The following is a 144,179-nucleotide window of genomic DNA, read 5'->3' on the forward strand; positions in this document are numbered from 1 at the left end:
GAAAAAAAGAAAATATATAGAGAGGGGCGGAGAAGGTTCTGTGCCGGAGCAGATGGATTACTGGAGAGATGTGCAGATCACTGAAGTAGAAAAGAACCGAGAAAATCTGCAAAGACAGACCCTGGATGGAATGCAGAAAATCCTCACCAGCCATTCCTGTACTTTGTAAGACGTCTCCACTATACAGAATGCATATTAAGTAGATTTTTCACCTCCGGATAAAGGATTCTGGCACAGGGTTTATGATATGTTATTATTTTGCGCATTTTTGCACTTAGAAAAGAACTGGAAGAAATTTATTATAAATAAATACAATATCTTATTTCTGTTTGTTATAAGAAATAGCTTATTGATCGTGTGCCCAATGGGGATTGAATGTGTGCCCCATCACAGTGACAGCCACCGTGCCCTATACCCCACAGCGATCATGCACTGTCTATCCTAGTGACATGTTTTTACAATATTACAATATAATTGTGTGTTATAACTTACCTTGCACCCTGACAAAATCATCTGTGTAGTCCCAGGGGTTGGGCTTTGGTTTGGATGCATTTCAAAAAACAACATGTGGCTTTTCTGTGCTGCAGACTGCTCAGCTCTCAGACACCACCTTTGTGCTCCTGTACATGCAGATGTACATGTACACCTTCCTCTCGGAGAGGGAGGTGACGTCACGCAGGGGTCATGCATAATTAGCAACCAGGAGTGCCGGACATCTTGTCCCTGCGCTCCAGGCAGCTAATTCTAAGTTTCTTTTCTAGGTGATCTAGAAGTGTCAAAATTAAAATACAGCTGGTATTAAGATTAAGAGGAGTGCAGGTGAGTATGTGTATCTGTTTTTTACTTTTTATAAATGGTAGATTTCCTTTAATAATGAGACTACAAAGGATATTTTGTTGTCTGCAAAAAATAGCAATACATGTCTGCATAGAAGCTGTATTGTAGATTGTAGCTAAAGTCTCATACATAATTTGTAGCGGGAGAGTAATCTTGTGTCCATGACTTTCCGACTCTCAGAAAACTATAGAACTCTACTTGCAAAGTTTGGGCCATTAATGAGAATGTGGTAAAACGGCCATTAACCTACTGACATGCAGTCTCCACCGCTTGTATTTCTCCATTTTCTAATTCCTCCGACTATTGCTCCAGTATTTTTAGTGGTAATGATATCAGATGGAATTGCTACTTGTGCAATTGTCTCCTATACTATGTAACATCTTCCAAACAAGAAAGTCGAAAGTCCCTTTAAATATTTGCAGGCAATAGTATCAGTCGAATGTGGGAATTTTCATGCAGAGAAAAATGTTGCTGAAGACACAGCAAGAGATGAAGTCACCGTAATAAATATTAAAACAATACTCCCACATTAAGCACGCTGAGAAATCTCAGTGTGAGACGATGTAACATTCAGTTCTGTACTTCAGACTCATTCTGTACGATGACACTGTCTATTAGGACTTTCCAAGTAAAACACCTACAGCAGAAGTGATCATCACGTTACGCCTCTCAGAGGTGAAAAAACACAATTATCAGCTGTAATGCAGAGGAATCTGTCATGTGACCTAAAGCGACCCTCAACCTGTGATTTTCCATGCTTTTAGAAAATATTGGAGTGATCTTCCCGATTTCTTTTAAATAGGTTTCATGTGCAATTATTCTATTTTTTGCATTTGTTCTTAAAGATCTCTTCATCTTATATTCATTGGTGGCATACGATTAACGAGGACCTTTCCCTGCCCCCAACTCTCGACATCCTTTTATTGGTGCCACTCCACTGATTCCGATATAGTTGACATTTTTATTGTTTTATTGATAATCGTTGTTACCGTGACAGCAGAAAATTTTTAAAATCCCCCGCCCAAAAAAAAAAAAAAGTTGTCTGGAGCAACAATAATAAAACATACCTGTTCCAACTTAATTACAAATTCAACTTAAGAACAAACTTGAACCTGTCTTATATGTAACTACCGTATCAAATAAGTCTCTGTATATTCTTCCTTACTACTCCATCATAAGGTTGAGGCTCTACCTGATCCATCTTGGGAGACTCTACGAAGAATCTTCGAAGAATCTTCTGTTCATTACCTCTTAAATCCTAAGTTCTTTTCATCTCTGCCCATTGTATTTATTAAGAATCTGAAATTATTTTACCGTTGGAAATTTCTAAAAAGAAATTGTCCCATTTATGGCTGTATACAAAACATAGCTCCCCGCTTATTTGTCGGCAACATCCGTCTGAACATACAGGTGGCTAATTTCCATTCTCCCCACATACAAAATCCCCAGCTACAAGTTCCACGAAGACCTGCAGCCTTTCCTCTCCTCATCTCACAGCAGACAGCTCAGTCTGATACAAGTCCTCCTGCTCCCCTCCCTGAGCCATGACCCCTCTGTGTGTTACATTCACTCACTGCTCGTCTTTCCTCAAGTCATCCATATGATGGATGGGGGGTGGCAATGTTTAGGTATGTGGGCAGGGGCGTAACTTGAGGGAGCGCATAGAATGCAGTCGCAACTGGGCCCGAGGGCCTTAGGGGGTCTATAAAGTGTCACTTTCCAATATAAGAAGACTAGTTCTATAAACCATATATTGTAGTTGGGGGCCTGGAACAGACTTTTCATTGGGGCCAATCAGTTTCAAGTTATGCCACTGTATATGGGCCCTGATCCGATGCTCCCCTGAGTCTTGTACGGTCACTGGGTATAACACAGGAGGAAAGGAAAGAGTCTCCTAGTATTAACCGCTTATATAGTAGATAGGTAGCATAAAACATGTGACCAGTGTGAATGCCCAACAGTCCAAACAGTCATTACAGAAATATGGTTGTCTCCAAGGTGGCCACACATTTGAAAGAATAATTTGAAAGAATAATATGCAAATCTAACGTCTAATTAAATTTATATTTATACATATTTCATATAAGTTTCTCAAAATAACCTTTATGTAATCTATTTCCATTGAGTCAAAGAAAGAAGAGATCTTTTATTACACTAGAGTCAGGTATCCCCTTATAACCATTAGATGACCTCTCTTTTCAGACATCACTGAGAGGAGTTACCTATAATTGTGAGATCATTTGTCATATCTAATAAGCTATTCGTAATATGCATAATTTCTATATTGTTCCTGACAAGTGCGGCATAACGTTGTATGTACTGTGTGCAGGTAACATAACACTAGACATATGCTACATCCTTCCCCAACTATTGAACAATTCCCTTATGTGCAATCTGACAGACTTCATAGAAGAAGGTTAAGAGACGGATGAAAGACTAAGGCTTCACGCACGTGGCAAAACACTGCATCTTTATTGATGCACACAGAGTCCCTATGGGCTTGTATCCGGGCCCTGTAGGTAAGCTATGGCTATAATTCCTTTAGGATTGTTTTCCTGTGTCACAATTGAATGGTGTTGACTTGTAGTACCTACATAGTGATTGAAAAACCATGGAAAAATTCAAGGACAGATTCAGAGTGCCGTATCTTTTGTGTTGTAGCCATTGGTTTAATAGTTAGAGTTTCCGATCCAATCACAATCAGCAAATTGTTACATATCTCTGACATGAATTTACTTACCCTAAGTACATTTGCCCTAAGTACATTTACCCTTTATAACACATTGTTTTCGTTTTAGGCCTTGGATTGTTGCCTTCTGTTGAAGGCTATAAACTACCTCACTTTAGACACACTGGGGAGATTTGTCCAAAGTGTCTGAGATAAAACGGTACTAGTTTCCCATGGAAACCAATCAGAACTCAGCTTTCATTTTATAAACAGATGTGGGAAAATAAAAGATGAGTTCTGACTGGCTGCCATGGGTAACTAGAACAGTTCTGCTCTTGGACACTTCTGATTAATCTCCCCCACTGTGGAATATGTGAACTATACAGAAGCCTCCTTTATTTCTACTCAGACGTTGTGCCCACTGTGGCATCGTAAATAAAAAGTCATTCAGCAATCTAAAAGATCTAACCCACAAAAAGAGAGACCTTGTCACCTCCAAATAAACATGGTCTACATTAATTGTAGATCACAGGGGCATTTAGTAGATATTTCATGTGGACCTGATATCTGACCAGGCCCAATGGTCCTTCCATCACATACTATACGATAACAGTATACAAGTCTTAAGTAGTACATGGTAGAAGATGACCCTGTTCTAAGGGTTATCAACAAATAATAATAAGTCTTAAATAAGTTTGAAAATAATAATTCTCTAGAAAGAGGACAAAAAAGTCACTTTTTAAAAAGAATATATTGTAAATAATATATATAATTTAATCTCTTTCCCGTAATAAGAACTGAATGTCGTGTATTACCCGTCTTTTGTCATGTTCTGGATTGAGGTATTTAGTTTCACCAAACATTTCCGTTGTATAAGGTGGACATGATTGACTTAAATGGATGAATTTCCTGTGTTTGTGTATTGAAAGTGGAGACCTCACCACAGGAGGTATATGGGTGACTCAGAAAGAGATATCTATAGTTATATTCTGAACATGACAGTGCAAGAGAAATGCAATGTGTGACACTGACAAAAAGTATATGTCCAGGTCACAGAGCTCGTACCATCACATTCTAGTTAGGCTCGGATCTATGAAACCTAAAACATTCAAGGATATCTACCACCAGGATCAAGGATTGTAAATCAAGCACACGGACATGCTGATGTGTGCCGCTCTTCTTTAAGAATCTAAAGCCCTTGTTTTTAAGAAAGAAAGGTTTTAAAAATTATGCAAATGACCTTCCTTTTGCACCAATGGATCAGGATAATTTGCATAATTTTTAAAACCTTTTTTTTTATGATCCTTAATTTTGGTGGTATCTCTTACCACGCCTCCTTTTTTGAGAGAGACAAGATCGGCAAAAAAAGCTCCATTTGCACACCAAATTTTGCTAAATGGTTGGCACCTTTTTGTTACTCCAGATTTGGAATAACCCTTCTCCATAATACACACTCATTCTAGGCAGACAAAAATACTTTCCAAAATCACTCCTCACTGACTAATAGTTAAGGTTTCTGAACAAGAGCTCCCCTCTTAAAGGTGATATCTGTTGAAATGTCATCAGCATAGGAAAGAGGTGACTGAAGTGTATGAATCCATTCTGAAACATATTTTACAGACATTTTCAACTGCATTTTAGATATATGACATCTTTCACTACAGGCTTTACCATACGAATGACTGGTGGTGACCTCTTCTTTCTCACACTGAAGTTTCCTTCGCTGTGCTCTGAAGCTCCAGGAGATTGCCTTCAATTATAAAAATGACATCTGGCCAATTTCATTAATGTGGTTTCCTAGTTTATGACTCATTATGCAAATTGGAAAGTTATGGCAACTCAAGCAACCGGCAAAGATGTAACGTTTTTTAATATATTACTCACAGCCACTTAATAGCTCAGATATACCAGATTTCCCATGGTTCTGATGGTTTCCGTATATTACATCATTTGTTTGCCTTTTGTGTTACCTTGGATTCTATTACTTCAGTTCATTATAGATTTACATTGTTTTTTACAATTTTTTAACACATCTATTTTATAGAGCTATAATACCCAATGTAGCTTAAAACTCTAAGACGGACATTTATCATATCCAGTGCTCTGTGTGCTTGGTGTATGATATTGCCCACCCAGCCAAGCGGATAAATCAAGAGTATTAGACCTCTTGAAGTATCCTTCGGGTGTCTGTGTCACCGAGCAAAGCTACGCTAAGCCTACGAACATTCAGCAGTGAATATTTGCACGCCAAAGCGGGTGCACAGAAATGCCTAGTCCATTGTCAGCCGTACCTCCTTCACACCCACATGCCGCAGAGGTGCTCTAGTCACAAGAATAAATATACTTGTGCATTGTTTCAGGTCAGAAAACTGGTGTAGAAACACTGATAAATCTCACTCTAAATGTGAATGCTAAACTTATAATGGTAACAGGGGTTTTGGTCTGACAATCAACTGCCGACTCTGTTAGGGAACCTTGAGGTAACAGAACAGATTCCTCCTTTCTTTTAGAGTTTTCAACCTAGTTACTTATTCGTAATATCAGTCTTGACACTTCACCTCTCCTTCTTTGTTACCCTCTGAGTTACTAACTGTGCTAAGGCTGCTGTAATCACAGGACTTTATGTTACCGGGCTCTCGGGAAGTCTCGCGCATGCGCGCTCTTGGTCTCTGTTAAGCTGCCAGCTTGCACTCACAAGACTTTTAACTTCCGGAGAGCTGTGTGTCGTCACCAGCTCTTGCAGCCGGCTCTTAGGCAGGAGGATAGGAGTTAGCGGATATGATAGCACACAATAGAAGTACATAATTTAGAGCCGAGGAAGCACTCAGCGCATTTTAAAAAGTCTTTTTTTTATCGTTATACAGATGTTTCAGGCCTAATGAAGATATGTTCATGAAGCAGGAGGAAAATGCCGACCTGTAAGTATATTTTGTACAAATTCTGGCTACCTGTAGATTTCCTTTGAAGGGATACAGTAATTCACATTTCCACCTACTCTACTCAATTTAAATGAATGGAAAATTGCAGGACACTGTAAATGAACCTAAAGACAACACAGAACATGTTATTCAATAGTAGATTATATAGTAAAGACCATGCGGTCACTGCCAGGCATTGTGATTACTATCCCCTTTTTTCCAGATCCACGCCAAGGGGGCATGAAGGGACATGAAGGGGGCACACCCAGTGGCAGTGAAATGAAGTGGGACGTTCCTGTCCTGCACCTGCAAACTACCTATACCATGTAAACATTCACTTTGAAAGTTTGCATGGATTTTGCACAAAACTATGCCACCTAGCAGATGGCTTAGCTTTGGCCACCGTTGGGGCAGCATCCCAAGGGATACATCAGGAGCAACACTTCAAGGAAGTCTTTAAGAGAACATTCCATAGGTCAAATACAATCTTTTTTAAAATACTTCAAACAGTATAAATTAACCATTCAACAAAAAGACAAACAATAATATGAAAATTAAAATTTTCCCTGAATAGCCATGGACAAGTGCCAGAAAAGAACCCATTAGATGTAATGTGTACATAACAGAGGCCAATCGGTGTTTATCTGCTGTCAGTCTTCTAAACCTCTCTAATCCCTTCTTTAGTTCTATAGATAATCCCGAGGCTCATCAATAGCATCTCACCTTACAACCCCTGATGTTTACATTGACATCAAAAGGAAAGAACCTGAAAGGTACCTGCAGAGGATCTCGGATATTTGAGAAAGGTTAAAATAACTAATCAATGTTATGGTTTTCCCATATTTTATTGCCACAATGTGCTATTTTCATGGGAGAAGTGAAAAAGAAACTCAAAGATCTTCCTCTTGACTTCTTCTTCAACTCAAGTTTGATATTTTCCCAACAGTGCTAAAATCCGAGCTATTGAAGCTTCGCTGAACAGTTTACTGCATTCCTGAGCTTGACTTGCTTAGTTTGCATTTTCTCCTGCTGTGAGGTGTTTTCCTTGGATGGCTACCTACAAATACACCATTGACCTCGGTGTGCATAAAGAAGACCAGCATGGACAAACAGAACCAATTGGACATGCTCTATTAATCATCATCACCCACAAGCATCCACCAGAACTGAAGAGTAGGAACGGAGAGAAAGTTAAAGTATTCCACATGAGAAATGACTGAACATAGCTTTCAATGTGACCACCTGGAAGTACTCAGAGATAGTGACTGGGGCAGATACAGTCTCCATGAATCAAGGTTATGCACGGAACATTTTCAGAATAAATGAAGAAAATAAATCTTGGGCTTCAATTTTGATGACTACCATAAAAACAAAAGTTCAAAAATTGGAAAATATTCAAAAATCTTTGGCTGTTTTCTAACACAATTCATACTAGTTAATGTCTTTTCCTCCCTGTAAATGACATTTTTAAGTTTTATTCTGTAAATTTTTGGGTTTTTTTTGTACTTTTCAGAGTGTAATCTCTGAGTCATTTTTGGAAACGAGCGACATTATTGCTTGACATTTTCAGTTGCAGACATCAGATTAAAGGAGTGAAATAAATGTCTTTTACTGTTTGTTTCGTGGGTCAAGGATACAAAGAGTTTGTTCGGAGTTTTAAAAATAAAGTTAAAAGTTTGAAGTCTCTTCTGTTTATGTAGTCATTTTTAAAGCTTTTAGGTTTTTTTTGTTCCGTAATATTTGATGTGAAGTTAATATTGTGTGTCTTTTAAGTTATTCTATCTATTGCATATTATTTAACTTATACTATTTACTCAAAATTGAATGTTTTTATAACGAAAACATATTTGGTCACAGTTTTTTTATTTTTTTATTTGTACCAAAAAAACTAAAGTGTTCCATATTTATCAAGGATTTTAGACAGTTTGTAGATATTTGGGGGGGGGGGCATTTAGTATCCACTTTCAAACGGAGAAGTGGTGGAAATTTGTCCCTTATATATGAAATGTTGACGACACAATTTTGTTGCTTTTCTGACACTCACAACTCGTTCTCTTTTGGGTGCAAAATTGTGGCGCCACTTCTGAATCCGACCCTTTTCCGGGGCTTCTATTTTTTCGACTTGTTTTGTTGGACAATTTTTGGAGCACAATTAGAGCAGCTAACAGCTGATAGCCGCTAAGAGCATGAATGGGGAGACAGTTCTAAACCTTATTGTTCGTGCACCAAATCATTCATCCATTGTGCTACAAACTAAGCCGCCTTCTACCCTCGCGAGTGTGATGCTTGGATCACACGGCCCGAATGCTGCAAACTGGAACTGAACTCAGCATGTCAGTTCAGTTCCGGTTTGCAGCGTTTGGGCCGTGCAATCCGAGCAGCACGCATTGCGAGTGTGATGCGAGTTCATTGCATCACACTCGCGAGTGTAGTAGGGGCCTAACATCCCACTAAAAATGATAGCACTGTTCCTGGGCCAACTTGCACCTAAATTAATAAATGCCCCCCTTTGTGTCTAAAATAGGATCTTACCTGACGCAAAGGGGGCACAAATTTTTTTGAATAACCCAAGCCAAGAAATAGAAGATGCAAAGCTAGACTGAACAGTCCAAGACTATGCCACTCATTCAGAGCAGGTTCTAATACTGCTGGTTTTTACAGCCCAGAGAGTCTTTTTTGCTGTCATTCTTGTGTGATCGGACCGCACATTCCAAAAACACACAGTCAGCAAACAAGGGACCAAATTTCCTAATGTAGCTGATGGGCGTCTGTCCAACTTTCCAATGTCTTTTATGTAGAATTTTTATACCACCCTGTTTCCATTAGGCCTGGTGCACATGCAGCATTTCTGTTGCGTTTTGAAATGCAAAGGCTGCAAGGAAGGGCTTGGCCTGATCATCGAAACGTTTTGACTGAAATACTTGCAACCTATGGTCAAGCATGTAAAACACATGGGTGGAGATCTATCAGACGTGTCTTAGAGCAGAACAGTTCTCATTTCTCATCGATTTCAAGGATTCAGTAGAAACAATTTTGTGATTGGTATAAGCTCCTATCCCACAGCCTCTGTGTTACGTTGTCAACTGTAACACTACGCTTGAACAAGGGCTAAGGCTGACAAATCCAACTTCTCTATTACACAGACAAGGTCTGATTCCAGTAGAAGTAATTAAGTGGTTTTACAAGTTTAGAAATTCATAAAATTCAACAATTTTCACAAATTTTCTTAGTCCTTTTAATTAGCTCAACATGGAAAGACTCCTAGTGGACAGTTTTAGTATAATGGTGTTAAAATGTTGACTGTAAGATCAGAAACTGTGTAAATGTGATTGCGTGATGGTCCCACGATTACAAGGAATGTTAACCCCTTTCTCTGATTTCTCCATTATCAGGAGAACAAGCAGTGATATTATCAAATCTGTAATTTGAACCTGTTTGGCCCCAAGATACAATTGTAGCCAGTTATAATGTATAATACTGGTCTTTTCATATACTTATCCTCATAGACTGTAAGCTCTTGTGTCACCCCCTCACCCTCATAGACTATAAGCTCTTGTGTCATCCCCTCATCCTCATAGACTGTAAGCTCTTGCATCACCCCCTCATCCTCATAGACTGTAAACTTTTGTGTCAACACCTCATCCTCATAGACTGTAAGCTCTTGTGTCACCCCCTCATCCTTATAGACTGTAAGCTCTTGTGTCACCCCCTCCATCCTCATAGACTGTAAGCTCTTGTGTCATCTCCTTATCCTCATAGACTGTAAGCTCTTGTGTCGCCCCCTCATCCTCATAGACTGTAAGCTCTTGTGTCACCCCTCACCCTCATAGACTGTAAGCTCTTGTGTCACCCCCTCATCCTCATAGACTGTAAGTTCTTGTGTCACCCCTCATCCTCATAGACTATAAGCTCTTGTGTCACCCCCTCATCCTCATAGACTGTAAGCTCTTGTGTCACCCCCTCATCCTCATAGACTGTAAGCTCTTGTGTCACCCCCTCATCCTAATAGACTGTAAGATCTTGTGTCCCCCCTCATCCTCATAGACTGTAAGTTCTTGTGTCACCCCTCATCCTAATAGACTGTAAGATCTTGTAAGCAGTATCCTCACTCCCATTGCTCCATATGACTATGTTTTTATTCTGTAATATCTTATTTTATTGGTATATGTCCTCCATGTAGTGCAAGAGAATATGAATTAAACATCTTAATATTCATATTGTCATCTTATGGGATCCTTAGGACTTCTGCACCCCCTTCAGTCACACCCCCTGAGACTTACTCACGCCTAAAATAAAAGAGGACCTGCCACTATTTCATACATTTCTGGTTTTGTTAATTACTATTTCTACTGTATTCCTTTTGCAGAAAATATGAAAACTATGGCAGCTGAGCGTTACTATCACTAAACTCATAGTGGTACTTCCCTGTCAGCAATGATTGTAGTGTGAAAGTTAGAATACTGTACCAACTGGTAACCTGTTAAATTATTCACATTTTTTAGAAAACCAAAAATTCAATTAATTCCAAAAATACATACATTTTAAGGCTAAATTCACACTATTGTATGCCCACCGTACCGTAGCATGATGGGCACACGTCGGGGCCGGGGAGAGGAGGAGCGGGTGTGCGCCGCTCACCCTAGCCCCTCTCCATACAGAAACATGGGGCACGCCGCCGTTTACCAGTGAAAGATAGGACGTGTCCTATCTTTCTCCTGGCTATGGAACGGTATGTTGCCACACGTTTGCGACACCCTACCACTCCCATATGTTGCCGTGGGTCCATTGCGGTGTATGGGGGACATATATATACGTCCCTCATACGGCAGTGTGAATGTAGCCTGAGAGAGATGGCAGGTCCTCCTTAAAGCAAATACAGTTACCATAGGAAATTTTTTTGGACAAGATTCTCTGTTGATGCCTGAAGAGCACCAAAGCTGGAAGCAGTTGACCTTATGTTTTGGTAGTGGACAGAAACTGTAACTACCTATTTACGTTCAATGGGAGCTGCGACAGGGACACATAGCCAATTGGCTCTGAGCCCTGATCAGTGAAGGCGTCGGTACCACATTGATCAACAGAGAATAAGCCAACAATATCAATCCCTAGACAAAGTGGTCACACAAAGGTCCCAGATATGGGGCAAACATACGAACTCCCTGCAAACATCTCACTGGTCAGATGTAACCTCTGGGCTCCATGACTATCCCCTCTGCCCCCTGCTGATGCTTTATTGGTAGTTAAAGATGTGTACAAATTTGAGTAATTGTTTCAAACTGTGAATAGGAAAATAATTCAGGGAAATTGCAGTCATCAGAAAGTCAATTAAATTAATGAGTCATATCAGACGTTCGTCACACTTCATGGATACATACATGTAGCACAAGTTTAATCATTTAACCTTCCTTGTAGAAGGAGACAAAATTATGCAAGAAAAATGTAATAAGAACAGAAACTTTAATAATGTTCTCGGTTTTCATTTGAACTTATCTTTTAAGTAATGGAATGTTATTTTTACTCTCCAATGCAAATAGTCAAAGAGGCAGTTTGCAGTTTTTTAATAGGAAAATATATGAGCTTGAGCCGAACTGAATAACAACTTCATCATATATTTCTGCCATGTATAATTGGAGAATAGATTCTGAAGAATTCCATGGACAATGCTAAGATATGAAGACCTAGAATCATCAAGAAAGTCGGTAATAAGAACAAGAAAGTTTTGAAATGTGTTTATTTTTTTTTTATATTTTTTTTTATTAAAGCTAACTACAATGAAAAATAACAAAGTCATCACCAGGATCATCATCCATTAAAGGAACACTCCAGTTACAGCTGATTCATTGAATTATACCTTGTGCAGGGCCTGATGGGGAGGAGCATGACTCCAGGTACTAGCAAGGTTCTAGGAATACAATGAAAATGAGTCCCCCCATTCCACGTATTATTCAGTGAATTAGCTTTGGCTGGAGTGTTGCTTTAAACCAACATCATAATTATCAATGTCATCATCACTACCACCATAGTCCCCAAGAAACACACATACATAAACAACACCAACAACAACATTGTTTCCACCAGTATTACCAGAATTCTTTAGGATTCTTATGACCACCATCATCGTAATCACCATCATTATCACCAATAGTATTACATTGCAATCATCACCACCTCCTTCACGTTAGTTAGTATCATAAACATGAGAACCATTATCATCTCTACAGTTACCAACATCTCCATCATCATTTCATCCTAACCAACCCTACCACCACTCTCAACACCACAAGCCTACTTATTACCATAGTCATTCTCTCTTTATAACTTCAGGTATCATCATCACCAACACCTTGTCTATCCAATCTTGCTGCCACAAGATGCTGCTTCCTGCTGTCCTTCAACATCCTTCAAGGATAATAAAAATAAAAAGATTTACTCATAGGTCCTGGCAACGGGACTGTGTGGTAGTTTCCCTGGTTTATCATGCCCGATTTTGATGGTAGATTTCCTTTCATGGGGGAAGATAATGAGCAACAGCCTGCAGCAGGCCACCACTTTGGCTAGCCATTGGCTGCCGTACTCAAAAGTCTACCCAGTAAAACACATGTCACGGCAGTAAATTAGAGACTAGCAAGAGGACCAGGAAGTAGAAGAATTGGAAATCCAGATTATCAATGTAAACATGGCATTTAAATCAATTCTGCCCTTTGGAGGCCTTAAGCCAGTGATGGCAAACCTTTTAGAGACCGAGTGCCCAAACTACAACAAAGACCCGCTTATTTATCGCAAAGTGCCAACACAGAAATGTAATTTGTGATTTATACTCCCTTCTCCGTCACAGCTATCATTGATACCAGCACTCTGAGGACACCAATAAAGCAGAAAATAGTCCCAGGTAGCTCTGTCACTTTAAAATACCTCTGTGCACAGCAAGTCCTGGGCTGTCTGGTAACTTACCTGGAGTCATCTCTGGTGATGGCCTGAGTGCCCACAGAAAGTGCTCTGAGTGCCACCTCTGGCACCAGTGCCATAGGTTAGCCATCACTGCCTTAAGCCTTGTTTTTACACTGTCCTGATCTCCAAATAGCAAGAACCTCCAATGCCAGGAAAAGTAGTTGCTTGACTAGGTGTTTGGTATTAGTGTAATCGTATCAACATGGAGAGTGGACCTATCTTGTTATTTATGCTACATGGTGAACACTGCAAAACATAATTAACATAATTTATTTATCTTCAGAAACAGTTATTCAAGCATAATCAATCAGCTACATGTTCTTCAAAATGGTGCCATTAAAATCTACAAATCGTCCCACAAAAAATAAGCCCTAACATGGCTACATTTAGAGAAGAAGTTATGGCATTTGGTGGGTAAAAAGGGTGAAAAAAGTGCCAAAAATGGGTTGCTCCTTAAAGGACACCTGTCATCAGGTCTCTGTCACTATTTCTGTCACCACTACCTGTTGGAGCAGCTCACAAGGATCCCATCCCAGTCTTTGTCTAGTCAAATATTACATTAATCATTGTAAAATCATCTTTTCTTTATTATGTAAATGAGGCTGGTCACATGGTCAGAGGCAGTGAAGTCACCCCTGTTAGCCCTCCCCTCTCCTCCCCCTGCTCATGTCTGTGTGTAATGTATAGTAAAGCATGGCTAGTGTGTGTGCTGTGTCTGCTGACATGCTGCATCCTCCTAATATACAGGTGAGAGACACAGACATCAGCTACACATGAATCTGACATGCTCTGCTGTAACATGGCTGCAGCCTGGAGCTGCTGTATCTCTCCTATACACACACACACAGGCTGCAGGGGGCGCCAGCACCAGGAAGCACATGGAGGAGCTATTACACCATTATACCTCACACCATTATACAAACTGTCAGTCATGTGTATAGGAGTATCTCATACACACAGGCTGCAGGGGGCCCCGGCACCAGGAAGCACATGGAGGAGCCATTACACCATTATACCTCACATCATTATACAGGCTGTCAGTCATGTGTATAGGAGTATCTCATACACACAGGCTGCAGGGGCCGCCAGCACCAGGAAGCACAGGGAGGAGCCATTACACCATTATACCTCACATCATTATACAGGCTGTCAGTCAAGCACTGGGGGTGTGGCTGTGCCGCCCACTCATGAATAAGCTGGACAGCTTGAATATGCTAATGACACATTGGACATTTCACAGGTCATTTGCATACAGCTTTAGGACCTCATTGCTTAAGTTTACAGGCATGTAGAGGGACAATGAAGGGATAGAGGTAATGCTCTCTAATGGCAGTTTATGAAAATATATTTAGTTTAGGTGGTTATTTTTGCCTGACGGGTTCTCTTTAAGGTCCACAATAGACCAGTAAATCTTTTTTAGCCAGAAGGTTAGTGGGACATTAAAGAATCATGGACCATACTTAATATGGTTTGTGTAAGGAAAAGTTATCCAATTTTCCAATATACTTTCTGTATCAATTCCTCACAGTTAGATCTCTGCTTGCTGCCCTGCTTTAGAAAGCTTCTATGTTTACTTCCAGTGAATAGAAATCTGTCCATGTGATGTGATGGACATACATGCATGAGCACAAACTGTTATTATCACAGAGATAATAGGAGCCGTGCGATAATAACGGCTCGTGCACCCGATTCTCCATCACATCACATGGACAGATTTCTATCCACTGGAAGTAAACATAGAAGCTTTTATAGCAGGACAGCAAGCAGAGATCTAGAAAACCGTAGGGAGTTGATACAGAAAGTATATTGGAAGATTGTATAACTTTCCCTTACACAAACCATATCAAATATTTGCTGAAAGTGGACACCCCCTTTAAGTTTGAGTAAAACTGAACAAATGTGTTAAAGCCGCCATCAATATATATATATATATATATATATATATATATATATATATATATATATATTTTATTTTTTTTCCACTATCCAACTGTTTTAAAAGAAAGTTAATGAGTGGATTTGAAAGCCAGATTTTATTAAGCTACAAAAATAATATTTTTTAAAATAAAAAAACTCTGGTAAAAAGGAAATAATAATTTAAAAAAAATCATGTACTGTAATTGGCCAAAAAATACCCATAAATATCATTGACAATTTTTTGGGGAAAAAAAAAAAATTCAGTTTCTCGGCTTGGATCGTTAAAATCTTCCATCAGTGTAAGTCATCTTGCAGGTGCTAGGTTGATGTCTTCCATTTGATGGCGCGAAGAAGTTTTAATGACCACAGCACCATTCACTGCTTGACACCTGTGCGTGATGTGTAAATTGAGCCACTAATGAGAGAAGCAGTTTGTGGCGGACATGCCAGCCAGGATAGATTAGAATAGTGCCAGCTGGTCATATCCACACAATGTGATTATCATTAAGCACATACTAAATGCTGGAAATGTCTCCGAGTGTTATAAGTTGTATTCGCTCACGTGACTTACGCTTCGTTATCGTACGTGATATTTTACAATGTAGTCAAATTACACCGCAAACGCACTGCTACCCTGCTATATTGCCTGCCGTCTCCATAGACATCAACAGTAACGTGGTGATTTTTTATTTTTTAATAAACATTATTGATAAGCACATTTAGCGATGAATACCCTTGTGTTACCTCATTTTATTCCGACAGACCAGATGTTGTTCAGTTGTTTTTTGCTGCCATTCATATTTCAAAGAATATGGTAAATCAATGTTCTCTCCCGTTTCCTGGCAATTAGCTTTATTAATTTATACAGGATTGTATTGCCTACATGGTAATAGCCAAAGATCTCGTGCATCGCTACACTCGCAGATGGAGCTCAAGTGACCAAATATTATTGGGCAAAAAAATCTGGAGAAATTAGTAGAGCACTGGTCCAAAAAGTCAAAATAAAACTTCAAAAATTTATGAAGACATGATTAAAACACAAAAATAGCATGGTAACGCATTTCGGACCATACCCAAAAGGTCTTTAGTTATACAAGCCATCCCCTACTTGAGGACACCCGATTTACAGATGACCCCTATTTATAAACGGGCCTCTCTACCCACTGTGACCTCTGGTGAAGTCTCTGGATGCGACTTTAGTCCCAGACTGCAAAATTAAGTTTTATTGATAATCCTTGGTACAATTACAGCAAAAAATTTTGAAACTCCAATTGTCACTGGGGCAAAAAAAAATTTGTTTCTGGATATACGATTATAAAATATACAGTTTTGAAATTCAACTTAAGAACAAACCTATGGAACCTATCTTGTACATAACCCGGGGACTTCCTGTACCTGGTATATACCTGGCACCCCCAACTCGCCCGACGGCTAAATAGTCATAAGTGCTAGTAATAGGCTAGCTTTTGTGATTATTTCAGGACCTCTGCGCCAGGTCCTGATAAATATGCCCCATAGGGAGAGATTTATCATCAAGTTTCTGTGGTAAAACTGTTGTTCATGGAAACCAATCAGAGCTCAACTTTATTTTTATAAACAGCTGTGGGAAAATCAAAGCTGGGCTCTGATTGGTTGTCATGGGCAACTAGAACAGTTCTGCTCTAAGAGACTTATGATAAATCTCCCCCATAGTTTGCAGTATTTCTAAGTGTGTTGAGGTGTTGAGCGCAGTCTTCTCTCATGCTGCACCCGGAAATCAGAAGGAAAAGCGTTATGGCACTATGACGCCTTTAGTCACAGGGTAGAGAAAAGTAGAAAAAAAACTATATTTTTTACAAATTCTAAGACACGTCCTTTTCAAGCGACATCTCAAGACACAATTTATAGTTCAATCTTATAACTGCTCAAGAATAAAAGGCAATGGAATCCACAACCAAAAAGTTGCAAACCGATCACAATTAGGTACACACCATCGGGGCCATTCAAAAAAATTATTTTCAATTAAGTTTCTACTCTTATGATTTGGATAGAAGTGTCTTGGGTCACATGACTCCATTCAATTAATCAGTGGCCTCCCCTGACCAAGGGACATAACTTTTGCCAAAAGTGACATTCCTTGTTGTAAGGTTGCCACTGAATGAAGGAAGTGGGTCTCATGACCTCTGGCACCTCTTACCATGAAGACCGGAAGACCTCCACATGGATGGAACTGAAAGCAGGAGCTTTCTTTTTTTTTCGGCCTTCATAGGGTTTTGGAAAACTCCTTTAATTGGCAAAACATGAATGAAGACCCATTCTAAACCGCATATGATGCATGGACATGTCCTAGGGCTTAAATAGCCACTTATATAAAATAATTGATATTTTATCTGTGAAATAAAGTTATACAATTTTCCAATATACTTTAGCATTTTCCAGATTTTAGCTGAGCTTCTATAGAAAGCTTTTGTGTTTACTTCCGGTGGCTAGAAATGTGTCCGTGGTCATGTGATGGGCACTCAGGTGCATGAGCCGTTAGTACCACACGGCTCTGATGACTCTGTGATAATGACGACTCGGGCACCTGCCTTTGTCACATGACCAGGGACAGATATCTATGTACTAGAAGTAAACACAGAAGCTTTCTATAGAAGGACAGCAAGCAGAGACCTAGAAAATGATATGATTATGAAAGGAATTGATACACAAAATATATTGGAAAATCTTATAACTTTTCCTTATACAACGTATATCGGTTAATTGCTGAAAGTGGACAACTAGAGATGAGCCAGCACTAAAATGCTCGGGTGCTCGTTATTCGAGACGAACTTTTCTCGTCTCGAATAACGAGCCCCATTGAAGTCAATGGGAGACTCGAGCATTTTTCAAGGGGACCAAGGCTCTGCACAGGGAAGCTTGGCCAAACACCAGGGAACCTCAGAAAAGGATGGAAACACCACGGAAATGGACAGGAAACCGCAGGGGCACCATGCATGGATGCCTCTGAGGCTGCTTAATCGCACCATTATGCCAAAATTATGGGCAACAGCATGGCCATGACAGAGTGACCGAATGAGGCTAGATAGCATCTAAAACATCCAATAATTGACCCTGACACTACAGGGCATGGCAAGCAGAGGACTCAGGCTTCAAACCAATGGGTGGCAGAGAGGAACCAAAGGAGGTGAGCAAGAAGCGCTGAAATGATTTCCTATGTGAACAAAAGGTTGACGGTATATTTAGTCGATAACACAGCATGGTGTTCCATGACGTATCTGGTGAAACACCCGAAAAATGAGCCTAACACAGCTCTTTTGATAAGGGGACGACATGTGGAGGCAGCCATGGAGACGACTTCCATGATTAAGAGCGACAGTATGGGGCATCCATATTGCGCTGCTATGATTGCAACTTCAGGTCTCCAGCATGGCGGCAACAGATGGGCCAAGTTCTGCTATGTATCTGGTGAAACACCTGAAAATTCTGCCTGACACAGCTCGTTTGATAAGGGGATGATGTGCTGCATCTCCTCTCGTGCTCCAGCGTCTGGGGTATAGAGAGTTGAAAGTTGCGCATGGAGACATTGGTGGACGCTGTGGAGGATCATGGAGGCAAAATGGACAGGAAACAGCAGGGGCAGCATGCATGGATGCATCTGAGGCTGCCTAATCTTGGGATGGAGCTGGCGGTCCGCTGCCAGGCGAGCTTTCGCCTGTCCAAGCCCCTGTCTCTCGGCTACTCCCCACCCAAAATGGGCCTGGGGGCCAGAAGCGTTTACTTTGAAAAAAGAGGAGGAGAAGAAGGACAATGAGGAGGAGGAGTGCATACATTATTCAGGTTGAGCTTCTTTCACCTGGTGGAGAAAGGAAATCCTGAGAAATCCAGGCTTTATTCATCTTGATAAGCGTCCGCCTGTCAGCGCTGTCAGTCGACAGGCGTGTACGCTTATCGGTGATGATGCCACCAGCTGCACTGAAAACCCGCTCGGACAACACGCTAGCGGCAGGGCAGGCAAGAACCTCCAAGGCGTACAGCGCCAGTTCGTGCCACATGTCCAGCTTTGAAACCCAGTAGTTGTAGGGAGCTGTGTGATCATTTAGGACGATGGTATGGTCAGCTACGTACTCCCTCACCATCTTTCTGTAAAGATCAGCCCTACTCTGCCGAGACTGGGGACAGGTGACAGTGTCTTGCTGGGGTGACATAAAGCTGGCAAAAGCCTTGTAAAGCGTACCCTTGCCAGTGCTGGACAAGCTGCCTGCTCGCCTACTCTCCCTCGCTACTTGTCCCGCAGAACTACGCACTCTGCCGCTAGCGCTGTCAGAAGGGAAATACTGTTTCAGCTTGTGCACCAGGGCCTGCTGGTATTCATGCATTCTCACACTCCTTTCCTCTGCAGGGATGAGAGTGGAAAGATTTTGCTTGTACCGTGGGTCCAGGAGAGTGAACACCCAGTAATCGGTGCTGGAATAAATTCTTTGAACGCGAGGGTCACGGGATAGGCAGCCTAGCATGAAATCTGCCATATGCGCCAGAGTACCAACGCGTAAGAATTCACTCCCCTCACTGGCCTGACTGTCCATTTCCTCCTCCTCCAACTCCTCCAACTCCTCTTCTTCTGCCCATACACGCTGAACAGTAAAGGACTCAACAATGGTCCCCTCTTGTGTCTCGCCAACATTCTCCTCCTCTTCCTCCTCATCCTCCTCCACCTCCACCTCCTCCGATATGCGCTGAGAAACAGACCTAAGGGTGCTTTGGCTATCAACAAGGGAATCTTCTTCCCCCGTCTCTTGTGACGAGTGCAAAGCTTCCAACTTCATGCTGACCAGAGAGTTTTTCAACAGGCCAAGCAGCGGGATGGTGAGGCTGATGATGGCGGCATCGCCACTGACCATCTGTGTTGACTCCTCGAAGTTACTCAGCACCTGACAGATATCAGACATCCACGTCCACTCCTCATTGTAGACTTGAGGAAGCTGACTGACCTGACTACCAGTTCTGGTGGAAGTTGACATCTGGCAGTCTACAATCGCTCGGCGCTGCTGGTAAACTCTGGATAACATGGTTAATGTTGAATTCCACCTTGTGGGCACGACGCCCAACAGTCGGTGAGCGGGCAGTTGTAGGCGGCGCTGCGCTGCCCTGAGAGTGGCAGCATCTGTGCTGGACTTCCTGAAATGCGCACAGATGCGGCGCACCTTCGTGAGCCAATCAGACAGATTGGGGTATGTCTTGAGGAAACGCTGAACTATGAGATTTAACACATGGGCCAGGCATGGCACATGTGTCAGTCTGCCGAGTTGCAGAGCCGCTACCAGGTTACGGCCGTTGTCACACACAACCATGCCTGGCTTCAGGTTCAGCGGTGCAAGCCACAGATCAGTCTGCCCTGTAATAGCTCTTGGGCGGTGTGCCTTTTATCGCCTAGGCTCAGCAGTTTGAGCACCGCCTCCTGTCGCTTAGCGATGGCACTGCTGCTGTGCCTAGAGCTACCGACTGATGGCGCCATGCCCACGGATAGTAATTCGGAGGAGGAGTTGGAGGAGGGGTGGGAGGAGTAGCAGGCATAGTAGGCCTTTGAGACCTGGACCGAGGTAGGCCCCGCAATCCTCGGCGTCGGCAGTATATGACCAGCCCCAGGGTCATACTCAGTCCCAGCCTCCACCAAGTTAACCCAATGTGCCGTCAGTGATATATAGTGGCCCTGCCCGGCAGCACTCGCCCACGTGTCCGTGGTCAGGTGGACCTTGTCAGAAACGGCATTGGTCAGGGCATGGATGATGTTGTCTGACACGTGCTTTTGCAGGGCTGGGACGGCACATCAGGAAAAGTAGTGGCGGCTGGGGACCGACTACCGAGGGGTGGCCGCCACCATGAGGTTTCGAAAGGCCTCGGTCTCTACCAGCCTATAGGGCAGCATCTCCAGGCTAAGCAGTTTGGAGATGTGGGCGTTGAGGGCTTGGGCGTGTGGGTGGGTTGCACTATACTTCCTTTTGCGCTCCGGCGTCTGGGGTATGGAGAGCTGAACGCTGGTGGATGCTGTGGAGGATCGTGGAGGCGAAGATGGGGTTTTCACACGGGAGGTGTTTGGGCTGGGGTCCTGGGCAGGGGGCTGACTAGCAGATGACACAGGGGAAGGAGCAGTGGTGTGCCCGGCCGGAGGTGAATGGGCTTGGTGCCATTGAGTGGGGTGTTTAGCATTCATATGCCTGCGCATACTGGTGGTAGTTAAGCTAGTAGTGGTGGAACCCCTGCTGATCCTGGTTTGGCACAGGTTGCACACCACAGTCCGTCGGTCATCCGGTGTTTCTTTAAAGAACCACCAGACTTCTGAAAATCTAGCCCTCGGCACGGGAGCTTGACTACGTGAAACATTTGGCGCTGATGCACCAGCTCTGGCCCTGCCTCTCCGTCTGGCCCCACCACTGCCTCTTCCAACCTGTTCTGGTATAGGACGCGCCTCCGTCTCAAAAGCACTGTGTTCACCCGGCCTATCAACCCAGCTTGGGTCTGTCACCTCATCATCCTCCGATCCCTCAGTCTTCTCCCCCCTCGGACTTCCTGCCCTGACAACAACTTCACCACTGTCTGACAACCGTGTCTCCTCATCGTCCGACACCTCTTTACACACTTCTTCCACTACGTCAATAATGTCATCATCACCCACAGACTGCGACCAGTGGAAAACCTGGGCTTCGGAAAATAGCTCAGCAGCAACCGGTCAAGTGGTTTGTGACTCTGGGAAGGGTCCAGAAAAGAGTTCCTCAGAGTATGCCGGTTCAAATGCCAAATTTTCCTGCGAGGGGGCAGACTGGGGGGAAGGAGGCTGAGGTGGAGGAGTACTGATTTCGGTGACATGGGTGAACTGCGTGGAAGACTGACTGGTGGACAAATGGCTAGAAGCATTGTCCGCAATCCACAACATCACCTGTTTGCACTGTTCTGGCCTCAACAGTGCTCTACCACGAGTCCCAGTAACTTGAGACATGAACCTAGGGAGTGTAGCTCTGCGGCGTTCCCCTGCTCCCTCATCAGCAGGTGGTGTCTCACCCCGCCCAGGACCACGGCCTCTGACCCCTGCAGTAGTTGGACGCCCACGTCCATGCCCTCGTCCTCTACCCCTAGCCCTCGGGTTAAACATTTTCTAAATTAAAGTGTAAACTGTAATTTTTTTGTTTTGTTTTGTTTTTTTGTGTTTTATTTTTTTTAAAAACAAAACGATGCTATCCTATTGCTATGGCTAGTTTCTAACCTACACTGACAGCACACAACTGGATTTTGTGCTGTGCCTGATGACTTTGAGTTATAAAAAAAAATAAACGTAAAAAAAAATAAATGAGCGGACTGTGCCTAATTCAAATCAAACCCCTAATAAATTGTCCCACTTCGGTGTTTGAGGTGGATATTTGTGTCACTAAGAGCTAAACACAACGGTCGCAAGTCTCCCTGCAAATTCCTCACAATATGGTACTAGCTGCACTACTAGTGCCAGCAAGCCCAGCCACAAGCAAACCAAAAAAAAGTAAAATATAATGCTATTGTAGGCCTAAATAAGCCGTTGGGGTTCTCCTATGGCTATTTTCTAGCCTACACTGAAAGCACACTGCTTTGCCAGATTACTTTGAGTTATAAAAAGAAATAAACGTAAAAAAAAAATAAATCAGCAGACTCTGCCTAATTCAAATCAAACCCCTAATAAATTGTCCCACTTCGGTGTTTGAGGTGGATATGTGTGTCACTAAGAGCTAAACACAACGGTAGCAAGTCTCCCTGCAAATTCCTCACAATATGGTACTAGCTGCACTTCTAGTGCCAGCAAGCCCAGCCACAAGCAAATAAAAAAAAAATATAACGTTATTGTAGCCCTAAGAAGGGCTGTTGGGTTCTTGTAGAATCACTCCTGCCTAACACTATTCTAATAGAACACCCTAACGCTTTCCCTGACCAGCAGCAGCTCTCTCCCTAGCGGCATCCAGACACAGAATGATCCGAGCAGCGCGGGCAGCGGCTAGTCTATCCCAGGGTCACCTGATCTGGCCAGCCAACCACTGCTATCGACATGTAAGGGTACCACGTCATGCTGGGTGGAGTGCAGAGTCTCCTGGCTTGTGATTGGCTCTGTTTCTGGCCGCCAAAAATCACAACGGCAGGAGATGCCATTTTCTCGAGCTGGCGAAATACTTGTCCGAGCAACGAGCAGTTTCGAGTACGCTAATGCTCGAACGAGCATCAAGCTCGGACGAGTGTGTTCGCTCATCTCTATGGACAACCCCTTTAAGGAATCTGGACATGCATGATAAAATAATGGGTAAGCCACCAAAAATTCTTATTTCTGGATCATATGATAGGGGATATGTGTAAGATCACTAGGGGGGTCATTTATTATCGCCATTAAAACGTAAAACTGGCATTGTTTTATAATCCTTTTTCTCTAGCCTCTTGCCTCTGAATTTATGAAGTGTCTGTGCCACAATATTGGTGTTTTTTGGCGCAAAATTTGGGGCGCCACCAATTTCTGGCGCAAAAAGAGAGCAGCGAAAAAACTTAGTCTAGGGAGTCCTTAAAGGGGTATTCCCATCAGGGCATTTACATTTAATTAAATTCATTTGCCATATGTAAACATTTCTTCATTTGGATGTTATTAAAAAAAATGTTCCTGTGTGAAGATAATTTCTCATAAATGTAGTGATATGGTCCCTTAGAAACCAGATAGCTTCCCCGGATACGACCACGTCACACTCTGGCAGCGGTGGCCAGACATGCGCTATTGAGCCCTTCCGGACCACCAGGATTCTGCAATTATTACCACAGGACGGCTGTGGGACATTCAGTAACTCCAGGACATTTCATATACAAACACCCTTTGTGTCTTTGTGCAATCTCTCCAGCAGAGGTGGCCGTATCCGAGGAAGATATCTTGTTTCTAAGGGACAACATGACTACATTTATGAGAAATTATCTTCACACAGGAACATTTTTTTTAATAACATCCAATTGAAGAAATGTTTATGTATGGCAGATTAATGAAACTGAATGTGAATGTCCAGATGAGAATACCCCTTTAAGCTTTTAGCCCATGCAGCAATTCATTAAAGGGGTGTTCCCATTTCAGCAAATTAATGTTAAAGTTTTTATGAGAAAAAGGTATACCATTTTCCAATATACTTTCTGTATCAATTCCTCACGGTTTTCTATATCTCTGCTTGCTGTCATTCTATAGAAAACTTCTATGTTTACTTCCAGTGGATAGAAATCTGACCATGGACACAGAGGTGCATAGCTCGTTATATCACAGAGAGTAATCAGAACAGTGGGGCAGATTTACTTACCCGGTCCATTCGCTATCCAGCGGCGCGTTCTCTGCGCTGGATTCGGGTCCGGCCGGGATTTATTAAGGTAGTTCCTCCTTCGTCCACCAGGTTGCGCTTCTGCGCTGAAAAGCATCGGAACGCACTGGAGTTCACCGAGCCGGGCTGAGTGAAGGTAAGTGCAAGCTCCGCGACAGATTTTTTAAAAAAAATGCAGCGGTTTTTCCGAATCCGTCAGGTTTTCGTTCGGCCACGCCCCCGATTTCCGTTGCGTGCATGCCAGCGCCGATGCGCCACAATCCGATTGCGTGCGCCAAAATCCCGGGGCAATTCAGGGGAAATCAGCGCAAATCGGAAATATTCGGGTAACACGACGGGAAAACGCAAATCGGGCCCTTAGTAAATGACCCCCAGTATGTTATAACGAGCCGTGCACCTGTGTGACCATGGTCAGATTTCTGTCCACTGGAAGTAAACATAGAAGTTTTCTATAGAATGACAGCAAGCAGAGATCTAGAAAACCGTGAGGAATTGATACAGAAAGTATATTTTAATTGCATAACTTTTCATCATACAAACAATAACATGCTCTAATGAGAATACCCCTTTAATCCCTTGAGCCACAAACTTACGTCCCACTGAAAAATATAGCATGGTTCCAGCCCCACCCTACGCCAAAATTAAAAAATGCCCCTCTAGGAGACGGACCACTGTTGAATTCTAGGAAAATCCCAAAAATCATGCATTGCCAACACTTCATTGATATCTATGTACAAGATCCCCATCCTGTTGTCCCTGTAGAAGTGAATGGAGTACAGCTCATGCTTGTATCGGTGCCAATTTTTGACAACAATCTATTGAATGATGGGGGCCCTGACAGATGAGCGTATGAGAGATGATTAGTGTATTTGGTGGGACAATCCCTTTAATGTTCTCAGTGCCCTGTAAAATAATTTACTATAAATAAAAATATATTCCACCCAAATCACTACCATATACCGTGTGCTTCATATGCATATTCTTGGGTTCAGCTTACCAATACCATCCATTTCTCCCGATAAATAACCCCGAAGACATCCTGTAGGACTCACTATTCCTCTATCTGCCTTTCCTGCAGAGAAATACATAAGTGCCTTGGATCTGTTCCTAGTTAAGTACAGGAAGAGGCTGAAGTTAAGCTGTTGCTATTTGTTGAAGATGTCAGTTTCATGAAAGATCACAGGGAGTTCATCTACTTTTTACAATGTGGTTCTGTGTTTTGAATGTTTTCTGTCTCATTTAGTTCCTGCTTCAAATCCCTGGTTGCGAGTTAGGTTCAAAATAATTAGCCCCTTCCATCAGTCAAGGAACTTAAAAACATATTAGTCTTGTAGGGATCCATATTTCCTACCACAAAGGTCTATAACTTCTTTCTTATCGTATTTTTATAAATATTGTATCTGGACGGAGCGTACACCTCCACAATTTATACTACGGAAACCCTTTAGGATAAAAATAAATGGCTCCTATGTAGGACATCCTGCTGTTCTATTTTTATATGAAATCCGTGATAGTTTATCGTAAAATACGTGGTCAGACAGAGACATCTTGTTCTTGCAGTGTGGGGCTTGCACTTGACTTCAAAGGTAAATGTGTTGTGTAGACCACACAACGTAAGGACCACAGGAAATATGGCCACATCTTCATTTCTGCTCCTGATGGACCCTTTCAACGACTCAGAGCAGTAAACTTGCCCCTACCCCCACCATTGCTCCGAATGTTACTACCAATTGTGGTGGTTGGTTGGGTAAAAGATATCAGGAAAAAGTAGAATTGGTGAATGATTGAGAAGAAAGTGTTACGGTCATTGTTGAAAGAAGGTGGGGTGTGAACACAACCTTAAATGGGGACCCTAAGCTAGTGACAGAATTTGCAGCCGCTACTGATTTCTGTTAGGGTGTGGCTGCTGTGTCTCACCACACCCTGACCAAGCCAGGCAGCAGTAGAACCTGTTATATAATTTGCGGTATGGCCTCCTGGCTTGGTTATGGTGCCCAATAGAAATTGCTCCCATCACCTCTGCTATCTCCATTTGATCTAAACCTGGTTGCAAATATTGCCTTTGGCCTCCTCTGGCTTTGGCACCTCTGATGTAAACAGACTATGCTTCAACTTTGTATACACATTCACTGTAACCCGTGAATTGTTGAGTATGTAGAAATTAAAGGAAACCTACCACTTCTGAAGGTAGGTATGAGATTTAAACACCGGGCACCAGCTCAGGGTGAGCTGGTGCCGGAGCTTACCTTAGCTAGTGTTTTAAACCGCTATATCACAGTTTAAACACATTTTGATTTACAGCCCCGAGGTAGCTTCGACGCTGCGCGCGGCCGTGCGCGCCTGATGCCTCCGGCACTTCCTATGGAGGCGTGCGCGCGCACGGCCGCGCGCAGCGCCGAAGCTACCTCGGGCCGGAAAACAAAATGTGTTTAAACCGCAATATATCGGTTTAAAACACTAGCTAAGTACTGCCCACAGTAGTATACAGCACAGCCCCCAGTAGTATACAGCACAGCCCCCAGTAGTATACAACACTGCCCCCAGTAGTATACAGCACAGCCCCCAGTAGTATATAGCACAGCCCCCAGTAGTATACAGCACAGCCCCCAGTAGTATATAGCCCAGCATTAAAAAAAAAAAAAAACTTATATACTCACCCTCCGGTGGCCCCGATGTGCTGCGCTGCTCCCCCGATGACGGCGCGGCTCGTCTTCAGTGTTCCGCGCCGTCTTCTTTCTTCTGCCGGGCGCCGCCATTGATCTTCCCCGGCAGGCGCCCAGTATGACACGCCGCTGCTTGGCAGCGGCGCCCAGCAGAAGAAAGAAGACGGCGCGGAAGACTGAAGACAGCACAGCGCGGACATCGGGGCCAACGGAGGGTGAGTATGCGCCCCGATGTCTTTTTGAGGCTGCCGGAAGCTTTTTCCTTAAAAGTAACACCTACGTGTTCACCATTCGCGTGTACAACATAGGAGGGGAGCCGAACCTGGATCCAAACTTGTAATAAAGTTGGAGATTGGGTCTGGGGGACCAAAACCTGCAAAGTACAGTACATACCCAAACTTTGCAGTGCGGGACCTCTCAACACTAGTCTCCAGTGTTTTCTCGGAATTCAAAAAGTTTCAAAATTACAAATACACCAAGAGTCCCCCAGTGTCTCCAACTCTCTTTAATGCCAAGTTTTTGGCAAAAACGGTTACCAAAGCTCTCTTTATCTCTTACTGCTTAATGCTAGTTTCTGGAATATTTGAGAGACTTTTTAGCCCTTTGTTTATTGCTACTGTGTTGGTCATATTCTATACAAATCAAGGAATTTGTATCACTTGTGAAGTTTGGAGAACTTTTCGAGGACTTCACATCATTGCACTCACTTGTATATGAGTTTATCTCATTCCGCACCTGGTGTTATCTCTCTGGAACCTCCATATGTCTGCACAGTGTTTCGGAACACTAGACTCCAGACTGTGGATCATGCATCGATGCTACGTGCTCATGAAGTTCTCTGAAAAATCCAATAATCCCTCTGAGCCATATTAACCCTTGTACATTACAGTCATATATAGTGGTAACCAATTTGTCAGCTCATGCAGTTATCACATCTTCATATCTTCTACATCGATTGTAGAGTTAGTCTGATTTGAGACAGTTAAATCTATTCTATCAAGGTTCCTTAAAGGGAACAAGTCACATCAAACATGGGGGTCATTTATTTTATTTCCCCTTTCCTTGAGCTCTTTTTTGTGAGTTTTGTGTGTCTGTTTTTTGCACCTCATTTGTTTTTGTAGTTTTGGCTCTTTGTAAGATATTTTTTTAGCCTTATTAAGTGCAAATTTTTACAAATTTTAAGGCTCAATTTTGTTGCACAACTCACTCCATGGTCGAGAATGGCATATTATTGCACAATTATTTACGCTCATTTAGGCGCAAATCAATGTTAAATAAGGCGCAAACATCTGGAAGCAGGAGAAATACAAATTAGATACAAACCAGGAAACTGCTACACAGCGAACTGTGGAAAAAGGCACAAAAAAATTATGCAAATACCCAAATGCTCCCATAAAATCACTAAAATACAACATGCTGTAGGCAGCATGGGGATAGCTACATTTTAATCTCTCAGATATAGAGATAGATAGAGATAGATATAGAGAGAGATAGAGATAGATATAGAGATAGATATAGATAGACAGATATAGAGATAGATATAGATAGAGATAGATAGAGATAGATACATAGATAGATATATAGATAGAGAGAGAGAGATAGAAATAGATATATAGATAGACAGAGATAGAGATTTTTAAAACAAAAGTTGCAAAAAGTCTACATAAATCACAAACAGTTCCCCAGCTAATTTCCAAGCCTGGCAATGGTGGATCTTCATATAGGCGGCATGGGCGGGCACCCAGGGCCTTTGGCTACGGAGGGGCCCACGTCCGGCCATACCCGGTCCTATATGAAGACCCGCCATTAGTCTTAAAAAAAAAAAAATCTATACTCACCTTCTGGCTTCTCCTCCCCGGCCCAGCTGCCTCGTCATCTCTGTCTTCCATAGTTGGGCTGGATGACAGAGCCGCAGGGCTAGGGAGAAGAAGACAGAAGGTGAGAATAGCTTTTTTTATTTATTTTTTTTAAGAGGATATTACTGTAATGATGGGGTGGGGGGCGTTTATGTAAAGAGGGGGCATCTTGGGTGGACGTTTCATTGAGAACGGGCATCTGGAGCATCTTGTCGTGTGAACAGCCCTAGGCCACTTAATGGGACACTTAATCCGCCACTGGCAACTGGTCGGGGGCAGCTGAAGATTTGTGCCAAACATTTGGATTCAGGTGATAACTCAGGGAGAACAGCAGAAAACTAGACAGTATAAAACTTTGAAGAAAGGCGGTTTTAGGTGCAAAAAAAATACCTTTATTCCATTTTCCTTTACAGGCTCCGGGGAACATACAAATAAAATAGGACATTACAGAGTAACAACAGTCGCGTGAAACAATAGGAGTGAGGGCCCTGTTCGAAAAAAAAAAAAGCACTAGATCTATGAAGAGTCTCAAATATTTAAGAAAAAGGCAAACCAAAAGTTTTATACATCTGCTCATATATCTTTATATCTTAAAAGCCAATTGTGATCTTTACTTTTGATCGCTGGATATATCAAGTATTCTTCAATATGACCACTTGCCCGTCACGTTGACAACTTCTTCTTTTAGTCTCCATGTGACCTTTGCAAAGCTACAAGGATACATAAAAATTAAAATAAGTACTTGAACCGGCTAATAGGAGGGGAGAGCTATTCTGACAGGAAGGTCAATTACTATGTGATAACATGGTCGTGTTCAGTATCGTTTCTTTATATTTCAATTATTGGGCTCCAATTTCTATGCAGTTTTGATCATTTCAATGAGATAATGGTTTTGTAAATTAAAAGAACGACAAGTGCCGAGGAACAAAATGCATTAGGTTTTAATATTTTTTTTTCCTGCCGTGACCTTGGTGACATCTCTCTGGATCGAGAACATTGAATCTTTATTTTTGCAAAGGCATAAATTGAGGTTTCTGGGAACCCATGTGAAAAATGTAGCAGCTCAACTCTTAAAGTTGACCACCTAATGGCATCCCCAATGGAATCAATGGGACTCTATTAGGGACTCACAAGATTTTTTCCCCATTAAATTACTAGCACTACCATGTAGGGTATGAAATGTCCTTTTTAGAATTCCCTCTTTTATATGAAATCTTATCCAAAGTCATATGCAAATTAGTAGGGGACAGCCTGTACGGGGGTCCCTATTTCCCTTAAGAGGTGGGGATCTTACAGACCTTCTCTTTCAATATAGGAGTATAGGTCATAGTTTCCTACCCAAAAGATAGTATTCAAGATACATGAACAGATTGATCTATATTGAATAGAGCAAAATCCCTAGTTTCTCAAAATGTTTCTTCTTTTAACCTTGCCCTGAATACTGATGCACATACCAGGACAATGGTGACACTTCTATGACTGCACCCGATCAGAAGTTGGGTTCCTACGATGCAATGCAATATCACCATATTGATTGTACAAGGTGTCTGGACATAGTGTTACAAATGTTTACATAAAATTTCACAATATCATATAAAAAAATGTAAAGGAATATTCAACACACACATCGCTGAGCACACGAAAGGGGCTGGGCGAAAGTTCAGGAGGCCAGTTCATAGTTTTCCTTGTGCTCAGGGTTTGGTTTAAGCGGTTTTCCAATGAAAGAAAATTTGCAAATCTCAATGTTTACGCAATAAAGCTCATTTTAACCCCTTAATTTACAATTTTACTCTATCTTATTGCTGTTTTAGCTCCTATCAGTCAGTGATGGTCAGTTTAATATTCTAGAGTGTGTGTTTTGGGGGAATCTCTAAGCAGACACTTCAAGATCCCTCTAGTTGTGTAGGGTGAGAATGTGGTTAGATTCTAAACATTGTACTAGTATCTGACACATAGTAAAAGAGAGATGAGACAGATCAGAGATGAGAGATCATGAGATGGATATAACACACAATGACACACTGTCAGCTCTCCTACCTCTGAGCTTTAACACACACAGGGGGTCATTTACTAAGAGCCGAATCACGTTTTTACGTTGCGTTACCCGAATCTTTCCGTTTTGCATTGATTTTCCCTGAATTTCCCCGGGTTTTTGCTGCACGCGATCGGATTGTGGCGCCGGGGTGCATACAACGAAAATCGGGGGGCTTGGCCGAACGAAAACTCGACAGATTCGGACAAACCGCCGCATTAAAAAATAAAAAAGTGTCGCTGAACACGTGCCTACCTTCACTCGGCCCGACTTGTTGAAATTCAGTGCATTCCGATGAACTTCAGCACAGCAGCGCCACCTGGTGGACGTCGGAGGAACTACCTTAGTGAATCGGCCTGAATCCTCCGCACAGAAAGCGCCTCTGGATCGCGAATGGACCGGGTAAGTAAATCTGCCCCACAGTGTTCTGGGCCCCACCCTTCTCACCCCAACTGATAACATTATGGGATGGGATGCGCCAGCACAGCTGCCACAATCTCGTGGTGTGCAACAGAAATCCAACGCAAATCCCTGTTAAATACCTGTCAAAACTGTGCAAATCCCAAAACCGGCAAACAGTCCAATGAAAGTGCGATCTGTGAACCTTAGTAAATATGCCCCAATGTAACATTGGGGGTGCTGGGCAGTGTGACATTTGATGATTTTTCACGATGGCCAGTGGTTACTCACCCCAACGTATGCATACCATATATATTGGACATTTTGGATACCACGATACTGATTAATGTGAGTGGCAACTGAGAATTATAGAAACACACTATCCATCTATATCTCTGTCTCAATATAAAATGGAGGACTGTTTAATATTGGATTTTAATGCATACTGTAGAGTATAATTGATATCTATAGAACCCTATTGTATTTTATTGGATTATATTTTACATTAACGATATAGATATACAATTAAGTGCATGTGCCCAACACTAATGTTGCAATTGTACTTATAAATTGTAAGATATGTGGGTACAGGCAGTCCCCAGATTGCATACAGCATAGGTTCTGTAGGTTTGTTCTTAAGCTGAGTTTGTATGTAAGTCAGAACCGTATATTTTATCATTGTAACCACAGCCAGAATTTTTTTTGGTCTCTGTGACAATTGGATTTTACAAAATGTTGGATTGTCATAAGAATCAGGATTAACATTAAAGCTTCACTGCAGACACCTGTGATAACTGTTACAGCTGATTATTGTGCCTTGGAATAATGTACTGTAAATTACCAACATCCAGAGGACTGTTTGTAACTAGGGGTCGTCTGTAAGTTGGGTGTTCTTAAAGGAAACCTACCACTGTGGATCTACCTATTAAGGTAGATCGGGTGGTAGATGCCTCTATTGTATGTGAAGATTGCCCTTTTAAGGGCTGATCCTCACGTCTCCGGTATCTTTTTCTAATTTTTATTGCCCTAATATGCTAATTTTCTAAAGAGGCTACTGGGGCGTGGAGCAGCCGGAGCTGAGGATAAATAGCATGCCTACTCCATGCCCCAGTAGCCTCTTTGATCCTCCTACCAACATATCTTCGGCGCACAGGGGCTGGGGACCGCCTGTTTTAGTAATAAACACATTTTTTTTGTTTTATATGGAGGATACCAATTGGTGCATGTACACCCTTTATCTATATTAGATTTTGTCTATCCTCAAATACCCAGGACTGATACATTGCACATTTGATATCCTTTGGTTTCTAGTGATGATGCCCCATGTGGTTTGTTTTACGTTTTTTCAAAGTCAGACCAAAACTGGTGCAAACACTAACAAATGTAGGACACAGAGTTGGAAGTGCACATCTCTGTAGACTTTGTAGTGGATGAGATGGCAGATAAGCTGAGATGCCTACAGGCCAAGAGACACTGGGGCAGATTTATCAAGCTGTCTGAAAGTCAGAATATTTCTAGTTGCCTATGGCAACCAATCACAGCTGAGCTTTCATTTTACCAGTGCTCATGAATATTTTAAAGGGGAGTTGTGATTGGTTGCCATGGGCAACTAGAAATATTCTGACTTTCAGACAGCTTGATAAATCTGCCCCACTGTCTTTGGGAAGTAACTTACATTAAAAGGACCCAAATTACCCGAATAAGGAAATACAGGCACTTTGTAAGCTTTCCAGACTTTTCCTGTTACCTAGTTGTCTGATTACAGATCAGCTTCTTGGTGCACTATGGGTGGGGTCATGGCTGCCGATGCCCCATGTTATACACCTTTTTTTCTGCAAAGGGTGATGACCACTGTGTAAATGGAATGGCTTTTGGGAAGTATAAAGAGCTTTTGCATCGAGAAGTTGACTGCATAAAAAAAGAAAAAAATCTCGAAAATACCATATTGCTGAAAAACAGACAAGAAATGCCAAGAAGGTTGAGAAAGTGTCTATTTTTTTACTTGTGGGTGATTTGATTTGAGTCCCTTTAATGCATATTGAATGAAGCACTGCCTCAAACTATCCAGGATGGAGCCATCAGATACAAGTTTTCCATTTAAAAGACAGAATTGGAAAAAGTGGGAAAGGCTGAAAGCTTTACAGTACTTGTTCTTTTTACCTGCTGCTATTTCCTTGTGTTATTTGCTTTCGGCTCGGTCATGTTCCCAACCACTCATTTTGTTTAGTCTCTCGGCATGATTTTGTGTAATATAAACCATAATGCACTCAAAAGTAAGATAATCAGTTTGGCAATGTTTATAAACAATGTCAGATGGATACAAAATAATTGCTAGTCTGTGCAATAAAAGGAGCGATCACTCTGACAACACAAAGATATCCCTTGTTCCATCAAACAAACATTCGGAAGGGTTTGTGTTTACTTCCAGAGGCATTTGGAGATACTTGTTTTTCTATGGATGTGTCAATATATCAACATTTCACTTTTGGGCTTAATAGCTCTCACAAACAACATCTTTTTGATACAAGCAAAGCAAATATTGTGTTATTTTATTCTACAGCTCTAGTAATAAAAATAATATAAGCCAATAAAACCCAACATCTGCCTCATCTGTAACCCTTTAAATATGACGCTCACTCAGGAGCTGAAGTGGTGTAATACCTGCCTGGTTGGCGTGGTTTGCCACATAGGATAGTGGGACATATTGACTAAAAGGGGGTTATTTATCACTAGGCGACTCCGTGCTCCTTGTTTTTGGAGCACTGCTGCCCATCAGACTCATTAAAGCGGCTTTGGCACTTTAATAAATGTTAATTTGCTCTAATTGCTGTGTGGGATTTTTTTTTTCCAAAAAGTCCTAAAAAAGTCATACAATGCATAAACTCTGCACATAGTTTGCCAAATCAGTCCCTGTCCCCAATGGGGCCCAGTCCAATGTTTTGGAGTGTGGGAGAAAACCAGGGGGACCCAGAGGAAACCCATGCAAACACAGAGAGAACATACAAAGTTTTCGCAGATGTTGACAAGACTTTTTATGGAACTTTTTGCAAAAGTCCCAAATCATGAATCCAGCTTAGCAGTAGTTCACACTAGAATAATGAAGTGGCAGAAGTCAGCCTTTGAGACATTTTAGACACCATAGAAGTCTCAAAAAACCTCAGAGGGATGTTGACCAGTTCGCTCGTTTCTGGCGTCTTTTGGGGCAATTATTTTTGTGCGGTAGATTTGTCAATATTTTGTGACTTTTTTGGATGCAAGCAAAAGTCTGACACTTAGTGGTTTTGAGTCTCTGCACCTTATCTGATATAGTGGATGGCTGCACTGCATCAATCATTATTTTATATCGTAGGTGCACTTGAAAAAAGAACCTTTTTCATTACTGGAAACAGTGGTTTGCGCTTCCAAAATGATAAACTAATTCTATGCAACATGAAAAGATACTTCACCACAGTTTCATCTCTCTCTGGACGTCATCATTTTCTATAGGATCGTCTCTCTGAGTGGGATTATTGGAAATCTTAATGTGCAGATCTAAAATGTTCTGTCACCTTTTCTCAGTCTGGATAAGATAATTGTTAGGGTTGGGTAACACAGAAGACAGGGGATAGTGTGCCCTGAGCTTGTCCCAACCTCTGTCCCTTCCTATAGCCCCCCCACGCTAAACCATGGGGCGACTACTTGAAGACTCGAAATACACTGGATAAGTGTGGAAGGGAAACACAAACAGACTGACAAACATAAAACACAAAAGAATGGTAAACTAGCCGGAGTCACAACGAGAGGGTACGTCAATAGCAAAATCAGTAGGCAAAGAGTCAATGTCAAAAACTACCCGAGATCACAACGATACAGATACAGACACAGAGCAAATCAACCTAATGCAGAGAACAAGTGATGAAGGGATTTCAAACAGTGGCACATGTGACTAGTGAGGCTGCAATCCGAACACAACTCCTAGACTGCACAAGATCTTAGCAGCCGCTGCCCAGGGCGCACGCCAGAGACCGCTGGTAGCGTACTAGAGGTGGAGTTTGTGCGGACACGCACCGGAGGTCGGAGAACGCTGCTAGCACCACCAGAAGAACCAGAAGTCCCAGCATTCCCCCTAGCGAACCTGACAATAATCCTTTATTAGTCCCACAGTGGGGAAATTACTGTAGCTTCCTTATTGGTCTCAAAAGAGATCTACATTGTAGGGGAATAATTTGCGACATATTAGGTGCAAAATAAGGTGCAGAGACGCAGTTTGATTAATGTCCCCCTCAATGCGCCTTTTTGAGTCTTTTTAACTCGATAAAGCCCATCAAAACCCCAAAATGTCTAAAAGGTAGACTAGGAAAAATGCAAATATGGTTTCCAAGGTGGGAATGGAAAACAATGCCTCCTTTTGCTACCTTGAAAAGCAGCCCCCATAACACTAAGTATGACCTACAAGAAGTCTAATAACATGATGTGGGATTAAGCCAAACCAGTATATCTATTCCATAAGGAACAGACTCCCAACTGTAGACAGCGACATTTCGACCTGGTCGGGTCTCCTCAGTACGTAGGGAACTGCTTTGGCTGGTTGAGAGGCTATTGGCTAAGGTCAGGAAGGAAGAGTTCCCCTTAGACATCAAGGCCCCCATAGACATCCATGGCACGTGGTCACGGGGCTGTAAGCACATACTATTTTACTGCACAAACCGGGTGGCAGCCTGGTTTTCAATGGAGAGGGGAGGAGTGAGGAGCACAAATATGCTGTGAGAATTCTCAACGTGTCTTTACAACAGAGTTCCAAGTCGTATCCAACGACAGTATATCCACATATTAAGGGATAATTCATGCTTCTCATCCCCCTGCCCCTTTCTGTATCCGCCTGTTAACCTTTTTACTGTGGTTTTGCATGAAAATTCTCTCTGTATATTCCTTCTGATGTTGTAGGGTTTAAGCCAAGTTGCACAGTTTGGGGTTCAGCTTTGAAGGAAACCTGTCATCAAGAACAGTGTCTTGTGTGTGCAATAACAGGCACAATAAACCTTAGTCACCCAACCCCTGTGCCTTTGTGGAAAACTGCAGTGCAGAAGTTCCAGCTTAAATCTGCCTCCTCCCACCTGTAAAATCAGATGGAGATTTGAAGAGACACAGAGCTGTCAATCAAAGGAAGGAGGCGTGGTTTACTGGAAGCCTGTAGTAAACATGACTCTTCTATTCAGAAATTGACTCATATCTACTCATTTGCATCAGAAATGCTGCATTAATTAACTACAGTGCCTCAGCATCAGATCATTGTAGGTGATATGGGAGTACTTTTTAACCCTTTACTTGCAGGTATTACTGGTGACAGGTTTTCTTTAATTACCTGCATATTTTACAGTGTTCATTTGTATTGGGCAATATGTGCAATAACATATTCTGTGGAGGTATGAGGGCTCACTAGTGGTGCTTTTAACCCTTGGATGAATTACTATCCCAAAAATATTGGGGGATAAAACTGTTTGTTGTACGCATAATAAAGATTGATATTTATACTTTATGGATATTCTGAGCATTTATTATAGTCTGGAGGGACTGAAAATTTCTCTTTTTGGTTTGCTAGATAGTTTTACTGCTGATTGTGGTAACTAGATTTATGTTTGTGTCTTTTTGGCGTATGCTCAGCACGGTGGCTCAGTGGATAGCACTACAGCCTTGCAGTGCTGGGGTCATAGGTTTAAGTCCCATCCAGGTCAACATCTGCAAAGAGTTTGTATGTTCTCTCCGTGTTTGTGTGGGTTTCCTCCGGGTTCTCCGATTTCCTCCAAAACATACTCGTAGGTTAATTCGATTGTGTACCCCATGGGGACAGGGACCAATTTAGGAAGCACTATGTAGTGCTGCAGAATATATTATTATTACCTTCACCACTGATTACACATGCATACTCGACCAAGTCAAGCGAGCATTGCATATGTATAGGAGGGATATCAGTTGACCACAGATAAGGGCCATTACCTCAAATTGCTAAACCTTATGGCCTTAAAGGGTAGTCAGTCAGAAATAAGCATTTGCTATAATGAAAGTGAGTATAATAATATGTATAGATATGATAGATTTATCTCACAGCAAAAGGAAGGGGTTATTTGATAAAGCAAGGTTATTAACACATCAAAATCCGTATATACCAGCTGACGTACGTTTTCTCCATAAACATGAATTGTAGGATCAAGATTTCATAACTCACAATCAATACTTACAATCAATGTTTGGCTGCTGATGTATAAGGATTCTGTGGTTTCATCATATACTACCGGCTTTAGAGAAAAAACTGCTCCCACTCCTGCTGAGAGTAAATGTCAGTGCACAGATCTGCTCCCCTGATAAGAGGCGAGTGTTTACATTCTATAGTTAACTTTATTATATTTACAGAAGACGCTGAATCCCAGACGTAAATACAAATATAGACACATCGACACTGTGCCGAGTCCATGTCTATAAGGGCGTAAGGGGATAGATGATGGAGAAGAATGTGAGATTGGTATCTATGATATTCGATACTGACATAAAAGCAGAAAGCACAAGGTATGGATACACTTATATTATACTATGGAACCATGAAGACAAAAATATAGGACTTTAAGGTGGATACAAAAAAAAACATTCCATTCTGTGTTACACCCAGTGAGGCGGATTTCTAGCAAGATTCTCATCTACGTTCCTATAAGCTGTTGACCCCACTATTGGCTGGTGTCCACAAGACACAATGGGGCCAATGTATTCACTTTTTTAGCCAGGATTTTGGAGAGTATTTGAATAAGGTATGTGTAAGTAAGGCTGCATTCACATGGATGTGTGCTCACCGGGCCATATCCTGGACAAGCACATTTCGGCACGCTGGAGAGGAGGAGGGGTGAGCGCTGCCTGCCCATCCCCTTTCCATAGGAAATAGCGCTTCCCGGCCATCAATACGTATCATGCTCTATCTTTTCCCCGTGTACAGAATGGTATGAGGCCATACATGTGTCGGGTCGCCATAGACGTCTATGGGGATGTATATCTGTCCACAAATTTTCAGCCGGATATACTTCCCCACAACAGCCGTGTGAATGGGGTTTAAGTCTTCCAGGACAGAAAAAGAAAAGCTGTGCTTCCAGTTCTATCTTAAATAAGGAAGATCCCTACACATCAATGTCTGACTTCCAAGAAACCCAGTGACATGGCGTGGGATCACAACCGAACCAGTACTTGTCTTTTAAACGGAATAGACTCCCAGCTGTAGACAGCTCTGTTTCAATACTATTACGTTTCATCAGTACAGGACAGGTGGTCCCCTACTTAAGAACACCTGACTTACAGACGAGCCCTAGTTACAGACGGACCCTCTGTCCCCTGTGACCTCTGGTGAAGTCTCTGGATGTTACTATAGTCCCAGATTGCAATAATCAGCTGTAAGGTGTCTGTAATGAAGCTTCATTGATAATCCTTGGTCCCATTACAGCAAAAAATTTTGGAAATCCAATTGTCACTGGGACAAAGAAAATTTTGTCTGGAGCCACAATTATAAAATAAACAGTTCTGACTTACATATAAATTCAACTTAAGTACAAACTAAAGGAACCTTGTACATAACCCAGGGACTGCCTGTATAGGGAACTGGTTTGGCTACGTGAGAGGCCATCGATGTAATTCAGGAAGTAATTTATTCTCCTTATAAAGATTGCCTACGCATGTCACTGTTTCAGGCGTACAGAGTCTTTAAGGTCATACATGCTACACTGGAAACTAGTTACCTGAACTGTAATGATGAAATGTGACATCTAAAACAGTAACATTATCACAGACTCCAGTAAGAACATATAAGTAAAGTCACATTTCAAAGGAGCCATATTGACACATGAAACATCACCCAAGATTTGACAATTGTGTCCCAAATTCTAGAGTTCCAAAAATAAACAAGCCGCAAAAAATAGAAGTCAGCCCTGCTATGCTTTGCATAAACCTAGCACTACATACAATGAGGGGCATATCTCAAATTGTTTACATGTCCTCAGCACATACAACTCAGATTCACAACACACACCCCATAAATCCACAGCTTGCAGAAGACCGCCACTCACACTTAATTTTAAAATATATCATGCGTACTGGCCATTTTTGTAAAAAGTCCACCTGTCTAACAGAAAATAGGACAAAGGAGGAGTGGTCAGCAGTTCATTTTAATGATGAAAGCAAGTGTTAATAATTTGACTTTGATGGGAAACATTATGGTCATCGACAAACTGGGGAAAGTGAGAACCCAAAGTGAAATTTAAGAAGTCAGTGAAAGGTGGTGGAGGAAGTGTCATGGATTAGGGAATGTTTTCTGCAGCAGCAGTTGGACTTCTCATACAGCTACATGTCAGAATGAATACAAGTGTGTTGAACCTTCTTCAACAACATATGGTTTCCTCCCTCCGCAACGCAGAGTCCTAATCTAAACGCAATAGAAAATGTCTGGTAAATCCTTGGTGACAAACATATGGCTAAGAAAGCCACAACAGTCACAGGACTGTGGAAGAGACTGAAAGTGGAGCAGAATCCCACCAGAGCCGTGAGAGAGACTAGTGATGTCCTGTGGCCGCAGATGTGCTGAATTTAAAGCAAAGCCCTGTGCACTTCCTACTCATTGGTGAACTGTTGTTCAATGATAACCTTTCTCTGCGCTATAGTCATGGCTGTTCTCTAATTATGACATTACATTATTATTAGAGATGAGCGAACACTAAAATGCTCGGGTACTCGTTATTCGAGACGAACTTTTCCCGATGCTCGAGTGCTCGTCTCGAATAACGAACCCCATTGAAGTCAATGGGAGACTCGAGCATTTTTCAAGGGGACTAAGGCTCTGCACAGGGAAGCTTGGCCAAACACCTGGGAACCTCAGAAAAGGATGGAAACACCACGGAAATGGACAGGAAACAGCAGGGGCAGCATGCATGGATGCCTCTGAGGCTGCATAATCGCACCATTATGCCAAAATTATGGGCAACAGCATGGCCATGACAGAGTGACAAAATGAAGCTAGATAGCATCTAAAACATCCAATAATTGACCCTGACACTATAGGGGACGGCATGCAGAGGCAGCGGCAGCAGGCTAGAGAGTGTCATGGCGACATACCCTAAATGGACTCAGGCTTCAAACCAATGGGTGGCAGAGAGGAACCAAAGGAGGTGAGCAAGAAGCGCTCAAATAATATCGGTACATGATAAAAGTTTGCCAGTATATTTTGTGGATTACACAGCAGGGTGGCGACAAAGTTAACATGGAAGCCATGAAAACAACCCAAAATTCTGCCTGACACAGCTCGTTTGATAAGGGGACGATGTATGGAGGCAGTGAACTAGTAGTAGATTAAAGGTGCTGCAGTTAAAACTATGTTAGTTGGATCTTGGCATGGAGCTGGCGCTCCGCTGCCAGGCGAGCTTTCGCCAATCCAAGCCCCTGTCTCTAGGCTACTCCCCAAACAGCACTTCTAAGAACCTTTTGTATAAGATCAAGTGTAGTAGCGTTCTTATAAGTTTAGGATATGCCGGGTGAGGGGAATGTAAACAGATGCGCAAGAAGCGCTGAAATAATATCCCTAAATGGTAAAAGTTTGCAAGTATATTTTGGGGATTACACAGCAGGGTGGCGACAAAGTTAACAACTTTGATGTGGAATGCCCTGTAATAGCTCTTGGGCGGTGTGCCTTTTATCGCCTAGGCTCAGCAGTTTCAGCACCGCCTGCTGTCGCTTAGCGACGGCACTGCTGCTGTGCCTAGAGCTACCGACTGATGGCGCCATGCCCACGGATGGTAATTCGGAGGAGGAGGAGGTGGAGGAGGGGTGGGAGGAGGTATAGTAGGCCTTTGAGACCTGGACCGAGGTAGGCCCCGCAATTCTCTGCGTCGGCAGTATATGACCAGCCCCAGGGTCAGACTCGGTCCCAGCCTGCACCAAGTTAAGTGTAGTAGCGTTCTTATAAGTTTGGGATATGGCGGGTGAGGGGAATGTAAACAGATGCGCAAGAAGCGCATGATGCGCATGGAGCTGGCGTTCCGCTGCCAGGCGAGCTTTCGCCAATCCAAGCCCCTGTCTCTAGGCTACTCCCCAAACAGCACTTCTAAGAACCTTTTGTATAAGATCAAGTGTAGTAGCGTTCTTATAAGTTTAGGATATGCCGGGTGAGGGGAATGTAAACAGATGCGCAAGAAGCGCTGAAATAATATCCCTAAATGGTAAAAGTTTGCAAGTATATTTTGGGGATTACACAGCAGGGTGGCGACAAAGTTAACAACTTTGATGTGGAATGCCCTGTAATAGCTCTTGGGCGGTGTGCCTTTTATCGCCTAGGCTCAGCAGTTTCAGCACCGCCTGCTGTCGCTTAGCGACGGCACTGCTGCTGTGCCTAGAGCTACCGACTGATGGCGCCATGCCCACGGATGGTAATTCGGAGGAGGAGGAGGTGGAGGAGGGGTGGGAGGAGGTATAGTAGGCCTTTGAGACCTGGACCGAGGTAGGCCCCGCAATTCTCTGCGTCGGCAGTATATGACCAGCCCCAGGGTCAGACTCGGTCCCAGCCTGCACCAAGTTAAGTGTAGTAGCGTTCTCATAAGTTTGGGATATGGCGGGTGAGGGGAATGTAAACAGATGCGCAAGAAGCGCATGATGCGCATGGAGCTGGCGTTCCGCTGCCAGGCGAGCTTTCGCCAATCCAAGCCCCTGTCTCTAGGCTACTCCCCAAACAGCACTTCTAAGAACCTTTTGTATAAGATCAAGTGTAGTAGCGTTCTTATAAGTTTAGGATATGCCGGGTGAGGGGAATGTAAACAGATGCGCAAGAAGCGCTGAAATAATATCCCTAAATGGTAAAAGTTTGCCAGTATATTTTGTGGATAACACAGCAGGGTGGCGACAAAGTTAACAACTTTGATGTGGAATCCATGAAAACAACCCAAATTTCTGCCTGACACACCTCGTTTGATAAAGGGACGATGTATGGAGGCAGCTATATGGACGACTTTTGGAGGTAGCAATGGAGACAACGTGTGGAGGCTGCTATGGAGACAATTTAATTTGGATAGTGCCTGTATGTGGCAGTCCCAAACATTTTTCAAACCAGAGGAGCAGGTAGGTGGCCCTCCAGTAAAATGGGATAGATTGAGTGCCTGTATGTGGCAGTCCCAAAAATGTTTCAAACCAGAGGAGCAGGTAGGTGGCCCTCCAGTAAAATGGAATAGATTGAGTGCCTGTATGTGGCAGTCCCAAAAATTGTTCAAACCAGAGGAGCAGGTAGGTGGCCCTGCAGTAAAATGGAATAGATTGAGTGCCTGTATGTGGCAGTCCCAAAAAATTTTTAAAACAGAGGACCGGGTAGGTGGCCCTCCAGAAAAATGGAATAGATTGAGTGCCTGTATGTGGCACTCACAAAAATTGTTTCAAACAGAGGACCGGGTAGGTGGCCCTCCAGAAAAATTAAATGCATGAAGTACTATAGCAAGAGCCAGTGGGCCCTGTCAAAAAATAGCCAGTTTCCTCTGCTTTACTGTACAAAGAGGAGGAGAAGGAGGAAAATGAGGAGGAGGAGGAGGAGTGGATCAATTATTCAGGTTGAGCTTCCTTCACCTGGTGGAGATTGGAAATTCTGAGAAATCCAGCCTTTATTCATTTTAATAAGCGTCAGCCTGTCAGCGCTGTCAGTCGACAGGCGTGTACGCTTATCGGTGATGATGCCACCAGCTGCACTGAAAACCCGCTCGGACAAGACGCTAGCGGCAGGGCAGGCAAGAACCTCCAAGGCGTACAGCGCCAGTTCGTGCCACATGTCCAGCTTTGAAACCCAGTAGTTGTAGGGAGCTGTGTGATCATTTAGGACGATGGTATGGTCAGCTACGTACTCCCTCACCATCTTTCTGTAAAGATCAGCCCTACTCTGCCGAGACTGGGGACAGGTGACAGTGTCTTGCTGGGGTGACATAAAGCTGGCAAAAGCCTTGTAAAGCGTACCCTTGCCAGTGCTGGACAAGCTGCCTGCTCGCCTACTCTCCCTCGCTACTTGTCCCGCAGAACTACGCACTCTGCCGCTAGCGCTGTCAGAAGGGAAATACTGTTTCAGCTTGTGCACCAGGGCCTGCTGGTATTCATGCATTCTCACACTCCTTTCCTCTCCAGGGATGAGAGTGGGAAGATTTTGCTTGTACCGTGGGTCCAGGAGAGTGAACACCCAGTAATCGGTGCTGGAATAAATTCTTTGAACGCGAGGGTCACGGGATAGGCAGCCTAGCATGAAATCTGCCATATGCGCCAGAGTACCAACGCGTAAGAATTCACTCCCCTCACTGGCCTGACTGTCCATTTCCTCCTCCTCCAACTCCTCCAACTCCTCTTCTTCTGCCCATACACGCTGAACAGTGAAGGACTCAACAATGGTCCCCTCTTGTGTCTCGCCAACATTCTCCTCCTCTTCCTCCTCATCCTCCTCCACCTCCACCTCCTCCGATATGCGCTGAGAAACAGACCTCAGGGTGCTTTGGCTATCAACAAGGGAATATTCTTCCCCCGTCTCTTGTGACGAGCGCAAAGCTTCCGACTTCATGCTGACCAGAGAGTTTTTCAACAGGCCAAGCAGCGGGATGGTGAGGCTGATGATGGCGGCATCGCCACTGACCATCTGTGTTGACTCCTCAAAGTTACTCAGCACCTGACAGATATCAGACATCCACGTCCACTCCTCATTGTAGACTTGAGGAAGCTGACTGACCTGACTACCAGTTCTGGTGGAAGTTGACATCTGGCAGTCTACAATCGCTCTGCGCTGCTGGTAAACTCTGGATAACATGGTCAGTGTTGAATTCCACCTCGTGGGCACGTCGCACAACAGTCGGTGAGCGGGCAGTTGGAGGCGGCGCTGCGCTGCCCTGAGAGTGGCAGCATCTGGGCTGGACTTCCTGAAATGCGCACAGATGCGGCGCACCTTCGTGAGCAAATCAGACAGATTGGGGTATGTCTTGAGGAAACGCTGCACTATCAGATTTAACACATGGGCCAGGCATGGCACATGTGTCAGTCTGCCGAGTTGCAGAGCCGCCACCAGGTTACGGCCGTTGTCACACACAACCATTCCCGGCTTGAGGTTCAGCGGTGCCAGCCACAGATCAGTCTGCGCCGTGATGCCCTGTAATAGCTCTTGGGCGGTGTGCCTTTTGTCGCCTAGGCTCAGCAGTTTGAGCACCGCCTGCTGTCGCTTAGCGACGGCACTGCTGCTGTGCCTAGAGCTACCGACTGATGGCGCCGTGCCCACGGATGGTAGTTCGGAGGAGGAGGTGGAGGAGGGGTGGGAGGAGGAGGAGGCATAGTAGGCCTGAAACACCTGGACCGAGGTAGGCCCCGCAATCCTCGGCGTCGGCAGTATATGAGCAGCCCCAGGGTCAGACTCGGTCCCAGCCTCCACCAAGTTAACCCAATGTGCCGTCAGCGATATATAGTGGCCCTGCCCGGCAGCACTCGTCCACGTGTCCGTGGTCAGGTGGACCTTGTCAGAAACGGCGTTGGTCAGGGCACGGATGATGTTGTCTGACACGTGCTGGTGCAGGGCTGGGACGGCACATCGGGAAAAGTAGTGGCGGCTGGGGACCGAATACCGAGGGGCGGCCGCCGCCATGAGGTTGCGAAAGGCCTCGGTCTCTACTAGCCTATAGGGCAGCATCTCCAGGCTAAGCAATCTGGAGATGTGCACATTAAGGGCTTGGGCGTGCGGGTGGGTTGCACTATATTTGCGTTTCCGCTCCAGCGTCTGGGGTATGGAGAGCTGAACGCTGGTGGATGCTGTGGAGGATCGTGGAGGGGACGATGGGGTTTTTGTGGCAGGGTCCTGGGCAGGGGGCTGACTAGCAGCTGACACAGGGGAAGGAGCAGTGGTGTGCACGGCCGGAGGTGAACGGGCTTGTTGCCACTGAGTGGGGTGCTTAGCATTCATATGCCTGCGCATACTGGTGGTAGTTAAGCTAGTAGTGGTGGAACCCCTGCTGAGCCTGGTTTGGCAAATGTTGCACACCACAGTCCGTCGGTCATCCGGTGTTTCCTTAAAGAACCTCCACACTTCTGAAGATCTAGCCCTCGCCGCAAGAGCCCTCACCACGGGAGCTTCACTAGTTGACAGTGGCGCTGATGCACCAGCTCTGGCCCTGCCTCTCCGTCTGGCCCCACCACTGCCTCTTCCAACCTGTTCAGGTCGAGGACTCTCCTCCGTCTCAGAAGCACTGTGTTCACCCGGCCTCTCAACCCAGCTTGGGTCTGTCACCTCATCATCCTCCGATCCCTCAGTCTGCTCCCCCCTCGGACTTCCTGCCCTGACAACAACTTCCCCACTGTCTGACAACCGTGTCTCCTCATCGTCGGACACCTCTTTACACACTTCCACTACGTCAAGAAGGTCATCATCACCCACAGACTGTGACTGGTGGAAAACCTGGGCATCGGAAAATTGCTCAGCAGCAACCGGACAAGTGGTTTGTGACTGTGGGAAGGGTCCAGAAAACAGTTCCTCAGAGTATGCCGGTTCAAATGCCAAATTTTCCTGGGAGGGGGCAGACTGGGGGGGAGGAGGCTGAGGTGCAGGAGCTGGAGGAGTGGCGATTTCGGTGACATGGGTGGACTGCGTGGAAGACTGACTGGTGGTGGACAAATTGCTCGAAGCATTGTCGGCAATCCACGACATCACCTGTTCGCACTGTTCTGGCCTCAACAGTGCTCTACCACGAGTCCCAGTAACTTCAGACATGAACCTAGGGAGTGTAGCTCTGCGGCGTTCCCCTGCTCCCTCATCAGCAGGTGGTGTCTCACCCCGCCCAGGACCACGGCCTCTGACCCCTGCAGTAGTTGGACGCCCACGTCCCCGCCCTCGTCCTCTACCCCTAGCCCTCGGGTTAAACATTTTTAAAATGAGAGTTATAACTTTATTTTTTTTTTTACTTTTTTTTTTTTTTTTTTTTTTTTTTGTTTTTTTTTTTTGTGTTTTTTGTTTTTTTTTGAGTTTTTAAAACCAAACAATGCTATCCTATTGCTATGGCTATTTTCTAGCCAAGTATCAAAGGAAGCACAGTACTATGCCAGATGAGATGACACTGAGTTATTGCCTAATAGAAATCCAACCCCTACTGAATTTTGCCACTTCGGCCTTTGCTATGGATATGTGCGCCACTAAGCGCAGAACACAGCGGTCGCAAGTCCCACTACAAATTGCTCAGAATTGGCAAGTACATGCACTGCAGAAACTACAGCCACCAGCAGATCAACCAGAAATCAAATATATAGAACGCTACTGTAGGCTTCAAGATCAAGAAGCTGTTTGTATTCTCCTATGGCTATTTTCTAGCCAAGTATCAAAGGAAGCACAGTACTATGCCGGATGAGATGACACTGAGTTATTGCCTAATAGAAATCCAACCCCTACTGAATTTTGCCACTTCGGCCTTTGCTATGGATATGTGCGCCACTAAGCGCAGAACACAGCGGTCGCAAGTCCCACTACAAATTGCTCAGAATTGGCAAGTACATGCACTGCAGAAACTACAGCCACCAGCAGATCAACCAGAAATCAAATATATAGAACGCTACTGTAGGCTTCAAGATCAAGAAGCTGTTTGTATTCTCCTATGGCTATTTTCTAGCCAAGTATCAAAGGAAGCACAGTACTATGCCGGATGAGATGACACTGAGTTATTGCCTAATAGAAATCCAACCCCTACTTAATTTTGCCACTTCAGCCTTTGCTATGGATATGTGCGCCACTAAGCGCAGAACACAGCGGTCGCAAGTCTCACTACAAATTGCTCAGAATTGGCAAGTACATGCACTGCAGAAACTACAGCCACCAGCAGATCAACCAGAAATCAAATATATAGAACGCTACTGTAGGCTTCAAGAAGCTGTTTGTATTCTCCTATGGCTATTTTCTAGCCAAGTATCAAAGGAAGCACAGTACTATGCCAGATGAGATGACACTGAGTTATTGCCTAATAGAAATCCAACCCCTACTTAATTTTGCCACTTCAGCCTTTGCTATGGATATGTGCGCCACTAAGCGCAGAACACAGCGGTCGCAAGTCTCACTACAAATTGCTCAGAATTGGCAAGTACATGCACTGCAGAAACTACAGCCACCAGCAGATCAACCAGAAATCAAATATATAGAACGCTACTGTAGGCTTCAAGAAGCTGTTTGTATTCTCCTATGGCTATTTTCTAGCCAAGTATCAAAGGAAGCACAGTACTATGCCAGATGAGATGACACTGAGTTATTGCCTAATAGAAATCCAACCCCTACTGAATTTTGCCACTTCAGCCTTTGCTATGGATATGTGCGCCACTAAGCGCAGAACACAGCGGTCGCAAGTCTCACTACAAATTGCTCAGAATTGGCAAGTACATGCACTGCAGAAACTACAGCCACCAGCAGATCAACCAGAAATCAAATATATAGAACGCTACTGTAGGCTTCAAGATCAAGAAGCTGTTTGTATTCTCCTATGGCTATTTTCTAGCCAAGTATCAAAGGAAGCACAGTACTATGCCGGATGAGATGACACTGAGTTATTGCCTAATAGAAATCCAACCCCTACTTAATTTTGCCACTTCAGCCTTTGCTATGGATATGTGCGCCACTAAGCGCAGAACACAGCGGTCGCAAGTCTCACTACAAATTGCTCAGAATTGGCAAGTACATGCACTGCAGAAACTACAGCCACCAGCAGATCAACCAGAAATCAAATATATAGAACGCTACTGTAGGCTTCAAGAAGCTGTTTGTATTCTCCTATGGCTATTTTCTAGCCAAGTATCAAAGGAAGCACAGTACTATGCCAGATGAGATGACACTGAGTTATTGCCTAATAGAAATCCAACCCCTACTTAATTTTGCCACTTCAGCCTTTGCTATGGATATGTGCGCCACTAAGCGCAGAACACAGCGGTCGCAAGTCTCACTACAAATTGCTCAGAATTGGCAAGTACATGCACTGCAGAAACTACAGCCACCAGCAGATCAACCAGAAATCAAATATATAGAACGCTACTGTAGGCTTCAAGAAGCTGTTTGTATTCTCCTATGGCTATTTTCTAGCCAAGTATCAAAGGAAGCACAGTACTATGCCAGATGAGATGACACTGAGTTATTGCCTAATAGAAATCCAACCCCTACTTAATTTTGCCACTTCAGCCTTTGCTATGGATATGTGCGCCACTAAGCGCAGAACACAGCGGTCGCAAGTCTCACTACAAATTGCTCAGAATTGGCAAGTACATGCACTGCAGAAACTACAGCCACCAGCAGATCAACCAGAAATCAAATATATAGAACGCTACTGTAGGCTTCAAGAAGCTGTTTGTATTCTCCTATGGCTATTTTCTAGCCAAGTATCAAAGGAAGCACAGTACTATGCCAGATGAGATGACACTGAGTTATTGCCTAATAGAAATCCAACCCCTACTGAATTTTGCCACTTCAGCCTTTGCTATGGATATGTGCGCCACTAAGCGCAGAACACAGCGGTCGCAAGTCTCACTACAAATTGCTCAGAATTGGCAAGTACATGCACTGCAGAAACTACAGCCACCAGCAGATCAACCAGAAATCAAATATATAGAACGCTACTGTAGGCTTCAAGATCAAGAAGCTGTTTGTATTCTCCTATGGCTATTTTCTAGCCAAGTATCAAAGGAAGCACAGTACTATGCCGGATGAGATGACACTGAGTTATTGCCTAATAGAAATCCAACCCCTACTTAATTTTGCCACTTCAGCCTTTGCTATGGATATGTGCGCCACTAAGCGCAGAACACAGCGGTCGCAAGTCTCACTACAAATTGCTCAGAATTGGCAAGTACATGCACTGCAGAAACTACAGCCACCAGCAGATCAACCAGAAATCAAATATATAGAACGCTACTGTAGGCTTCAAGATCAAGAAGCTGTTTGTATTCTCCTATGGCTATTTTCTAGCCAAGTATCAAAGGAAGCACAGTACTATGCCGGATGAGATGACACTGAGTTATTGCCTAATAGAAATCCAACCCCTACTTAATTTTGCCACTTCAGCCTTTGCTATGGATATGTGCGCCACTAAGCGCAGAACACAGCGGTCGCAAGTCTCACTACAAATTGCTCAGAATTGGCAAGTACATGCACTGCAGAAACTACAGCCACCAGCAGATCAACCAGAAATCAAATATATAGAACGCTACTGTAGGCTTCAAGAAGCTGTTTGTATTCTCCTATGGCTATTTTCTAGCCAAGTATCAAAGGAAGCACAGTACTATGCCAGATGAGATGACACTGAGTTATTGCCTAATAGAAATCCAACCCCTACTTAATTTTGCCACTTCAGCCTTTGCTATGGATATGTGCGCCACTAAGCGCAGAACACAGCGGTCGCAAGTCTCACTACAAATTGCTCAGAATTGGCAAGTACATGCACTGCAGAAACTACAGCCACCAGCAGATCAACCAGAAATCAAATATATAGAACGCTACTGTAGGCTTCAAGAAGCTGTTTGTATTCTCCTATGGCTATTTTCTAGCCAAGTATCAAAGGAAGCACAGTACTATGCCAGATGAGATGACACTGAGTTATTGCCTAATAGAAATCCAACCCCTACTGAATTTTGCCACTTCAGCCTTTGCTATGGATATGTGCGCCACTAAGCGCAGAACACAGCGGTCGCAAGTCTCACTACAAATTGCTCAGAATTGGCAAGTACATGCACTGCAGAAACTACAGCCACCAGCAGATCAACCAGAAATCAAATATATAGAACGCTACTGTAGGCTTCAAGATCAAGAAGCTGTTTGTATTCTCCTATGGCTATTTTCTAGCCAAGTATCAAAGGAAGCACAGTACTATGCCGGATGAGATGACACTGAGTTATTGCCTAATAGAAATCCAACCCCTACTTAATTTTGCCACTTCAGCCTTTGCTATGGATATGTGCGCCACTAAGCGCAGAACACAGCGGTCGCAAGTCTCACTACAAATTGCTCAGAATTGGCAAGTACATGCACTGCAGAAACTACAGCCACCAGCAGATCAACCAGAAATCAAATATATAGAACGCTACTGTAGGCTTCAAGAAGCTGTTTGTATTCTCCTATGGCTATTTTCTAGCCAAGTATCAAAGGAAGCACAGTACTATGCCAGATGAGATGACACTGAGTTATTGCCTAATAGAAATCCAACCCCTACTTAATTTTGCCACTTCAGCCTTTGCTATGGATATGTGCGCCACTAAGTGCAGAACACAGCGGTCGCAAGTCTCACTACAAATTGCTCAGAATTGGCAAGTACATGCACTGCAGAAACTACAGCCACCAGCAGATCAACCAGAAATCAAATATATAGAACGCTACTGTAGGCTTCAAGAAGCTGTTTGTATTCTCCTATGGCTATTTTCTAGCCAAGTATCAAAGGAAGCACAGTACTATGCCAGATGAGATGACACTGAGTTATTGCCTAATAGAAATCCAACCCCTACTGAATTTTGCCACTTCAGCCTTTGCTATGGATATGTGCGCCACTAAGCGCAGAACACAGCGGTCGCAAGTCTCACTACAAATTGCTCAGAATTGGCAAGTACATGCACTGCAGAAACTACAGCCACCAGCAGATCAACCAGAAATCAAATATATAGAACGCTACTGTAGGCTTCAAGAAGCTGTTTGTATTCTCCTATGGCTATTTTCTAGCCAAGTATCAAAGGAAGCACACTACTATGCCAGATGAGATGACACTGAGTTATTGCCTAATAGAAATCCAACCCCTACTGAATTTTCCCACTTCGGTCTTTGCTATGGATATGTGTGCCACTAAGAGCTAAACACAACGGTAGCAAGTCCCCCTGCTAATTCCTCACAAAATGGTAAAAGATGCAAATTAAAATAAAAAAAGTAGAACGTTATTGTAGCCCTAAGAAGGGCTGTTGGGTTCTTTGAGAATCACTCCTGCCTAACAGTAAGCTAATAGAACACCCTAACGCTTTCCCTGAGCAGCAGCAGCTCTCTCCCTAGCGGCATCCAGAGACAGAATGATCCGAGCAGCGCGGCCAGCGGCTAGTCTATCCCAGGGTCACCTGATCTGGCCAGCCAACCACTGCTATCGACGTGTAAGGGTACCACGTCATGCTGGGTGGAGTGCAGAGTCTCCTGGCTTGTGATTGGCTCTGTTTCTGGCCGCCAAAAAGCAAAACGGCGGGAGCTGCCATTTTCTCGAGCGGGCGAAGTATTCGTCCGAGTAACGAGCAGTTTCGAGTACCCTAATGCTCGACCGAGCATCAAGCTCGGACGAGCATGTTCGCTCATCTCTAATTATTATGTTTATACTTTGGTAATTTTGTAAAACACTGATCTTGTGGCATGGTGTACCCCCTACCAAATATACATCAATGTATTATCCCTTTACAGTGACATCATTGAGTGTATTTTACCTGTACTGTGACATCACTGGCTGTATTATCTCTGTACTGATTATATCACTGTGTGTGTTATCCAAATTCTGTAACATCTCTTTTTATTATCTCTGTACTGTGACATCACTGTGAGTATTATACCTGTACTGTGACATCACTGTGTGTATTATCCTCTGTACTGTGATATCACTGTGTGTATTATCCCTGTACTGTGACATCACTGTGTGTATTATCCCTGTACTGTGACATCACTGTGTGTATTATCTCTGTACTGTGACATCACTCTGTGTATTATCCCTGTACTGTGACATCACTGTGTGTATTATCTCTGTACTGTGACATCACTGTGTGCATTATCTCTGTACGGTGACATCACTGTGTGTATTATCCCTGTACTGTGATATCACTGTGTGTATTATCCCTGTACTGTGACATCACTGTGTGTATTATCCCTGTACTGTGACATCACTGTGTGTATTATCCCCTGTACTGTGACATCACTGTGTGTATGATCCCTGTACTGTGACATCACTGTGTGTAATATCCCTGTACTGTGACATCACTGTGTGTATGATCCCTGTACTGTGACATCACTGTGTGTAATATCCCTGTACTGTGATATCACTGTGTCTATTATCCCTGTACTGTGACATTACTGTGTGTATTATCCCTGTACTGTGACATCACTGTGTGTATTATCACTGTACAGTGACATCACTGTATGTATTATCCCAGTACTGTGACATCACTGTGTATATTATCCCTGTACTGTGACATCACTGTGTGTATTATCCCTGTACTGTGACATCACTGTGTGTATTATCCCTGTACTGTGACATCACTGTGTGTATTATCCATGTACTGTGACATCACTGTGTGTATTATCCCTGTACTGTGACATTACTGTGTGTATTATCCCTGTACTGTGACATCACTGTGTGTATTATATCTCTACTGATATCACTGCATGTGATACCCCTGTACTGTGACATCACTGTGTGTATTATCCCTGTACTGTGACATCACTGTGTGTATTATCCCTGTACTGTGACATCACTGTGTGTATTATCCCTGTACTGTGACATCACTGTGTGTATTATATCTCTACTGATATCACTGCATGTGATACCCCTGTACTGTGACATCACTGTGTGTATTATCTCTGTACTGTGACATCACTGTGTGTATTTTTCCTGTACTTTGACATCACTGTGTGTATTATCCCTGTACTGTGACATCACTGTGTGTATTATCCCTCTACTGTGACATCACTGTGTGTATTTTCCCTGTACTGTGACATCACTGTGTGTATTATCCCTGTACTGTGACATCACTGTGTGTATTATCCCTGTACTGTGACATCACTGTGTGTATTATCCCTGTACTGTGACATCACTGTGTATATTAGCCCTGTACTGTGACATCGTGGGGGTCATTTACTAAGGGCTCGATTCGCGTTTTCCCGACGTGTTACCCGAATATTTCCGATTTGCACCGATTTCCCCTGTATTGCCCCAGGATTTTGTCGCACGCGATCGGATTGTGGCGCATCAGCGCCGGCATGCACACAATGGAAATTGGGGGGCGTGGCCGAGCGAAAACCCGACGGATTCGGAAAAACCGCCGCATTTAAAAAAAGAAATGTGTAGCTTGGGACGCGCTTACCTTCACTTGGTCCGGCCCGGTGAACTCCAGCGCGTTCAGATGCTTTTCAGCGCAGCAACGCCGCCTGGTGGATGGCGGAGGAACTACCTTGATGAATCCCGGCCGGACCCAAATCCACCGCAGAGAACGCGCCGCTGGATCACGAAAGACCAGGTAAGTAAATCTGCCCCACTGTGTGTATTATCCCTGTAATGTGACATCACTGTATGTATTATCCCAGTACTGGGGCATCACTGTGTATATTATCCCTGTACTGTGACATCACTGTGTGTATTATCACTGTACTGTGACATCACTGTATGTATTATCCCTGTACTGTGACATCACTGTGTATTATCCCTGTACTGTGACATCACTGTATGTATTATCCCAGTACTGTGACATCACTGTATGTATTATACCTGTACTGTGACATCACTGTATGTATTATCCCTGTACTGTGACATCACTGTGTATTATCCCTGTACTGTGACATCACTGTGTGTATTATCCATGTACTGTGACATCACTGTGTGTTTTATTCCTGTACTGTGACATCACTGTGTGTATTATCCCTGTACTGTGACATTACTGTGTGTATTATCCCTGTACTGTGACATCACTGTGTGTATTATATCTCTACTGATATCACTGCATGTGTTACCCCTGTACTGTGACATCACTGTGTCTATTATCCCTGTACTGTGACATCACTGTGTGTATTAACCATGTACTGTGACATCACTGTGTGTATTATCCCTCTACTGTGACATCACTGTGTGTATTATATCTCTACTGATATCACTGCATGTGTTACCCCTGTACTGTGACATCACTGTGTCTATTATCCCTGTACTGTGACATCACTGTGTGTATTAACCCTGTACTGTGACATCACTGTGTGTATTATCCCTGTACTGTGACATCACTGTGTGTATTATCCCTGTACTGTGACATCACTGTGTGTATTATCCCTGTACTGTGACATCACTGTGTGTATTATCCCTGTACTGTGATATCACTGTTTCTATTATCTTTGCACAGTGACATCACTGTGCGTATTATCTCTCCATCTATCATTATCTCCCTCCTATTGTTCCACTGTTTGTACTCTGTAATGTATTATTATATTTGTATCTGTCCCCTACAGAATATGATGGCGCCATATAAATAAAGATCATTATCTAAGCTTTTTCAAAAGTGCAGAGCAAAATGTTGTAACCAGGGTCCCATTAAAGGCTTTGTTATAGGGCCCTATAGTTACTAGTTATCCCCCAAAAAATCCTATGAAAAAGTTGGGTTCAGTTGAAATGCAGGAGGTCCGGTGTGTGCCATAGCAGTACCATATTCTTTAACTAGACTGTTATCACCCATGTGTGAACTAAGACTAAAAGGAAGTAAATGATAGAACTAATGTTGAGGATTTATCGTCAGTCGGTAAGTCAGAGAATATGAAAGCTCTTCCTATGTAGAATTCTCTTCCGCACGTAACATTTTATCTAAATTTGTTGTTTTAGAAATGCGATGACCTTTCCGAATGCACTTACATGAACATCAAAAATAAAAGCACCAAAATTATATCTTTCAGAGAAACCTTTTCTGCGACACACCCACAGTGACCTAACTATCCAAAAGAGCAGAAAACATCAAACCAGCAACTTCACATGAAGGGAAGAGTTATATATTCATGTATTCATCTGTGACTCTACCGACGCATTGAGAGAAGGAAATGAGGAATTATGGGGAAATAATAAACTAATGAAGGGAAATCTGCATAATACAGTGTTTTCTTAATGAGGTAGTGCTGGTTGTGAGCGAAAAACAGAGACAAAAAAACTAAAGGTAAAGAAGATCTTATGATTTTGATAAATGAAGTTCTAAGAGTTCTATGAATATAGGGGGTCATTTACTAAGGGCCCGATTTGCGTTTTCCCGACGCGTTACCCGAATATTTCCGATTTGCGCCAATTTCCCCTGAATTGCCCCGGGATTTTGGCGCACGTGATCGGATTGTGGCGCATTGACGCTGGCATGCACGTGACGGAAATCGGGGGCGTGGCCGGACGTAAACTCGATGGATTCGGAAAACCCGCCGCATTTAAAAAAAAAAAAGTGTCGCGGAACTTGCACTTACCTTCACTAGGAATAGGCCGGTGAACTCGAGTGCATTTCGGCGGGCCTCGGGGAACTTCAGCACAGCAGCGCCACCAGGTGGACATCGGAGGAACTGCCTTAGTGAATCCCGGCGGGACCCGAATCCAGCGCAGAGAACGCGCCGCTGGATCACGAATGGACCAGGTATGTAAATCTGCCCCATAATGTTCTTTTACTCACTTCTCAAGAACCAAAAAGTTTTCACCTTCACCCATTTCGGTCTTTTTAATGTGTTTTTGGAAGCACATTGACAGTTTTGACAATACAAAGCTGCAGACAGTGATAGGTATTGGCCCTGGGGACCTTTGTAATCAACCTTTGTTAGCAGGACTGTGAAATGAAAGCATTTATATTCCGGGATTGTAGCTGGACTTGGTGCACAGTGAGATCTCACAGCACGATCACTTCCCTCCTGTTCTGAGTAAGAGCAGAATCAGGCAGAATCAGGCTTCTGGGAGTAGTTTGAATGCAGAGATAAAAGAACCAGCCAATTTCAGTTATATTTTGCATTGACCAATTTTGCAATAAAAAAGAGCTGCAAAATTTGCTCCTGTATATTCTATGCCATTTTCCGATGTGAATGGGGTGAATTGGTATTTGACTTACCAGGATGAATTCCAAGGGTCCAGAAAGTTGTGATGCCAGGAAGGCCAGTGACAGGATGAGTAGACCCATTCAGGTTCGGGTTCATCAAGTTTGGCCAAACCCGGCCCTGAAAGTACCCAAACCAGAACTCTTACCCCCAAAGGCAATACCCTTGATCAGTGCTGGTAAGTGCATGATTACATTTTCCCTAGAATTGTTGATGACCATGACACTTTGCTGGTGGCATTTAAAGGGTGTACACCAGTGATGGGTCCCAGCACTAATTACGAGTGGCTTGAGCCCAAATGGGGACCCGAAACTACAATGTTTGGCATGGACATTGTGTTCAAACCTACTTTGCTGACCCTGCTGCCCTGAGTGCTATTAACCACAACCAGAAGAAAAGAAGACATCAGCAGGTAGCAGCAGAAGACCCCATGCTAAGTCTGGACCCCTTCATATAGCCATATACACACAAGACCTAGGGAGATATGTCTGAGACCATATATTTATAGGCAGGGTCGGCTCCAGGTATCAGTAGGCTCCTAGACAACAGATCCTCAGTGGACCCTGTCTCCTGTTCCTAAGTTTATCATATCATACAGCCCCCTCATGGGTATTTTATAAGCCCCCTTCACACCTATGGAATCATAAGATACAGTCCCCCCCCCCTCACCCCCATGGATTACATTAAATTTGCTCTCTCTAGTAATTAACAACCGGCATCTATTGAGAATTCACCTCCATCTATCATGAATAAATTTCCTACACCTCCTCCAGCTTACTAGTTGTAGAACGGCTGGTGTTGGTCATCTCTGCTGGAAGTTTGTACTTCCAACTACGACAACAAAGACCCAGATGACTTATGAACGGGACATCATTAGTTTGTAAAGCAGAAGCTTAGCTTAAAGGGATTGTGTAACCAGATATACATTATAATATATTATTTCACTTATGCATAATATTTAAATAATTTTGTAGAATTTTTCCCTGGTAGAGCAGGGAGAGTAGTACTATCCCCAACTGTGTGCAAGTAAGGCACAATCTATATTCTTTGTATTGATTTCATACGCATACAATAAAGTTTTTACAAAACAAATTCTAAAATAAGTTCTTTTCAGAGAATGAAACTTACAATAATTGTAAGATCCCACGTTATGTGTACAGAGAAGCAGCAATTTGGCGAAATCATTAATTGCATTCACCAGGTCATTACACAAATCACTTTATGTTAATGGCCTTTAAATTATTAGCTGCATTTGTCCGAATTTAAGCAGCTTGGACAGGAGCAATGAGAAAATCAATAGCCAGTAACACGGTTGAACAGACAGAAACTTATGTTGAACATTGAAGATTTGTATTTTGTTACTCTCTAAGAAGAGTTAGAGACACCAAAAACATATGATCAACCCTTGAAGATAAATGATAAAATTTATGTCATAAAAAAGTAAGCAACTGGAGAAAAACTTAGCGCAACTTTACAAGATTGGTCCAGGTTTATTCTTTCGAAATCTAGGACTCTTGTACCATGTTTAATTATTATCTACTATTTAAAGTACTGCTGGGATGGTCACCAATCAGGAGAACAAATCCAAACCCCCATGATCACGAGAACAGGGGTCCCATTGTCACTAATTGATTGATGTGTCCTGCCGCTCCTTTCAGCATCGGGAAATTGCAGAGCACAGCACTTGGCTATCCCTGAAACTCTTATACTTCAGTCAATGGGAGTGCCACAAATAGCCACATTGGCATTGAATGGAGCACCATTACACATGCTCAACCTATTAGTGAGCTCCATCAATTAGTGAGAATGGGACTCCCGATCACATGATTGGTGAGGGCCCCAGCATGTGGACCCTACTTATCGTATTGTTATTCTCTGTGCTGAAAAACCATCAAACTAGGTACTCTGGATATAGAGGGGATCCTTAGTGTCTCAATTTGAGGGGCCCAGCAGTATAAACAAACTTCCTTTCACACTATACATTTCCATGCGAGAGTTGAAACTTGGCATCTCCAGGGGACAAGAGTGGATGGTGGCCGTGCAGCCCGGGGTGTCTAAACACCCGTGGCAAGAGGGTAGGGGTACAGTGAAGCCCACACTTGTTGCAGTTGTGACTTGCCCATAGGAAAGGAGTGAATTGTAGCATTGGTACTTACCAGCACAGACCAATACCTGCAGAGCAATTTGGGGGGTTACCAAGAACCAGGAACATTTGGACAATTTAGACAATCCTTTCAAGAGTGACTGGTAGTACAGAATTTGATACCTTGGTCACAGGTCCTTGTATAACTCTAGCCTTAAACATGCAATGCAGTAAGCACCAACCACTTTTCTCAGCCCTTCCATAAATTGACATGCATGGAGCATTATGCTAAGTGTGTAGCACATTGTACTAATTGCCGGAACTCTGGATTCACAACGATAATACCGAAATGAAGATAGGAGTGCAGCAGGGGCGCGCTGATGGGTGGGATCTGCCATGGTTACAGGGGTTGGGAATAGTCATTGCTCCCACTCCACGGAGTGACTACTCCACGCCCAAGTAGCCACGGCCGATGATTTGCATAAATAAAATATATGTTTCTCTTAGATTCTACTAGCCGGACACAGTATGGGGATGAGGCCGATAGTAGGAACCTACCATTAGGTCTACCTTGTTAGGTACATTCCCGATGGTTGGTTTCCTTTAAAGCATGTGAATTAATTCCAATTTATATGTTCAAACGGGGTCCAAGAAGAAAAAAGAAAAACATCCTATGCACCTGCCCTGGACCGGGTGCAGATTTGTGCCCGAAAAGTTGCAAACATAGAGGAAAAAAATTACACTTAACCCCTTAACGCTGAAGCCCCTTTTCACCTTCCTGACACGGCCCATTTTTTTAAATCTGACATGTGTCTATTTAAGTGGTTATAACTTTGGAACGCTTTAACTTATCCAGTTGATTTTGAGATTGTTTTTTGGTGACACATTGTACTTCATGTTGGTTGAGAAATTTAATCAATATGTTTAGTATTTATTTATGAAATAAATGGAAATTTGGAAAAAATTTTGAAAAAAACAATGTTTTCCAAATTCAAAATTTTCTACTTTTTGGAAAGTTGGTCATATCACTAAAATAACTTGATAACTAACATTTTCCATATGTCTGTTTTAACTTGGCATCATTTTTCAAACATCTTTTCCTTTTTTTAGGATGCTAGGAGGCTAATAACTTTAGGTGCAATTTTTCAGATTTTCACGAAATTCATCAAAACCTACTTTTGGAGGGTCAATTTAGTTAGAAGTGACTTTATAAGGCCCACATGACAGAAAACCCCCACAAATGACACCATTTTAGAAACTACACCCCTCAAAATATTCAAAACAACCTTTGGGAATTTTGTTAACCCTATGAGCGTTTTATGAGGGTTAAAGATAAATGAAAGTGAAATTACAGAAATGTAATTTTATCTTACTATAGATTCATTGAACAGTAAAATTTGCACCTTCACAATGGGTTAAAAAGGAAAATGCATTTTACAATGTTTAGGGCAATTCATCCTGAGTATGCCAATACCCATTTTGTCACTGTAACCTGCTGTACGGGGGCACTTGGAATGGAAAGAGCGTTGTTTTGTTTTTGCAGGGCAAATATGGCTGAAAAAGTTTTCATGTGTCAGGATTAGAGATGAGCGAACATACTCGTCCGAGCTTGATGCTCGTTCGAGCATTAGCGTACTCGAAACTGCTCGTTGCTCGGACGAATACTTCGCCCGCTCGAGAAAATGGCAGCTCCCGCCGTTTTGCTTTTTGGCGGCCAGAAACAAAGCCAATCACAAGCCAGGAGACTCTGCACTCCACCCAGCATGACGTGGTACCCTTACACGTCGATAGCAGTGGTTGGCTGGCCAGATCAGGTGACCCTGGAATAGACTAGCCCCTGCCTGCGCTGCTCGGATCATTCTGTGTCTGGATGCCGCTAGGGAGAGAGCTGCTGCTGGTCAGGGAAAGCGTTAGGCTGTTTAATTAGAATAGTGTTAGGCAGGAGTGATTCTACAAGAACCCAACAGCCCTTCTTAGGGCTACAATAACGTTATACTTTTTTTTTTTTTATTTGCAGCTAGTACCATATTGTGAGGAATTTGCAGGGGGACTTGCTACCGTTGTGTTTAGCTCTTAGTGACACACATATCCACCTCAAACACCAAAGTGGGAAAATTTATTAGGGGTTTGATTTCAATTAGGCACAGTCTGCCATTTCCTTTTTATTTTACGTTTATTTTTTCATAACTCAGCGTCATCTCATCAGTGTGCTTTCATACTTGGCTAGAAAATAGCCAAAGGAGAATCCAAACGGCTTACTTACGCCTACAATAGCGTTATATATATTTTATTTCTGGTTGATCTGCTGGTGGCTGTCCTTGCTGCAGTGCATCTACTACCAAATTGTGAGGAATTTGTAGTGAGACTTGCGACCTTTGTGTTTAGCGCTTAGTGAGGCACATATCCATCGCAAAGACCGAAGTGGGAAAATTTATTAGGGGTTTGATTTCAATTAGGCACAGTCTGCCAGTTTCTTTTTATTTTACGTTTATTTTTTTAATAACTCAGCGTCATCTCATCTGACATAGCAGTGTGCTTTCATACTTGGCTAGAAAATAGCCATAGCAATAGGATAGCATCGTTTGGTTTTAAAAACTAAAAAACACAAAAAAACACAAAAAAAAGTTTAAAAAAAATTAAAGTTATAACTTTCATTTTCAAAATGTTTAACCCGAGGGCTAGGGGTAGAGGACGAGGGCGGGGACGTGGGCGTCCAACTACTGCAGGGGTCAGAGGCCGTGGTCCTGGGCGGGATGAGACACCACCTGCTGATGAGGGAGCAGGGGAACGCCGCAGAGCTACACTCCCTAGGTTCATGTCTGAAGTTACTGGGACTCGTGGTAGAGCACTGTTGAGGCCAGAACAATGCGAACAGGTGATGTCGTGGATTGCCGACAATGCTTCGAGCAATTTGTCCACCAGTCAGTCTTCCACGCAGTCCACCCATGTCACCGAAATCGGCACTCCTCCAGCTCCTGCACCTCAGCCTCCTCCCCCCCCAGTCTGCCCCCTCCCAGGAAAATTTGGCATTTGAACCGGCATACTCTGAGGAACTGTTTTCTGGACCCTTCCCACAGTCACAAACCACTTGTCCGGTTGCTGCTGAGCAATTTTCCGATGCCCAGGTTTTCCACCAGTCGCAGTCTGTGGGTGATGATGACCTTCTTGACGTAGTGGAAGAAGTGTGTAAAGAGGTGTCCGACGATGAGGAGACACGGTTGTCAGACAGTGGGGAAGTTGTTGTCAGGGCAGGAAGTCCGAGGGGGGAGCAGACTGAGGGATCGGAGGATGATGAGGTGACAGACCCAAGCTGGGTTGATAGGCCGGGTGCACACAGTGCTTCTGAGACGGAGGAGAGTCCTCGACCAGAACAGGTTGGAAGAGGCAGTGGTGGGGCCAGACGGAGAGGCAGGGCCAGACCTGGTGCATCAGCGCCAAATGTGTCAACTAGTGAAGCTCCCGTGGCGAGGGCTCCTGCAGCGAGGGCTAGATTTTCAGAAGTCTGGAGGTTCTTTAAGGAAACACCGGATGACCGACGGACTGTGGTGTGCAACATTTGCCAAACCAGGATCAGCAGGGGTTCCACCACTAATAGCTTAACTACCACCAGTATGCGCAGGCATATGAATGCTAAACACCCCACTCAGTGGCAACAAGCCCGTTCACCTCCGGCCGTGCACACCACTGCTCCTTCCCCTGTGTCAGCTGATAGTCAGCCCCCTGCCCAGGACCCTGCCACAAAAACCCCATCGTCGCCTCCACGATCCTCCACAGCATCCACCAGTGTTCAGCTCTCCATACCCCAGACGCTGGAGCGGAAACGCAAATATAGTGCAACCCACCCGCACGCCCAAGCCCTTAATGTCCACATCTCCAGATTGCTTAGCCTGGAGATGCTGCCCTAAAGGCTAGTAGAGACCGAGGCCTTTCGCAACCTCATGGCGGCGGCCGCCCCTCGGTATTCGGTCCCCAGCCGCCACTACTTTTCCCGATGTGCCGTCCCAGCCCTGCACCAGCACGTGTCAGACAACATCATCCGTGCCCTGACCAACGCCGTTTCTGACAAGGTCCACCTGACCACGGACACGTGGACGAGTGCTGCCGGGCAGGGCCACTATATATCGCTGACGGCACATTGGGTTAACTTGGTGGAGGCTGGGACCGAGTCTGACCCTGCGGCTGGTCATATACTGCCGACGCCGAGGATTGCGGGGCCTACCTCGGTCCAGATGTTTCAGGCCTACTATGGCTCCTCCTCCTCCCACCCCTCCTCCACCTCCTCCTCCGAACTACCATCCATGGGCATGGCGCCATCAGTCGGTAGCTCTAGGCACAGCAGCAGTGCCGTCGCTAAGCGACAGCAGGCGGTGCTCAAACTGCTGAGCCTAGGCGATAAAAGGCACACCGCCCAAGAACTATTACAGGGCATCACGGCGCAGACTGATCTGTGGCTGGCACCGCTGAACCTGAAGCCAGGCATGGTTGTGTGTGACAACGGCCGTAACCTGGTGGCGGCTCTGCAACTCGGCAGACTGACACATGTGCCATGCCTGGCCCATGTGTTAAATCTGATAGTTCAGCGTTTCCTCAAGACATACCCCAATCTGTCTGATTTGCTCACGAAGGTGCGCCGCATCTGTGCGCATTTCAGGAAGTCCAGCACAGATGCTGCCACTCTCAGGGCAGCGCAGCGCCGCCTCCAACTGCCCGCTCACCGACTGTTGTGCAACGTGCCCACGAGGTGGAATTCAACACTGACCATGTTATCCAGAGTTTACCAGCAGCGCCGAGCGATTGTAGACTGCCAGATGTCAACTTCCACCAGAACTGGTAGTCAGGTCAGTCAGCTTCCTCAAGTCTACAATGAGGAGTGGACGTGGATGTCTGATATCTGTCAGGTGCTGAGGAGTCAACACAGATGGTCAGTGGCGATGCCGCCATCATCAGCCTCACCATCCCGCTGCTTGGCCTGTTGAAAAACTCTCTGATCAGCATGAAGTCGGAAGCTTTGCGCTCGTCACAAGAGACGGGGGAAGAAGATTCCCTTGTTGATAGCCAAAGCACCCTTAGGTCTGTTTCTCAGCGCATATCGGAGGAGGTGGAGGTGGAGGAGGATGAGGAGGAAGAGGAGGAGAATGTTGGCGAGACACAAGAGGGGACCATTGTTGAGTCCTTCACTGTTCAGCGTGTATGGGCAGAAGAAGAGGAGTTGGAGGAGTTGGAGGAGGAGGAAATGGACAGTCAGGCCAGTGAGGGGAGTGAATTCTTACGCGTTGGTACTCTGGCGCATATGGCAGATTTCATGCTAGGCTGCCTATCTCGTGACCCTCGCGTTCAAAGAATTTATTCCAGCACCGATTACTGGGTGTTCACTCTCCTGGACCCACGGTACAAGCAAAATCTTTCCACTCTCATCCCTGGAGAGGAAAGGAGTGTGAGAATGCATGAATACCAGCAGGCCCTGGTGCACAAGCTGAAACAGTATTTCCCTTCTGACAGCGCTAGCGGCAGAGTGCGTAGTTCTGCGGGACAAGTAGCGAGGGAGAGTAGGCGAGCAGGCAGCTTGTCCAGCACTGGCAAGGGTACGCTTTACAAGGCTTTTGCCAGCTTTATGTCACCCCAGCAAGACACTGTCACCTGTCCCCAGTCTCGGCAGAGTAGGGCTGATCTTTACAGAAAGATGGTGAGGGAGTACGTAGCTGACCATACCATCGTCCTAAATGATCACACAGCTCCCTACAACTACTGGGTTTCAAAGCTGGACATGTGGCACGAACTGGCGCTGTACGCCTTGGAGGTTCTTGCCTGCCCTGCCGCTAGCGTCTTGTCCGAGCGGGTTTTCAGTGCAGCTGGTGGCATCATCACCGATAAGCGTACACGCCTGTCGACTGACAGCGCTGACAGGCTGACGCTTATTAAGATGAATAAAGCCTGGATTTCTCATAATTTCCAATCTCCACCAGGTGAAGGAAGCTCAACATGAATAATTTATCCACTCCTCCTCCTCCTCATTTTCCTCCTTCTCCTCCTCTTTGTACAGTAAAGCAGAGGAAACTGGCTATTTTTTGACAGGGCCCACTGGCTCTAGCTATAGTACTTTATGCATTTAATTTTTCTGGAGGGCCACCGACCCGGTCCTCTGTTTTAAACAATTTTTGGGAGTGCCACATACAGGCACTCAATCTATTCAATTTTTCTGGAGGGCCACCTACCTGCTCCTCTGGTTTGAAAACTTTTTTGGACTGCCACATACAGGCACTCAATCTATTTCATTTTTCTGGAGGGCCACCTACCTGCTCCTCTGGTTTGAAAACTTTTTTGGACTGCCACATACAGGCACTCAATCTATTCCATTTTTCTGGAGGGCCACCTACCTGCTCCTCTGGTTTGAAAACTCTTTTGGACTGCCACATACAGGCACTCAATCTATTTCATTTTTCTGGAGGGCCACCTACCTGCTCCTCTGGTTTGAAAACTTTTTTGGACTGCCACATACAGGCACTCAATCTATTCCATTTTTCTGGAGGGCCACCTACCTGCTCCTCTGGTTTGAAAACTTTTTTGGACTGCCACATACAGGCACTCAATCTATTCAATTTTTCTGGAGGGCCACCTACCTGCTCCTCTGGTTTGAAAACTTTTTTGGACTGCCACATACAGGCACTCAATCTATTCCATTTTTCTGGAGGGCCACCTACCTGCTCCTCTGGTTTGAAAACTTTTTTGGACTGCCACATACAGGCACTCAATCTATTTCATTTTTCTGGAGGGCCACCTACCTGCTCCTCTGGTTTGAAAACTTTTTTGGACTGCCACATACAGGCACTCAATCTATTCCATTTTTCTGGAGGGCCACCTACCTGCTCCTCTGGTTTGAAAACTTTTTTGGACTGCCACATACAGGCACTCAATCTATTCCATTTTTCTGGAGGGCCACCTACCTGCTCCTCTGGTTTGAAAACTTTTTTGACTGCCACATACAGGCACTATCCAAATTAAATTGTCTCCATAGCAGCCTCCACACGTTGTCTCCATTGCTACCTCCAAAAGTCGTCCATATAGCTGCCTTCATACATCGTCCCTTTATCAAACGAGGTGTGTCAGGCAGAAATTTGGGTTGTTTTCATGGATTCCACATCAAAGTTGTTAACTTTGTTGCCACCCAGCTGTGTTATCCACAAAATATACTGGCAAACTTTTATCATTTACCAATATTATTTCAGCGCTTCTTGCGCTTCTGTTTACATTCCCCTCACCCGCCATATCCTAAACTTATAAGAACGCTACTACACTTGATCTTATACAAAAGGTTCTTAGAAGTGCTGTTTGGGGAGTAGCCTAGAGACAGGGGCTTGGATTGGCGAAAGCTCGCCTGGCAGCGGAGCGCCAGCTCCATGCCAAGATCCAACTAACATAGTTTTAACTGCAGCACCTTTAATCTACTACTAGTTCACTGCCTCCATACATGGTCCCCTTATCAAACGAGCTGTGTCAGGCAGAATTTTGGGTTGTTTTCATGGCTTCCATGTTAACTTTGTCGCCACCCTGCTGTGTAATCCACAAAATATACTGGCAAACTTTTATCATGTACCGATATTATTTGAGCGCTTCTTGCTCACCTCCTTTGGTTCCTCTCTGCCACCCATTGGTTTGAAGCCTGAGTCCATTTAGGGTATGTCGCCATGCCACTCTCTAGCCTGCCGCTGCTGCCGCTGCCTCTGCATGAAGTCCCCTATAGTGTCAGGGTCAATTATTGGATGTTTTAGATGCTATCTAGCTTCATTCTGTCACTCTGTCATGGCCATGCTGTTGCCCATAATTTTGGCATAATGGTGCGATTAAGCAGCCTCAGAGGCATCCATGCATGCTGCCCCTGCTGTTTCCTGTCCATTTCCGTGGTGTTTCCATCCTTTTCTGAGGTTCCCAGGTGTTTGGCCAAGCTTCCCTGTGCAGAGCCTTGGTCCCCTTGAAAAATGCTCGAGTCTCCCATTGACTTCAATGGGGCTCGTTATTCGAGACGAGCACTCGAGCATCGGGAAAAGTTTGTCTCGAATAATGAGTACCCGAGCATTTTAGTGCTCGCTCATCTCTAATTTGCTGGTCTGAATTGATGAGCCAATAGCAGCAATCATGAACTGGGTGGGTGGTGGGGGGCCGACGTAACCCTTCTGGTCCATGGGGCAGGATGGATGGCCGTCACGAACAGCCACCATCTTGCCCCGATCACTGTGTCTGAACCGTATTGGCAAGTCACTACCCGCCGCACTGTTCTATAACAACGCGCATCGGGAATAGGCTATACAATCTTTATTTATTTTTTAAGCAATTTAGACAAGTAAGGGCTTATTTTTTGCGAGATAAGATGCACTTCTGATCACTTGTTAAAGTTTTTTTACAGGTTACACAGTGCAATACAGTGCAATACAATACAATACAATACCTCAACAATAAACTGGAGTGGGCAGAGAACATAAACGCACTTCACAGGAGGGGTCAGAGCAGGCTACACCTGCTGAGGAGGCTGAGGGCATTCGGAGTGCGGGGGGCTCTTCTTAAGACCTTCTTCAACTCTGTAGTGGCACCAGCCATCTTCTTTGGTGTAGTCTGTTGGGGTAGCAGCATCTCAGCTAGAGAGAGGAGTAGACTGGACAAACTGATTAGGAAAGCCAGCTCTGTCCTGGGGGGTCCTCTTGACACAGTGCAGGTGGTAGCAGAGAGGAGGACACTGTGTAAGTTGAAGTCTATTCTGGAGAATAGGTCCCATCCCTTGCATGAGACTGTGGTGGCATTGGGGAGCACATTCAGTGACCGACTACTTCACCCCAAGTGTGAGAGGGAGCGTTATCGTAAGTCATTCCTCCCGCTGCCATCAGACTGTTCAACAAACAAGGCCCAAACAGAAGTAACCTGCGCCCCCCACCTAACCAGTCCCTGCAAGTCCCATCCACAGACTAAACATCAAACTGCCGATCATTGCTTGTCTTTTTTTTTTGTCTTTTTATCCCCCTTTTCTTTTTGTTCATTTATCCCTAATATTATTGTTGTCATAGTTTGTGCTTCACTCTCTGTACCCTCTCTGCTGCTGTAACGCTGTGAATTTTCCCACTGTGGGACTAATAAAGGATTATCTTATCTTATTGCACTGTGCTGCGCATTCCCAGTGTCTTACAGCCGGGTCCTGCCAGAAGTCCTGGCAGTCCCGGGGCTGCGATCGGAGCTGCGGACCCCCCCCTCCCCCCCCCCCCCGGTATGCGCCGCGGAGGGGGGTCCGATTGCCTTTAAATGCACTTTAAATGCCTCTAACACGCCACGGTCAGCGCTATAATATATAGCCAACACCCGCAGCTTGAGGCACTGCACACGGTGCAGACAAAGGTGTACTTAATAGTCACACAAAATACAAAAAAAGACTAAGAAAAAAACAACACATCCCTGGCAATGTGGTCAGTCCGAGAAATCCATCCAACCTACCCCTGCTTAGCTCTTAGGAAGTAAAATGATTAAATATATACATTTTTTTCTGTAAGAAGATGCTTAAAATTTGCAAAGGTAGTAGGATGATTTATTATCAGAAAATGTAAAAATAATCACTTAATGAACGTTCGTTCACAATGCAATTACCAAATAGGTGGTTAGGAAAGTAATTTCCAAGAAGACTGCACCTTCACAGAAAGAACCTGCTTATTCCAGCAAAGTAATCATTTAACAGAAATATAAAATCAGCTAATAATGTATGTGTCCTACTAGGAAGCAGCTTTATTATCTTAAATTAAGAATATTATCAATTAGCAGAAATTTTAAGTAATTCATTTGTCTAAATTAAAGAAGCCTCGGTTATCTCGAACGCTTTCCTCAGTCTCTTCATAATGAACATGCACTAATTATGATATTTATCGTACATTATGGACAGGAGGGGTCATTAGACGAGACGCAACAGAAAAGCTTTAAAGGAGAAGCAGGATTTTTTAACATTCTTTTATCAAGAAAAAAAACCCCTGCTTTTCTTCCTATTTACATAATATAATAATCAAGACAGAAAATTTGACACTAGTTATATTATAATTCTGATTATGCAAATAAGTGTTTCTGCATTATGTTTTTTTTTTTTACTGTTGAGTTGGTAAAATGATTGAAGGTTTCTTACCATTTATTAGAGAAACTGAAGAAATGAAACACTAAAAATTTACCAAAATAAAAAGTCAATTTTGGGATGTGACGGCCAAATACGATACCCTTCTAGAAGACAAGTCGGCAGTGATGTGATATCATAGTCTAATTCTTCACATTGCAGGTGTTCGCGCGTGTCTTCCGATAAGTTCGGAGATGTGCACGCACATCTGCAAAGTGAAGAATAGAATAAAAACAGTGAAAACAGTGAATACAGGACCATTTAAGTGCAGAACACGTTGAAAGAACAATATTCTTCACATTCCAGATGTTCGTGCACATCTCCTAACTTAGCGGAAGACACGAGCGCCCACCTGCAAAGTGAAGAATAGTGTTCTTTCAATGTGTTCTTACAAGGAAAACATCTGTAAACATCTGTAATGTGTTATTCTTCACTGTAAACACTGTTCTTCACTGTCTTTTAGAAAACTTTATTTCAGGTATATGCTAATTTTTTTATGCGGCTACTGGGGCGTGGAGTAGCTGGACATGAGGCTACTAGTCGCGGCTACTCCACGCCCCAGTAGCCACGTTACTCCGCCTACCAGGTAATCTTCGGCGCACAGCTCCTGGTAGCTGCGCGCCCTCGTCCGAGTCCCCCGGCTACTGCGCATGCCCAGTAGTTCTGGCCCCGGAGCCGCGGCCGCGCAGCCGAAGGGGACCCGGATGAGGGTGCGCAGCTCCTGGTAGAAGATTACCTGGTAGGCGGAGTAACGTGGCTACTGGGGCGTGGAGTAGCCGGGACTAGTAGCCTCATGTCCAGCTACTCCACGCCCCAGTAACCGCATAAAAAAATTTGCATATACCTGAAATAAAGTTTTCTAAAAGATACTCAGGACATGAGGATTAGCCCAAAAAAGGGCTATCCTCACGTCCCATTCATCCACCTACCACCCGTTCTACCTTTATAGGTAGAATCGAGGTGGTAGGTGCCCTTTAATGCTCGATCTTGAGCCGGTGAGATACTTGTCCGAGCAACGAGCCGGTCCGAGTATGCTAATACTCGACCGAGCAGTATACTTGGACGAGTATACTGGCTCATCTCTAAAAGCTATATATTTTTGGTATCTTCATAACTGTATTGGTCTATCATATAATGGGTGTTTGGCAAAGTCATAAAGACCACACTCTGCAACTGAATTTTTTTCGTCAATTACCCACAACATTTACCCAGCTTCCTGGTCTATAGCACAAAATATTAAAGGCAGCCCCTAGAAAGTACGGTTTGCTTACCAGAAAACAAGCCCTCAATGGAAAAGTAATGAGATTCTGATTTTGTAAAAAAAAGAGGAAATGCAAAAAAAAAGGGTTGTGTCCTTAAAAAGTTAAAACATTGATAATAATGCTTACTTAAGGACCCCATACATAGTAATCTTATTCCCTGGAGTGTAGTCAGGAAGTGTTTTCAGCATTCAAACAATGAATGTCATCATCTCCTCTACGATGTAGAGGTTGACTCTGTTGGCTCCCATAGAAGTGTGGGAATCAAGCAGTGTCACCTGCTGACTTCTGTCGCTGTTGCATGGCAACAGTCCAAACACTTTTAGACACACCTAGGAAATGAAGGGGGCCTACAAAAAGAAAACTGAACACTACATTGTCAGAAGCCCCAGACATATACACCAAGTGATTGTAATAGGCTCCATTCTCCCAATAGAGGCCTGGTATATATTGGTATACTCTTGTGGCTTATTTTTTATATTTTTACAACAAAAGTTTATGGAAGGTTTATCCCATTGTATGTATAATGCCTTTCTATCAGTGCTGTTCCCAGTGTTCCCCCGCGGAAAGTGGGCATCCCATTATCTTGGACTTGTACAAACACTTGCACTGGGGAGGCCATTGGGCTCCCTTAGGTGATGCCTCCCCAACTTTTGTGATTAAGAAAAAATAAGCCAAGCCCATTGACACGCCCTTTATCTGATCCCATAGAATTTGCATACAGTATAATATCCAGTTTGAAGACCCCTACACTATCTTTACATCCCCCACCTGCAACCCTTTCTCATTGTGCCAACCCTCTCATGTGATCATTTCTTATTGTGAAGTGAAATATATAATAAACATTGCATAGTCACCCCTCCTTGTTCCCACATGACAGTCATGTTTAGTGGTTGGCACTACAGCTTTGCAGCACTGGAGACCTGGGTTGATTAGACTGTAAGCCCTATTAAGGAAAGGGACGGATTTGGCAGCTCTGTGCAGCACTGCGTAATCTGTGTGCGCCATATAAATAAAGAATTATTAGTATTATTACTATTATGCTTTCTCTTCTGCTGTGTCTTTGTGCAGCTCTGAAGCTGGCAGGTGCATAAAGTTATCACGGGACATCTGCTGGTCTATGTTTCAAGCAGATGTGGCAATGGCTCTTAGCAGGGAGCCGATGGCTCTCAGCTTTACTGCCGCATCAAACTCTATCTGTGTCCAGAGGACATAGATGGAGTTGTAGCCTGGGACACACCTACCCCCACCTGGAAAAATGGGACAGAGCCCGAAATCCGGGACTATCCCGCTAGATCTGGGACAAGTTAGGAGTTATGGCTAGAAAATTCGATACATAAATGCCAAGCACGTGAGATTCTGGGTGACAACCATTCTGAATACTTGAAGGCTGCAATTTAAAAGAGCTCAATAATAAATTATAATAACTATAACTTAGGGGCTCATATTTAGGTGTTTTTTTAGGTGTTGTCACTGAGCAATATCATATCTACACTACAGAAGAAAGCACTGTATACATATCACTTGAAGAGACGTACGTACTGTACATAATTCTTCCTGGAGGCTTTGATGTACAGCAAGTAGACTGGAAATACAAATTACGGTGGTTTTTGCTGCTGGAGGCGAGCAGCGAGTCTGGGCCGGATGTACAAGTTTATAGATATAAATCTCAGTAGCAAATATTTACAGCCCGTGTTTACAAGGTAAGCCATTGAGAGGAAACAGAATATTAATTATAGGCTAACTCATGCATAACACATAGCTATGATAATTCACAGATATATCAGCCGTATACAGAGGCTGGAGGGAAGGTAACACTACCCTAGTGCTGCTACATAGGGAGGATATTGTAAACTCTAGGTGCTGCTTTCACTTCATAAATCCATGTTGTATATTTAAAAATAGTTCCAAGTTTATAGAAGGAAAGGTTTTTATTTTATCTTGGATAACATTTTTTGTTATTTATAGGAACATTCCAGGCAAGCAAGAGATTGAAAAACCAGGTCAATTTTATTTTACCTCTCGAATTTCAGGAGCCATAACTTGTTTATTCTTCATTGACACAACCATATGAGAGCTTGTTTTTTTGTAGGCAAGTTGTGATTTTTCAGGGTGTCGTATTCCCTTTGCAAAATTTGAGTGTGGATAAAAATTTTAAACTGCTTTTTTTTATTTGGCAGCAAATTCAGCAAATTTCTATACTTTAGTTGAAAAATCAACACAAGCTTATTTTCTGGCGCTCTCCACTTTCAGAAAACACATCAATTTTATATTTTTTGATTTGCATAGCTTTATGAGGGCAATTTTCTGCTCAACAAATTGTACTTTCCAATGACAGTATTTAATATTCCATAGTGTCTACTGAGAAGGCAGAAAAAAAATTGTGGAAAAATCTGCAAATAAACACATTTACACCATTACATTGCAAATGACGCCTTCACTTTAGTTCTTGGGTTGGTAAGATCATGGAGATACCAAATTTATGTAGATAGTAACATGTTTTAATAGATTTAAAAAACTTAAAACCTTTAAAAAAAGTTCTTCATTTGTTCTTCATGTTCTGACACCAAGCAAAGGATTGGAAGACCTGGTCAATTTTATTTTATTTCTAGAATTTTCAGAGCTATAACATTTTTATTCTCCATTAACACAGCCATATGAGAGCTTGTTTTTTTGTAGACAGGTTGTGATTTTCCAAAATTTAACAAAAATTTGAAACTGCTTTTTTTAGATTTGGCGTTTCTGAAAATTTCAAAACTTTATTTGAAAAGTCAATACAGCTACCGAAAAAGCTTATTTTTTGTTGCTCCCAATCTTTATAAAACACATCCATTTTTATTTTTCAATTTACAAAGCTGTATGAGGGCATTTTTCTGCGTAACATATTGTACTTTCCAATGACAGTATTTGATATTCCATACCGTGTACTGAGAAGCAGGAAAACATTTCCAAATGTGGTGAAATCTGCAAATAAAGACATTTACACCATTTTCTTGTGTGCTCTGTATTTACATATTTCATTGCAAACGGCACCTCCCCTTTATTTCTTGGGTTGGTAAGATCACAGAGATACCAAATTTATGTAGATATTAACATGTTTTTTCGCCATGAACAACCTTCATACTATAGGGTACAGACCTGTGCACAGTCTAATTTTTGTAGCATGAAGTAATGTTTTCATTGCTGCCCTTTTGTGTATTGTACGACCTTTTCATCCTTTTTTATTCAGATTTGAATTCAGACGAAATGGCAAAAAAGTGGCAGTTTTGAGATTTGGGCACTATTTTCTGTTGTAGGGTTCACTGCTGGGAATACCTGTTTTAATATTTTGAAAGATTTGGAATTCTAGGATACAGGGATACTCATACATGTTTATATTTTTTTTGTTTATTTTTTCTTATTTTTTTACCCATTCTAGGGAAAGGAGGGTGTTTTAAACTTTTAGGTTTTAAAAAACAAAATGTAACTTAAAGAGAAAAAAGTAGACCTTAAAAAATGTTTTTCAAACAATTTTTTAGACTGTGAAGGGAACTTTAACCCTTGAGGGTCTAATTGTATCTATCATATAGTACAGTTTTGCTAGTGACCACTAAGCCAGAGACAGACACATAGGGGCAGATTTAATTACCCGGTCCAGTCGCGATCCAGCAGCGGGTTCTCTGACGCTGATTCGGGGCCGGCCGGGATTAACAAAGATCCGTGCGCCGATATCCACTAGATGTCGCTGCTGGAGTTCACTGGAGTTCACCTTCTTTTTCTTGGTGCAGGTAAGCGCGTGTCAAGCGACACTTTTTTTTTTAAATACCGCAATTTTTCCAAATCCATCAGGTTTTCCGACAGCCACGCCCCCCGATTTCCGTTGCATGCATGCCAGCGCCAAAGCGCCACAATCCGATCCCATGCGCCAAAAACCCGGGGCAATTCAGCGCAAATCGTAAAAATTCGGGAAACCCGACGAAAAAAAACGATTCGGGCCCTTAGTAAATGACCCTCATAGAGATCAGGCTGAATGACAGTCCTGGGAGTCTAGCATGAGGACACATGAGCCTGAAATGATATCCACAGCAGAAGACTCCAAGAGAACCAACAAAAAATGTGGCTTCCAGCAGCCATTGGTGCATTCATGTGGTGTTGAGGAGGCATTAGTCTATTGCATTGCAAAAGTAGAATTATGGGGTATGATGGTGGACCCTGAAGAACCTCCAGCAAACTGAGATGGTCCATTCAGATTAAGAAATGGTATTTTACACCAAGCACACTCCAGGATAAATACATACCTTCAATATAAGACCCCAATAGTAATGAGGGGTCCATACCCTTGCTGTGGAGTAAAACACAATCAACATGGTCCTTATAAAAAAATAAAATTTTCCAATATATTCTCTACAAGCTACAATAATACTGAAAAAAACACTATTTCAAACAGGAAACAAATAGGAAACCAATGTAAAAAAGCTGTGGTTAAGCCCCAGTACTCTACTAGATTTGTGTCTGCAACATCTACCCACGTGGCAAAAGAAGGTTTTGTTTGTCAAAGTGATAGCCCCATGCTGGTGACTGTACATTTACAAGCAATTCCTCTCACATCAGGGGATGTACTGTAGATTCCACCAAGGCTATACATCAAAGGTTAGGAAGAGGCTCTATTATTATAGGATTCCCATAGTAACCATCAGTCTCACTAGTGAATGCTGCCCAAATTACATGTAACCACCACCCGCTCTTCAGCACAGTTGTGATACGAGGTGATCGCCGGACACGTCTGGTCTGCTAAAAGATGTAACAATTGGCTATTTACTCAAGAAATCAGGGATGGTAAAGAATGAAATGCTTGAAAAGAGAAAACAATACAAGAGTAGGAAAGTGGAAAAACGATATACAAGACCAGTAATACAGTTATATACAGGCGGTTCCCTACTTAAGAACAACAGACTTACAGATGATCTGTACTTTAACCTTAGGCTACTATAAACTGCTATAACAGATATCACAGGTGTATATGGTGCAGCTTTATTGTTAATCCTGGTTCTTATGACAACCCAACATTTTTAAAATCCAATTGTCACAGAGACCAAAAAAAATACTGGCCTGGCTTACAATTATAAAATATACAGTTCAGACTTACATACAAATTCTACTTAAAAACAAACCTACGGAACCGATCTTGTACATAACCCAGGGACTGCCTGTACTGGACTACAGATGGTATAGAGGCCAGTATACATACAGTATATCTACTGAACAGCCATTTGAACGACATTCAAAGTATAATAAATGTGAAAAGCAAAAAAATACAGTATATACATTAACAGAAGGAATAGCCAATGTCTACCTTGCAGAATTTTTATTTCATAGATTTAACGTTCTGGTGGTATTTGATTTTTTTTTCCATAAATATCTCTATGGACCCTGAAGTTAAGGAGCTCTAAATTATCGATGGGTCAGTGTAGACATGGGGTAAAATGGGGTTTCCCAGATTCTAAACCGATTGCCCTAAATAAATATGAAAAAATAATCTTTGGCAAAAAACTTGATTCATCCCCTGCTGATCCAACAAATTCTGTCTCGCCGGATGGACAATGTCCCAATCCACCCTTGTGACTGCTGCAGACAATCATTGGCCTTAGTGGTGCACACCATAAATCCTCTGAGGCCAGGGATTGGGATTAATGGGGATTTCATCAATACAGTTGGGCAGACAAAGACCCATAGGGACAACCAAACTGACATTGCTGGAGCAGTGTGGGATTTAACAGGTAAAAACTGATTATAAGTTATTAAGTTATATCTTTTCTTTCATCTTGCCAAGTTTTTTACAATCTTTTGAGCAAATTTAGATGACCACAAGCAATCCAGGAAACACAGCGCATGTGATGGCTGGAATTTACTCAAGGAACAGCTGAACTAAACTCCCTACGTCATAGTGATCGATTGCATTGTGTGTTCCATTTATCAACTGGTCTACTGTGCCGAACAAAGGTTCAGTACAGGTAGCCGAATCCTAATACTCACCGGTAAGTGTGTTTACTCTTTAAATGCTGCCAGCAAAGCATGACTTCATCTAGGAGCTATGAACACAAGGAGCATGGCTCTTCTGGTAGCATTTAAATGGGTAACACCTACACGAATGTTGCCTCCAGAGTTGAGCCCAAATGCTGAGCTTGAACCCCAAACTGGCTGAAGTCTGGCATGGACCCAAACATTGCAGCTTGGGTCTACCCATGTCCATTGACTTTTAAAGCGTCCTACTTTGTAGGCAACCCAAATAGATAATGATGTGCCAGCTGCAAGTTATGACACTTGCATATCATAATAATGCCATATGTCAGTCATGTTTTTATAAGAAAAGTTCAACTCACACTATACTTGGTATAATAACCCCGATATCATTTTCAGAACTCAACTAATAAGAATCACAATAAGATAAACCCAGCGCTGCGAATAATCATCTGCCATATAACACTATCAAATACTAAGATTATGACCATTAGCAGAATTTCTACTCAATTAACATGATAACTTCAATAAAATTGTGATTCCCCTTTTCCTGGCAGGTACCTGCTCCAAATCATACGAGCTTCCAGGAAAGCAAACTCTATATTCTGCAGACAAAGAAATTGGATTTGCTGAACTCACAGAACATCTTTGCTTTCAAATTTGACATTAATATCAGCAATTGTAAAATCACCAGCCAGGCATTAACCCATGGTGTAAGCGATAATTCATACCTGCTAAGAACTGCTAAAGGCTCCTCTTCTAAATCCATTGTTCTCTTATAACTCATCCAACAAATAACTCTCTAACAATCAATCATTGAAGAGGTTTTAGAAACTAAAAATATTGATGACTAGTGTTGAGAGGACCCAAACTTGGGACCAGGTTCAGGACCAGGTTCAGCTCAACCTCCCCTTCTCCTTGTGGTTTAAGCCTGCAATCGGTGATGGCAGTCAAATTGCTGTGGTCACGCGAACCAGCACCAGCATTTTGAGTAGGATTGGCGCTCACTGATGATATCATTGGGCTATCATTGTTATCTTGGGATATCATTCACAATATGGTGGCACACATTGCCAGTGGCATTTAAGCAGTAAACACCTGCAACCCTTACCCTGGGTATGTGTACAGAACAGAAAAAAAGACAGACAAGTGAGAGACAAGACAGACAAAACAGAGAAGTCTAACAAACTGAATCAAAAACCAAGAAGGCGGCGAAGTACATAACTGTGAGGCAGTAGCATACAAGCAATGATCAGTATCTCAACAAGCACAGAAGAGTATATAGCATAGCAAAAAGTCTTGTCTAACAGGCTCAGAATGAAGTCACAGGTGAGTTTGAATGGAGTGTCTGGATGATGCCCTAACTTCTGATTGGTTCAGCCTTTGACACACTCCTAGTTCAAAGAGACAGCAAGATGTCAATCACTCAAACATCTGTAGTCACCCGAGTGTGGTTCTCAGTCAGGATAACCCAAACTGCAGAAGTTGAACTTACAAGAGTTTTGACAGTGACCACGTGATCCAACAGTTTTCCACAGCCCTCCAGAGAGGTCAATATTACAAGAATGCTATAGGAAAAGCAGTTTTGAATTGGTAACTGCATCAAGTAGAATATTCTGCAGACTAAGAGCAAACTCAGATGAGAAAGGTCTGGAAAACATAGTTCATCTGAAAGACACATTTCTTGGACTGACCATGACTCAATGGAACTCACCGCATCATAGTAATCTATAGGGACAGAAGATTCATGATCAACCTGGTCCAAACTTCATGAACAAGTGAGTTTGGCTTCCTGAACAATTGTCATCCTGGGTAGTATAACTATATTTCATGGACCAATTTTGGCCCATCATAATTGGCCCTTGAGCTAGATCTACACAGTAGTTAAAAATAAGAGTATATTTACTATTTCCAAAATTTTGTCTGATCATAATCATGCAAGATTAGACTGCATGGTGACTAAACTGCAATTCTCATAGAACGTCACTAACGTGAGATTTTGTTGTTGAGTTTCACAATTTTAACAAGATCTGTTTGCATAATGATGTTTATGAAGCTGACATCATTGACATCTCCAGTATCTATTAGTGTAATCAACCAAGATCTTACAAATTACATTTTAACATGCCCTATCTTTTGTTCCCTTCAGTGAGAAGTAAGGAGTTTTTGATCAGGATTATAATTCTGAAAAAATTGACATTTTGCTTAGGTTTGCCATAAAAAAACAAGTGTAACATTTGTATTTGAATTGATTCATTAAATTTATTCTGTATCTAATTTTCTTTTATAGATGCAATTTTTTAATTATCAAATTATCAAACAATCTGAGAATATTTTTAAAATATGGGGATAGTTTTTGAAACTTTCTCTGGGTAAAAAATTAATCATCTCCAATCAATGTGGTATCAAGGAATTAACAGGTATCAATATATCTTGTTAGTTTTTTTCTGCATCTTTATATCTGTCATTCAGAAAGTAAAAACTCATTTGTTTTATACAAGAGCAGCAAACATGCAGTATGTATTATTTTCAAATTTCTGTCTTTTCTGTTAAAAACAAAAATATCCATGTGATAAAATGCATTACTTTTTCTGTTAGATTTATGATTTGTGATGACATTACCTTTTTTAAAAAAAAAAGTTGATTTGGTGCCAGAAAGGTTCTTCTTCTAAAGAGATAGTTTAGAAAACAAATGAAAGACTAAAAAAGAGTGGAGGAATTCTATTGTCATGCTTCTCATGTCCCATCCATCACACACACAAGCACTGCAGGTGCCGCCTCAAGTGTTACAGAAATCCAAAACTTACAGCTATTGTTACTTTTGGGTAAAAAAAAATGCTGTCCCCACCGTGCTTTACAGAGCAGTGAGACACCACAATTGTTCTCCTTTTTCTCTTTTGTTGTTTCTTTGTATTAGGTTTCTTCCATTGCTTTGGTTTAAAGTTTGCTTTGCTAAATGAATCGCTAGAAACATTAATCAAGTTTTAAATGAGTAGTAGGAAAGGCAAAAGTAGAAGGGATTTTTGGCATATGGAGCAGATGTTTCTACAGTAGCAGAAGGAAAGGATTCATTCTAAGGTTAGAATGTCCTTGGAGAGACTTGTCCATCAGAGCATCAGATGATCTTCTACTGAATTTTAAAACCCTTTACCAAATTCGGACGCCCCCCCCCCCCAAATGACACCCATTATTAGTGGCACCACCGATCATGGATGTTAACGGCAAGGAGGTTTGAGTTGAATCCAGACCTCCACCCAAACTTCTAATGAAGTTCGGTTAGAACCCTCATAGTGTTGTGTGTGCCTGAATGGCAAAGTATGTTATCGTACAGGGTTTGGCTCGATCCCCTTCCCCGTCCTTAATGCCAGTGATTGGCGGCAGCAGAATAATTAGCAGCCTGGAGGGATGGACAATGTATCCCCAAGCTACGAGCTCCTTTTTATAAGTTTTTTTTTTCAAGTGATCCCGTCATGTCAAGTTTTAAAAAAAACAATTCCAGGATTAAGGTAAAGAGGACTGTAGGTAAGTATGCTTAGTTTAATAATACTGTAGTGGTAGATTTCCATTAATGCCTTTCTTTCACTTCTCTCAATGGTACTGTCTTATTAAAACATAATTACAAGGCATGTCTACAAAGTCAATTTTTTTTAGGCTTTATATATTTTGTATCTATTTTACAAGTTTTCTACAATGAACCAGTAAAATTACAATTACATGAAAAAAATATTACTTGGGCACAATAATGATAATGGGGCACATTTACTTACCCGGTCCCTGCGCGATCCCCGCTGTGCTTTATCCGCCAGAATGCCCATCTGGCGCGATCCCAGAAAAATCGGGAAACCCAGCGGAAATGCGGCCCTTAGTAAATAAGCCCCATTGATCTACACTGGCAGAATCTACAGTGGAAAGATATAAACATCCACTTTACCTCCTGATTTTTCTCATGGTGGCCATTTAAATAATGGTCAAAGAAAGTTGATGGACTCCATACAAAAGAACATCAGTTGAAGCTAATGGTGGCAATTTGACTATATTTAATTTTTGAAAAAGGTTTTCCCAGATAACAATATTGATATCATATAAAATTGGTGGGGGGCCATCTCTTTGTACCCTGTTCAATCAGCTGATTGAAGGGTTCGCATTACTGGAATATACACAATGAAGAGGCTGTTCGATCGGCAAGTGCTGTCCTTTTAAATTGGAGATTGGTAGGTTGACAGATGTTAGATCTGATATCAATGTCCCCCTTGTACCAAATTTTTTAATGTTTTTACCCTGTGAAGATTTGGGTTTCCTCTGTGGCTCATAGTAGGTGTCCTGATTGAAGAGACATTGATTGGTCCATACAGAGTTTCTGATATCAGACTCATCAAAATAACAGTATAAAGAATCAGAAAACATGTTATTTATTTATTTGTTTTCACTGTTCGGTTTTTGCATTACAAAAACTTTAAAGTACAATCCCGTCCACAGTCTGTAAACGAAAACTAAAAACTAAACAAATGGTAAAAGTCACAGCATCTGTTTTCTGGGTCTCGCCTACATTTTTTAACATGCATGTAAAGTTTAAAAGATTATAGTACACATGTTTATATGATTTTATGGTAGATGAAATAAATCACAGTGGACTTTTGGAAATAATATTACAGATTTATATGAATTCAGAGCCAAGTCTGCTAAATAAATATTTAGGATGACAGTTCACTTGTTTTGTGGGGAATTTGAGTTACTCAACCTCAGACGCTAGGTAATATTTTTATAATAACTTTATGTTCAATAGTTGAGTTTGATGGTAAGTATAAGTTATGTCTGTAATATAAAATTGTTTGTTGAATATCTATTGTTTGTTGATTGTTAGAATTAGCCCCTTTCTGTATAGCTGTGAGAGTAATTTTGAAGAAAAGTAATTCAATGCCAATTTGCTCTAAGTAAGAAGTAATTGACTCCCGACGGTCATACCTGTGCGGGCCTCAAACTGCAGCAATAAGTTCAGCATTATGCTTTCAATAACTAGAGGTAGGTCTTTTCTGCTACAGACAGAATGTTTTGGGGGAGCCCTGACCTTTACCGTATAACAGATGTCAGAGAAAGGAAGGATTGAAAGATTGGGGTATTGGATGGTATCACTGATTCCTTAGTTATTGGGGAAGATAAGCCTACACTAGAAGTAACCAGGGTTTATGACCCTCACCCTATTAATAACACATGCCAACAGGGCAACATCTGCCAGGAGGCACGGTGAAGGCCCTATCTCAGGTGGCAGATTGTGGACCCTTTTAGAGGCGTCGGACTGCCGCCAATAGCACGGACTCGCCAATGGCTGGAAAGCCTGTACTACCTGAAAAATCAATGACGTTGGCACCTTTAAAGTGCCAATGTAATTGACAGACAGAGCAGTGCAGCAAAGCGAGACTATGTGCACCACTCTGCATTACACAGGCTGGCATGCGTGATTACATCATCTTGTACGCGGCCTGTGTCACTATACAGTAGACGCGGCTGCCAGTGGGAGAAGAGGAGAGAGCTGCAGTGAAGCAGTGGGGTGGAGCCCGAAGGTGAGTACTAGATTTTTATTTTCTTGGGCTGTCATGGCTGTGTACAGCTGGGGAGGATGTGTATATGGGGGGCTGCGACAGTGTATACAGGGTCTGAGGCTGTGTATAGCGGGGGCTGAGGCTGTGTATACCTGGAGATGAGGCTGTGTATACGGGGTCTGTGGCTGTGTATACAGGGGGCTGAGGCTGTGTATACTGGGTCTGAGGCTGTGTATACAGGGGTCTGAGGCTGTGTATACAGGGGGCTGAGGCTGTGTATAATGAGCGCTGAGGCTGGGAATACGGGGGTTTGGGCTGTGTATACGGGGGTCTGAGGCTGTGTATACAGGGGGCTGAGGCTGTATATCGCTGGGGGGACTGTGTAAACAGGGGACCGAGGCTGTATATACTGGGGGTAAGGCCGTATTCTGCTGGGGAGACTGTGTAAACAGGGGGCTGAGACTTTGTGTACAGAGAGCTGAGGCTGTGTATACAGGGGGGCTGAGGCTGTGTATACAGGGGGGCTGAGGCTGTGTATACAGAGGGCTGAGGCTGTGTATACAGGGGGGCTGAGGCTGTGTATACAGAGGGCTGAGGCTGTGTATACAGAGGGCTGAGGCTGTATATAGTGTATTTACCGCAAAAAAGATAAGTTGGATGAAAGTTTACTCGGGAAAACCGCTCCGTCATGCATCGATTTCAAATTTAATAAAAACTCCCATGTTCCCCATATCTCCTCGCCCCATCGCTTCTCCCCTCAACACATCACAAATGTCTGCCCCACTCCTCACTGGCCACTCTTTATTCTAACATCTTTTTTATGGAAAAAGCCAGTTTTAATATAAAATCTCTTTAGCAATGTGTACACTATTCTCTATGGGGACATGGGGGAGTCGTTAAAAGGGCAGGTTTCCTTTAAAGTTGTGCAGAGGCCTAGTCACAGCTCTGAGTAAAATCTTACTGAGATGATATGTTGTCTTCCCTGGTAAGTTGGTGGACAGCTCTTGGAAAAAGCTGAAAAGCAGGAAATAAAGACCTGAAATCATTGTAATTACATTACAAATTGACCCTTTTGCTTGAAGAGCCCACAGGTCCTTGTACAACATAGGAATACACCAGGATTATCCTGTAAAATATGGAGTAAAGGGACATATGGGATCCCATTCTTATTTGTGAAACTCCACCTTTGACCGATATAAGCTACAAAAACATGTTAAATCATCATAACCAGGACATCTAATTTATCTTCATTATATTTTTTGATGATTGTCAGCAGTTTTTCATAATTAATTTTTTGTACAAGGCATGACTGGTACTCGACAGCCTTGTATACTGTAATTTTGTTTTCGGGCAAAACATATGTTGGCCATGGATGGCTGCCTACTGATAACCAGTAAGCAAACAAGCAAAAATATAGCTTGTGAAATAATTGAGTTTTGTGTCTTTCAACAAGAAAAGACATGTCTACTCTTTACACCAAGGCCCCCAACAATGTAATGTTTGGTCTATATCTTAGATACAATAGATTGATGTATGTCAAAGCATGTAGTCAGATTTGTAAAAAGACTTTTAGTTGAATGGGCAGTACAGAGATCTTTTAAATGATCTTTTCACACCTAGGCCTTTAATAATGATATAAGAGTATTCTTTGCGGAAAGGAAAGACCAAAAAACCTTAATGTGACTTTTTTACGCTAAAAAGCAAGAAAGACATGAGTCTCAGTTGTACAGAGGTCGCATGGATATAGAGTTCATGAGGAGAATAACATTTATTACCCCATAAGAACATGGCTACAAAAAAAGATATGTCCTTCTTTACTATTCCTCTTGGCCTAGAGATGATCTTGGGTCAGTACAATACGATCCAAGAGCGGCACCCACATGCCACTGGCTGTTACATGCTGCAGGCAGCTTTGCTGGTGCCATGTAACGGGTTAACACCCATGATTGTTGTTGCCACCACAGATGTAGCAAACCCCAAGTCTGTATGGAAAAGGCTCAGCCTGAGAGCCCTTTTGATACTCCCCTTGCCGGATGACCACATAACAGTACATCCCTTTTGCGCCAAGGGGTTCAGCACCATAACCATCTCTTGCCTGCAGCATTAGCTCTGGTTCACAGTTAGTTAACCTGTTGTGATTGACAGCTTTCCCCACTACATACCTACTCCCTGTGTTGTCCGAATATCTGAGTTCTTGCCCAATCACATTGAGGTGGGTCTCTGAGATCACATAAGTTTGCTGGCTATAGGTTCCTGGGTTGCTGGCTATAGAATTGTTCCTAGTTGACTCCATAGTATGCTTATTACTCTTATCTTTGTGTTCCTGGTATCCTCACCTTTGGCTCTTGTTCAGACTACTTTATCATTTTGCTTTGTTGCTTATTGTGACCTCACTCTGGTGACAACTCTTATCTGTGTATACTACTTGTCTTTGTCTCTATGTTTTGCAATTTGGAACAGAGAGGGATTGTCTTCGCACCGCCTATGGTAGGTTGGGCAATAGGAAGGGGCAATTGGTAAGGAGACTAGTCTCAGGCCATCTGTCTATGTCTGTGTATAATCGCGAGAACCTGCATTACAACAAATTTATGTTTTTCATAGTCTATGGAAAAGTAATATGTTAGTTCTCTCTCTATACCACTAGAATTACATTTTATTGTGGTTTTATTAAGGCAGGGAATGTCAGTGAACTGCGAGGGATGAATATATATTCTGATTCTGGAGGTGGAGGATATCCTGTATTGACATCCATGCACTGTAAAGTGTATGAGAAAAGTCTAACCAAAGAAAACATTAAAGACAGGATTCATGTTTTATGTGCTTTTTATTTTTCTTCAGGGAATTTATTTTTATTCTTTTATTTCCACTGGACTCGGACAGATCCAGGGAAAAGGCTTCAGCAATAAGGAGTTCAATGATAAAATGGCTCATCCCAAAATAGCATGTTTTTAGAAGAAACAGATGATATCTTATACTATCCTCTCTTGAGATAGTAGAGGTTATAGAGATGTTACTTTTTTATCTCATTTTTTTCATCTCAAAAATTTTAAATATTTTTTTTTAAATAATTTAAACATTATTAGTTAATGGAAGCAAGATCATCTCCAATATAACAGTGTCAGTTACATGAGGTTTTCTAATGAGCCATAAATTTGTGTCAGGATTGGAATTTGCTTTTTACTTCTATAGACCTCACGGGAAGCAGAATTCTTGATAACAGCGAGAAATTGGGAAAAGTTTAGTTAAGAAAGTGCATAACTTTTAACAATGTTTTAATTTATTGACAAAAAGAAGGAATTTTTAAAGATAACTTTACAAATATATTTCAAAGTTTTGCCTCCTAAAGTCGAATCCTGAATAAATTAATTGCATTTTCTATCCGGAAATCTTGCGATGTATGCTCAAAAGAATCCATAGGTAGAAGTATAAAAGCTTTGTATACATTGAGCTAATGTACAACTGGTTACATTTTCCATGTGACATTTTAACCCCTTGGCACAGATGGACATAACTTTCAATCTGAAACTGCAGTGAGTTGCTGCAATTGGACTTAGGCTACATTTACACAACCGTAGGGAGACGTAAGTACAGCCGCAAACTTGTGGCCCCACATAAATTCCTCATAAGCCGGCAATGGGCTCAGGGAGCCCAAGTCCAATCTTTCCCCATGTTACGGCTCCATGTGCCATGAATCGCTATGGAGAGGAGAGGGGTCTCCAGCCTTAAAGGGAACCTGTCACCAGGAGACCCATTTTTAGCACTCCCCCAGTCCCCACAGAGCATAGTACATACACTGCCGAAGTGTTTTTGTATAAAAAATAGGTTTTACAGAAAAAAAGATATGTTATATTGTACCTTTCATTAGCATCTGCTGTGTGACTAGGCACTCGTCCGCTGGGAGGAGCTGGAAAGGAGCAGTTCCCCCCCACCCTTGGGAAACATGTGACCTTTTCAAATATATGAATAACTCCCAACACTCGGGATTGGTTGTAGAGGAGCAGGGGGCGTCGCTAAGCCCAGTGATGGGTGTTTTCATATATTTGAAAAGGTCACATGGAGTAGCTGTTTCCCAAGGGTGGGGGGGAACTGCTCCTTTCCAGCCCCTCCCAATTGGCAACTGCCTAGTCACACAAGATGGCTTGCTTTTTGCGGGACATGTTGTACTTTGCAACAGTATCATTTTGGAGTAGATATGTTTTTTTGATCATTTTTTATTGGATTTTTTGTGGGATTCAATAGGTAAAAATCATAATTTTTGGTGGGGTTTTAACAGTTTTTTTTTAAAGGCGTTCATACTGAGGGTTCAATAATTATTTACTTTTATTCTACCGGTTGTTACGGACACGGTGATACTATATATGTGGGGTTTGGATTATGATTTAGACTTTTTTAGTGTTGTATGTCTCTTTATATGTTATGGGGCTTATGGGCATTTTTATTGATTTATTACTTTTTTTTAATTGAAAAACATTTTTTTTACTTTTTTACTATTTCCACCATGGGACATGAACAAACCATCATCTGATAGCTTGTTCATTATAATACTCTGCAATACTGATGTATTGCAGGGTATTAGCAGTGTCAGCCAATGCACATGCATCAGTGGATCTGTGTCTTTAAGATGACGATCATGGGGAGCCGATCATGGGGGAAAAGACACCCCAAAGGCATGTTACCTCCGTCGGACCCCTCGTCGCTCTGTCAGACTATAGAGCAGATGGCTGCACATGACCGTTCTGCTCCATTAATCTCTATGAAGCTGACGGAAATTGCCAAGCGCTGCCCTCATGGAACGACAAGGAGTCTAATGGAGGTAAGTGAGACCCCATCAGACCCATCGTTTTCGTGATCTGTGGGGGTCTCATCACAGGTTATCCATGGGATAGGGCCTAACGTTTGTTTGTGATGCTTGATAGGTTGGGTCTACTAGAGGAGCTTTTCTGGTATATGTAAGTTGGGCCTTCCTATTATTAGGTTGCATATTGGCATGGCTTTTGATCATGAGACAACTTTAAAGATTAGCTAAAGAAAGTTTAAGTTAAAAATGGAATGTTTTTGACAGTATTCTAGATTGTCTTCTATTTCTGAAGTTAGTGCTATGTAAATAGGTTGCTTTTTTTTATAAAATTCGAAATTTTACAGTGATTTGATCTTGTTAAAGAGATAATTAAAATTCCCCAATGGTCAAATGAAAAACAAGATAATAAAAGATGGTGATTATATACGGCAAGTATATGTTTACCCACCACACTCGCTGGGCAGCGCTCTATTTATAGGGAAATTTGAATTTAAATGAAATCTCTGCAAGGCCTCGAGCTTCTTCAGCTGGAGATAACGCTTGGGTCTTCTCTAGGGACAAATGGAAAGAGTCAGAGAGATAGCGGAACACATCAGACCATATTTGTTGTGGGATACTTAATTACATTACCTTATCTTTTGGGAGAAGAAAAAAAATAATCTTCCATGATCTTATCAGTCTTCTGTCCTGTCACTTGCTCTTAATTTCCTTCTTGGTTGAATGCTCTTGAAGAAAGTATCTACAGCCTACAGGTCTGGAAGTTTGCATATGTAAAGATCAGCTGTTGGCTGTCAAATGTATTTCACTTGTAAAAATTTGGTGAATTGGTCAGTGATCAGGAGTCATCTACATGCATGGAATTTCACATGAAGGGAAGATGTAGGCTGAGGACACACCTGCAAGAAAAGCATAGCTTGAAGCTCCGGGTCCTTAGTGTGACAGGTCCTGCAACTACCATATGCTAATTTTAATACAAGTATTTTCTTATATTGTAGATGAGCCTTAGGCCCATTTGAAGGTCCTCGGTTAGGTCATGGAGGAGGCATACAGTAAGTACATTACATGTTACATTATAACATTTCATAAACCTCGATTGAGGTCATAAGGGTCAGTAGGTAAAGGAAAATGTTGATGTAAGCAGTCTTTAATATGTAGGAGACATAATGGGGCACATTAACTAAGGGTCTGAATCGTGTTTTTCCTCCGGGTTTTCCGAATTTTACCGTTTTGCACCAAATTGCCCTGGGTGTTTGGCGCACACGATCGGATTGTGTTGTATTGGCGCATGCAACGAATTCCGATGGTTTTGGAAAAATTGCACTATTTTAAAAAAAAGTGTCGCTTGACACACACTTACATGCACCAGGATTAGGAAGGTGAAATCCGGCGGACCTCGGCGCAGCAGAGACACCTGGTGGACATCGGGCGCACCACCTTAGTGTATCACCGGAAGACCCGAATCCTCATCGGAGAACGCGCCGCTGGATCGCGACAGGACCGGGTAAGTAAATGAGCCCCAATGTCTTGTAAAGACCATCAAGTGATGCTATAATACAACAATTATAATACTATACTTGGATAGTTGAGACCCAGGGGCTAGAGTTGGTGTCCTCCTTGTCCCACTAAAAATCTTTTCTTCTAAAGACAAAGTGATGTCCCTTTGTATCAGGTCTTTTTTTGGTCCACTTATTGATCATTAGTCAGTGAGTCCAATGACCCTGTGGTGTCAAAGACCTGAAGTACTGCTGACCTCTGGAATCGAGAGCCCTGGCACAGTAGGTACACTTCGTTGGTAAAATTCCTTGAGCACTCCTTTAAATCTTTTGCTTTATTGTAGCATGTAGTCTACTAAGACTAAAAACTGTACATAGTTGACTCATTTTCAACTCACAGCCAATTTCCATTCAAAAAATAAAAATGGGCATTTACTAGCAACTGGAAGCTACAGTAAATACCAATTTTTGATATTTATATTTGCTTTAGAAGTGAGCTAATTCAAAAATGACGACCCACACTTTATATATGCTAATATCTACATATGAAAGCAAATATATTAGCCAAGCTTCATGTGCTGTTCTTATGTATGTATAACTTACAGATTAAAAAATGTTTAACTACTTAGCATTGGTATGTACAAATATATTCCTTGTTATAGCCCCTATTCCAAGTGGTACCAAGTCCATTATTTTAGACAAACACACAGAGTGGATCCAATTTTATTGTAAATATCAGAACACAGTAGGGTTCATTTCCTTGTAAGGGTTTGAGTAAATGGCAGAGATTAATGAATGGAGGCACCTTGTATAACAGTGAATGGAAGTTGTGCACTCACAGTGTATGGAGATTTACAATATCTGTGGGGGACATTTTTCATAGCTTGGGCACCACTCATTGCTGGGCAAAACCACACAAGGCCCGACCTGGCATAGTTTTGCATAAAATCTTGAAAACATTTAGTGGTGAATGTACACAGGCTTTTGCGAGTGGGGCAGGAACGTCGCGGGGCGGCACACGCTGGTATCGGCTGCACCCACTTCATGTCCCTGCCATAGCCACATGGCATGGAGCAGGCGTAGTCACAAGAAATTGGGATTATTTCAGGGCTTCTATGCCAGAAAACTGGTGAAGAAGTACGGATAAATCTCCCCTTTGCAGGCATGCGAGAGCGTCACACAGACACCAACAGTCTCTATCTAAAATTCACTATAATTTACTATTGAACTACAGAGTTTCATCTGGCTTAGGAGAAGGTAAACTCCCTCTCCTAGGTACTATGCTTGGTTGTGATTGGTTTATCTTAATTTGGTCATAGTTCTGCAGTTACGCTTTGGTAGGATAGCATAAACACTAAGTAACATGTCACATGAGATTTACGCATCTACTTTACATGGTGGTAGACAAATAAGTACAAGAAGTGCTTCTTCATGGTCACTGAAGACGTGTTGTCTCTCCAAGGTCATTATGGAATTAATTCTTTGAATAACTTCAGTAGAAAATAAAGAAATATCCATAACAGTTGTGATGCTAAGGTTAGGATTACATCACATTTCTTTCAAATGCTCACTGTATATATGCCAGGAAAGCACAGATGTATACACTAAGCATATACATAGAAAGATACTGGCAGACAGAAGCATCATTTTTGCCTCCATCTGCATAATATGTGTGGTATAGTGTGGAAAACATAGGGTGGGAAGCTTCAGCAAACTGTGTCTTACCATCATGCTCCCCCGTGCTGAGGGACGTGGGTGATCAACGGAGGCCATTGGAGTCAATGGGGGATGGATGAAAAGTATTGCATCCCTCCCTGTCCTCCGCTGAGTGTATACATTGCTCTGCAGGAGGGAGGCCCTCAGTGATGTCACTGTCCATGTAAGGAACACCTTGAACATTGGCAGCAACCAGTGATTGTGTTTGCACCTTCTCCTGCTTTCAGGGGGGAGTGGCATAGGCAGGATGTTGTATCCTACTGTATGTGCTCATCCATTGTAAGGACACATCTGCAGTCCTCCTGACGTATCCTTACAGCTGATAATGAGCATGAGATGTGAATGAAGCCTAAATATCATACGCATGGAGATTGTCTGGCCCTAACTTGAACCCTTCTGCACCTATTTGGTCATTTGAAATTAAGCAAACTATAGGGGACTCCAAAGATTAAAACTTGGTGCCTCACTCTCTTACACTTAGCATAATAAAAGGGATGGGAGAACCTTCATCCCCCTCTTCCACTGTTCTTCTGTTGGTTTGAAGTTTGGTAACTCTGGTCAAGAGTGGTCATGAAATTACAGTATAGTTGGCCCCTGGAAAGAACACACTTTAAATATGGTATTTAGAAGAAACCTAATAAAATCATTAAAAAAAATGATATAATTCCAGTTGACATTTAAAAAATCTACAAGGTAAGACTGGAGTCATTTTGTACTCTTTTGACCCTTCTTCGCCCGCTGTGATTATGCCTTTGGTCTGGTCACATTCATGTCTGTTCTTTTATATCTCCTAATGGAGATATATCACTTCCACCCAGGTCACACTTTGTTTACTGATCATGTCTTAAATGAAATAGCTCCCAGACACAAATGACGCTTTTGAGTTTATCAGTGACAAGATTGCTCCAGGAATTTGCTGAATTGCACAGATAGTAGCTTGGGTTCACACACACATATCCTGGACTACAGTGAAGACCAGATTAAATTCGGGAGCGGTAGATTGGTGAAGTTAGGAAGTAGCTTGGTGGCATTGGAAATATTTTGCAAAAAATCAGAACTTTTTTAAATTATAATTTCATGGAATCAGATCAATCATTCTTTAGATACCTGAACCACTGACCAACATGCACTGTTTGTAGAGTGGAATAATTGTATCTGTGTGTTCCTGAAATGTATCAGTATTGATGTAATTTGTTCTGTTGTCACAAATTCCTATGTGATAATGGGGCACATTTACTGAGGGTCCTGCGGCCGCGATTTCGGCAGGTTTTCCCGAAATATTTCCAGTTTGCTGCATTTTGCGCTGAATTGCCCCGGTTTTGGCACACGTGTTCGGTTTGTGGCTCATCGGCACTGCAACAGAAATGGGGGGGTGGCCGTTGGACAACCTGACGGATTCGGACAAACCGCAGTCGCAAAGTCGCAAGATCAGCACTTACATGCATCGGTACGAAGAAGGTGAACTCCGGCGGACCTAGGCACAGAAGCGACACCTGCTGGATGTCGGGCGCACGACCTTAGTGAATCCTGCCAGACCCAAATCCTCGTCAGACAATGCGCCGTGGGATCACAACTGGACCGGATAAGTAAATGTGCACCAGTGTGTTTGCAATGCTAAAGTGTGATGTTGTATGAGCAAGAAGTAGAGTATAGATGACAGTGGATTGCTACAACTCATGGTACTTTGTATTGTCTATGTCAGATTCCCATTTGCCACCATTGTGTGTAGTCCACTTACACACCACAGCCCGAGCCAAAAACATGAGTAAGGAATAGGACCTGCTCTAAAGTTTGTATCTCAAGCTGTTGGTTCACACAACATGCCATTCGTATGAGTAAATGAATGGTGGAGGATGAGTCAGAGTCTAGAAGTGATGGTAACTTTTCTTGGATTGCTGCTACAGGGGGAAATTTTGTGAACTAACAGTGGGACTGTTCCAAACCATTGTGACCCTGAAAGGATCTGGTAAGATATAGACTTCTCCAATTACAGCATTTGGAGTTAAAGGGGTATTCTCGTCCGGGCATTCACATTCTGTTTCATTAATCTGCCATCTATAAACATTTTTTCAATAAGATGTTATTAAAAAAAATGTTCCTGTGTGAAGATAATTTCTCATAAATGTAGTGATATTGTCCCTTAGAAACGAGATAGCTTCCTCGGATACGACCACCTCTGCTGGAGTGATTGCACAAAGAAACAAATAGTTTTTGTATATGAAATGTCCGGGAGTTACTGCATGTCCCACAGATGTCCTGTGGTAGTGATCGCTGAAGCCAGGAGGTCAGGCAGGACTCTATAGCGCATGTGTGGCCACTGCTGCCAAAATCTGAGATGGTCGTATCCAAGGAAGCTATATCGTTTCTAAGGGACAAAACTACTACATTTATGAGAAATTATGTTCACACAGGAACATTTTTTAAGTAACATCCAATTGAAGAAATGTTCACATATGGCAAATGAATGAAATTAAATGTAAATGCCCAGAGGATAATATCCCTTTAAGGGCAGCTGTCAATCACAGCCATCCTCATTTAAATCATAATGTGCTTCACATTGGAATGTGAAAATGGTTTCTTTCCAACATTCTCACGTGTAGTAAGTAATGATGCTGGGTTGAATGAGTTGTTGATGTAGACGATCACTCTTTGCTAGAAGAACCTTTCCATCATAAGTTGCCCTGAACTATGCAATGGTCCACATGACCGGAAGATACTGCAAAATCATCCCCAAGTTGTATGTGTCTATAAGCACAGTTATGACTTTAGGCTTCTGACTAATACACAGATGATAAATACACAGGTAATCAACCAGATGATTTCACAGTGCACAGATAATAAACAAGGTGATGTCCCAGTGCATGGATAATCAACAAGGTGATGTCACAGTACATGAGTAATATACAAGGTGATGTCACAGAACATGAGTAATATACAAAGTGATGTCACAGTACATGGATAATCAACAAGGTGATGTCACAGAACATGAGCTATTTACAAGGTGATGTCACAGTACACGGATAATCAACTAGGTGATGTCACAGTAAATGGGTGATATACAAGGTGATGTCACAGTAAATGGGTGATCTACAAGGTGATGTCACAGTAAATGGGTGATCTACAAGGTGATGTCACAGTACACAGATAATAAACAATGTGATGTCACTGTACATGGATAATATACAAGGTGATGTCACAGTAAACGGATAATCAACAAGGTGATGTCACAGTAAATGGGTGATATACAAGGTGATGTCACAGTAAATGGGTGATATACAAGAGGATGTCACAGTAAATGGGTGATCTACCAGGTGATGTCACAGTAAATGGGTGATCTACAAGGTGATGTCACAGTACACAGATAATAAACAATGTGATGTCACTGTACATGGATAATATACAAGGTGATGTCACAGTAAACGGATAATCAACAAGGTGATGTCACAGTAAATGGGTGATATACAAGGTGATGTCACAGTAAATGGGTGATATACAAGGTGATGTCACAGTAAATGGGTAATGTACAATGTGATGTCACAGTACACGGATAATCATCAAGGTGATGAGTAGCATGTTTCATTTTGCAGCAGTTTTTTTTACTGCCCGGCTTTTTCAGTTTTTTTATGATATTTCAGTGATATCCACTCAAAATCACTGGGACTAATATGTCACTGAAATCACCGGATTTTCCATCTCAAATGTTATAAAAACCACAATTGCTCATTGATTGGATGATTTAGTTCCCCTGATTTTGCCCATATTGTGGCTGAAAAAGTCACAATTCGCAGTCAGTACGTGTGACACTTTTTAGTCGTAAAGAGAGCCAAAAAAATGTATCTGCAAAGCCAAGTAATATATGATTAATTGGATGCAAACAACCAAGGGCAAAAAAGCACTCAACATGCCGAAAATAGGGATACATCCCCCCTGTTCGCTTTGAAATGAATATTACATATGGTAGATATTATAAACTTTTCCAATGAAAAAAAAAATATTTATATATAGCCATAATATAACAAATTCTCATTAAAAAAAATAGTAAAATTGCATTTAGGTCAAAGATGGTTCACCCTAAATTCGGAAAATTTGGTTATAATTGCACAAAAAAAAAAATAGACTGCAGGTCAAATTTGGTAAATTGATTCTATTTCTGTAGAAACATGTCTTCCTCATTATCTTCAGTCCATTTTATAAAGTGAAATAACACATATTAATAAGAATGGCCCTGCTCTCTGCTGATTTATGAAGGGCTATGCTCATAAAACAGGCAGTAAATTTTGATGGTGATTTTGAAAGATAACCATGAATCTTTTGCACTAACACAATAATGGGTATTAAAGAGGTTTCTGGCTTGGCAGGTTTGCTGCTGCTTTCATTTGTAGGCGATTGTCTGTAGAAAAAAGCCCAACATAAATTGAAAATCCATAACTGTATTCATATGTAATGAAATGGAACTGCTTATAATTAGGTTAAAGATTACACACCCTGCAAGAAGAAAGGATTTCCTTCTCCTTCTGCCCCCACTTTCTTTCTGAGAACATGTCTAACAAATTGTCTTTCCTCTGTGTCTAATGCCTCCATTTACTGACAACAACAAAAAAATCTAACAAATCATTTAAAAAATAAATTTAAAGAAAATGTAAACAAATTTATTTAAACAAATAGTAGAAAAATAAAGAAAAACTGAAAAAATGTAAGGATAAAATATGTCTGCTAAATAAAAGCAAACATAAGAAAAAAATGTAAAGTGTAAATATCAAAAATATAACGATTCATAAAGATTATAATATGAAATCATGATAGATTAATAAAAAATACATTTTTTTATTGGTAAGAATTTCTAGACTTGATAGTATAGAGTTTTATACAGGCGGTCCCCTACTTAAGGACACCCAACTTACAGACGACCCCTAGTTACAGACGGACCCCTCTGCCCCCTGTGACGTCTGGTGAAGCTCTCTCGATGCTTTACTATAGTCCCAGACTGCAAAAATCAGCTGTAAGGTGTCTGTAACGGAAGATTTATTGATAATCATTTACCCAATTACAGCTAAAAAAATTTTTGTCTGGATCTACAATTATAAAATATACAGTTTCGACTTACATACAAATTCAACTTAAGAACAAACCTAAAGAACCGATCTTGTATGTAACCCGGGGACTGCCTGGGGGTCCCCTACTTAAGAACACCCGACTTATAAACGACCCCTAGTTACAAACAGACCTCGGGATGTTGGTAATTTACTGTACTTTATTCCAAGGTCATAATAATCAGCTATAACTATTATCAAAGATGTCTGCAATTAAGCTTTATTACTTTACTACTCCTGATTCTTATGACAACCCAACATTTTTAAAATCCAATTGTCACAGAAACCAAAAAAATTTGTCTGGGGTTACAATGATAAAATATATAGTTCCGACTTACATACAAATTCAACTTAAGAACAACCCCCCAGAACCTATCTTGTACGTAACCCAGAGACTGCCTGTCTACAGTTCCGACTTACATACAAATTCAACTTAAGAACAAATCTACAGAACACATCTTGTATGTAACCCGGGGACTGCCTGTATTTAAATGTTTTTTTTTAAATATATTGCTAAAAAAAATATATATTTTCTTCTATTTTATTTTTGTCCCTTTTTAAATAGGGCCAAATGATTACATTTGCTTCAGTGCATTGAACTTATGGGAGATCCTGCTGGGAGCCTGGGAGCATTTTTTTGCTCCACAACCTGGAGGGCAGCTGCTCTTTTTCTCCCAGACCAGAATATCATTAAATTGCATAAGAAACACGACACACAGCAGGACATTTTATGTTTCTGTATGGAAGGGGAAAAAGAACTCAAGGGAGGCTGGAGAATCATGTCTAGAACACTAAGCATTCCGAAAAATATACTCAGTGTATACGATGCGCACAAGGGCTGAAGTTTATGATATTGTTAAAAATCTATTATTAATAGCATCTTGTGTGTAGGATTAAAATTTAAACCGGTGGAAATTGCAAGTTGCACAAGAAGTTGTGTTACGGCAAAATGATTGGGATATTATTATGATGTTACAATGTAACTAAGCAGGAAGATGTATCGTATCGTTGTTGTGGATGAATATTAAAAAGATTACATTAATATTCATAGACCGTGTATTAGAACTTTAAACAGTCTGACTTGTTTCAGCAGAGTCTGCAGACAGATTTGCATCTAATGGGTCATTTCAAAGCGGGTTTCGGGAGAAGAAATGGGTGAGGTTGTGATTTGGAAATTTTAATTTGGCATAATTCTGGATTCTTTCTTTAAAATCAAAATCAAATATGGAAGTGTGACTGTGGTAATCTTCTTATATTTCTTATCCATTGCCTCCTTCCTTCTAAAATCATGATAATGACACAGAAGGGACAGGCTGTTACACTGTGTAGGAACACTTCCCCATCCCACTGTGTGCTGAAAGCTCCTTTGATGCCATGAGATTACATCATAGGGAGGGAAGGGCTAAATGCTGATGGAGAAGGGTAGACACTGTAACAGCCTGTAAAGCTACAGCACAGAGGGGCTCTGCTAGCATGAGCCCATTCGGACTCATTAGCATAATTTTAAAAGCTGACGAAGGAGATCATGCATGACAAATGTAAACAGATTATCATAGTCGCACAGCCAGGATCTATGAGTAAGTGTCCCTAGTTTATCATGATGGAGTTTGATGGTAGATTTTCTTTAAGGCACACCAATACACAATAAAGTCAAACCACTGACTGTCTAATGTATAAAGGGAGCCCCACAACAGGGATCAGGCCTGTTATGGGGCTCCCTGAAATTCGATGATGATCCCCTTGTTTTCCATAATGATATGAGGCCACCGGAGAAGACAGAGGCTTATTCCACTCCCCTTCCATGAAAACACATATATTCTGTAAAAAAAAGCTTAAAGGAATGGTGGTACACTTTCCTTTAAGCTTCCTATGCCCTTGTTTTTAAGAAAGAAAGGCTTTTAAACTATGCGAAAGAGCCTAGGGCTCCAGGCTCCATTAACACATATAGAACCCAGAGCCTCTAAGTTCTATTTGCATAATTTTAATAACCTTTTTTTGGTACAAACCAGGGCATAAGAAGCTGAAAGAAGGGCAGATCCTGCCAGAGGGGGCGCACACCAGTGTGCTTAGTATACAATCCTTTATCCTGGTGGTAGATGTTCTTTAAAGGACATCTATCAACAGATCAAGGATTGTAAACCAAACATACTGACATACTGGTGTGTGCCCCCTCTGTCAGGATCTGCTTTTCTTTGAGATTCTTATGCCCTGGTTTGTACCAAAAAAAGCTTTTACAGTTATGCAAATGAGCCCGAGGAGCTCGAGGCTCCATAGGAGTTAATGGAGCCTGGAGCCCCTCAGGCTCATTTCCATAATTTGTAAAGCCTTTTTCCTTAAAAACAAGGGCATAAGAGACTAATAGAAGAGCAGATACTGCCATAGGGGTCACACACCAGTATGTCAGTATGGTTGGTTTACAATCCTTGATCTGATGATAGATGTCCTTTAAAGGGGTTGTTAACTTTAAGCACATTCTCTACTATACCTTTTCTAGATCTCTGCTTGCTGTCATGCAACAGGAAACGTAATTATTTACTTCCTGTAGATAAACAATGGTCCGTGTTCAAGTGAAGTCACGCGGGTGCACGGCTCGTTAGCATCACACAGCTCTGATTACACTGTGTGTTGTTAACGGGCTGTGCACCTGTGTGACATCAAATGACCATGGAACAATGTTTATCTACAGGAAGTAGACCGTTGCATGACCGCAAAAAGAGAAAGTATACAGGATGTAAGTCGGAACTGTATACCAGCCAAATTTTTTTTGGTCTCTGTGACAATTGGATTTTAAAAATGTTGGATTGTCATAAGAACCAGGATTAACAATAAAGCTTCATTACAGACACCTGTGATAACCGTTATAGCTGTTTATTGTAGCCTAAGACTAAAGTACAGTAAATTACCAACATCCAGAGGTCCGTTTGTAACTAGGGGTCGTATGTAAGTCAGTTGTTCTTAAGTAGGGGACCACCTGTATTGGAAAATTTTATACATTTCATTACACAAATATTATATATTATTTGTTGGAATGTGCTTAAAGTGGACAACCCCTTTAATTTATATATGCATAGTGGAGACAGGAGGAACAATTTTCATCTGAAAAAGAATTCGACCCATGGTTTTAGAAGGCGTATGAGTGGCGTTAGATAAGTAAGGATTAAGAGGAGATATGAAGGAGGTCCAGTGCTATGGATGACCAAGTGGAGATCCAAAATGAAGCACCTTTACACATAATAATAATACACATTAAAAATCAGTGCTAAAACATTTTTTTAGTTCAGAATATATTTGCCCCACAAAAACAGACTTCAAGGAGTACATATACATTTCCTGTGGGGGTCCCAATCATCTGCCTATGCTAGCAATAGCTTCTATGATCAGTATGCCCTGTAAGACACATTGATAGTGATACATAAATTAATTGAGCACATGACAAAGTCTACAGGACTTCCTTCCCACGGCAAATTAGGGGGACTCACCATTCTCACCTTGTTCTGCTAGTGGTGTGGATGTTGGACACAGACATTGGGGCTTATTTACTAAAGGTCCCACGCCCGAATTTTGTAGAATTTTTGAATTTTTGACGATCTGATATATTCGGACAACGCGCAAGATTTAACATTTATAATTGTGTCGCAAGCCAAGCACTTACATACACCAGGAAGGAGAAGGTGAACTCCGGCGGACCTGATCGGGGAAGCGACACAGGCAGGATATCAGGCGCATGCTCGTAGTGAATCGCGGCAGACTTCATACTCATCGGACATTCCGGATCGGGGATGGCGCAGGGACCGAGTAAGTAAATGTGCCCCATTGGCTGGTACTTATCAGACATTTACAGAAATGTCTAGTAGAAAAGGATATCTACCATCTGGATCTACTTACCCAAGAAGGTCCAGTGCTGGGTTCCCCAGAGTAGAATGATGTAGGAACTGTTCTTTATTATTTCCTTTATGGCTTCCTTTGTCCTACAAAATTATGTTAAAATATGCAGATTATCTACAAGTGCTACTTGGAGCACCACCCCAGTCTCTGAGAGGTCTGACGACTATAGCAATTACACGCCCTTGAGCACGGCTGAGATGCCCATCTGCAATGTCTCTGAAGCTGCCATCATAGGCCTGCACATGTGCAATAACTCCCATAGCGCCGCTAGCTTCAGCGATGCTCTGTACTGGTGAGCCAAACTTCTAAAATTCAGGTTTGGCATAATTTTAAAAATATGTTAGGGTCTGTATGAGATATATCTCTCTACAGATGCCATCTTGGACCAAGCGGAAGCCCTTAGTCTGTGAATTCCATTTTGTGTGAACTCTTTAGAAATGTCCTCACTCCTCTGTGCAGCTTCTCTGCTTGAAGGCCATGTTGTGACTTATACAGATCCAACACAAGGCCAATTAGTATAAACATTCTGTTTATATGAAAATAAGGTCTCTGGAAGAAACGGTGTATAGTTCATATACATTTTGTCAGAATGTCTTAAAGAGGATGTCCTGGTATATTCATTATGACCAATAGCATTGCAGTATTCTATAACCTTTTCACGCCCTTTTCACGCCTCTATGCAGATGATTTTATGTGGTTTATATATGCGGTTGTGTGCCAATAAAGATTGAGTTCTGCATGTTCTAACAGACTGGTGTGTCTTAGTGTGTGCTCTAATTCCGGTACCGGGAGCCGTGAATGGGTTAATATGAAAGTCACCTTACAACATGGAGGACTGTTTTGAGTCCTAGATAAAAATCTCTTTCAGGGTCCAAGTACCAAACCCAGACCCGAACTCCCACCAGATCAGTGTTGGTACCGATTGCAGGTGATAACTGTTTAAATGCCTCTGACAAAGAGAGCATATAAATTCCTGCTACGGTACAAGTGTCGTCACTTACATGGTAGCAGGGCTGGGGAGGGTCGATGCTTGCAGAGGACATCGTTGGAGAACCTGCAAAGACGGATTCTGATCAAACATAAGGCTCTGTGCATACCAGTAGCTCCTGTTGTGTTGAAGGCCTACAGCGTTACGTCAACCATTGTGTATACACAGGCCCATGACATCATCTTCAGACGGGCAAGAGGGCATCTCTGCAGAGCTTTAGGGGCAAGTAATTGTCATAGCTCTAGAGTTGCTAGAGTGATGCCCCCAGTGATTTGCTGATTTTTCCCCAGATTTATAAAAAAAAATTCACAAGTAATGAAGTAATGAAGAGAACCTGTCATTTTCAAGTATTTGGAGGTAACACGATCTAGAGCAAAGGACACTCAGCAGATTGATGTTTATGGTGTGTTTCCAGGAAATAATGGGGGTCATTTACTAAGGGATTGTGGCGCATCGGCGCCGGCATGCACGCAACGGAAATCGGGGGGGAGTGGCCTTATGAAAACCCGACGGATTCAGAGAAACCGCTGCATTTAAAAAAAAAAAAAAAAGTGTCGCGGGACACACACTTACCTTCACCAAGTATAGGATCGTGCACTCCGGCGGGCCTTGGCGGACTTCAGCGCAGCAGCGACACCTGGTGGACGTCGGAGGAACTGCCTTAGTGCATCGCCGGAAGACCCGAATCCACCGCACAGAACGCGCCGCTGGATCGCGAATGGGCCTGGTAAGTAAATCTTCCCCAATATTTCTAAAAAGCACCATTTCTGTGTTTAAGAGTCCAATGCATGTTCCCAAGTATATCCTAAGTAATGCATATCCTTTTCTTTAGGTACATACAGAGATTGCTGTAAATCATTAAGCAGAACTGGCAACTGGACTCCTGGACGTGTAAAGAAAGAACAATACAAGTAAATACAAATAGAAAACCTAGTTCAATATAACAGACTCGCTTACACTATAATTAAATTATATTCCAATATTAAAAAATTTAAAACCATTTGTAACTTCTTAAATTGTGGTTACAAATTATAGTTGCACATCCAGAGTATTAATTGTACCCTTCTACCCAATATACACTCACCGGCCACTTTATTAGGTACACCTGTCAAACTGCTCGTTAACACTTAATTTCTAATCAGCCAATCACATGGCGGCAACTCAGTGCATTTAGGCATGTAGACATGGTCAAGACAATCTCCTGCAGTTCAAACCGAGCATCAGTATGGGGAAGAAAGGTGATTTGAGTGCCTTTGAACGTGGCATGGTTGTTGGTGCCAGAAGGGCTGGTCTGAGTATTTCAGAAACTGCTGATCTACTGGGATTTTCACGCACAACCATCTCTAGGGTTTACAGAGAATGGTCCGAAAAAGAAGAAAAAACAGTGAGCGGCAGTTCTGTGGGCGGAAATGACTTGTTGATGCCAGAGGTCAGAGGAGAATGGGCAGACTGGTTCGAGCTGATAGAAAGGAACAGTGACTCAAATCGCCACCCGTTACAACCAAGGTAGGTAGAAGAGCATCTCTGAATGCACAGTACGTCGAACTTTGAGGCAGATGGGCTACAGCAGCAGAAGACCACACCGGTTGCCACTCCTTTCAGCTAAGAACAGGAAACTGAGGCTACAATTTGCACAAGCTCATCGAAATTGGACAGTAGAAGATTGGAAAAACGTTGCCTGGTCTGATGAGTCTCGATTTCTGCTGCGACATTTGGATGGTAGGGCCAGAATTTGGCGTCAACAACATGAAAGCATGGATCCATCCTGCCTTGTATCAACGGTTCAGGCTGGTGGTGGTGGTGTCATGGTGTGGAGAATATTTTCTTGGCACTCTTTGGGCCCCTTGGTACCAATTGAGCATCGTTGCAACGCCACAGCCTACCTGAGTATTGTTGCTGACCATGTCCATCCCTTTATGACCACAATGTACCCTGTAACATCTGATGGCTACTTTCAGCAGGATAATGCGCCATGTCATAAAGCTGGAATCATCTCAGACTGGTTTCTTGAACATGACAATGAGTTCACTGTACTCAAATGGCCTCCACAGTCACCAGATCTCAATCCAATAGAGCATCTTTGGGATGTGGTGGAACGGGAGATTCGCATCATGGATGTGCAGCCGACAAATCTGCGGCAACTGTGTGATGCCATCATGTCAATATGGACCAAAATCTCTGAGGAGCTTCAAGTACCTTGTTGTATCTATGCCACGAAGAATTGAGGCAGTTCTGAAGGCAAAAGGGGGTCCAACCCGTTACTGGCATGGTGTACCTAATAAAGTGGCCGGTGAGTGTATTTGGTAACAGATTGCTTCAGCCATGCATCTTGTTTATAGTATGATGAGACATGCATCTTGTTTATAGTATGATGAGACATGCGCCTTGTTTTCAGAATGATGAGACATGCATCTTGTTTACAGTATGATGAGACATGCATCTTGTTTATTATGAGACATGTGCCTTGTTTTCAGTATGAGACGTGCCTTATTTACAGTCACACCTTATGTCCCCTGTGGGGTCCCGGATGAGTATAATGCCCTTCCAGATGGAGAAGGGAGCGGTATCTGCATTTAAACTCTGAAGAGTGCCCATCATTTGACCGTTACCTTCCCATCCCAGATAACATGTCTGCCTTCTCCGTTCCGGGTATTGTAGCAGTTTAGTTTCCTAAGTTGTAGGGAACTGCGCTCCTGGAATGAGCATATTAATAAGACTAGAACACAAAACTCGACAAGACAAATATATGGACAGATACAAAAGGGATAAAATATGCAGGGGGGGGGGGAGGGAGGGATCCTGTGGGGCGTGTTTCGTATAGTGGAGGGAGAAGCATCAAGGGGTTCCCCGTTCTCCGCAGAGAGGCTATGTATAAATGCAGCTATAGGAGCTCTAGGGCAATCTATCCTGGGGCCTGTTCTTCAAAGAGAGCCTTGAAGTCCTGAGAGTCCCTAAAACTCATCCAGGGGGACCAAACTTGAAGAAACTTTTCATGGCTCTCAGGTGTTAAGATAGCTAATTCCTCCATGCGGAACAGGTGAGACATTTCTGTGGCCCATTCAGCAAGGGAGGGACATGTGGTGGACCGCCAGTGGCGCGGTATTACCGCCCTGGCTGCAATCAAACAAAAACGTAGTATGTCCTTCTTTTGAGCTCCAATTTGACCAGGGAGCACTGAGAGAAGGGCCACATCCGGGCAAGCAGTCACTGTTTTGCCCGAAATTTGCCTGTATATGTTGAACACCTGGCTCCAGAAGGGTTTAAGAGCTTCACAGCTCCACCAGACGTGCAGCATATCTCCTTTATCAGTTCCACAGCGCCAGCACACCTCCGAGACCGAGGGGAAGGCTAGGTGCAACACTGTCGGCACCCGGTACCATCGTGCGACTATCTTATATCCCTTTTCCTGTGCTGAACAAGCGGAGGACATCTTGTGCGTAAAAAGGAAAGATTTGTCCCAGTCTTCCTGTGACAAGGGGGTTCCCAGCTCGCGTTCCCAGCTCCTGACGTATGGGAGTTCTGAAGTCTTGGAGACATCCGTCAAAATAGAGTAAATTTGGGAAATGGCATGTGGTGGGGCTGCGTCCAATCGGAATAAACCCTCAAAGGCTGTATGGGAATCGGTGAAAGTTGCCGAGTCTCCTGCCCCCGTTATAAAGGACCGTAGTTGTGAGTATTCGAACCATGAACTCCCCGTGTGGCCCTGGCGTGGTTTAAAGTCCTTGTGGAGAGGCAGCGGAGATCCCTGCAGTAGGTCGTACATCCGTGGGTCCTCTAAAACCCCCCAGCCCAAAAAGGACAGCTTAGCCATTCCCGGTTGGAAACCCGGGTTCCGGAAGATCGGGGTGAGGGGACCCAGCTCCCGGGACAAGCATTTCTTCGCTACTAGTGATCTCCATAGGCGCAGCGCGTCCCTCAGCAAAAGTGCCTGGGGCGCCGGAGCAGGGAAGGTTCCCGCTGGGACCCAAGGCAACAATTTAAGAAGGGATGTTGAACATGTTTGTTCCAGAGCGACCCATTGTTTGGATACCGTATTATACGTCCAGTCAAGCAATCTGAGGAGCAATGATGCTTGATGATACAGTTTAAGGTCAGGGAGACCCGCCCCCCCCCTTGACTTTGGTCTAATCAGTGTCTTCCATGCTATTCTAGGGCGTTTGGATCCCCAAATGAATCGCAACATGGCGGATCGTAAAGTGCGAAAAAAATTCGCAGGGGGTAGAATCGGCACGCCTTGAAATATGTATAAAAAACGTGGAAGCACATCCATTTTTAGGACATTAATCCTGCCGAACCACGAAAGGCGTTTACAATCGTATTTCTGGAGATCTTTCAGGGTGCGATCCAGAAGGGGTGTGTAATTAAGAGTGTATAACTTTGACAGGTCAGTCGGAATCATTACTCCCAGGTATTTGAGGGACGTCTGTCGCCACTGAAAGGGGAAGTTGTCTTTAATGTGGTCCACCTCTGATGCAGGAAGTGATATGTTGAGAGCCTCTGTCTTGGTATAGTTGATTTTGAAGTCACTAACCGCGCTATATCTCTTGAACTCTTGTATGAGCGACGGGAAAGAGATCCTTGGTTGAGAAACGTACAGCAACAAATCATCAGCGTATAACGCTGCCTTACAATGTCTGGATCCCATTGTGATCCCATGGATGTTGGGGTTTTTCCGGATAGCTGTAGCTAAGTGCTCCATCACTATGACATATAGTAAGGGCGAGAGCGGGCACCCCTGTCTAGTACCATTTCTGATAGGGAAAGATCTGGAAAGGTTCCCGTTAACTCTCACCCTAGCAGTGGGATTAGAATAAAGGGCTAGAATTTTCCCCAGGAATCTAGGGCCCAGCCCGATCTGTCTAAGTGTCGCTGTCATGAAACCCCAGTGGACCCTGTCAAAGGCCTTCTCCGCGTCTACGGATAGGAGACAGGTGGGTATGGAACGCGCCTTCGCGTGTGACATTAAGAGAATAGTTTTGTTTAAGTTATCCCGCGCCTCCCTTCCCGGGATGAAACCGACCTGATCAGTGTGTATTACTGACGGGATGTGGGGGGCCAATCTTTCCGCCAGCACCTTAGAAAATAACTTCACATCCACGTTTATTAGGGATATGGGTCTGTAGCTGGCAGGGAGTGAGGGGTCCTTGCCCTGTTTGGGTAGCACGCTAATGTGGGCTTCCATGTTACTGGGGGTGAAGCCTGACTCCGAAGATACGGCCCCATATACCTTGGCTAGTAAGGGGGACAGCAATTCTCTAAATTGTTTATAGAAGGCCGGTGTAAACCCGTCCGGCCCTGGACTTTTACCAGCGGGAGTGTCTTTAATCACTGCAGAGACCTCTGCCTCCTCTATATCCTGTTCTAGTGTGTCGGCGACTTCCATGGACAAGACTGGTAAGCTTGTCTCCGCCACGTACGAGTCTATGATGGGTGTTGGAGAGGGGGATGACGTCAAACCCTTTATATCCCTGATGTTGTATAGCGAGTTGTAAAAAGAAGCGAAGCTGTTGCTTATCTCATCAGGGTGGAAAACCTCCGATCCCCCGGGACCTTTAATCTTAGGGATGTAAGAAGCCTGAGATCGGGGGTGTAGTAATCTGGACAGGGGTCTACCGCATTTGTCTGCATGATCATACAAATAGCTCTGGAACCTAGCCCTATGTTGCAAGTATTTCTGGTCCAGGAGAGACCTTAAGGATTCCCTGGCCCCTGCCAACTCAGCCAGATTGGATGCAGATAGAGAGGACTTGTGGCGCAACTCCAATTTCTGGATTTGTGCCGTGAGAGCAATAATTCGTGCATTATTTTCTGTTTTAAGGCGGGTGCCATGGCGAACAATGATATCTCGCACTGCCCCCTTGAGTTGCTCCCAACTCCGAGGGGGGTGAGCCGTTTCGCTCCACTCCGGGTCATTGCTAACGGAGATTATATGCTGTCTGATCTCCTCCGCACAAATGGCATCTCTGAGGAGGTTGTCATTTAATCTCCACCGCCAAGGACTGTGACTATGATGCTGAAAGGACAATGTCAAGAAAACAGGGGCATGGTCAGAGAAGAGGATATTCCCAATTGTTGCCGTGGGTTCCCATTTGAGAGCGTTGTGGCTCAAAAGGAAAAAGTCAATTCTGCTATAAGAGCCGTGTGCAGGAGAAAAGTAGGAATAGTCCCGATCCCGGGGATGTAAGGTCCGCCATATGTCAACCAGCTGTAGGGCATGCAGGTCCCTGCGCAGACCACGGAGGTGGCTGAGCGGGATAGCACCCCGCCCCCCTGACGTGTCAACTGAAGGGTCTAAGGGAAAGTTAAAGTCGCCCCCCACTATAAGGTGACCCTCCATGAAGTCGGACAGTGTGCTCAGCATTGTCCTGCAAGCAGGAATAGGGCCGTTGTTGGGAAGGTACCAGGTGGCGAGAGTGAGCAACTGCCCGAAGGCTCTTACCTTCGCGAAGACATATCTGCCGTCATCATCTACCTTTGTCTCCAGGATCTCCAATGGCAGGGATTTGTGGAATGCTATTGACACTCCCCTCGACTTGGCCTCAGGGTTGGCGCTGTGGATCCAGCCCACAAAGTAACGATCCCGGATGTCTGGCACGCTGGTGGAGCGGAAGTGAGTCTCCTGCAAAAAGAGGATGTTAACTCTCTGTTTGTGCATGTCATATAAGATCTGTGACCTCTTCTGTGGGATATTAAGTCCCCTAACGTTGAGGGATGCCAGGCGAATAGTATCCATTGTTGTTCCGGTTCCCTTCTAACCGTACGCCGCCCAACTAGGAGGGTAGCGACCAATACAGGATCCGCAGGTGTTGTGGTAAAGGGAATGGGTACGGGTATGAAGGGGGAAGGGCTATACACTAAGACGAGACACTTACTAGACAAACACTCAATAAACCAACACCAAACAGTGGGGAGACAACACTTACAATACCGTAGACAGGCCCGCTGGCTACGGATTCCCCGGTGGGTAGTGAATTGACTACGAAAGGCTCCCCCTCCCCCCACCCCCACAACCGCATGTTACACAGTATATCTATATAAAAATTCAATGAACCAAATCCAGTTTCAAGAGAAATATACAGAGGAAAAGGAAAAAACATTATGAAGTAATTAGGGCAGTAGTAAACATTTGGCCGGCAGAGGAGGTCATAATGGGACAACCAACTACTCATAAACCCTGTAGGGTCCAACTATCAGTGTAAACCAGCGATAACAATCGCGGAGATCCGTCCCAGAATGACCGCCTCTTAACTATGTGCCACAGCCCTAAGAGAGGAAACAAATCCAAACCGTCCCGCTTGTCAAGCATCATTCAGGGGGCAACTGCCCAGGAGCGCGGTCCATCCGTGCTCCCCCCCTGCCTCGACCCCCCCGGACCCGGCGTCTAGGGGGTCTTCCTGGTGGGGGAGCGGCCCCATACGGTGGGGATGTAGGCAGGCCTGGCCAATCTGGTAAATCAGGGGCAGCAATTTGTAATGCCGCTGCAACCGCCGGGACCTCTCCCGGGTGTCGAATCACAAATCTATGTTCCGCCTGTCTGATCTGGAGGCGAAATGGAAATCCCCACGAGTAGGGTATATCTCGTTGTCGTAATTCCTCCAGAAAGGGCTTCAATGCTCTACGTTTTAGTAGTGTCAGTTTTGATAAGTCCCGTAAGAGCTGTATGCGGGATCTCTGGAACATAATGTCCCCTGCTGATCTTGCCTTAGACATTATTGCCTCCTTTAGCTGATATCGGTGTACCCGACAGATGACGTCCCTCGGCTGCTCAAACTCTGCAGGTCTGGGTTGCAATGATCTATGCGCTCTATCCAGCTCCACTGGTGAGTCTGCCGGTACCTCCAATATGGAGTTGAACACCTGACGTAGGGTATCATGGAGTGTAGGGGTCTCTAATGACTCAGGCAGACCCCGTATCCTTATATTGTTGCGCCGTCCCCTATTCTCGGCATCATCCATATGGTCTGCCAGATATTGGAGTTGGAAAGAATGGGAAGCAATGGTAGCAGCTTGTGACTCCAGACGGGCACTAAGATCATTCTGGGTAACTTCAGTGGATGTTACCCGATGCTCGAGTTGTTGAACTTCCTCTCGCACCGCGTGCAGCTCAGCGGTGTAGGACTGCTCTAATCTAGCAACATAGCTTTCCATGTCGTCCCTAGTGGGAATGGTGCGAAGGTGGGAGCTCAGGGCACGTAATTCAGCCAGTGCGCCATATTCTTGGGACAACATGACTCTTTGGGATTCAAAAACTCCTTCCTGTGAGAGCTCAGTATTAGATGCAGTACGGCCAACAAGATCGGCGGCCTGACGCGGCCTGGCTTGTGACGGTTGTGAAGCAGCCCATACTGGAGAAGGGCAAGGGGTACATGCCACAGGGGTGGCCGGCCATTCTTCTCCCGAGTCCGGCCACAGCACAGGGGAGTGGGGTGCTGGTGATATCCCCCTCTCTCTTACCCCCTTCAACCGCTTAGGGTCTCCTCCACCCCCCACTCTCACTTGCTGAAACTCCACCTGTTCAGCCCATGAAGGGCCAGTTCCGCTGGAGGGGAGAAAGGGGCCTTCTTGAGGCAGCCCGTCGGACCCATAGGGCTCCACCGGCGATTCCACTGCCCCTTGGGCCTGCACCATAGTGGCTACGCATGAGGGTGAGCAGGGCCCGGATTGCTGGTGTAGGGGCGACCCCTGAATTGTTGCCCCCCTTGGGCTTCGCGGGGCAGTGTGGACCTGGGCTTCCACCCGTACTGTCCTGATAGGGTAGTTACTCCCCCTGTTCCCGACAGTACCTGAAGGGCCGTGCACGGCTGCCATCTTGCCCACGTGGAGCTGCAGTGGATCGTCTGTGCTGGCAGCTCCCTCTCCAGGCTCATGCTGCTCTGTCCCCTCAGCAGGCTGCAGTGGGCTGGATTCCCCCGGGTGAAGAGCGCTGGAGTCAGCCGGGGCCTCGGTACTCACTGTGACGCCCGCCGACATGCGGCCGCCCGCCATCTTGGCCATGTGGAGCCGCGGGGATGCAGCCTGCCCTGCCGCTTCGGGCTCCGATTCCCCCATGGTTGCGGTCCCCTGCGTGGGAGGTAAGTCGGTCTGTGGGCCGTCTGTTGCGGGATCTTCCCGCGGTGCTGGTCTTGAGGCCGGGGTCAGGGTGACCGCGGCTGCGGGCTGGGTAGCGGCGGCCGCCGCCATAAGGAATCGGCTAATGCCGCGTGCGGATGATCGGTTCAGCGGTGCTGCTGGGGTCCGGGTGCCCCCTCTCCTCTTAGCTCCCATCAAAGAGCAGATTGGGACTGGATTCGGTGCCGTTAGCGGTGCTGGAGCGGGGTTCGGGCAGGAGAGACTCTAATGTGCGGCCATCTCCGTCCGCAGTCAGGCCACGCCCCCTACATGTCTTGTTTACTTTATGATGAGACAAGTGCCTTGTTTATGATGAGACCTTGTTTACAGTATCATGAGACATTTGACTTGTTTAAGCTGAGACATACATCTATTTTACAGTATGATGAGACATGCAACTCATTTGTAGTATGATGAGACATGTGCTTGGTTTACAGTAAAACATAGTACATAAAACATGCGTCTTGTTTCAGATGAGATGTGAATCTTGTTTATGATGAGGCATGTGCATTGTTTACAGTATGAAGAGGCATGTGCATTGTTTACAGTATGATGAAGCATGCGTCTAGTTTACGTTTAGCAAAGTTAATTATTTATGATGAGGCACAGTATGATGCAGCATGTGCATTGTTTGTGATAAGACATGCACGCTGTTTACAGTATGATGAGTCATGTGCCTTGTGCCTTATCTGTGAACGGACATGCACCATAGACTTTATGGGGGTCATTTACTAAGGGCCCGATTCGTGTTTTCCCGACGTGTTGCCCAAATATTTCCGTTTTGCGACGATTGTACCTGAATTGCCCCGGGATTTTGGCGCACGCGATCGGATTGTGGCGCATCGGCGCTGGCATGCACACGACGGAAATCGGGGGGCGTGGCCGAACGAAAAACCCGTCGGATTCGGAAAAACCGCTGCATTTAAGAAAAAAAATGTGTCGCGAAAATTACACTTACCTTCACCAGGTATAGGCCGGTGAATTTCAGGGCATTCCAGCGCGCCTCCGGGGAACTTCAGCGCAGCAGCGCCACCTGGTGGACGGCGGAGGAACTACCTTAGTGAATCTCGGCCGGACCCGAATCCACCGCAGAGAACGCGCCGCTGGATCGCGAACGGACCGGGTAAGTAAATCTGCCCCTATGTGTCGTGTTTGTGCCGTGTTTATGACAAAGCCTGTTTATTTATTTTTTTAATGAGACATGAACTTTGTTTATCATAACGCATGCGCAATGTTTATGATGGAGTATGCACATTCGTCTACCGATGCAATTAGTGCCAAAATTAAAATAGAAAACATGGTAGTTTGAAAGATGAAATCGAAAATAAGTTTTTTCCCAAATTCATTAACTTCTGATAATGTTTACATTTTCTAACTGAGCATTTAAATGATTGTGTTTTAATGTAATGTAATTTGGTATTTTTACTGATTTATTTCTAGTCATTTATTTACGATGTAGAGTAAAGTTTCATATATGATTTTATATTGTTATATCAAAAAAACATATCAAATATCTAAAAACATCCATATATGGTTTATGACGGAATATGGTGAGATATCACAAAGCTTTGCCCTACGACAGTGTTATTTTCAGATCCGAGCACAAACCTTATAGCCAAAAAGCTATTCTTGGTTATGGGAAGCAGAGCAGTCTTCAATTTTTGTGATGTGCTTGCTATCTGACAATTTGCTGAAATGAAAATATCATCTCTGCTTTAATGAACACCTGCCATCCATTGCCTGGACCGACTTAATATTCTCTATTCAACGGTTGAGAAATTTCAAATAAGGGAAAGGGTCTCTGAAGAATTGCATAAATAATTAGTGAATGTGCAGGATGTCTGCAGGCGTGACACAGGCCTCGTCCCTGTTTTTTTTTTTTTTTTTGTATTATTATTTTTATTTTATTTTTTTATTATTTTGTACATGTCTAACACATCATAAGGCAGAAATGAAGCATTATGGGATAAAGTTAGTCATGCTAAGATGTTCTAATCGCTATGTAATATCTGCCAGGAAAAAATATAATCAAGTGACTCAGAAAGCACGGCAATATAAAACAGATCAGATTAGCTCATGCTTTGAAGGTTAGACTGTTTAGAGTGATTAATTGATATGATTATTGAGGTTCTGTGACATTCCTGTTTTTACAGTCTATATCAGGGTATTGCTGATAAAGTCTTATATAACCAGGAATTAAAGCAATATCAAGATAAATAAAATCGCCCTTTATGGTACAGCTGAGACCCACCAAGAAAAGCCATTAACAGGGACCCATTAATTTCTCTATTCTCTATTCATGCCTGTTCTCTACCCTTCAAAATAATTGGTCCTTTCCATGTCTATCTTCTGAGAATGAAAAGTGTCAGGCCAACCTCTTATTTTTTAAAGGATATAACATATTTATTCATTTACTTCATCACATTAAAAAAATATCAAATATATCAACACTATACAAAATAAAAAACTTTGTACATACAAAAACTATGTACAAAATTGTTTTGCCCCAAGGGTTCAATAAAGTTATATTGTATCGTCAATAAAAAAAAAATCTAGATTGTAAAGTTGAGGCACAATAAAAAATATTTTTGTTACATATTTTTTAGCTTCTTTATTATTGATTTAAAACCATTATTGAATTTGTTGATCGATTCCGGTTAATTAATTTTTTAGTATCTTATTTATCTTGTTATTGTTTATTTTAATGGATTGTCTGTTGTAATTTAAAATGTTTTATTTCACATTTCGTTTTTTAGTGTTGACTTCTACTAATTTGTATGATTTTATAGTTTTTTTGCCTTTTTAAACTCATTATTAAAATAGTAGAATACAAATAAATTCAATTAATAAAATACATTCACTAAAATATAACAGAATAATATAAACCCATAAACCTCAACCCTAATCCACCCTGACCTATGGAAATACTTATCTTAAGGGGCCAATAGAAAGGGAAGGAGGGCTAAGAAAAAAAATGTCTTAATTTCAATTCTTTATTTCACATTTAGTTTATTTGTGTTGACTTATTTGTTTATTTTTTTTACTGTTATTTGTTATTTCTTCTAATTGTAATTGGGTTAATTTTATGTTTTATTCAGTTTTTTTTCAGTGTATTAGTGTTGACTTCTACGTATTTGTTTGTTTTATTTTATTGTCTTTTGTCATTTAAAATTTTAAACTAATTATTTCAATAGTAGAATACAAATAAATTCACAAAATAAAAGACATTCACTAATATATCACAGAATAATATAGACCCATAAACCCCCAACCCCACCCTAATCCACCCTGACCTATAAAGAAACCTAGACCTAGAGAGGGAAGGAGGGCTAAGAAAAAAATAAATGTCTTTAAATAATTGAAAATAGTTTATTTCACATTTAGTTGATTTGTTTATTTTCATTTATTGTCTTTTGTAATTTAGTTACAAATTTTGTTATTTAGTTTGATTGTAATCTGCGTAATTATTTTTTATTCAGTTTTTTATTTATTTATTTTTTTTAATTTCAGAATAATATACACTTTATCTTATGGTTGAGTGCAGTTTATTGCACTTGACTCAAGATATCCAGTTTTATATTGAATGCATTCCATATTATACAATATAATAAATGTTATTATTCAGTTGAGCCAGACACAAGGATTTTCTTTATTTAATTACGTATTATTATGATATGGCTACAATAACCTAGGAAGCATGTTTTAAGTCCTGAGGGGATCCCTTTCAATATGATAGAGGTGAGATTGTGCTAAGATCCAATTCAATCCTGTGATTTACTATTATGTCTGTGAGGATGAAATCTACCCCCTTTATATACCAAATTATATAAGTTATAAGTGTTGTGGTAATGCTATTCAGAATGTACCCAGTATGTAGTGAGCCTGCTCATTCAATTTATTTTGAATTAAAAAAAAATAAGGAAAGATCAATATTGACTTTATTAAAAATTATTACACTGATACATTACTATCATTTGTATTTCATGGGTAGACTCCAAAAGATGATGTTTAATCAAGTTCTACACATGCCATTACTTAGAGAACTGATTTCAGGCTCCTACCGGTTCTTGTAACCAAATAATAGCAGTAACCCTAGAGTAAAATGGAGTAAGACTTGCTGTTTGTTGATAAACCAAACACCCTGTATTCTGTAATATGGGTAAAGTCATGTGATGGGCCCTTATAAAGCTCCAGGGCCTGAAGGTAAATGCACCCTCTGCGTTCCTTTAAGTTGCCCCACTAGTCTACACAAAAACTACGACTTCACAGGCTCTAGAGATGGGCATAAATCAACAAAGTATATGAATTGGAGGTCAGCTCACCTTCCAGCAAGAGTATCCTTGTACGGCATGGATCGCCCTTCTGTGCGGGCGGTAAGCTATGGAAAAAAGGATCCGATATCCAGCCAGTTGCGGAACTCTTCAAAATTCTTTATTAAGGCACATATTTTAAAATCCACATCAGGGAAGAAAACGCCGACACGTTTCGGACGGGCTAACCGCCCTTAGTCAGCCATGACTAAGGGCGGTTAGCCCGTCCGAAACGCGTTGGCGTTTTCTTCCCTGATGTGGATTTTAAAATATGTGCCTTAATAAAGAATTTTGAAGAGTTCCGCAACTAGCTGGATATCGGATCCTTTTTTCCATAAATCAACAAACCCTTGATTTCAGGGGTTAAGGCCTGCAGCCTTAGCCCCTAAATAGAGATGAGCGGACTTGATGTTCGTGGTTCTGGTTCATCTCTCATCTCTACCTCTGAGATGTGCCTATGGCTGACCAAAATGGTAAAAATTACATTTTAGATAGAGCTTTTCAACACTTTAAAAATAGATGTAGTTTGAAGGTTTGGGGTCCCAGTACAGAATCGTGGAACTATTACCTTATGGATTATACATAATGTTAACCAATAAATTGCATGGGCTCTCAGGGATCATAAGACACAAACAGAGCTGGGATAAGTTGTAAATTCTACTCGATTTCATATGCTATTAGGGGAATGGAGATCTTTTTGCACAAAAATATGCAATATTTTGCACCAATTGTGAAAAAAAATTTTGCAGCCGTTGCCCAGAAATGTTTCATTTTTGTTAGACATCAACATCTGGATTTCAAAGGTAAATCAGACACAATACTGGAAAACTCCTGCTTCAGAGAGATTAAAGAAAAGGACCTTAAACCTCAAATACTCACATTGTATAAAGAGTATTAAAAAAAGTCTCGAAGGGGACCCACAATTTCCATGTATTTCATGGCCAATGATTTTCAATGGTTAGTCCACCTTGTTAATGAATATCTACAAAACCCAATGCCAAAAAGCCACAGTTGTCTAGATCATCCCATATCCAAGGAATGAAGGGTCAGAATGTCCTGGAAATGGCTTATTTAATCCCCTCACTGAAAACGGATGTCTTCCCCGGATCCTGGGAATGCTTATATGTGGCGAAGAGGATCTCTAAAGAAATAGTTGTCAGTCAAATAAGTATTATAGTGACTGGCTCCATGCACACTGACGTATGCTCGTCCGGCCGTAGCCAGGCAAGCATACGAGAGGTGTGCTGGAGAGGAAGAGGGGTGAGTGCCGGTCACCCGTCTGCATAGGAAATAATGCCACACGGCTGTTTTTATGGCCAAAGATAGAGCAGGCTCTCTCTTTTTTGTGGGCACGGAATGGTGAGTACACGTTGTGCTCACAGTTCCGAGCCCGGTTGATATACCCGTCTATGGATATACTTCCTTCCTTGGTTGTGTACATGGGTCCTTAGTTTGAAAGATACATTGGAGAAAGGGCCAGATGTGAATGAGGCCAATTTCTATACTGTACTGTGACATATTGAATAACAGTAATAAAAAATGTAGGAGATAAACCCCTTACAAAAGTAGCCATCCAAACTCCCAACAGATGTTGTCCCTGCTTAGAATAGAAGCAAAGACTCCATCCCTGCAAGTCATCAGTGCCAACAATTAATATATAACCAGACAAATGAAAGCTTTGGATGACCCAGTTGGCAAGTGAGCGTATTCCTTGCAGGCCCCGAGTTAGTATCTTTATCCAGATTTACTTAATAGCCCTAAGACTTTAAGACATTTAAGCCTTCTTCAGAAAGATTTAAAGCCTAGCTCTGTTAAGCAGTGAAAAGTCCCACACATCCAGTCAAAAGGCCGGCCTATGGGAGATGCTGAGATTTACTACTGTTTACTACTCTGGGGCTTATCTCTCCTGTTAAAAGTTAGATTATAAATTCTTCACTGTAGGGATAATGGTCAATTGGTTACACAGTAAGAGAAAGAGACAGGACTACAAGATTGATGCAGCTAAGAGACAAGAGCAGCTTTCCATAGGTATCCCTAATTCTACATAGGCTAAACAGAATTATTATAGGAAATATTATATTGTACTAGCTCCATCGTCTTGTATTTTGTAAGGTTTTCGTTAGATTTTTGTGCAGCATTGAAAGGTTCCTTATTACATAAACAGCAATGACTCATGATGTAGCCTTCTGCCATTTGTGACTTTCAAGCTGCTATGACTACATGGAAGGTTGGCTAAATAAAACACACTTCAGAGATGAGTCCATACTGTGCCTGAGAATGTTATATGTCAAGGTAGAGTAAGGAAGATAAGGAAAGTATAAAGATCATTTCATAGTAAAAGGATTCATGTGGACATGAAATCCTTAAAAGGGTTGTCTGGAGGTTGAAGAACGTGGCTGCTTTCTTACAAAAACAACCCCACACCTGACCATGGTTTGTGCTGGGATTACAGCTCATCTGTATAGAGAAGAATGGAGCTTAGTTGCAATACCACACATTACCCATGATCAGGTGAGGAGCTGTTTTTGGAAGAAAGCAGTCAAGTTATTCAATCCTTGGACAACCTCTTATAAAGATTTTCCCATGAAAGAAAGTTCTCAAATTTTAATCCTCAAGTGATGTTTACAGAAAAAAGATAATTTTAATCCCCTTAAATTGAAATTTTACTTAGTTTTATTGCTGTTTTAACTCCTATCACTTAGTGATGGTCAGTGTAAGATTCCAGAGTGTGAGTGAAGACTCCCTAAGCAGACACTTTATGATTCTTCTAGTGCTATGAGATGCTGTGTGCTGACAATGTGTTAAGATTATCATGGTGCAGGGTTTATCTACACCTTCATTTAGCTTCTGAGCATTCACTAGTATTTGACACATAGAAAAAGAGAAATGAAAGGTCAGAAATGAGACATGATGAGATACATAAGGTGCATATAACACAGAATGGCCCACTTCAGCTCTACTACATCTGAGCTATAGAACTCACAGTCAGCTCTGCTAAAACTCCCTCCACTGCTATAAAGATTTTATTTTGCCTGTAACTTGTAGGTTTAGTCTCCTCACAATACTGTTTGCCGACAGGAAGTGTATGTGAGCTCGTCTTGTAATGCAGGGGTGCAGTCCAGAGAGGCACTGCAGCGAGCAGAAAGTAGAACATTTTCATGAGAAGTATCTGCTATGCCCGACCCTAAGCAAAAAAATTTACGGTTGGATCCTAGGGCAACCAAAATTGTGACTTAGGGAGACAGGTTGGAATTATATCTGTGAAATGCTGTGGTCTTGTTAATAACAGTGAATTAGAGACTGTGTTATTTTGTTATCCTTAGAATATTTAAGAAACTTGTCTTTAAGTTGTCCTCCAGTGTAAGTTCTAGATTTTGGTAGCTAGGACATTAATTAAACCACCGTCAAAACTGCTAATGCTTGGGAACCATCTCATGTTTATGTAGTCTATTCGATTTTCCTGGAAAATAAATCCACACAAATCTTTTGGAGTGCTACTTCCCTGCATATTCTTAGATGTTACCTTGTACTTATAAGTCAGATATACTTGTAGCCTGCACCCTAATTGGGACCCCGATTCCATGTGTCATGGTGCAACTCCATCTCTTGGATATCCTTGGAACTGGTCTTAGGTGGGATTCAACTCAATGGGGCTTATTTACTAAGGGTCAGTGGATTGCATTTCCGTTGGACTGTTCATGTTTTTCGGGATTTGCACCACTGGGACAGGGATTTGGCAGGGGATTGTGTCGCATGCGATTGGATTTTGGCGCAGTGACGCCGGCTTTCATGCGGCAGAGATTGGGGGACGGGCCATCGGACAATCCTACTGATTCGGACTGAGCGCGGGATTTAATATTCAAATTGTGTCACAACCAATGCACTTAAACGCACCAGGAAAAAGATGGTGAACTCCAGCGGACCTGAGTGGGGAAGCGACAGATGCAGGATATCGGGGACACGATCTTTGTGAATCGCGGCACAGCGCATTGTTGTCGGACAACGCACCTCGGGTGAACTCTGTCGGCCGGGAAAGTAAATGTGCCCCAATATCTATAGGAAAAAACCTTTAGAAATAATTTACTTCATCTGCTTCAACTATACCAATATTACTGAATATGTAGGTGTCTTAGAGAGGATTCTCCACTCAAGACCAGTCTACTAACCAGGATAGAAATCTGCTAACAAAGTGACTTTCATGTCTCTTATGCCCTTCAACCCAAAACTGTGTTCCATGCCTTAGTGCAACCACCCGCAGCAGACATATATGACCAGTAGCAAGTGAACATGTACATTAAATGCTATCCGTACAGTTTACTGCCTCAAGCCCTGCACAAGCACCGCACAATGCAAGTGAAAGAAATGCAAAAGAATCTGAAGTACTAAACATAAGGATGTAGTTATGCAAAACAGCAGTAAACAAATGCTAAACAACGGTATAATTCCCCTGCTAAATATTAAAGTGATCCAAAGCAAAGTTAAAGAAATGCTAAACAGACCTCAAGTACTGCAAACAAGCCAAGTGTTAAATAGCTGTAGGGCTTGAAAAAGGAGCAGATAAGGTAAGGACCTCGAGGCTAGGGTTCACTTGACATATATTTGCTGATTTTTTAAAGGACAAAATTGGGAGGGATCCCAAAGTAAGAAGAAGTATTGGGTCAGCTTCTATGCCTTGGTAAAAGTATAGTATAACACATTTTTTTTCAAAAACATTGTAATCCTGGGAGAAATCTCGTAGACCCCATTTACAGTGATCTGATGGGGTTCTGTCAAAGGGATAATGATGATGATCATGAGTGTCATAGTCCAGAGGTTCTGTCACAGATTGGGTCTGATATTATGGAAATAATTTCACCACTCAAAGGAATCCAAGGTACCCCATTATAGTAAAATGGGTCTTTGGGTACCATAGGTATTGACCTTTTACACATCATCACCTGCATGAGGATTCCGAACTGGTAATTGTTAATCAATGTTGATCAAAGAGGGTTCACAAAGAGGGTTCATCAAGACAAAGAGTCACCAGGTTATTTTTTTTCAAGGGAGTTTTCATGGTGAGGCAACCCTCTAAAAATGGAAACCAAGATAGTAAAATGAACAGATCAAGAATTCTTCTTTACTAAAAAAAAGCATTTTTCATTAAAATCTAAATAATATAATCTAAAATGAGAAGTAAAGGTTTACATCTATCTACTGTACTTCCAAAATAGCAATGATCAAAACTTTTTTGACTTGCAAAAAAATGTGCAAACATTTGGTGATACGTTACATTGCTCCCTTACACTGTTCCCTAATAAGTGAGCATTTGTCCCATTTCATAAAAAGTTGGAAAATCTCCACCTCGGACTGTAACTCTCAATTCCCTTTCCATGTCTCTGGGGATAAGTTCTTACTGCTTATACTTATGATGACGTTGCTTTGCGGAAAGTTCAAAATAGGTGTCCAATGCCTGATATCCAAGTTGAGTAGCATCCACATGATCTGTCTCTATGTTTTTTAATATATTATAGAAGCCAGAAGACTTGGGGGCACATGGCACGCCAGGTCTCTGTGTTACCCCATTTCCCTGAACCACCCAAAGGATATACTAAGAGGATCCGGTCTCTTAGTGTATCTGGTGTACGGCCATGTGCCTGGATTAATTCTACTTGGGGCCTAGGCATGGAGGTAGCATAAAAGGAGGAAAGTCACAATTCTTCCTGTGTGCCAGTACAAGCCATGATAAATGCCCCCCTTGGAGCAGCCCTATTACAAAAATAAATCAAATTTTTCCAAATGCTTAGAGGCTAGAAACACCTCTGAATCCATGAGTAATCTTCCATCTCTAATTAAAAAAATACAATTATTTTAGAAAGTGAATTGTTAATGCATCAAAACCCCAAGCCATCAATCATCCATTTTTCTAATTGTCACACATGAGAACGTCAATTGAACCTTCCATCACTAACTACACCGGTGATCAATACGCACAATGTGTCTATATAAGATATAAACAAGCTTAGGAGAAGGAGTTCAAAGTCACAGCGTCATTAGTGGTAGTCTGCATCCCACACTCATTAGAAGTGATCGATTGGAGATATTGACGTCCATGCGTATGTATGATCTGCGAAAATGTACCAGCAATCCCATGCCTGCCTATTCAACCCTATCGTAATGTCCCAACTCATTGGCCATAGATCTCGTTTTTGCAATTATATGATATATTTATTGGCTAAACTTCCATCTATACAAGAAATGGAGGAAATCACCAGACATCAGGGTTCCCCCAGGCAATAGAGGGACTGAGCTCATGATCTGTCGGTGGGTGAACACCTCATTACTCAAAGAATCATCAGTAATGAAGTTTAATGAAGGGAAATATTCATTACTTATGAAGACCTTCAAAAAATTGGAAGGATATCTGATTCTTGATAGTTGTGATATATTATAAATAGAGCCGTCTACTTAAACATATCATCCCATAGAGATCATAATATGGGTTTTCATAAGCCTAGATGGAAGAGACAATCTCTATGAATCAGACCGGTTTCACTGGTTCACTAAAGCCCAATAATGATGTTTGTAAGCACCAAATCATGACTCAACCTTTAGTCTAATGACCTGATCTTATAGAGAATCTATCATCTGCCGGGCCACATATAAACCATACATATGGCCTTGTAGGTGAAGTGTCCAGCATCATAAAAATGTCTTTCTTACCTTGAATCTGTGCCTTGAATCTGTGCCTTGAATGCAAAGAAGTATTAATTTTTATGTATATGTAAATGAGGATTGTAGAGCCCCTCTCAGATTCACCACCCAGAGCCTCCCGCTCATCTTTTACTTGACAGTGCCCTATTCTCTCGCAATCTCTATAAAACAAGGCAAAAAGGAAGGGTGCACCCAACCTTGCAGTTGCCCGCATATACATTTCCCTTTACCCTATAATCAATATGCGCCATGGAATTACTGATGTAAAGCTGGTGCATATTGCTCCACCCTTCCCTTCACTTTCCTATATTATAATATAGACTAAATAATGCTGCTACTTTGGGTCATTAGACCAGCAGTTAGTTCGGGTTCATCAAATACAGGCAGTCCCCGGGTTACGTACGAGATAGGTTCTGTAGGTTTGTTCTTAAGTTGAATTTGTATGTCAGAATATAGTATATATATAATTAGTATATTTTATAACTGTAACCCCGGACAAATCTTTTTATAATAATAATAATAAAGGTCCTAGGTGAAAAAGACTGCAGAGAAGCCTGGAGCTTGGTATATATCAGCTGTTTGCCAGATAACAGATGGGAGATAGGACATAGGATGGATTAGTAAACGGAGAGTTGACATTTCAAGCAGTTAGCGAGTGTGATAGGCTTGCCTAAAGAGATGGGTTTTAAGAGCACGTTTGAAGCTTTGGAGGGTGGGTATTAGTCTGAGAGTCCAGGGAAGATTATTCCAGAGAATTGGAGCAACTCGGGAGAAGTACTGGATACGTGCATGGGAGGTTCGAATTAAGGTAGAGATTAATCTAATGTCACTGGCAGATCGAAGAGCACGGGAAGGGCGATAGACTGAGATGAGAGAAGAGAGATAGAGAGGTGCAGCATTATTCAGAGCTTTGTGGATTAGGGTTATTATTTTAAAGTGAATACGGAAGGAGACAGGCAGCTAGTGCAGTGATTGGCACAAACTGGAGGCATCCGTGTAGCGTTTGGCTTGAAAGACGAGCCTGGCTGCTGCATTAAGAATAGATTGAAGAGGAGAGAGTTTAGTGAGTGGAAGGCCGATTAGTAGGGAGTTACAGTAGTCTAGTCGAGAGTGAATAAGTGCAACAATTAGCATCTTTTTTGGTCTCTGTGACAATTGTATTTTAAAAATGTTGGATTGTCATAAGGATGACAATAAAGCTTCATTGCAGACACTTTTAATAACTGTTAAAGCGGTTTATTGTAGCCTAAGGCTAAAGCACAGTAAATTACCAACATCCAGAGGTCCATTTATAACTAGGGGTTGTCTGTAAGTCGGGGATGGCCTGTATAATAAAAGACAAGGGTTTACTGTACTTCTCTTGTGTGAAACCAGCCTATGGGTTAGGTCTACTAAAGAATTACTTCTCTTTTATAAAACTTTTGAAATGTCATAGTGACAAGTGAGAAGTTTTCATTGGTGCAGGTTCGGGTTCCAAGACTTTTACCAATTGCTTAAATGAATTGGTAGAAGAGTCAATTGAGAAAATGATTGCGGATAGCAATCCTATCTGTGAGGATTCGACTGCTGTTAGCATAAGAACAGACCTCCACCAATCACGAGATTAGGGGTTCTGTTCTCATTAACTGGATGAAGCGGCAGGTTGAGAGTGTGTCCTGCTGCTCCTTTCAATACAATGGGAGCTTTGGAAAATACCAAGCACAATGCTCTGCTATCTCTGACTCTCTTATAGACAGTGAATGTGATTCCTGGAGATTGGGTGCTGTGCTCAGCAATTTCTAATGCCCCACTATTAGTGAATGGAGGGGCTGGAAACATGCTTGACCTTTCCTTTCATTTAGCAATTGTGGAGGTCTAAGAACTTGAACTCCAGTAATCTATACTTCTCCACGTAAAAAAAAATTTTCCGAATGGTGGGTGGTTGTAACCCCTTCCATGTGTCTTTCCTAGGTAAAATGAAGTATGCATATATATTAAGTGGCTAGCCGGTGGCTGGCAGTCCCTGGCATGCGCTGCTCAGGCTAAGAGTACGGCCCCCTTTACAATCTCCAAAACCACATGCCATGTAGGGGATAGACAGGAATTGCAACTATTTAAAGAGAACCCTCCCATAAAGCTAGTAAACACTGCAGCACCATAGCCTCAGAACACCGGACCAAGCTTACAGCCCGGCGTCTGGTGTATTCATGAGGGGGAGGTCCCCGGACCGCCCCTCCCATGCCATAGGCTGGTGGGGACTGCCAGGTTTCATGCGGCAGACTGTATCTGCTAGCTTAATTGGAGGGTTCCGATAAAGCTAGCACTTTAAAACTGCTAAAAATGGGGTAGCACTAGGAGCTGCTTACTTTAGTAAGCAATAATAAGCAATATTTTAGGGTGACAGGTCCTCTTTAAGGGCTTGCACACCAAATAAATGTTGTACTAGCCATTAAGGTAACCTGTAATATCAGAAACCCCCCGGAAACCCTATACAGTACCTTATGGACTAGTCTTTTATGCATTTTCTTCCAAAATGACATTTATTAATGTCCTGTTTCTTTTAAGATCCAGTCAAGAAGGAGCTCAACGATGCGGTCAAGAGCTACGCAGCCTCCACCTGGCTGTTTAAACTCGTCATCCCGCCCTCTTTCTGGACGTCGCTGTTCTCCTTGTCACGATCCTTGCACAAGTGTGAGTTCAGTGCTGGTCCTGCACATACCCTGCTAGCGCTGGTCAGCTACATAGACCTCCTGCGCATGCATATAGACCTTCAGTGCACATTGCGAGAGCTGGCACATGTGCGGTATGTCTGTGAAGCTGACCTGGGAAGTGGGCAGGGTTAAGAGTTTAAACAGCCAGATGGAGGCAGGGTAGCTCTTGACCGCATGGTTGAGATCCACTGCCTCCTTCACTGGATTTTAAAAAAGACATGAAAACACCTAAAGGCATACTTGAATAATAGTCCATAAGGTACTGTATGAGGTTTCTGATGTGACAGGCTAGTACAACAGTTTTTTGGTGTGCAAGCCCTTAAATAGTCACAATTTCTGGCCATCCCCTACACCAACTCCACAGCATGTGGTCATGGAGGTTGTGAAGTAGGCTGTGCTCCTATTTGGAGCAGCAGTCCGTGCCAGATACTGCTAGCCACCGGCCAGCCGATGGTAGCTGGAGCCACTCAATATAAACTGGATCTAAAAAGAGACAGGACATATAAGATATGAAAACATACTTGGATAGAAGTCCATAAGGTACAGTTTGGGGTAAGAGGGGGGTTTCAGATGTTACAGGTTCCCTTTAATAAGTCTGCCCCAATGTGTGTATATCATCACAAAATTAAAACTATTTAAATTTGAGTTATTGTATCATTTTTTTATTCTTAGGTAAAAGGTCTATTTACTTATCAAGCATTTAAGGTCTAGGAATACAATAATACCAAGCAGATCAAATTGCATTGAATTCAAATGTGTCAGAAATTCCGTGTATGTTATGATCATTTTTATTTCCCATGATTGACTATTAATCACACACTGGGTACAACTTAATAAAATGCTCAGTAACCATTTACAGGAATACAATGTTCCTATTGATTATGTATTGCAGGGGGTCATTTTTCAAATAAGCAAGACTACGTAGACCAAAGGTAAAAGCCACGGTGAAATTCCAAAGTTGATTTATAGAGTCGGACGTTTATTACGGATACTGCTGTTAATTCCATTAGGTGAAGTTCAGTCTATCAGCCCTAGTTTTAGAAAATTCAGTATGATGTCCACTCAATGTGTGGCTGCCAGTAAAAAAATATATTTTTTTTGTATTTATTGTGTACTAGCTTTCTATTCCCAGCATCTCTTGGAATAGCCATGAATGGATTTTATTTATTTATCTTGGCTCGAAGCAGCTAAACAGTCAGCATGGAAAAAACATTGGGGCAGATTTACTTACCTGGTCCTGTCACGATCCCGAGGTGCGTTTGCCGACGAGGATTTGGGTCTGTCGCGATTCACTAAGATCGTGCGCCGAATTCCTGCATCCGTCGTTTTCCCGCCAAGGTCCTCCAGAGTTCACCTGCTTCTTCCCGGTGTATGTGAATGCTGATCTTGCGACACATTTCTAAATGTTAATCCGTCAGATTTTACTACGGCCGCCCCCGATTTCTGTCGTGTGTAAGCAAAATGGAAATCGTCGGGAAACCCGACGAAAATGCGCTCCACGGACCCTTAGTAAATAAGCCCCATTGTGTTACTCGATGGTTGGCCCGTGTTATACATGCAGCACCATCAGTATAGGAAACATAATGTATATGAATTTGTTAAAGACGAGGTTCGCACTCTTGCTTGCTTGTATCAAAAACTTTAAACTTTATTTGTGCATGGAAACAGCGGTTTCATAATAGTATAAAATCTGACGCGTTTCTGACCTTCTTGGTCCTTAGTCATAGATCCAGAAGGTCAGAAACGCGTCAGATTTTATCCTATTATGTAACCGCTGTTTCCATGCACGAATAAAGTTTAAAGTTTTTGATACAAGCAAGCAAGAGTGCGAACCTCGTCTTTAACTAATTTGATTGCACTTGGGTGAGAAGAAAGGCGTTCTTGGAGGTTCACGCACCGGGAGTAGAGCAGGTCTGTGAATGTGTGATCATAGATCACCACTACTTGGACTAAACATAATGTATACTTTATCAAGATTTGATTGGCTGAAGCAAATTTTTCAAAAGATTCAGTTTAGGTCTGAATCAGTCTGAACCGATGCTACTGCCATTGGTACATAACCCCCTCTAGTCCTCTAAAACTTGTTTCATATAAAAAGACCAATCTCATTTTGTTCACTGTCTATAATTTTATTCAACTGATCCTTATGTTGATTCTAAATATAACCCTAATGAAAACGTGTTCTGGAACCCAATCTTTTTGGATCCAGGGACTGGCTGCACCCCGACTGGGTGGGGTAACCCACTTACCATGGTCCCTTGGGAAAAAAATTTGTCAGGCCACAACTCTCACCCTAATTCATAAAATGTGCCATTTCCAGCAGCCCCAAGTCTAAAATGCCCCCTTTCCTGCATCTGCCCCCTTATCTGTAGCTAACCCACATAAGTAAAATGTCCAAAGCAGCCTCCCCTCACTGATAAAATGTCCAGCAGCTGCCACTTTTCTCCTAACCAATAAAATGTCCAGTAGCAGCCTCCCCTTACTAATAAAATGTCCAGCGGTAACTGGCCTTCACTAATAAAATTTCAGCACCATTAAGAATATATCCACAGCATAGCCCCCTCACTAATTAAATGTCCATAGCAGAGCCCCTGTCTTTGATAAAATGTCCAGAAGCAGCCACCCCATTAATGAAATATCCACAGCAGAGCTCCCCTTGCTAATGAAATGTCCACCTCAGAGCCTCCCCCCATTAATAAAATGTCTAGAGCAGAGCCCCCTTTAAAAAAAAACTCTATAATTACCTCCGGCTTTTCCCCTCCTAGCTCCGTCTTCTCTTTCTGCCTGCGTGCACACACTGTGATGTCAAGCGTTTTGTGACACTGCCAGGTCACGGTGTGTGCACAAGCAGGGAACATAGATGTGCCTCTGCCCACTTTGCCAGGAAGAGAAGTAGATGGGTGTAAGCATAGAGTTTATTTTAAAGTTCTTTGTCCGTGGTCTGGAACCGAGTGTTCCACAGCTTGATCTTGGGCCACAGCCTAGCGAGTGGGGGACCACTATTTTAGAGGACCAAATGGGGTTATTCATTTTATTAACATTAATAAAATGACAATTGGATCAAAATTGGTTTGTCTGATGTGAATTTAAAAAATTGGATTAAATTTTGTGCTAAAAAATCAACAGGTTGGTAACGACCATACGAATTAACAAATCGATTCATCATCTCTAATACTGTACATTGGATTGAAGCTGTCCCAGTGAGGTTAACCTTAAAAAATTCCCTTGCATCCATGAGTAGTTTGCATAACATTTGCTATTTTACATGTGGACACATGGAGAACACTGCTGTGTGTGAACACAGGCTGAGGGTATAAGCAGTTCTTAGAGCCATTGGGGAGATTAATCACTGCTTCTACGCCAGTTTTACAATATCTACTAGGCCACCTACACGCCTTGTGGGCATAAAGGGTCCCGGCGGCCGGTGAAATTGGCAAGCATGAGGCATTCCCACCATGTGCCTGCCCTCAGGTCAGACCTGTGTGCGCCGGATACATTCTAAGGCCTAAGGCTCTTGATGTATACGGTGGGACAATGTGCACTGGCGTATGGTAAATATCCCCCAATATTTTGTGGAAATGCGAGATACTATAACCATTGTGCAATGTGCCTTCCAGAGAACTTCAACTGAAAAGCCCAGTGCCTTTAGGAATCCGTGTAACAAGTTTTATACTAACTGAACTGAACTGTACTGTAATCAACAAGCATATCTGTGCTGTCAAACTTTATTTTAGGTTGACCAGGTTAACCCCATCATCAAGTGGGATATCGAATTATTACTTTACACTGTTAGAAGACAACATTCTATGTAAGTGGTTGTCAAAAATCCTCCCTATTTTAGTTACAGAACTAGGACAACATGTTGCCAAGACCAAGACATATTAACCTTTCCTTTATTATATCCAGCTGTGACCTTTTCTACCTTTCCACCTATTTTGAGATATCCTGAAATAAGTGGTACAAGATGACCGGCAGCTGGTCATAGCAAGCTACGTATCTCAGGTTAGACAAAGCTGTATGTAAAAGTATATAACTTCTTCAATATTACAAATGCCAGATTGTAGCGTTACATACCTGAGCCGCCGCTGCGTCAGCAATCCATCATGTACCATGTAGGGGGGCCTCATTTTGATTACTGTCTACAACCAGCCCTTATTGTACGTAGGTTTTGATTAGTAACAAGCTGCTGGTATGACGTGCTTCTCTCATGCAGCTATTTTATCTTTTCTGACAGCCGCACATTCCAATATCTGACTTTGAAAATATGAAACACTCTATAACATGTACAGCAATATAACATGTGACATCACTACAAGCATAAACATAAAGTTATAGACAGTTCTTGCGGTTCCCTACTTCACATAACAGTACACAATTGACTCCGTAATGAAGATAAACAAGTGGAACTACAGCTGGGATCACTAAATGGTTCCCAAAAGATGTCCCTTATACTCTTAGAGTAACTCCCCGTGTTACGGATTTGGCTCAATGCTAGAGATGAGCTAAACCCAATGTTTACTTTCAGGTTCGGGATTACACCCACACAGGGGGTCTCTCTAGCCAATCATAGCCATGGTTAGTTACTAGGGGCGGGAATTTGTCGGGTTGGCAGTTGGATTCTGATGTTTGTGGAATGGCTCTGGGATTAGAAGTTGTGCAGATACCCTTAGGCAAGGGTCACATGTTCCACTAGCTTTGCGATCAGTAACCAGGTCCCAGTGTCTTGCATTTAGACAAGACAAGACACCGAGGCCTGGTTACCTATCACATGGAATCCCTGGAAACGCATATGCAATCGGCCGAGGCACCCCCCCCCCCATCCGCTAGCGTTGCGTAATGAACGCAATGCTAGCGAAACGTGTGACCCCGGCCTTAGGCTCCTCTTCTATAAATGAGGCATTTTACAGCTGTATCAGGTTTAAACCAAGCTTTGGACAAAATGTTCAGTAAATTTTAAAGCAAGGGAACATAAAAACAAAAACTGTGAAGATACAACTGTGATCACATTTTGATGCACCGTCATACACATTTTGTATCCTATTGTCTATTACGGTCATTAAAACCAACTATATAGTACATGTATGGGAACAATATTGTGAAGTGGATTTCTGGCCTAACAGAAATACTCATCACATTGATGACATCACTACTGATATGTCAGCGTACCTGCACATGTGAACTCTGAGGTCAGCAACTGGTAAATCGGTCATCGAAGCTTTACCACTTCAGGTCCTCCCCTGATAAAAGAAGGAAGCAACCAGGATAACACTCGAACGGAATGGAAGGTGAGTATGTCTCAGTGTTTGCTTTAGTTCAACCTTTGTCTCTGATTTTCTGTTTTCTGGTAATCATGGCAAACCCCTTTAAAGAGAACCTGTCATCACAAACTTGCCTTATAAACCACTACCAGTATGTTGTTAAGCAGCTGACAAGCTTCTAGATCATGTTTGTTTCATGGTCTGGTGGCATCATCCAGAAAATCAACTTTGAAGTGAGATGTTACTTGGTTTTATGAAGTCAAGGAGGCGGAGAGTTTAGCAATGAAGTCAAGTTCTCCCTGCCTTAGAGCACCCCCTCACTGTAATTGAAGACTCTGCATTCATCATTGACCAGATTTCCTGAAGTCTGGCACATGATGTCAAAGCCCACAGGTGGAGGTGTTGAGAGGCAGGGACAGCTTGACTTCAGTGACTCTCCTCCTCCTTGACTTTATACAACCAATTAACATCTCACTTTTAAGTTGATTTTCTGGATGATGCCACCACACTGGACCATGAAACAAACATGATCTAGAATCTGTTCCGCTGCTTGACAACATAATAGAAGTGGTTTATTAGGCCTTATTTCTGATGACAGGCTCCCTTTAAGATCTAAAGGAAGATAACATGGGGGTAAACCTCTTATTTTCCGTTGATAATGATCTGTAATCTGATTTCAAACATATTTCACATAATATTTCAGACGATAGTCGTGTTCCATTGGTTGGTAAACAAAACTAGTGACTAGTGTTGAGTGGACCCAAACCCTTTGGGTTTGTACCAAACAGTATTAGACGTTGGGGATAGTCAGAGTTTGGCTCAACCAAAGTCATTCTCGAATTTAAACAGGGCACAAAAGGCAAAAATGGCAAAAGTCGCACGCAACATCTGGAAAACAATGTACATAAGGCACACTGCACAAAGGTGCAGACAAGGCGTAATTGAAAAAGAACAGAGTTAAAAGTCGCAAAAATGGCGTATAAATGTCAAAAGTCGCTAAAATTGGACAATTTGCCTAGCTGAAACTATGATACATGTGCCCCTAAGTCCCTTCTCCCCCTCCTCCCCCAGAAAGATCTCAGCTGAAAGTCATGGCACAAATCAGCCGTTTCTGACCCACTTTTGGTGTTGCCAAAACCGTTGTTTCCTGCAGAACTTCTGCAGTGATTTACTTTCATGTTTCTCTGACCCAAGGTGGAAAAACCCAGAAATTGTAACGGTGGCGTCATTTTTAATAAAATAAATACAAAACTGGTTCTTACAATGATATAACATATATAGTTATACCTTTTTTTAGATTGTAAGCTCACTGCTAATGTAGATTTGCAGCGTAATAATTTCACAGCCTATTATTTTGCATTGATTTATAATACGTTCCTATAATTATTTCTGTAGGGCCTGATGTGAGGGATGACAGTCTTTGAATTGTGCTGCAGAAAGTGTTGGGGGCTAAAGAATAAACCATGAAAAATAAGATTTCTTAATCTTCAAAATGATACAAATGTACCTTTTAGGCTTATTACATTAAACAGCAAAAAATAACTCAATATATATTTTAAACATGTTATAAAACAGGCTACAAATGTAATCATCTTCTGGTTATGCGTCATAGAGCTCCAGAGAGGAACTGGTTAAGTCTGTGTCTGGTCTGTGCAAACATCCCATGGCTGGAGAAATGGTATTCTCTGCTTGTTTCCCGCTGATACAGAAGCTGCACTATCTGCTCGTTCACAACGCCCTCTTAAGCCATTTCTCTGTCAGAACATCCCTGCAGCTTCCAGGCGTGAGCGGAGGCTCCATACACTCACTGCCATGCACACAACAATGCCAAAGCAGTACCAGGGGAACCACTCACATTCAGGTATCTAGGGGTATCTGAACCCAAAACTACAAGTACCATCTGCCTTTATAAACCTCTTAAGATCTACATCTGTTTTATTTTTACCATAAGGGTTGCGCATAGAGGCGAAGGACATGACCACGATACATTTATGATGTGGCCGGCCGGTCATAAAAAAACATGACTGTCACTAAATAACAATATCTTTGTGAATTATTGTCACAGTTCCTTAATTGAGGATGGCCGTACCATGTATTCGCACCCTTAAAGAATGAAAAAAATATATAAATGTGTCCTTATCCTTAGGGTGCGTTTTTGGTTGCGTTTTTATTGCGTTTTTGAAACATATCCCTACAGCTGAGGAGAGGTGATTTGTCTAATTACATTACTGTTAACATTTTTGTGTACAAAACGCAATGTAAACGCGATGTTGACGCATGCATTAACATCACATTAACGCATGTGTTAAAATGCATGTGTTAATGCATTAATGTTAACAAAACTCATGCATTAATGCGATGGTAATGCATGCCTTACATTGCGTTTACAATGCATTTTGTAAACGCTTATGTTAACTGTTATGTCATTTGGCAAATCACCTCTCCTCCTCTGTAGGAATGCCTTTCAAAACGCAATCAAAACCCAACCAAAACACATTGGGGCTCATTTACTAAGGGTCCGAACGCCACACTTTCGTCAGGTTTCCAGAATATTTCCGTTTTGCGCTGAATTGCCCCGGGATTTTGGAGCATGCGATCGGATTGTGGCGCATCAGCGCCGGCTTTCACGCAACAGAAATGGGGGGGGGGGCCTGGCCTTCGGACAACCCGACAGATTCGGAAAAAACACAAAATTGAAAAAAAAGCGATTTGTGTCGCAATATCATGTGTATCATGTGTCACATGCACCAGGAAAAAGAAGGTGAACTCCGGCGGATCTCTGCGCAGCAGCGACACATGCTGGTTATCAGGCGCACGGCCTTAGTGAATCCTCGTCGGACAACACGCCCCGGGATCGCGACTGGACCGGGTAAGTAAATCTGCCCCATTGTGTGACCACAGCCTTACAATCTGGAAGTAGGAGCTCTCCTTGTGGAGACTTGCAGATTAAGGCTAACATGTGAAGACTGAGGGATTTGGGGAAGCATGCCAATACATTTCCCAGGATGGCATAAGGAAAACATTGGGGGTTATTTGGCGTGTGATAGCCCCGCCGAGCATCCGGAATAGCGTTTATTTCTACGCCAGGCCCTACCTGAAAATACACCAGCTCGAGAAAGTGTGCAGGCATGGTGACAGGAACGCCCCATGCTGGCCCACTCTACGCCAACCGTACCCAACCCCCCTCAGCAGGATGCGTCCAACCACTCCATGACTTCTCCTGGCCTAGAGGTGGCGGAAAGGGGAAAATAATCACTAGTGCTAGCAATAAGCTAGGATTTACAATCATTTCAGGGCTTCTATGCCACTGGTTATATGCCCCTTCCCCATTGCCTCTGTTGGAGCTACCTTATCTTGGGGAAATGACCTCTTTATCCCATCCAGGAAACGCCCATTCATATTTCCTTATCCTTAAAATGATTTGAAAAATAACCAATGCTTAAAAAGGAAATAAATGTCTTTATAAATGCTTTGGAGGCGCAAATAACACCAAAAGTCTGCCCAAGGTGGCTTCATGAATTCCCCCCAATATTTATATACCATATGCGGCCAGGCTGCGCAGAAGGGCCTGCGACTTTATCATACAAACACAAGAGCGGTGACATATGATAAATAACCCCCATTCACTTAAAATAGCTCACTATATATTACACTACGTGTATATCTATACTTCACTACGGTAATTTGTGCTCACTACCCAGTGGCTGTAGATTAGGCCATGGCTTTATTTAGCTCTGCCACTAGGGTATAGATGTCTGGCAGTATAGATGTGCTACATGTCACGTTGTTCACACTTACCTAAGCGAGAGCTTCCAGCAGTAAATGACATATTTTCAGCTGAGCAGATGGAGGATGAGTTAAAACACATATTCTCAAGCAGGAAATTATATTGTAATACGGTTCCATTAATATAATAGTAAGGCACGGGAAAGTTGCTGGACAGTATTAGCTGTAACAGGGTAAAGTTCAAAATTTGTAGAAAGAATCGGCAGTAATAACTGACATGCTGTGATACAGACCTGCAGCTTGTGGATGTGACTGCTGGGGATCACACTTGTGGTTACCCACAACCACAAGAATAGTTTTTCTCCCAGCGGTCCCCTCTCACTCTTTCAGTGTATATGGGGTTGTCGTAAAAACATCTTCCCATTGCTATTTGCATGCCTCCTAATATCTGAGTTATAGAACTTCGCAAGATGTCAACTTGAGAAATTCCTTCCTTTTCAGAACCTGTAAATCCGCTCCAGCTCCGTACACAGGGGGCGATGTATCAAGCCCTGTATGTAACAATTCTGGCACCAGAAAGTTGTAAAGCCCCATATTGTGCAGAAAAAGAGGCAATATTGTAAAGTTACACACCATACACTCTACTTTATTTAGGAAAATAAGGTGGCAAAGTGTTCGTTTTTTTTCTATACACCTCATTTATCAATGCCACTTTTTAAAAAGTTGCAAAAAATTGTTGCAAGCTCACTCCAGCAACAGGGGGACATAGGAAGTAGTGTCACATTTCAGAACAGGTATGGAAAATGTACCACGTGTCAAATTTTGGCTGTAGATACAGGGGGCCCCCGCCAAATGCCCAGTTTTCTGTCCCCTAACGCTGGCCCTGGCCCTGTTGGCTCTAACCCATTCCTTACAGCACTTTATCTAATAATGTTCACAAGAGCACCGGAAAGAAGACTCAAGAAGGGCATGAAAAATGAATCCCATTGCGTTTTTAGGCATAAGACTAAATGATGATATTGGGTTGCCTGAACTTTGCACTACAGCTCTGCTTACATGCATACTTGCCCTGGAAGGACACTTTGTATGGTGCTCTATGGATACATTCGGCACATGTGGTTGTAAATACATTGTATGTGTTCACATAACATGAACAAGGTCTAAACTGCAATATTTTCTTGTGGGAAAAAGAGTTGCAGGCCGGTCAGATCTGAACGTGCCTCATGGTCATCCAAATGATGTCGCTTTAACCTTCTACTTAATGCATTACATGTTCATGTAACTTTTCTAACTCTGAGAATTTCTGGGTTTACATCTAGAAGTGATGTGAGGTTACAGACAGTGGAACATAACCGAACAGTCATCAGAAATGTTTATTTTTCCATAACCGAGAATCAAACACAACTCGATATTGAAAGCCGTCCATATCCCGTCAGGACCAACATGTTTGAAAATTGTTTTTGCAACTTCTGCATTCTCATTATATTCCCTGGAGAAGAACATTTTATGTTTTGACAAGATCTCTTTGGCAGTCTTACATTTCCAAGAGTGGAGAAAGGCAGACGCTGTATAAATATCTGCCCGAGATTCATTGCTTATCCGCTGTATTCTTAGCGCATTGAAGATTATCACCATTTATCAGTAATTTACAAACTATTTAAAGGGCAAGATTCAAATTTATGATCAAGTTTAGGTCATGGTAACATTCCACACAGCTTTTTATAGGACGTGTAAGATGACTATGCACTGACATATAGCCAGACTCCAGCGGCAGGGAGCCAGGGATGCTGGTCTAGACACTCAGCGGAGTCAGTGTGTGGATGGTCCGAATATCTATGTAATAAAGGAATGGCTTCTTACATCACAACAACTTCAACTGGTCTTCAGATCAAAGCAAAAACCAAAACCTAATATCAGCCAAAGCTCCAAGCAATTACATCAATTTCCTTGAGACCAAGAAATCTAAATCTATTGAGGTTTTGTTCAGATAAGGATGTAAGGAGAGGGAAAGTCCAGCCTTTAAAGGACATCCACCACCAGGATGAAGACTGTAAACCAAGTACACTGACATTCTGGTGTGTGCCCCCTCTGGTGGGATCTGCTCTTCTTTTAACATCTTATATCCATGTTTTTACAAAAAAGGCTTTTTATTATGCAAATGAGCCTGAGGAGTTCCGAGCTCCATAGCCTTTCAGCCATAGCTACATATCCCAGAGCCCCTCATTTTTTTTGCATAAGGATGTAAAATAAGAATGGATCCTCCCAGAGGGGGCACACACCAGCATGTAAGTATGCTTGGTTTACAATCCTTCATCCTGGTGGTAGATTTCCTTTAAAGGCCATGGGTCACTCACTACCTATAAAATTTGTAGTTGCGGTAGATTAAAGTTACCGTATATTCCGGCGTATAAGATGACTTTTGAAGACAGAAAAATCTTCTGTCTTCTCTGGGGTCACCTTATGCGCCGGTAATCGCGACCGCCCGCCGTGTATTCGGGTCGCGCTGCATGGAGAGGGCTCACGGGCTGAGCCCTCTCCATAGCCGGTAAGTCTTTGCTGCGTATTGCAGCAAAAGCTTACCGGTAACACCCGCGATCAGTGCTAGCACCGATCGCGGGTGTTATTACAGCGTTGGCTGCCGGCAAAGCTGCCGGCAGCGTCAAAAAGATAGCGGCGCATGGGCGCCGCCATCTTACCTGGGATCGCCGCTCCCCGTGATGTCATCGGGGGCGGCGATCCGTCTCCATGGTAGCCTCGGGTCTTCCGAAGACCCGAGGCGACTTCGTTTTAACCCCTTCATTACAATGTGCTGATAGCACATTGTAATGAATGAGGAAAATCCCCATATACTGCCATACTGTAGTATGGCAGTATATGATAGGATCGATCAGACAACCTAGGGTTAAAGTACCCTAGGGAGTCTGAAAAATAGTATAAATAAAAATAAAAAAGTTAAAAAAAAAATTATAATAAAAAAACCTAAAATTTCAAACCCCCCCCCCCTTTCCCTAGAACTGACATAAATATAAATAAACAGTAAAAATCATAAACACATCAGGTATCGACGCGTCCGAAAATGCCCGTTATCAAAATATGATAACGATTTTTCAATGCGTTTAACCCCGTAACGGAAAATAGCACCCAAAGTCGAAAATGGCACTTTTTTGCCATTTTGAAAAATATAAAAAAATCTATAAAAAGTGATAAAAAGGTCGTACAGTCCTAAAAATGATATCATTGAAAATATTATCAAATTTCGCAAAAAAAATATTATCAAATTTCGCACCCACAGCTCCGTACACTAAAGTATAAAAAAGTTATTAGCGCCAGAAGATGGCAAAATCAAAAAAATAATTTTTGTACAGGAGGTTTTCATTTTTGTAAATGTATGAAAACATTATAAAACCTTTATAAATTTGGTATCCACGTAATCGTACCAACCCAAAGAATAAAGTAGACATGTCATTTGGGGCGCTCAGTGAAAGACTTAATATCTAAGCCCACAAGAAAATGGCGCAAATGCGTTTTTTCACCATTTTCATTGCATTTGGAATTTTTTTTTCCCGTACATGGCATGGAATATTTAATAAAATAAAAATGTAAGGTACAGTATGGTAACATTTACAGTAAAATGGACGATGGTAATGTTGTTGTTGTATGCCTTATGTTTATGAGCGACAGTTTTCCTGCTATATACCTGCATGTCATAAGAATTTACATTAAAAAAAGGACCATGTTAAATTCAAATCTGTTTTTTTTTAAATTTTTTTTTAAATTTTTTGTATGCGTTGGAAAAGGGGTAGTCTTATACGGCGAATATATCTTAAACTCTATATTTTAACAGGAAAGTAGGGGGGTCGTCTTATACACCAGGTCGTCTTATACGCCGGAATATACGGTAGTTGTTTCTTCAAGTATTGAACATGTTAACCAGGTACCTAGGCTGAACTAAAAACAATTAGGTCAATCCTAAATTCCAGCCTCTTTATACACAAGGTCCATCCTTGCATAGATTTCTGCTATAACCTGCAGCAGATTATAGTAAATTTTGTCAGCCCACCTTCCCTCCCTTTTTCCGTGGCCCACTACACACATTGGGGCAGATTTACTTACCCGGTCCATTCGCGATCCAGTGGCGCGTTCTCTGCGGTGGATTCGGGTCCGGTCGGGATTCATTAATGCAGTTCCCCGGAACGCACTGGAATACACCGAGCCGGGCTGAGTGAAGGTAAGTGCAAGCTCCGCGACACATTTTTTAAAAAAAATGTGGCGGTTTTTCCGAATCCGTCGGGTTTACATTCGGCCATGCCGACTTCCGTTGCGTGCCACGCCGATGCGCCACAATCCGATCGCATGCGCCAAAATCCCGGGGAAATATTCGGGTAACGCGTTGGGAAAATGTGAATCGGGCCCTTAGTGAATGATCCCCATTGTTTTTTAACTGGCACGCGTCTTGCAGAAGGGCCAAAAAGTTGCCAATTCCATGGCATGTTCTAGGACTTTTTCATGTCTTTTTCAAGGCATGATACATCAGCCCTCACTGTGTTTTGGAAACCTGAGACACTCCCCTGCACCCATTTTGCACCCATAGTGTGTGACTGCCAAAGTTCAGAGTCGGAAAAGTTGGCGCCCCATTGAATAACTGTGAATTTCATAATAAAAACTTAGCGGTGATCACTTATTCTTGGATATAGGTACCTGCCTTAAATGAGAAAATAATTCAATTACATATGTGTTGGGATAGTTTCTTGATAACCAATATGTCCACCATTTCAGTTAAAGGGGTTGTTGTGTTTTAAGAATTTTTTTCCATTTGCCTTATGAGGAAAATGGTACACCACAGTTGGGGAAGGGGGGGAATCAAAGGTTGTATGAACTACCCGACTGTCATAGACACAGCAGGTAGAGAATCTCAGGAGTATAGATGTTTGGTAATGTCCACAGAAATGCTAGGGCAATTTTTTATGCAGAATAAAAATTCTGAGCAGTTGCACTAATTTATTACCCCATTAAAAATATAAAGCAGTAGTGATCTCTACCATCTCCGAGTGTGAGTGCCCATACACATCAGATCATTGGTGTACCCAACCACACATCATCAGTCATCTGGCTGGTCTAATAGCCATCTGTCAGTCCTTCAATGTTAGGGCATTTATAAGACCCCCCTAACAAAGAATCTGAGCAGCTGCAGAGGGCAGCCCTGTGGGGCCTCTCCGAACACTGGCTTCCCAATTAACATAAAGAGCAGGACATTATTTGACCCCCATGCCCCTTGTATAGGGGGCTGGGGATGTTAAGAGAATTATATGTTACCTTACTACTGACTTCATTAATGCCCTAACATTAGAGGGTCTGTCTGCTGACCATTCAGGGGGGCAGCACAGCTAGACTCTATCTTATTTCCATTTGTTTTACTATTACATACACTCCATTGTTCCCTGTTACTAACCAATCCTAAATAGAAAATGTGTGACTCTATTGTATTTTAATCGGAATATGATGATCACTATTTATGCGATAGTTCTTCAGAAAGATAACTGTAGTTGTAAATGATGGAAGTTGTTCATTTATTAAACCGTACCCTTAATGGCAAAGGATTTTGTCCATGGGTTTTTTCTTGTGTTACAGTTCTGCCTCATTTGTGGAGCAGAGATGCAATACCACAAATGACCTGTGGGCAGGTGTGGCACTGTTTATTTTTCTGATTTTGAAGACATTTCATAGTGAATCTTTATTGTGTTAACTAGCTCTTTTAAGGTTGGTCCGACTCTTACAAAGTTCACTTGTCTTGCCACTGGGCCTAGGCTCCCCTATCAATGTCACAGAGCCCCCTACTTGCCAACACATTTAGGCCTCATTCACACAGTAGTGTGCTTGTATGTCTGGACAGGATCACAGGCATAGGAGGAGAGAGGGGGAGTGAGTGCTCCTCATCTCTTTCTCTGCTTTGAAAGCTGAGTGCCCATTGCCAAATCCGGAGAGCTACAGGACGCATGCCTGTGTCCTTAATGTACCGTAAGTGGGTGTTATAGACCTCAATGGTAGTTGTTATCATGGCCCCCCCATACGGTCAGATCAATGAGGCCTACAGCTGATTATCATTCCTTGTATGTCAGTTTTTGTTGTAATACAAGACATAAAAAAGTTACAATACAATTATGTAAATTTCAACTTCTTGACCTATTTGTATTTGTACTGTAAGAAATGTTGGGCGCTCCGAGGTGGGTAATAAGGGAGGGCAGACTGTGTAACAATACGAGTCAGAGTAGGTATGGTTTGGCCAGCCAGATTTACTGTAACTTGCACCAGAAAACTGTTCCTGGCCATAGCTGAAATCTTCTGTCAGCTCGGGAGTGTTGTAGATTTCATGCCGGTTGTGCCAAAGCTCAAGACTTTGTGCACAAAGTGTCCTAATACATCACCCCCATTGTTTTCCGATGCTCCAAGACAAAATTCATAGTGAAGACCTCACCTCAGGATAGTTCAACACTATCTGATCAGTAGGGATCAGCTGTTCAGGCTGCATTTGCTCCCATAATACTAGGTGGGATGCAGTACACTGGCATGACCACAATAGAGTTGAGGAACCCTACTTCTTCCAGTGGTTTTATCAACTTCCGGTGCCTGGAGGGTCTCTTCCAAGCAGATGCTGATGGCCTTTGCAATAAGTGGGGTTCAAACATTTAGCACCCCCACAGATCAGTCATTTGTAGCTAATACACCGACAATGGAACAGGCAGCAGTCTAGCAGTGGTCAGAGAAGGTTACGGCACATTATATGCCACTATATGGATTTTACTTCAGATTAGATATTTTGATTATAAGGGGTTACGGCACATTATATTTAGAGATGAGCGAACATGCTCGTCCGAGCTTGATGCTCGGTCGAGCATTAGGGTACTCGAAACTGCTCGTTACTCGGACGAATACTTCGCCCGCTCGAGAAAATGGCAGCTCCCGCCGTTTTGCTTTTTGGCGGCCAGAAACAGAGCCAATCACAAGCCAGGAGACTCTGCACTCCACCCAGCATGACGTGGTACCCTTACACGTCGATAGCAGTGGTTGGCTGGCCAGATCAGGTGACCCTGGGATAGACTAGCCGCTGGCCGCGCTGCTCGGATCATTCTGTCTCTGGATGCCGCTAGGGAGAGAGCTGCTGCTGCTCAGGGAAAGCGTTAGGGTGTTCTATTAGCTTACTGTTAGGCAGGAGTGATTCTCAAAGAACCCAACAGCCCTTCTTAGGGCTACAATAACGTTCTACTTTTTTTATTTTAATTTGCATCTTTTACCATTTTGTGAGGAATTAGCAGGGGGACTTGCTACCGTTGTGTTTAGCTCTTAGTGGCACACATATCCATAGCAAAGACCGAAGTGGGAAAATTCAGTAGGGGTTGGATTTCTATTAGGCAATAACTCAGTGTCATCTCATCTGGCATAGTACTGTGCTTCCTTTGATACTTGGCTAGAAAATAGCCATAGGAGAATACAAACAGCTTCTTGAAGCCTACAGTAGCGTTCTATATATTTGATTTCTGGTTGATCTGCTGGTGACTGTAGTTTCTGCAGTGCATGTACTTGCCAATTCTGAGCAATTTGTAGTGGGACTTGCGACCGCTGTGTTCTGCGCTTAGTGGCGCACATATCCATAGCAAAGGCTGAAGTGGCAAAATTCAGTAGGGGTTGGATTTCTATTAGGCAATAACTCAGTGTCATCTCATCTGGCATAGTACTGTGCTTCCTTTGATACTTGGCTAGAAAATAGCCATAGGAGAATACAAACAGCTTCTTGAAGCCTACAGTAGCGTTCTATATATTTGATTTCTGGTTGATCTGCTGGTGACTGTAGTTTCTGCAGTGCATGTACTTGCCAATTCTGAGCAATTTGTAGTGAGACTTGCGACCGCTGTGTTCTGCGCTTAGTGGCGCACATATCCATAGCAAAGGCTGAAGTGGCAAAATTCAGTAGGGGTTGGATTTCTATTAGGCAATAACTCAGTGTCATCTCATCTGGCATAGTACTGTGCTTCCTTTGATACTTGGCTAGAAAATAGCCATAGGAGAATACAAACAGCTTCTTGAAGCCTACAGTAGCGTTCTATATATTTGATTTCTGGTTGATCTGCTGGTGACTGTAGTTTCTGCAGTGCATGTACTTGCCAATTCTGAGCAATTTGTAGTGGGACTTGCGACCGCTGTGTTCTGCGCTTAGTGGCGCACATATCCATAGCAAAGGCTGAAGTGGCAAAATTCAGTAGGGGTTGGATTTCTATTAGGCAATAACTCAGTGTCATCTCATCTGGCATAGTACTGTGCTTCCTTTGATACTTGGCTAGAAAATAGCCATAGGAGAATACAAACAGCTTCTTGAAGCCTACAGTAGCGTTCTATATATTTGATTTCTGGTTGATCTGCTGGTGACTGTAGTTTCTGCAGTGCATGTACTTGCCAATTCTGAGCAATTTGTAGTGAGACTTGCGACCGCTGTGTTCTGCGCTTAGTGGCGCACATATCCATAGCAAAGGCTGAAGTGGCAAAATTCAGTAGGGGTTGGATTTCTATTAGGCAATAACTCAGTGTCATCTCATCTGGCATAGTACTGTGCTTCCTTTGATACTTGGCTAGAAAATAGCCATAGGAGAATACAAACAGCTTCTTGAAGCCTACAGTAGCGTTCTATATATTTGATTTCTGGTTGATCTGCTGGTGACTGTAGTTTCTGCAGTGCATGTACTTGCCAATTCTGAGCAATTTGTAGTGGGACTTGCGACCGCTGTGTTCTGCGCTTAGTGGCGCACATATCCATAGCAAAGGCTGAAGTGGCAAAATTCAGTAGGGGTTGGATTTCTATTAGGCAATAACTCAGTGTCATCTCATCTGGCATAGTACTGTGCTTCCTTTGATACTTGGCTAGAAAATAGCCATAGGAGAATACAAACAGCTTCTTGAAGCCTACAGTAGCGTTCTATATATTTGATTTCTGGTTGATCTGCTGGTGACTGTAGTTTCTGCAGTGCATGTACTTGCCAATTCTGAGCAATTTGTAGTGGGACTTGCGACCGCTGTGTTCTGCGCTTAGTGGCGCACATATCCATAGCAAAGGCTGAAGTGGCAAAATTCAGTAGGGGTTGGATTTCTATTAGGCAAGAACTCAGTGTCATCTCATCTGGCATAGTACTGTGCTTCCTTTGATACTTGGCTAGAAAATAGCCATAGCAATAGGATAGCATTGTTTGGTTTTAAAAACTCAAAAAAAAACAAAAAACACAAAAAAAAAAAAAAAACACAAAAAAAAACAAAAAAAAGTAAAAAAAAAAATAAAGTTATAACTCTCATTTTAAAAATGTTTAACCCGAGGGCTAGGGGTAGAGGACGAGGGCGGGGACGTGGGCGTCCAACTACTGCAGGGGTCAGAGGCCGTGGTCCTGGGCGGGGTGAGACACCACCTGCTGATGAGGGAGCAGGGGAACGCCGCAGAGCTACACTCCCTAGGTTCATGTCTGAAGTTACTGGGACTCGTGGTAGAGCACTGTTGAGGCCAGAACAGTGCGAACAGGTGATGTCGTGGATTGCTGACAATGCTTCGAGCAATTTGTCCACCACCAGTCAGTCTTCCACGCAGTCCACCCATGTCACCGAAATCGCCACTCCTCCAGCTCCTGCACCTCAGCCTCCTCCCCCCCAGTCTGCCCCCTCCCAGGAAAATTTGGCATTTGAACCGGCATACTCTGAGGAACTGTTTTCTGGACCCTTCCCACAGTCACAAACCACTTGTCCGGTTGCTGCTGAGCAATTTTCCGATGCCCAGGTTTTCCACCAGTCACAGTCTGTGGGTGATGATGACCTTCTTGACGTAGTGGAAGTGTGTAAAGAGGTGTCCGACGATGAGGAGACACGGTTGTCAGACAGTGGGGAAGTTGTTGTCAGGGCAGGAAGTCCGAGGGGGGAGCAGACTGAGGGATCGGAGGATGATGAGGTGACAGACCCAAGCTGGGTTGAGAGGCCGGGTGAACACAGTGCTTCTGAGACGGAGGAGAGTCCTCGACCTGAACAGGTTGGAAGAGGCAGTGGTGGGGCCAGACGGAGAGGCAGGGCCAGAGCTGGTGCATCAGCGCCACTGTCAACTAGTGAAGCTCCCGTGGTGAGGGCTCTTGCGGCGAGGGCTAGATCTTCAGAAGTGTGGAGGTTCTTTAAGGAAACACCGGATGACCGACGGACTGTGGTGTGCAACATTTGCCAAACCAGGCTCAGCAGGGGTTCCACCACTACTAGCTTAACTACCACCAGTATGCGCAGGCATATGAATGCTAAGCACCCCACTCAGTGGCAACAAGCCCGTTCACCTCCGGCCGTGCACACCACTGCTCCTTCCCCTGTGTCAGCTGCTAGTCAGCCCCCTGCCCAGGACCCTGCCACAAAAACCCCATCGTCGCCTCCACGATCCTCCACAGCATCCACCAGCGTTCAGCTCTCCATACCCCAGACGCTGGAGCGGAAACGCAAATATAGTGCAACCCACCCGCACGCCCAAGCCCTTAATGTGCACATCTCCAGATTGCTTAGCCTGGAGATGCTGCCCTATAGGCTAGTAGAGACCGAGGCCTTTCGCAACCTCATGGCGGCGGCCGCCCCTCGGTATTCGGTCCCCAGCCGCCACTACTTTTCCCGATGTGCCGTCCCAGCCCTGCACCAGCACGTGTCAGACAACATCATCCGTGCCCTGACCAACGCCGTTTCTGACAAGGTCCACCTGACCACGGACACGTGGACGAGTGCTGCCGGGCAGGGCCACTATATATCGCTGACGGCACATTGGGTTAACTTGGTGGAGGCTGGGACCGAGTCTGACCCTGGGGCTGCTCATATACTGCCGACGCCGAGGATTGCGGGGCCTACCTCGGTCCAGGTGTTTCAGGCCTACTATGCCTCCTCCTCCTCCCACCCCTCCTCCACCTCCTCCTCCGAACTACCATCCGTGGGCACGGCGCCATCAGTCGGTAGCTCTAGGCACAGCAGCAGTGCCGTCGCTAAGCGACAGCAGGCGGTGCTCAAACTGCTGAGCCTAGGCGACAAAAGGCACACCGCCCAAGAGCTATTACAGGGCATCACGGCGCAGACTGATCTGTGGCTGGCACCGCTGAACCTCAAGCCGGGAATGGTTGTGTGTGACAACGGCCGTAACCTGGTGGCGGCTCTGCAACTCGGCAGACTGACACATGTGCCATGCCTGGCCCATGTGTTAAATCTGATAGTGCAGCGTTTCCTCAAGACATACCCCAATCTGTCTGATTTGCTCACGAAGGTGCGCCGCATCTGTGCGCATTTCAGGAAGTCCAGCCCAGATGCTGCCACTCTCAGGGCAGCGCAGCGCCGCCTCCAACTGCCCGCTCACCGACTGTTGTGCGACGTGCCCACGAGGTGGAATTCAACACTGACCATGTTATCCAGAGTTTACCAGCAGCGCAGAGCGATTGTAGACTGCCAGATGTCAACTTCCACCAGAACTGGTAGTCAGGTCAGTCAGCTTCCTCAAGTCTACAATGAGGAGTGGACGTGGATGTCTGATATCTGTCAGGTGCTGAGTAACTTTGAGGAGTCAACACAGATGGTCAGTGGCGATGCCGCCATCATCAGCCTCACCATCCCGCTGCTTGGCCTGTTGAAAAACTCTCTGGTCAGCATGAAGTCGGAAGCTTTGCGCTCGTCACAAGAGACGGGGGAAGAATATTCCCTTGTTGATAGCCAAAGCACCCTGAGGTCTGTTTCTCAGCGCATATCGGAGGAGGTGGAGGTGGAGGAGGATGAGGAGGAAGAGGAGGAGAATGTTGGCGAGACACAAGAGGGGACCATTGTTGAGTCCTTCACTGTTCAGCGTGTATGGGCAGAAGAAGAGGAGTTGGAGGAGTTGGAGGAGGAGGAAATGGACAGTCAGGCCAGTGAGGGGAGTGAATTCTTACGCGTTGGTACTCTGGCGCATATGGCAGATTTCATGCTAGGCTGCCTATCCCGTGACCCTCGCGTTCAAAGAATTTATTCCAGCACCGATTACTGGGTGTTCACTCTCCTGGACCCACGGTACAAGCAAAATCTTCCCACTCTCATCCCTGGAGAGGAAAGGAGTGTGAGAATGCATGAATACCAGCAGGCCCTGGTGCACAAGCTGAAACAGTATTTCCCTTCTGACAGCGCTAGCGGCAGAGTGCGTAGTTCTGCGGGACAAGTAGCGAGGGAGAGTAGGCGAGCAGGCAGCTTGTCCAGCACTGGCAAGGGTACGCTTTACAAGGCTTTTGCCAGCTTTATGTCACCCCAGCAAGACACTGTCACCTGTCCCCAGTCTCGGCAGAGTAGGGCTGATCTTTACAGAAAGATGGTGAGGGAGTACGTAGCTGACCATACCATCGTCCTAAATGATCACACAGCTCCCTACAACTACTGGGTTTCAAAGCTGGACATGTGGCACGAACTGGCGCTGTACGCCTTGGAGGTTCTTGCCTGCCCTGCCGCTAGCGTCTTGTCCGAGCGGGTTTTCAGTGCAGCTGGTGGCATCATCACCGATAAGCGTACACGCCTGTCGACTGACAGCGCTGACAGGCTGACGCTTATTAAAATGAATAAAGGCTGGATTTCTCAGAATTTCCAATCTCCACCAGGTGAAGGAAGCTCAACCTGAATAATTGATCCACTCCTCCTCCTCCTCCTCATTTTCCTCCTTCTCCTCCTCTTTGTACAGTAAAGCAGAGGAAAATGGCTATTTTTTGACAGGGCCCACTGGCTCTTGCTATAGTACTTCATGCATTTAATTTTTCTGGAGGGCCACCTACCCGGTCCTCTGTTTGAAACAATTTTTGTGAGTGCCACATACAGGCACTCAATCTATTCCATTTTACTGCAGGGCCACCTACCTGCTCCTCTGGTTTGAACAATTTTTGGGACTGCCACATACAGGCACTCAATCTATTCCATTTTACTGGAGGGCCACCTACCTGCTCCTCTGGTTTGAAACATTTTTGGGACTGCCACATACAGGCACTC

The sequence above is a fragment of the Engystomops pustulosus genome, chromosome 3, assembly GCF_040894005.1.
Source record: "Engystomops pustulosus chromosome 3, aEngPut4.maternal, whole genome shotgun sequence".
Classification (NCBI taxonomy): domain Eukaryota; kingdom Metazoa; phylum Chordata; class Amphibia; order Anura; family Leptodactylidae; genus Engystomops; species Engystomops pustulosus.